Source organism: Lates calcarifer, linkage group LG19, assembly GCF_001640805.2.
Source record: "Lates calcarifer isolate ASB-BC8 linkage group LG19, TLL_Latcal_v3, whole genome shotgun sequence".
In the NCBI taxonomy this organism is placed as follows: Eukaryota; Metazoa; Chordata; class Actinopteri; family Centropomidae; genus Lates; species Lates calcarifer.
In genome coordinates, this window is record NC_066851.1 from 20,896,589 (window position 1) to 21,040,767 (window position 144,179).

The following is a 144,179-nucleotide window of genomic DNA, read 5'->3' on the forward strand; positions in this document are numbered from 1 at the left end:
TGTCATTTGCAGCCATTAATCAGACTTTAAATAACATTTGAACTGTTGTGTGAATTATTTAAACCACCTCATTTGTCTTTCCTGTAGTTTTAACCAGTTTGTTTTTACAGACTGTAGTACAGAGGCCCTCATCGGGGTGTCTGCACTGAGGACAGTCATCACAGCCAAACAGAGACGAGCTTTACATTTTTTAGGAGTGGAGTTGATTTTGCAAAATAAATAACACTGCGAGCAGAAATACTACACCCTGCATTCCAGCACAGGCGTGTATTATAGCCTCCGCTTCACGCAGCCATGTGTTGGTGTCGGTATTGAACTTCCTCGTCCTGCAGAAGAAGGATAGAGGCGTGACGTCGCTGCCCGCAGAGAGGCCCGTACGCCAGGAGGAGACAGGCAGGGACGCGCCGTGCGGGGACGGACGCTGCTGCTGCCGCAGAGCAGACTGCTGCGAGACGCAGGAGCAACAAGGGCACAAAACAACCGGCAACCACGGCAACTTTGCAGAGACAACAGACAGCCATAATGCGGCACCGCCCGCCGACCCCGGAGCTGATGTGACTGTGCACACACTCAGAGCAGGGAGGAAGCGGCGGACAGCACCACCACCTCTCCCCCGGTTGCCTCGCCTCGTCTCGGTGTGCGGGGCAAGTCGGTCGGTCGGTCGGTCTGTCTGTCTTTCTGGTGGGTGGGGGACATGTCCTCGCTAACCGTAGAGGAGGACCAGAAATGGGTACCGACACACGTCCAGGTGACGGTGCTGAGAGGCAGGGGCTTACGGGGCAAGGGCAAGCACGGCACCAGCGATGTGTACACCATCATCCAGCTGGGGAAGGAGAAATACTCGACCTGCGTGGTGGAGAAGACCACCGAGCCGGAGTGGAGGGAGGAGTGCTCGTTCGAGCTGCAGCCCGGCGTGCTGGAGAGCCGCGGGCGGAGCGACTACCCAGCCGGGAGCAACGAGCTGGTCCTCACCGTGATGCACCGGGCGCTCATCGGGATGGACGTGTTCCTCGGACAGGCTGTGATTCAGCTGGATAAGCTCTTTGGCGAGAGTAGATGCGTGAAAAACGAGTAAGTTCAGCTGTACATGTAATAGCTGTGTGTGTGTGTGTGTGTGTGTGAGTGGTTTAAACATGCAAGATGAGGCTACTTTGTGGCCAAAAGCTGCATGCATATGCCCCATCTCCTTTTGCTTTTTCTGTTTTCCCATGTTCAGTGAACTCATCAGGGTGTTTCTGTCTCTTGCAGTCTGTTTCTGTCCTGTATAGTTGCTACACAGTTTGTTCTCAGACATAAACACAGCTGTCAAATCTCTGGTGCTGCATCAGGGCCCTGCAGACACACCCTCCCTCCTCCCACTGATAAACCAAACTAAACTCTGACCACTACACATCCCACTGACGCTGAAGGCCCCCCCCCAAAAAACCAGACCTTCTAGAAAACCCCATTTCCACCTCCTCCTCCCCTGGGGGGGATCCACATCAGGTGCTGGGGTTTGTTTGTTTTGTTGTGGGTTCTTAAAATTTTATTTCCCAATAGTCAGGGCATGACGTAGAGCAGGGGAGGGTGGGGTGGGGTGGATTAATGCCTGTCCCAATTCCAGGGATTATCCTACTGTTTCATGATCCGAAAGCTCTGAGGTATTTTTAGAATAACATGTTGTTTTACAGACACCCACCAACTGGAGCGCAGGTTAGGATGTAAAGAAGTGTTATTAAGTTTCCACCATTAGGTAACTCTTAACTGAGATCCATATGCAAAATAAAAGAAGATAGAAATGCAGCTTTTTGATGCACCAACTTTTGTATATAGTCTAGTTCACTGTAATCTCTTACAATTTCCAATATTACTTTCAACACCTTTCAGTGATCAGGCCTGAACTTGTTGCATTCACATGTAGGTTCGGCAGTGATAGGACAGAAATAAGCTAAAGAAAAAGTGACATTTGCACTCTAAACTCAAAAACGTCTAGTGGCAGCAATGCATTCTGGTCAATTTAGGCGACTGCCAATGGAAACATTGGACTTCCTGCTGATGTCATGACTGATTTCTCCCTGTTGTGTTTCTCCCTGAGAGTTTACTGGTGCAAAATTAAGAGTCTACATGTTTTTTTGTTTTTTTTGCATTTTTACTGCTGATGTGTTGGGTAGCTAAAACATGAGATGTGATGGCACTTTGTTTACATTTGTGGCAAGAGTAAATTACTCTTATTTCCAACATCAGCAAGTCTTTTTTAAGGTAAGTTTATTATGATCTAATCCTCTGATACTTGTGTTAAACTTGACTTGATAAAGTCGAGCTGTGGTTGAAACATAGATGATAAATCAAACCACAGGAGTTCAGTGTGTGGTCATCCTCTTGTCAGATATGTCATTGCCACAACTAAGACCCAATTTCTGGTGTGTATTCATCAGACAATTCATGCTAAACAGACAATAACTACCTGCCAATACAGCATGGATCACCAGTAAGTGCCACAGTGTTTTTGGGTGGATTCATCCTTTAAATAACATCACTACAGTAACAATCAGAGTCGCCACGTGACCTCAAACATCCTCCTTCATTCTGGCGTCCTGTTGACTGAGCACAGATTGAATATTTTGGCTTCACTCATGATGAACACAATCGTTCCTCTCACCCTCTTTTAGTTTCTGTGTCCTTTTATGGCAGTTTGATAGACGTGACTACCACCCAACCTGACTGTGCTTTCACTCACATAGAATATGAGATGAAAGGGGAACCAGTCTCCTCCTGTCGGTCCCTGTCGGAGGTGGTCACTTGAAGGTTAGAGTGTGATGATGATGTGTCAGCAGTTTGGTGCGTTGGTACATTCACTGTCTCCACGTGGTGTTCAGTGAAACTGGGCTGGTCAATAGCAACACTTCACACCATCAACCTAAAACAGCTTGGGTTTGACAGAGAACATCCAGCAGAGCATTGACCATCTTTCAGGAGAAGCTGCTGTTTTCATGCTTCTTGATGCTTGTGCTAAATGTTAAGCACTACAGTTTATAGCCGAGATTACTCAAACAGAATTAAACTGTGTATTTGCTGGGGACTATTTTCAGTTGCGTAAGTCCTTTTAAAGACAAAAGCTGCAGATCCAGTCACAGTCAACTCTACAATTTCATTTTTCACTAAGCTTTTATATTAAAGAAGATTGATGAACTGAAATGTAAAGTCAAATTTTAATGTTAAAGTGTGAAATCAGCACTTCAGTTTTGCATGTTTGGAGCTGTAAACAAAAGCAGAATGGCTCTAACAACATTATTCTGATCGCCTACTTAAGTTTAACATTTTGTTAAGTTAAGAAAGTTGTTGTACTGCTGACCTGTGGGCAGATCCTGCACTTTCAGCAAAATGGGATAATCATAAATGATAAAACAGTGTAACAGAAGCACAATTATAGAAGAATCATAAAGTTTGTGAACTGACTCAGTAATGTTTCTTATACGGCAGTATCTATTTAAAATTTACCAGCATTATCCACCAGAGGCTAGCCTGCTGGTCATACCAGACCAAGTAAGGCTATTACACCAAAGCCCTTGAGTGTATTGAATTGATGCATTTTATTGCTTATGAGTTTGACTTTTAATTGTATAAGAGAATGAATGTGGTGTTTATTCTTTTAAAAGTTAATAGTTTTAGCTTTAAAATGTTTTCTACAAAACTTAATAAAGTTAAACTTCTTAAGTGCAGTAGTTTTATTAACACAAACAGCTGTACAAGAACTTTGTTAAATTAAGTACAGCATTAAGTTAATAAAACTATTGTAGCGGTTCTCAACTGGAACCAGTTCCTGATTGTAATCCCTATCGCTGCAGACAAACAACGTAAAACAGATGACACAAAATATGCCACAAACAATCTAAAAAAGCACCTTAAAATAACTCACAGGCTTTTTAAGTACCATGAAGATAAATAAAACCAATCTAAAAAAAGACAAGTCTAACACACCCAAAACATCAGCGTCCTGTAGAGAGAGAGAAACCATAGTGTGTTGCTGCATCTTCAGAGGTTAGAAAACCTTACATTTATAATACGAAATGGATGGTTGGTTTTTCCCTACTTTTCTAAATCTTGACAAACTGTGAACCAGATGGTGTCTGACTCAAACACCACATGACCACACAGTCTTGCAGTGTTGTGGTGTGTTTTCACTTTAGGATAATCTGTGGTTTTGGGACATTCACAGCAACACCCTTTAAAAGTAAAGCTGTGTGATTTGTGTTATCTGATGGTAGAGTAATAATAGGCTCTTCAAAGTTGTCATTGCGTTTAAGGTGAGCTTTATTTACATTTGGTGATAAAACCTAGAGGGAGAGAAGACTAGTGGCTGTAAAATCTGATAATAAAAACGCATAGAAAGAATAAGTGCAATCGATAAGCTGCTCAGGTGAGATGGAGGAAAGAAAAACACAAGCTTTTAAAACCAACTCACCTCAACACAAACAGTTACTTAACATACAGATAACCATGTCATTTGTCATTTCAAAGCACACAATAAAGCACAATCACTGGGGTTGTCAGTGACAGTAGTTTTACATTTATTATTGCAGAGGTTGAGGACCGAGCTGTGTGAAGGCCAAAGCTCTGCCAAGACTCCTTCACTTTACAATTTCTAATATTTATAAAGTCCTTTAGAGGGGGTGGAGGCTTCACTGTGATATAGTGCTCGGGGTCGTATATTTCAGCAAATGGAGGCATGGCAGGTCGAAAGGGGCCTTTTCTTCTGAGCCTCTGACTTATTTTATTTCTCTCCAGGATTCATCAGTTTCCATATAGTGTACCTCTGAATCAGCGTGTTCCCGTCACAGTCAGTGGGGATGAAAGATGAGGTTTAAATGAGGATGTGGTTGTGTTGTACAAGATGGGTTTATTCTGCATATTAGATAGATGATGGCTAAAACAGTTGTAGACTGATGATTTTAGACTGGAAAAAACCTTGTACTTTGACATTGACTTTAATACGATGTCAGCTAATATCAATTATTTTCAATATTGATTAATCCACCAATTGTTTTGATTAATTGATTATTAATTTTGTCTATAAAATGTCAGAAAATTGTGAAAAATATCTGTTATATTTTCTTGGTTTGTCTGACATCCAGTCCACATCCCAAAGATTTTCAGTTCATAGTCATGTTTGACAAAGGAAAAGCATCAAATCCTCATCTTTTTGAAATGTGAAATCGTTAGCATGCTCGGCTAACTAGCTTACGAGCTAACCAAGGATGACTTCTAAAGCTAAGGACCACGTATTGGCAATTAACTAAATCATTTTTTGGGTTACTGATTATGTGGGTGAAAGACTTCTTTACAAAAGCACAGTATTTCACCGCTGTGTAGAAACTAGTCCTGGATGATAACAAGGGGTTTAGGCTAACGTTAGCGGCAGTAACGTTCCCTGAGATAGCATCACTTGAGATATCCTTTTCTGGTAAGCCTGTAAAACATATAAACATACAAAACATATATTTGAATGATCCTTTTTACTCATAATACAAGCTACATTTACAATACCAAAACAATTCCGTCTCTGTTAAGTGTTCTAAGTATTTTAATGTCATTTAAGTGATCTTCAACTCGTGAGTATCATCGTTTTTCCTCGGCCGTTAGCTTTAGCCTCCATCTTTTAGCATGATATCATGAACTGTGTGTAGCCATTAAGTGCATAATGTAGGAACCCAAATCCTTCTTTTAAAACTACTCAGCCAGAAACAGTAAAAGTTAAGCTGGTGATACTGTTTTGTTTTTAACTCTGTTAACGCTAACGCTAGCTTAAGTAGCTAGCTCACTACAGCTAGTATCTGCTAGCAACAGACATTTCAGTTGGTAAAATAAATGGCTGCTGGCTGTAAGCTTACTGTAATACCTATTCACAAATTGAAAGGCATAAAGTAACTTTTATTTAACTAAAGTTGAGCACTTAAGAATTAACATGGAGCTGTCTTGACTTGGTGCAGGTGAGACTTGAGACTTATGTTTGACTTTCTAAACAGAGTTTGAATCAGTGAATTGAATTAATAATTTAAGTGATCTGTCAAGCAAAAATGCCAAACATTGGTTGGCCTGCTTTTCTGTGTTTTTGTATATCTTTAAATTTAGTATATTGAGGTTTTGGATTGTTGGTTGAACCAAAAGAGCAAGTTGAGCTGTGACTGTGAAATTATTAAGGCACAATTTTCCCTCTTTCCTGACATTTTACAAACTAAACTGTTAATCAATAATGGAAATAATTATTGGTATAAATGACTGATGTATAATGGCACAGTTTCCCTTCTCAAATTCGCAGCCAGCAGTAGGAAAACATCCATGTGAATGCTTTATTTAAAACATGTCCAGACATGTCTGATCTTAATCAGCAATTTCTGCAGTAAATGAAGTTAGAACAGATGCCCTCAAATGGGAGGCACAGGAGGATGCAGTGGCTGTGATGAATTTGCATGTTAAACTGTCAGAGTAGAACAGATTCTTGGAAAGGTGGGCGTTGGGTGAATTCCCCTGAAGGGTCTGTCAAGAGGAAGCTACAAGAACAGCGCCAGATCAGCATACATAGTAAGGAATCCATGTTATTAACTGAAAATTAATTTAGCAGTGCTTTTTGCTGAATATTGAACTTGTCATACACAGTTTCTCAGGAGGATAATTTAAAAAATTCAGCTCTTTTTTTTCTGCAGATCAGGGATTCTTCATATTTTGGATGGCTGGTTCCTGCAGTGTTGATATAACAATTAAATTTTAAATTTTACAGCCTCTCCTTTCTATTCTATTGTTGTCTCAGTCTCATATCCCCTGTCAGGTTGTCTGTCTATAGAAAGCAAACCTCTGATGTTGTTTCAGGCCTGACTGATACTGAGGCAGGCCTGAGAATTGAACCTCCATCTGCTGAGTGAGGCAGAGAGACAGTGAGGGTGTGTGTGTGTGTGTCTGTCTATGTGTGTGATGTACATCCAGAAAAATCCTCTGCTAAGAGCCGACAGACTTTCAGTAGCTGCAGCTGAGAGAGAATATAGTCTAATGGACATCTTATATAACAGTATGACCTGACAAGTCATCCTCGATAGAATAAATGTACATCAGCTTTTTGAAAACATTTTCTCTGGGATTTATCTGGTTAATGTCAGTGAACATTATATAGGGAGCAGGATGTACAGCAACCTACATTTTACTCAGTTGCTACAACTTTATATTCCTGAGTCATGTAGAGGTTGTGTTGTTGCGTCACAGATCTGGAGGCACAGTGAAGTAAAGAAAAGCAGATGCTTGAAACCAATAGTTGTGGCTAAGGGTAAATGACATTATACCAGTATTATTAGCAGACCAGAACATCCAGAAGAGGTACACTTGTTTAAAAATCTAGGTCGCTGTGACACAGCAGCTTTGTTTTTACTCCTGTTGAGCACTCGTAGCTAGCCAACTAACCAGCATGCTAATGTAAGCAAAGAAGCTAGTTTTATGTGATGATAGCTGCCAGTCAGAGTTAGTTTCTACTTGATTTAGCAAGTTAGAAAATCAAATGTGATCCCAAAGCCCCTTAAAATTAATTCATTATCCTTTTCATTAGACAGCTAGAGATGCAAGAAAGGTTTTAGTTCGGGTCAAACCGGGCTAGTTGCAGTTCCAGGCTTCACATCTTAACCCCCAGGCCACATGGGTGTCCCTTTAATGCACATGAATAGTATTGCCAACCCATTCATAACCTTGTAAGTCATAGACAGACAGAAAGCCATTGTAATTTACTGTGTGTCCACATATCAGCTCATGAACAAATCCCCCAAATCCCTAAATATTTTCATGAGTAAGCTAATTAATCTTGAACGTCTTGAAACTAAGGACATTTAAAGGAATGGAATAATGTAATTTGGTGTGTAGTGAAACTCAGTGAATCAAATATCTCATTAGTTTTGTTTATAAAATGTCAGCTTGTTTGCTAGCTAAGTATCAGTGATGAACTGATCAGTCTCCACCCAATATCCGCGTTAATAATTGTATTGAATTGTGAAGTCTGTCCAGTATTATATGTTTTTGTAGCGACTGCTACAAAAACATCCGTTCTCACCCTGTTCTAGACTTATTTCACTTAAAAAAATGATGATTCATTTTTCTATTTGCATTTCAGCACTGGATAAATCTCAAATACAGAGGCGTACAGAGCGTACAAAGCCTGATTTTGTTACTTAACTGACAGAAGCATTTGGACACAATGTTCACAGGAATCTGGTCCTGAACTCCACATAAGATGGCCTTGTATAATAAGAACAACATCCAATAGAACTAATTTGAAAGTTGATTAAAACATATTATTTGTTGCAACCTTGTTCTCAGGATGCTTTTGTAGCTGCAGCACTGGTTTCTGTTTGTGTTGATCTACTTTTGCTCAGTGACTCATTTTACTGTTGCTTAGTACCCACTTAATGAATTTAAATGCTCAGATTTACTTCAGTGGGTTTTCAACAGGATATCATTAATTAAATAGCATATTTTTTTTTCAAAGGTGATCAGTCAAACAATCATTTTGTGTCATTATGTGGACAAAATAATTATCCTGTGATCACATTATAAAATCATAAAATTTTCTCCTCATCCATTCAATCATGGCATAATTATTTTGCGATCTCAAGTAAACAAGCTTGTTTTAAAAAGCACAAGAGGACAGTTTGTTGTTATCGTGACAAAAATCACCCATGAGCTCTGTGGTTTTCTGTCATTATCAGATGAGTGTCAGCAAATGTTAAGCAAACTATGTTACAGACCGTTGTTTAAAGGTATGTATAAATTCAGTAAACTGGTGTTAAAGGACAGTGAATTAGTAAGTCCCTGGAGTCTGCTAAAAGTTGGATGTATTTGAATTTTACCTCTGTTTCTTTTTTTTCCAATAACACTATTGTCTAATTCCACAATAAGAAGTAGCCATTTCGTTGTTTTCTGTCACTGATCCTCAATGTGAGCCTGAAAATGTGTGGTTTTAAGATACAATGCTGGGTTGTGTGAAAGTATAACGAGGGAAGTTGGTGGTGAGGTTAGAACTCATCGCATCCAGATGTGGAATGTGGTCTGGGACTTGCGGGCTGTCTGCTACTTCTGCTGATGAGGCAGGAATCCAGGCCACCGTACCACCGTTACCCACACTCCTCCTGGAGGGTTTGTTGGCCTAATTCACTGAAAGAGAAGTGATAGGAAGTGTCCACTTTGTTAACGCGAATGAAGTGGCACCCTTTGCCTACCTAGCATCATTTCTAAGAGGCCTGACACATCAAGGCAATAGTCTGCTGCTGTTGGGCTGTTGTTTAGCATCTTCGGCTCATCATTGGCTGTAGTTTTTACAGTATGTCCAGCTCCGTTGGCTTTAGTCGAACAGTGCTGGTAACATTTCTGTTGAATTAGCCTGATTAATTGGCAGCAGAGGCAGTCAGTAAGTGCTGCTTAGCTTAGCAAAAGAGCACATTTACGTTCATCAAAGATGTAGTGTTTGTTAGTCCCCATTTCTTTGGAATATAACTTGCTAGCCTTGCTGCAGGCTTCTAAATTGCAACCCATGTCTCTGATTTCTTCAGCAATTAAGAATAGATCTGCTGTTGTGCCCGTAGATGGATATTTCAACAAGTTCAGTAAATAGTCAACTGCTCAAGAGTTTTGTAGGTGATGGGGATGTCATCTCTCTACGTAGCTAGCTACAGCTACCATAGCCACATCCATGGTTCAATGATGAATCCTAAAAACTGTGGAGGTGTTTTTATTGAACAGTATTGAGCAGTAGCACAGTAAACCAGCTAAAACTCAACATGCTAGCATTGTCTTTGTGACCATGTTAGCATGATGTTGTTAGCATTAGCTCAAAGCCTGGCTGTGCCTGAGTACAGCCTCACAGAGCTGCTAGCATGGCCATATTAGTCTTTTGCATGTGTTAGAACAATAAGGATGTTTTCCTCATTTGCTTGCACTTTCTTAAGTTGTAGTGCATCAAGCTCTCTGCTGCTGTAGATAACTTTGAGCCTCACTAAACCCCTCTGACTCCTCTGCTGGAACAAAAACAAGTGTGTCTCAGCGCAAGATAACCTTAAATACCAATATATTTGTTGAATAAAGTGCTAAATTCCTCGGCTGACACAGATCCTGCGCCCTTGGCACCAGTTCTTACTTCAGAGAGTCTCCTCTGTCTGGCTCTGATACCACCCATGCTCACAGGGCCCCACAGAGACTAAAGTACATGCTGGATAAAATAGGTTGATAGCCTACTTGTCTTGTAATTTCAGCCCTGTCCTGCCTTCAAGGGTGGTTTCCAGGGATCTACTTGTTCCACAGGAGATGTATGCTTTGTAAGCTGAAGCCTAGATGGCAAGTACGGCAGCTGGAAGAGAGAATTTTCCTATTGACTCCTGAGTGGATCAGGGCGAGATGAGGAGATGGTGTCATGCTGGGACGGGGTGGAGTGTTGTGATTTCCTGTTTTTGCAAGATGGGGAAGCAGATATGCTGTTATGCTCTGCAGCTCTGGAATGAGATTGTTTATGAAAAAAATCTCTATGTAGACTCCCACAAAGTCCAAAAAAAGCAGTTAGAACATTTGGTTGTGGTACATTTTTTTATAACCCACAATGCTCTTACAGTATCAGGACAGCAGGCTTGTTGAAGTGTACTGGTGTCTGTGTGGGATGATGCTTTTGGGAAACTGGGTCCTCCTCAGTAACAGACTGTGCTCTGCCTGAGTACGTGGGCTTCAAAATGTAGGCTGCTGCTTCTCTCTGTGTTGCAGTTTCTGTATTTAGGGCTCATGTCTGTTTACTTATATTTGTTGTTGTCAGGCTTATTCATGCAGTACATGACCCACACACCCAGGTGCATGTGTATAAATAGGCCTGTAACTTTTTTTTCTGCATTGTCTTCGAAAAACAAGACTTTTGAAATGTTCTTAGTCAGCAGAAGCACATTTTGTCATCCAGTGCTTTTATATGAACAGTTTTCATGTAATTCAGTCTGCGTAAGTCAACTAAATACCAACAGAAATTTACATAAATTGCAGCTTTGCAAGTTTTCGACCCATGCTCTTCTCAGAATATAAAAACCAGAGACTGGGAGGGAGGGTTTAAAGAACAGTGGCCTAAATTACAATCTGTGAACGGTGAAATCAATGATGATGGCGGTAGTAGTAGCTTGACGTCTGCAAAAGAAAACCCTTACATAGCTCCCTGGTCCCGTGTTTGGAATGTGAACCCCACCTTGGCTACAGGGAGTTGGCTGCCGTGTCAGGAGGAGCACTGATACTATTGTTGGAGCATTGATGTGAAACTTGAGTCCACACCTAACAGGCATTTGAGGTATACAGTTTTAGTTGCAGGAGCCTATACACAAAAATCTGTGCTGCTTCCAAAACAAAAAGAAGAGGACAGACAGGTTTAAAACTCCGGATGTTACACTGTTGACTCATTGCTTGATAATCAGGAAACAAGATTTGATTTGATGAAATCTAAATACCTCTCCTTGATTAGAATAATTCAGCCTCGTTGCCACAGTCTGCGTCATGGGAGTGTTACTCCTCCTCCTCCTCCTCCTCCTCCTTGTGTGAATGATATCTGTTTTTCTTAATGAAAACAACTGACATTCCCCACGTCTGCTCACGTGGCGCATTTCCATTGCTGTGTATTTATGTGAGATGTAATGTTTTTTGTTCCTGTGGAGCTATAAAAAGCATTAGTGTTCCTCTCTCTTCTGTCCTCTGGGCTTCACCTGCTTGTTATTTGTGATTCTCAGAGTTGTACTGGAAGGAGTTTGTTCGTTAATTGTTTTCACTGGCATTCTTCTCCGGTGTTAACTGTGTTTTCAGGGCTGGACTTGAGGTCAGCGGCAGGATGATGATGATGATGATTACATAACAACCTGTGCTATGAATTATGTGACTTTTGTTTTTTTTTCTTCTCTGCAGCTAACAATTACGGCAGTGTTTCCGCTAGAGTGGAGATTTTTCCTGCTTCTTTTCCCATGTAATCAGAATAACTAGATGTTAGAAGTGAGCAGGACCTGCAAATAATCGCACTGGTTTTACATTATATGAGTATAAATCTGTTTTATTAACCCTCTGGAGTTTGATTTTTGCCAACTCTTTGCATCACAGAAACTCAGCTGTAAGTCTGACTTCCCATTTTGCTAATTTAATAAAGTATAAAGCTTCCAGGAATCCCAAATACACACAATATGACACAGGCGCCCATTAAAATGAACACATTTTTAGTCATAATCTCTCAAAATATTATTATGGGACAGTTCAGCGATGTAGAAAATATATTCACAGTCAAGTGTCATTTTATGCTGTTTTGGTTAGCAGGAGTGGGAGGGTTAGGGGTTTAGTAAGTAGAGAAATGATGGAGCATTAAATGACACATGAAAAAGGAAGTTGGTATGTGCATTTAGTGACACCAGGCTATTGATACACACAAATAAATTTAGGAAATTTAGACTATAATACAGTCAATTTACATGTCAAATGATTGATGTTTTTGCATCTTTTTCATTTAAAGTCTATTAAAATATGAAATATTAATAATTCACACTTTTAAGAATGTCTTAATTAAAAAATTTATATGATCCATAGACATAAATGAGACACTTTCACCTGGTTTTCTTACATTGTCCCTACATGATATATAAGTAAATAAAGCAAGTTGAAGAACAGATGGACTCCAGAGGGTTAAATATCAGATTAGACGTTTTGAATGGGCTTTTGGTTTAATGAAAATAAAGCTTTTCGTGTCTAAAAAAGATCATTTACTAATATACTTTACAGATCAGCCGCACCCTTTATTTAGACGTGTGTTAATTTTCTTCCTTGCTGTGTTTCTGCGTTGTCATACTGTACGTGTACAGATAAAAAGAAGGGGATGTTGTGGTTGAGGAGGACGGGAAGGAAAGGTTTTCTGGTCTTTAAGATAGCAGTGCAGTTAACATGTGGGGCTCCTTTCGCACATCAGCACTCTAGTCTCATTTTTCATTGATGTAGGAGCTTTCATGTCTCACCTTTGATGTTTAAACCTCCAATCTTGTAACTTTTCTGCAGTTGCACATTGGATGTTCCACAACATGACATTTAGATTTTCTTGTTGAGTCAACAGAACAGGACATTGTTGTAGTTGTTGTTCATGGAGCAGCAATTGGGTTATTTTCCCCTCTGACATCCTGTTGTATATTTGTGCAATATGGCCGTATTCACCACATTTAACGTTTCTTTTCACAACATTTCACAACCCCACGCTTGTGATTACAAAATTATGCTTAATTGCACTTCATTTAGGTAAAGACAGTTTCTGTCATGTGTTTTTTAAACTGTATTTTCATCAGTGGTTTGTGTTCAGTTTAGTAAAGATTCTTCATATTTTACTGGGGTCTTCTCCAGTATCAGTGTTGTCATTTAGGTTTGCATTATGACTTGTGGCTTCTTTGTCTTGTCCTATCTATTTCAGATTATTTACAAAATGGTTTTCAGTCTCCCTAGCATTAGATAATATTTCTGTGAAGCCACTCAATGTGAAGTCAACTAGTCCTTGATTTTGGAGCATGCGGAACTACATTAAATCGAACTGTATCAGAAAATGATTGTAAAATTTGGGCAGGTGTGTGTCACTCAGCCTCACAATGCTCATATTATTCATGAACAAAGAGGCACTGTGGTCGAGTTGTGAGGTGAAAATAAGCCAGCAGCACAGGAAGTGAAAAAAATAAAAGCACGTCGTGGTTTCAGGCCTATTTTTCATCCTCCCTGCGCCGACAACTTCCCGTTGGCAGCACAAAGTGTCAGAAACACATGTCAACCAGGGGAATTTTTCTCAGTCATATCAGGCCTTTTTATACCAGTCACAACAGACCAGATGAGACTTTCCCATGAGTCATGGTGAGGTGAACTCGTTGGCGTTGTTCCACCCACCGGTAAACAGCATTTCTAAGAACTGCTCCTCTGTGCCCGTCCTGTAAAGGAATTTACAGTTGGGTTCATCTGTTTACAGTTAGGGGTCTGTCATATTTATACAGGGCACTGACTGTGAAATCAGAAATGAGCATTGTTTTACTTCATTGTTCTTGCTTACCCGATCTTATGTCAGAAACAACAGGGTCTCCCCAAGGAATTGTGGGATGTCTGGGCACACACACAGCTTTGTGGTATTAGTAGGACACAGACACACACTCAACAGATTAGCCCCATTCATGATTACAATACAGTCATAATGCTGAACTAATTGATGACTCAAGTGTTTGGGGAGGTGAATTGTCATAACATCAGTACTCCTGACCCTACAATGAGTTTTTGTGTGTACTGCACAAAGCAGAGCAGAGTATGGTCGCTGGAGCATTTCCACCATTCAGTATTCCCATTTAAAAATTTTCTTTAAATAATTTCTTCAATGCTACTTAATTTAAAAACACTGGAGTCTCACAGAAAATGCATAAGTCCTCTAGGTTTTGGTTATGGTTATAATTAGTTTTAAGCTTTGTTTCTGAGAAATTAATTAGACTTGTTTAAACACTTCAATACCCATGATCCTTGTCCACAGTTGCCATAGAGAATAGTGAATTCAAAATGCTTCGTCACTACAGCTGAGAACAAAACATGGGGCTGTAGTTGTTAAATTACACCAGATTTTCTTTTCAGCTTTATCAACATCATAATCTGTAGTTTTCTGCAACTGTTAGTAGCTTAAGTCATAAAATATTAAATGGCAACTTTGCTGATTTTCAACCAGCTTTGTTTCATACAAAATGCATTGTCCGGTAGATACAAAGGTTGAAAATTGGCAAAGTTGCCTTTTAAAAGAATGTGATGGTGGAGCTGCAACTAACAATTATTTTCATTAGGGATCAGTCTGATCCTCTGGTGGTTTTTTTTTTTTTTTGGAGTAGCTGATTTATCATTTTGGCTGTGAAAAATCCTCACCACAGAAACTAAAGTTAAAGCTAATTTACAACAGAGAAAAGCAGCAAATCCTCGTATTTGAGAAGCTGGAACCAGTAATTGTTCTGCATTTTTTGCTTGATAGATGACTTCAGCAGTGAATCAATCATCAGAATTGTTGCTAATGAACTCATTGACTCAGTAATTAATTGTTTCGCTGCTAAATTATACACGCAGTGTGTCTGCTAAGCTCATATGGATGGATTCTTCTCTGTTGCAGGTGGTACAGACTCAACTCCAAAACAGGGAAGAAGGAGAAGGAACGAGGAGACATTCAAGTCACTGTCCAGTTCACCCGAAACAACCTGACGGCCAGCATGTACGACCTGGTCATGAAGGACAAGAGCTCCTCCACCTTCAGCAAGCTGAAAGAGCGCATGAGGGGGAAGAGGAGATCCAGCGACGAGGACTCCTCGTCGGCCGTCTTGCCGGGCGGATATGGGTCCTTGTATCGGATGCGGCATCGGCTGCCGAGCGACGGAGGCGGGGAGGAAGATTATGAGGATGACGAGGGGGGCGAGGCCCGGCGGAGCAAGATGAGGACCTTTTTCCTGAGAGGGAAGCTGAGGAAGTCATCAGACACTCGCTCCAGCACCTCGCTTGGCTCAGAGAGCAGTGAATCGTCATCGCGGGGTGGGAGCCTCAGTCCCACGGCCGGCATCAGTGTGGTGGTTTCTGACCTCTCCAACTCGCCCAGTAACAGCAGCAACCTGACCGCAGACAACAGCCCAGGTGAGAATGATCATGCATTTACTGCACATTTAGTCCAACAATAGATTTCAGTTTCACAGACATCCATCCATTTCTTCATAGTGGTTCAAGTTTACCTATTCACCAGCTGATCAGTCTCTCAATTAATTGATCAACGGTCCATAAAATGTCAGAAAATGGGACAAAATTCTGATAATAATTTCCAAGAGCCTGAGGTGGCATCTTTGATTTCCTTGTGTTATCCGACAACACAAATATATTCAAAGAAAAGCAGCAAAAGACTTTTGAGAAGGTGGAAGCAGTGACTGACTTTAAGGTTTAATTGATTATTAAAATAATTAGCAATTAAGTCTCTGTCAATCAGTTATTCGGCAGAAGAACTATTCGCTTCAGCTCTATTCTGCATCCTACTATTGTTCAGGACGATGTCCAAAAATGTCTTGTCATGTTTCATCAACAGTCCGAAACCTGTCTGTTACACAAAGTGTGAGATAATGCAAGTATCAAGTGGTTAGCGTGTCTCACTCGTGTAATCTATGTAAAACATATGTAAATTAAACAAAATTCAAAATAATCCACTTCCTCAAAAAAACATACACACTAGCCACCGCCTCACTCAGTGAACTTTTTAAAAAGATTTAAAAGTTTTCTGACTCTGAAAAGGAAGCTGCTTTTGTGTGACTGCTGGACTGGACGGACTGTGGAACTGAAACTTTTTAGCATGAACGTGCCACAGGAGTGGTGAGTGTGAAACAGGAAGAGGCTACAACTTCCTTAGTTTAATTGGCTTAGCTTAATGAAACTGCAGTAACTGTTTGTGACTGACCAAATATTCATATGGGCATATTGTGCTTTTCAGTTCTTAAATCAAAATGAATTATAGTAAAAATTTACCAGATTATATCACAGAAAGAGGTCATAGATGCTGTTTTCATAGGATTTTTCTACAGTTAATTTAATAGTTTTTAGTATTTGAGTACTGAAGGAAGTATCATAACATGTAACCATTGAGAAAATGTTGTACCCATATCATCCATGCAACCAGCTGTAACACCACAGTTGTTGTTGTAATCATCTAACACACTGAAAAGTTTTAAATTTAGACATAAATTCAGGAAATGTGTTCATCTCCTGTTGTGAAACAAGTTGATAATGGGTCTACAAAGAGTTAATTAAATTTACGTGATAATCAAACACGTGGAGCTGCTATATTTTGAGAGTTGTGCAGAGTTTATGGAGGTGTGAGCTCCTCTGAGTGCCATCTGAATTGTTAAATCACCTGACAGGAGAGCAGTGGGTGGAGAGATGTTGCACTATGAAGCAAAGCGCAACAGTTGCCGTTATACTTGAACTGATTCAAGAATCACACAGAGGGAAATTAATCCATTTCCAATCATTCTTGCACCTAAGTCGGCCAGAGATACTGACCCATCCTGCTGTGAAAAGTGTTGTCAGTCAAAGCCATTACAAGGTTTTATTACCCAATTAAGCTGCCTGCAAATTTACTTTAGTAAAGTCATTGATTACCTGCATCACTTTTCTCGCTGTTTTTCTCCCTCTTTCTTTTCATTTCCTCCTCTATCCATGTATTTGCAGAGCACACAACAAATACGTCGCCCAAGTCGTCCTCTCTCAAATGTGAGTTTGGTGATGAGGCCGGTGAGATCTCCATACCAGTGCCTCAGCCCACTGTGTGCGTTAACGGAAGCCATGCTTATAACGTCCAGCCCCTGGACTCAGGCTCAGGAAAACCTGCAGGTTCTTTAGGCCTGGGACTGTTGCAGAAGTCTTTGCCTCTGTCCATGTCTCTACAGAACCTCAGCCCGCGGGCCTCCACAGACCTCCCCAAAGGTCCTGTGGGAGACGGGCGCCGCTGGTCTTTTGACAAACCCGGCGAGGAGGAAAAGGCTGCCATAGCAGCGGCTCTGGAGCAGAGTGGCCCCATGCAGGTTGAAGAAGAGGAGTGTTTAGGACAGGCTGTTCTGCCCAAAGCTGCCTCCACGGCAGAGCTAGAAAGCCAGGGGAAGAAGCAGAGGAGGAACTTTTTCTCCCATGGGAGGAGTGAGTCTGCTGGGAAGGGGCAGAGTCAGTCCAAGAATGGGTCTGAACAGGCCCCTGCGGCCACTGAGGAGAAACACAAGGGATGGTTTGGATCAAAGGACTCGCACAGCAAACCCAGGTGAGATACACACTGTGATCACAGAGAAGACTGACGACACACCGACAGGTTCATTTGTTACAGCATCAAACAGGTGATGAATCATTGTTTCAGTATGAATATAAATTGAATCAAGAGGGTGAAAAGTAGCCAACATGCTCATGAGCCCGCTGAGAGTTTGTACTTGCACTGAGGCATCTAGTTGCATGAAGCAGCTAGCCTGACTCTGTTTAAAGTTCAAACTACACCTACCAACACCTTTAAATTTCAGTAATTAGCATTTGTCATACTCATTTAAAAGAAAAAAAATCTGTACACAATTTTTGGTTTCAGAGGGAGATGCAAGAAAAAGTCAGAGAACCCTTTAGAATTAGCTGGTTTTCTGCATTATTTGGTCATACAAATGTGATCTCATCTTCATCCCTGTTGGGTTAAGGTCTGGGCTTTGACTGTAGTAGATTTGCTTCAGTGTTTAGAGTCATTGTCCTGTTGCTGTCCTGGTGAGTGGTCCAGGCTCAGAGGTTGCAAAGCCTAAAAGCCTAAATCATGACGCTCCCTCCACTGTACTTCACTGTTGGCATGATGTTTTCATGTTGGTGTGCAGTGTTCCTTTTATGCCCCAAACAATTCTACCTCAGTTATATAAATGCAGGTAATTTCTGTTTCTTGACAGCCAGTTTTATATAAGTCTGCACAGGCACAAGTGCTAGCACACCTTGCAGCTTTACTGTAATGAGAAGACTGCAGGAGTTAACTTTAACTTCCCCCTAAAACCAAAAATTCTTGCTTTCACATTTATTTTGTGTACAAATGAAGTCAAACGAGATTCAACATGTTAATGGGTCGGCTTTAGAGGTGTTAATAGAGGCCTCTCACCTCCAGCTCCATTCTTAAAATACAGAGATAAGAGGAAAGGAAAGGAAGCAAATTTTCCAAAATGTTGAGCAGGGTAGTTTTTACTGTGAGGCTATTTTATTGGTTACATGATACCTCGCTGTTTGTAGGAGGTGTGGGTGGTCAGGAGTGGTGGTTCTGTCTTCCCGAATTGCTTCCCATATATTGTGAACATTTGTAATCGTGGTTTCGGTCGTGGTTTCAGAATGGTTACACCCCTAGTAAAGAATATTTGCTGTGTACCACAGTTCTCTAATGAAACTTGCAGAGGCTTAAATTGGAGTAAATACTTAAAATGTACCCAAGTTACCTGAGGGCATTTTGTCGGAACAGCTATCAGACTGGTTGTTTACTTCCTGTGTGCCAGCATGGCTGCTAGACATTGCTTCCAGCTCTGTACACATCCCTCCTTCAGCTCCTGGACTCAGTCTCTGGTTACAGCAGGTATCTGCAATGCAGATGGAGGAGGGGAGCTGCTGGTGTGAAATTAGCTCTATCAAGCTGAAGCGTTGTGCTCGCTGTAATATGGTTCAGTAACAATGTCAATTTCATAGGAAAGATGATGATGTGAGCTGGAACAGTCCTTGTTCTCTCACAGGTTTTGTGTATATATGTCCATGTGTAGAGGTGTGGGGTTTGTCTACATTTCTACTGTGTGTGTGTGTGTGTGTGTGTGTGTGTGTGTGTGTGTGGTGTGGGCAGGGAGAAGGGAGGGAAGAAAACTCCATCTCATTTTATTTCCACTTCTATCACAAGCACATTGCTTAAGTGGGTAATTTATTTGGGAGTTCTCACCTGCTGTGCTGTACTTTCTCTTGTACTGCTCCCTGTTGTGAGTGCATTGTTCCTGCACAGTTTTACATAAAATTAATCTTTGATTCAGGTTTCCAGAAACCCTCAAACAATTATTTTCCTTTAAATTTTTATTCGTTTACTTAACCAAGTCTGAAAAACCAAGCACAGTGTTATAACATTTTCATCCACAGAGCGTAAACAAAATATTGAACTGATAAGCACCTGCTGATTGAAGCGAGGTCAGCTATTCTGGACCATAGTACACTCAATACCTTTCTGCCAGCTCTGTAACTATACATTTTCATAGCCTACACACCCACATGCTTTTAGGTTCTTGGGCGGGGGAAAAGTGCCAAGTTGGCAGCAGTAGCACTAAGTAATCACTACACCCAGCTGCATCAACTTTTCTCGCTAAATATTACATCATAGCCCTATGAAAACACAGGTGAGGAAACAGATGTTTTAAGGTGCATATTGTCATCAGTTTTGCAAGATATGAGAAAATGTAGAATTTATTTCAACAATTAATACAGTTTTTAGCTGCAGAATTTTCTTGTGATTTAGATTTTTTCAGTTACTCGAATAGTAAGTTTTAGCTTGTACAAAAAACAGAAAATCCTATTATTAGTAGTGACAAACTGACAGCATAATAAGCCCTGACTCCTCAGTTCTAATTAGCTATACAGCACATTTTAGCATCTTTCAGCTCATTTTTTTCAATTTTACAGCCTGCAGCTTAACCTTTTTTCCTGCATTTAGTGGCAATGCACAGCTGAAAAGCACTAATATAATTACTGTATGCTACCTGCCCAACAGCAAACAACAAACAGACAAAGTTAGTGACGAGCTGGTACATAAAGGGGCAGTTAGCAGCTAAAGAGCCAGATATTTCCTTTAGGAGTTGGAAAGTAAAAGGGAGTTAAAAGAAGAGTGAGTATTAGAAACGTGATGATGACTGCTAAGGTTGAACTGTGTTTGCTAAATGTGTACACTGGCAACTCCTTAGCACCATGTTCATTGTAACAAGTGAACGATATGTCAGTGTTGTGTTTACAGCTTGTTGCACTGCCCCCAAGTGACAAACAAAATCAGTTATTGAAGGTGTAAAGGTGTTTTATGGACAATGAAATGTCAATATAACCTCCACTATAGGCAACAAAAGTGCCAGGGATTAATTAAAACAAGGTTTAAGGGAATTAAAAGATCTGTATATTTTGAATAAATTAGATAAAACCTGTTTAAAGACAAAATCAAGATGTGATTTGAGACAGAAAACCTACTGCAGACCTTAAGTGTAGCCATGTGAACAATCCTCACTAATTAAGAGGACTGTGTGCCCTTCCTTTCACAGCCTGGTGGTGTCACCTAAACTAGAACCCAGCACTGATCCCCACCCACCACCCCTCCCTTCTAGTCACCACCCCCCGGGTCCCCCTGTAGATCCTGCCTCTCTGGTTTCTCCACTGCATCACACTAACCCCTTCTGCCACTCACAGACCACACCACCTCCCATATCCCCCTGCAACCCTTTCTTCTCTCTCCTCCAGCACAATCCTTTCTATGAGGACATGCTAACCTCTCAGCCCCTAAAACCTGTACCGCCTCCTTTGCCCTATCTCTCCAGTTCCCGGCCCCCTATAGCTCAGCTCTTTCCACAAGGCAAGTAACCCCAACCCCACTCTGACCCACCACAACCCAACCACAGAGGACTCCGTCATTGGCACAGATGCAAAGAGTGACCTGATGACCAGAGCTGAGAGACGACCCCTTCCTCCTGCTCCCACGGAAGGGGAAAAACCTTTAAGCAAGATGCCGTCCAACCCTTTTATGTCTGCAGGGGAACTGGAACCGGATTCAGAGTGGGACGAATCCTTTGAAGCATTTGCAGCTGGCAGGCTGCAGTCTCCCGAGGATCTGGCCACAGATTGCAAAACACAGCAAAACACACCCAGTGACCATCCACTGGAACACTGCAATAAAGAAGGAGCACAATTTCCCATAACAGATGCTGATGAGAACACAAATGTGAGTGACGCACTACAACCTTGCAGAAAATTCTTATCTGAAGCTAATAAAGCGACCAGTCAGGTGACCAACGCTAACACATATCACTTTGACACATTTGCACAATTCCTTGAAACAATCCCAGAACACAGAAGCTTTGACAGTGACACCATAACTTTAAATACGTCTGCTGACTCACCAGAACTTGATGCTTGCACTGAAATTAATCAAGGTAACAGTAGTACTACTAACACAAATGATATAACTGACACTAATGAGCACCAAGTGCCCTGTCACACGTCATCTACGCAGCTCAACAGCAGCTCCCCGGACCCTGGTTCATCAGGTCTTGGCAGCTCAGCAGAAGAAGATTTCCTCTCCTGTCTTTCTTCTTATTCAGACAAATTTTCTGCATCCTCCTCCGAGGAAGCGGAGGCACAGACCTTTGAAAGCAACATCCCGGGCTTTGAGAAATCTTCTGACTCAGTTGTGGCTAACAATTCAAAGCCCTCTGAGTCTGAAGATGACATCACTGACAGGTCAAATGATCGGTCTTTACTTGACGTAGCACAGGAAACTGTTATTCAGCAGCAGGATGGTGATGAAAAGGTAGATTCAAACGATTCATTGGCACATCAGCAGCTCGTGGTCGCTGCAAGAGAGAAAGAAACTGAAGGTGCAGATTCTCCGACACTAAATATTTCTAATGTAGTGAGCCCTGATCTGTTGCCTGAACTCTCTGAACTACAACCAGAATCAAACGTTTCTTTACAGTCTGGTGATGAATGTAAAGAGAAAGGCATAGATGAACTCAGCAGCTCCATAGTGGAGCCCAGTGATAGCTCTGTAAATAACTGTATAGACGTGAAGCCTCCTGCGACTCCAGATGACGAACTCTCCTCCACACTCCCATCATTATACATCATAACCTCCTCCCCTGAAGTGAGGCAGCGTTCATCTGACTCACCCTTTGGAAGCACTAGTTTAGGAGGGCAGGATGCTAGCCGGTTTTCTCCAGTGCCATTTGGGGCTCTTGATGATTTCCTCAACCCCAGTCCTAGTCACGACTTTGACAACACACTACCGCACACTCAGATGTCTGATCAGAGCTCCAGCAGCTTTCTCCAAAGCCTCTATGTCAGCACCGACTCGCAGGGTTACCAAACCTGTGAGTCTCACCTGCCCTCCAAGTGCTCCAGCGTCTCAGAGCCAGAGGAGACGCTACACTCTGCGAACTCGACGCTCTGTGGTGAGCTGAGCGAGAGTCAGACGACTGCAGATGCCGCTTTGGGCCAAGAAGATTCCTCCACTGCTTCCAAGCCACCTAACAGGGAAATCAATCAAAGCGACAGATTTGAAGAAGCCTGCCGAGCCGATGACAAGACAGCGACTCTCAAGACAAATTTCATGATAGGGGATGATTTTGGTTTACAAATACTCCCTGCAGCATCAAAAGACTCTTGCACAAGCTGTAATCCAGAGAGGCACAGCGAAGGAGGTGTGGAAAGCCTGCATGCTGTCTTAGATGACAAATTCTCAAAATGCCCTCAGGCCCAGTCTGCTATGCTACACCGCTCGCAGTCTGAGGGCACACTGACGCCTGCCTTTGACGAGCTCATCCTGCCGTCTTTTGGCAGCGATCCCGGCGCGTTACAGGCGTCGTCCTCGGCTCAGCCAGGCCCCAGTCTCCCCTGTCTGACCTCCTTTGCTCTTTCTCTAACTCCTGAAAGTAGTAGCCTCCCTGTAGCGCTCTTTTCCTTCCCTCCCCTACTTGCCAACGCCTCGGCGGGGTCACCACCCAGCGTGGCACGAGCCCCTGCGCCAAAGCCCGAGGAGACGCGGCAGCAGCCACAGTGGCAGCCAGCAGCCAATCAGGAGAACAGGTGAGGTTGCACATGTTCGGTGCTCGGTGAAACGGTGGAGGGAAAGCACTTGATCCAACCTCCAGAAATTTCTATCCTGTCATCTCCTCAATCTCCCTCTGCGGCTCTGCTTCCGCCTGCTTTTCTTCTGTGCCACCAGCTCTCAAGGGGTTTCTCCTTTTGTGGTGTGACCTTCTCTTTTTCGTCACTCTGTTAAGAACACACACACACACACACACACACATACACATACACATATACTGGTGTTAACAGGACTCCTCTGCAGGTGTCTTGTGTGTGTCCTGGCTCTGTGGTAACGGGAGGGGAAACAGAGCCTCAGGCCAATTAGCAGTTATTATTTTGCCCTGATTCCTACCACACACCCCCTCCCTGACTCCCAACACACACACCCACACACACACCATCCCCCGTCCCCACAGGGCCATCCAGTGTTCTCACACAGCCACACTCATTTGCCAAAATCTCAACCAGCAACCAGACTTCATACGAGGCAAACAAGGTGTTGTTGTGTCACTGATAGCGTTTCCTTTTCACCTTGGAGTAATAACACATTTAACACAATTCTACATGTATGATTGCACCAATGCATGCAATTAAGTCTTTCAGTTCTGAGCTAATTTAATTTCAATTTTCACTAGCATTTTCTTTAATTAGGAAGCCTTACACCTGTCTAACCTCCTTTAAAATGGAAGAGTTTCTGGGATTTTAAAAGGTTGATCTTTGGCATCCGTGTCTGGTGTCATCCTGGAGGTCCACAGGACAATCTGCTGTGCTAAAATAATGGGTAAACCTGTAATATCTGGGCTTAAGAAAGACATATGTGACAGCGAATCTCTGCTTGTGTGGATGCAAGTCACTGCAGTAAGTAAATGAGTGAGAGGTTTGATAAGACACATGTAAATGTAGGTCACTGACACAGGAAACTCTTTTTCCTGTGTTATTGTAGCGTTGTTAGTTGTTGAGAATATCCTCCAAGCTGACCTGAACACAGAGCTCGTTTCTGGTCATTTGGCAGCTAAATTACAGTAGTGTAGACATTAAGATGCACTCATTTAACTAAAGAGTGATATATTCCCTCTCACATTATTTTGTTTAAAGGATTTTTAGGTGTGAAGAAGTAAAAGACTTGAGTATTTCACAAGAATAAAGGAAACATTTTAGAAAAATCTGAAAAAGTTAACATAATTTGGTCTAATGGAAGTGTATTTTCTTCATTCTTTATACCTTTAATCATCTTGTGTAGCAGAAATACATATTTATGTTTATGTATATTATTTGTATTTATTTATATTTTTATTTTATATCCATTTTGATCATCTGGAGGTCATGAAATGTGGTGGAAAGCTCCAGATAAAGCTAGTAATTAAGCTCTGGGTTAGGAATTATTAAGACAGAGGAAGGAAAAATGTATGCCAACTCTTTATTCACTAAATTCAGTTCCTCTCCAGCTGTTTAGTTTTCACACAGATAAAAATGGTCGTGATTTACAATACAGGAAGATAATTGGCTGTTTTTAGTCACAGACCTCCAGTGTGGCAACCAGTCTGGGTCTTTAAAATCGTCCTGTGAGGTGTTGCTGCTGTATCAAGTGATTTATCTGACTGTATGTGCTGTGTGTATATTTCTTGTTGTTGTCCTTTTCCAGCCCCCACCCAGTGAAGCCCCTGACCACTGCCATGCTGGCTGAGGAGAAGCGGACTGAGGGCCGGTCAGTGCTGGCCACCGGCCTAGAGAAGCTCAAGTCCACCATCCACCCGGGGAGGAGCAGCCAGCTCAGCGAGCAGGAGACTGACAGGAAGAAGGTGCAGTATACCAGTATACCACTACTGACATAAATTCCCACTTATTGACTTGTTAGGGCACAGTGATAATACTGGTAGGAATAATAATAATTAAATAAACTTAGATATCAATTACTGCCTGCATTAAAACAGACGAGAAATCTAATAATAGTGGCACATTTAAAAAGAATAAAATATCTACTTATCAGCTATTGGCTGTCTAGTTATCATAAAAGATCTTTTTTGTTAAAAGACTCTGCTCTCATAACTTGCAGTTTAATCATGCTTTGGTGTAGAATTAGAGTTTGGTAAATGAAAATACAAATGTTCCCTGCATCATTGGCAACAATTTGAGACAATAGGTATGGCTGTTATTATTGCCACAAGGAGCAAAAGATTAATGAAACAAATTATTGTTTATATTGCAAAAATCCATCCAATTTATATTTAATGTAAAATGAACATTAAAATTCAGTGTCTGGTAGACATTAATTTAAACTGTAATTTTTTTCTCTGTTATTATAGAAAACACAAATCCCTTTGATTAATTGAATTTTAATTTAAAGCTGGAGTGCAGGACTTTTACACATAAATAAATGTCTGTTAGAGTCAAGCCAAACGAGTTCACACAATGCTGATTAAACCTATCAGCACCAGGTAAATCTCTCTGTATTGAGTTTTAAATCTGGTGTCTGTGGCGACATTGCTGAGCCTGATGTGTTTTACATCAACCAGCAATGACTGGAGTATGGTGGAAAAACCCAAGTTGGATCAAGTCGGTTTTGTTTACATTGTGCCGAATCACAATAAAGTTATGTTAAGGCACTTTTCATAAAGAGCAGGTCTAGACTGTGCTCTTTATTTTATTATATTCACAAAAAGAGACCCAACAATTCCCACCGTGAGTGGCGACACTGGAGAGGAAAAACCTCAGCAGAACCGGACTCGGGGTGGCCAGCCATCTGCCTCGACTGATTGGGTTGAGAAAAGTTTCTGATGCTCCAAATAAAAAGGAAAATATATGTTCAGAGGAAGGATGACAGTCAAAGTAAGCTATCGACGACAAGGACAAACACAGATTGTAATTACTCTCATTGCCAGAAGGGGGAGACAAAGGTTCTGCACTGCAGGTTTGATTTAACTTAATTTAACAAAACATTGAAATATCTAAATCTGAATCCAGTTCATGGAAAACTCGAGTATTTGAGTAAACCTTCTGATGCACTGAAATCTTTTTAAAAATATTTCTGGTTTGTTTAGAATAAACTGAAGAATAATGTAGTTAGCATAAGTAGCGACTACAGCTATAGCTAAACAAACAAATAGCTCCACCTACAGAAAACACACTGTTTTGTTACAATTTGTTACAGCTTTCTTTCTTTCTTCCTTCCACCTTTCCATCTGTGTCTCTCTCTGCTTTCAGTCTCTGACGGAAGGAGCAGGCTCCTACTACCACCTGACTCACAGCGAACTGGTCGCCCTGCTGGTGCAGCGGGAGGCGGAGCTGGAGAGGCAGAAGGAGGAGTTTGAGCGTCAAAGAGTTTTACTGGCCAAGCGGGAGGTGGAGCTGAGGAAGCTGAAGCCGCAGGTCAGAGATCTGGAGGACTACATTGACACGCTGCTGGTGCGCATCATGGAGCAGAAGCCCACTCTCCTGCAAGTGCGCTCCAAGTTCAAGTGACGAATGGGGGTCGGGGAGGGGTTTGCAGTTCAGTCCTCATCCGTTCACCCTAACCTCCACAACAGCTCCTTAGTCTTTTCACTGCTATGCTGTCCTTTTTGATACAAATATTTAGGCACTGAGAGATGTCGAGGCGATGTTTTCCAGTCGGCATGCTTTACTGAAACACAGTTCTCGTCAGGAAGGTTTAGTTCTGAATGTAGCGGGTCCTCAGGTTGTTTTCAGGTTCACACAGCTGGTTGGTTTTAAGCTCACGGAGGAGTGAGCCCAGTGGGTTTAAAACCCAGATGTTTCCATTTTAAGGGTCCTGATTGTAGAAACACTGATTCCTCCTTTTCACCTCACATATCACTTCTATCACCTTATCACAAAAGAGAGAAATTGTAGGGTTTCAATCCATAACGATGTTAATCCAATGAACCCCTCACTCAGTATTTCAGAAATATACGCCTCTTCTAAAGTCCCGCAGTTCTGTGGGGAAAGGAGAGCTAACAGCTTGAAGGGCCACTCTGCTGGTTATGCATGTTTTAGCCCATTAACTACAGATTGTTACATCAATGCCGGCCTTTACCACAGCACGCCATCAGTTTTTAGATTGATTTCCTTCCTGCGAGGCAGCCATTGGTTTCAGTGTATTTCAGTGTAGCATGAAAATCAAGTTGCAGAGACTTGAAGACTGTTTGTCAGCTTTGTTGTTTTTGTCTTAGCAATGCAGTTTAGAGCAGAGGCTGTTTGATCCCTCAGTTATTTTTCGATGAATGGATCAATCATTTGCTTTACAGAACAACAGAAATTAGTGATAAACGTCACAATGTCTCAGAATGCAAGGTGACATCTTAAGATTCCCTGTTTTGTCCCGGAGATACTCCTCCAAATACTTTTTAATGCACTAAGTTTCAAGTTTATGCACTTGCTTAACTGAGATGAACTCAAACCAGTGGCTGCACCAGGAAGGAAGGAAATGTAATTTAGTCTGTCAAACAGCTAAAATCGACTCATCAGGTCTAAATTGTCTGCCTGTGAAGTACACACAGTAAAACATGCAGAACCATCCGTATGTTTCTTAACACTGTATTTCTGTGATGATTTACACCTCTGTGATTGGCCTCACTTCTTCCAGATGTTGTATTATGTTGTTTTGGATTGACTCTCTACAAATGTTCCCTGATAAATATCGAGTGCTCTGACTAGTTTTTGAAACTACAAACCAAAACGAAGCGGTGTGAGAGTTCAGCCTCGTCACGTGCACATTAACTGGGAACTGATTGTAGCTTACGAATGTTCAAAAGTGTTCTTAGCCAGCAAGTGAATGGTTTTATTTTCTATGCACGAAAAGTGCTGTTTATCTTTTGCTTGTTCCTTCCTCCTGCGTTTTTTCTACCCTCTTCTTTTTCTTCTTTTCCTCTGTTCTATGGGCATGTCTTGAAATTTACCCATAATGCTCAGCCACATAAGCTAACCAATTGTTGTATGGGGTCACAGTGTTATCAGGCGAAGACAGTATCACTCAGTATCCAAACAGTATCAAGATCAGCCGTCACAGCTTCTCTGATCTCATGCTTCTGCCTTCCCATGTGTGCGTTATCGACACAACTCCACTGCGATGAGAAGATGCCTGCGACATGCTGGTACTTGACTCCCACTCCCTTCGGTGTACGTGTGTCACATCCGCTTCTGCTCGAGCACGCATAGCGCTTCTGCTTTCAGGTGTTATAAAAGGGATATATACCGCATTTTACAGCATATATGCCGTATTGAAATGCCAAATGCTGCCTTATTTTTGTTTTGTTTTGACGTTCATTAGAAATCTAGCACTTCATTTTACTTGTCGGGGCTCGGGGCAGGTTTTGAAAAAGAAAAGCCATCTGTTCACTGAAAGCTTTTTGGGTCTTTTTTTAACGTCTTCTGATGCTTTGTTATGATATTGTTTAGATCACTGCACAAAAATAAATTGTATGCATACAAGTAGAAAATGAGCAGCAACAGTGATTTCCTGTGAAATGCCAAAAAAAGAGAAAAAAAAGCCTTGAAACTTAATCTATGGAGCAGATTGATACACCATAAAGTATTCTGATATGATGCCACTTTTACAGCATTTGTGGATGTTCTTGCACTACTTAATCATCAGAACATAACTTACTGTACCTGTCCGTCTGATATCGTATAGTTAGATCTACTTTACACCGTACTGCACTTTCTAATCGCTCTGTGATTTAAGCACTTGGCCTACTGACACCACAACGATGACTAGCCAGTGAGCTTGAAGCATACAAAAGAAAAAATAAACATCCAAAACCGTCTTGTCATCTCAGTTTTCTGCTGTGCGATCGCAATCTCAAGTACATAGATGACTGTAGAGACATATTACATGTGACTCGGCACTTACAAAGCGCAAGAATAAATGTCCTCTTCCATGTCTTCCATTTTAAAAAGTTTTTTATTTAAGTTTAAACTGATTGTATTTTGTCCTTGATTGTGTAGCCGGTGGAATGTGCTTAAGGTAGTAAGATTGGAAAGTTTACAATTCGTGATGCAATTCTGTTTCACAAATTTTGTATATTTAATAAAGAATATTTTGTGTTTCTTGCTCACTGTATGTTTGTTTGTAAATCTTTCTTTGGGGTGTGTTTGTTTTCCAACATGGCTGACTGCTGTTAAGTCTGTGTTACAGTGAGTTTCAAGTTTGCATTTAGAGTTGGTTTCTGTTAACTGGTTCCATTTTGCATCTGGTTCCAAGTTGGTAAAACACCTGTATTTATTCTTTTTCTTAACAAAGAAAAGCTGAACAAAACATTTGGTAGCCATTTAACTAAACAAGCTTCTAGTTTTAGTTCTTTTTGTGTCAATCTGGATGTTAGGTCTTAAATATACATGTATTCACACATTTTGTTGCTGAAAACTGCTTCCTACAACCTAACAGAATCTTAAAAAGTTATAAAAATGTTAAATAAAAACCCAATCCTGTAATGCAATTTTAGCTTCAGGTCTAACCCATCTTTTTTTAACTGATATACATACTCCTAGGTAACAAAAAATCTGTCTGTCATATTTAATCAAAAGTGATATATTTAATATAAAAGATATGTTTAATTTGACTTTAAAAGGTATCACTGGCATCAACCAACAAATGCTGCAATTGCACCTGTTTTACCCATTAAGGTTTGTGTCAGTCAAGTGAGGAGAGCCAATAAAAATCTAGTGCAGTGGAGATGCTGTGATTAGAAAAAATATGTCTGAAATAAATACTGCATCCTTTAATTTCTGATATTTATGTTTTATTTTACATTTAAAAATCACTTACAGCTCCCTTTACATTTCTAAAGTACCTCAAATTCCTATAATAATAATTCTAATAATACAGATCCCTCAGTGTCCTCAATGGTAGCTGCAGCTCTTTATCTACAGGGTGCAGACACCTGTGCATTTCATATTCATGTACAATAAATTCTAACATAAAATCATTTGAAAGTTTTTATTCTCTGTTGTTGACAGGTGTTCAGTCCTTCATCTCTGGTATTTTATTTTGTTTTAATTATTTCATTCATTCGTTTTTTGTGTGGCTGTAGCTTATGCTGTTGTATTAAAATTAAACGTGAGCTGTTGTTTTGTCCAAGCCCCACACAAGTTACTTTAAGTCACCACTAGGGGGCTATGTTATCTTCTTTCCACACAACCACGTTACTTCTCAGTGCTTCAGCAACATTATGACTCAAAAAGTCTCATATTTTGATCTGTTTTACTCTGAAGTGATGCAAAACACTTCCCCTGTTAATATCCCCTTTAAAACAATGAAAACAGAGCACGTTCTCCTGGGAAGTGTAGTCCGCTAAGCCACATCCTGTCCTGTTCAAGCAGCCTAGAAAAACTACATTACCCTTAATGCAACCTGGCCAGGGAACAGCTGAAAGTTGAACGCCAGTCACTGCAGTTTCAGTCTCATGAAGTGTTAGTGAAAAGCTTCTTGTAAACATAAACAAGGATAAGACTGGTGTAGTTTACGTGTGCGTGTGCAGCAGCATGTCTGAATATCCGACCTTCCAGTATGGCAAGTCTCGTTTCGACCAGGTACTTTTATTTTTCAAGTCGACTAAAGTCTGCAACAGGAACTCAACATTGGTGTCCCGCGTTTGTTAAATTCATGCCTGACAAAGGACAGTGTACCCATCGTTATAATTAAACATTATAACTCTGGAAAGTAGGACTTTCTTCATGTTTAAGCCTTTTGGTCAGTTTGTATATGACATGACAATTCAGAGGCGAGCGGGCATAAATTTCAAACACTACTTAGGACTTTGAACGCAGCGCGAGATAAAATCCAAACGGTCACCTCTCTTTTTGAAATAAATTTACACCAACAGCTTTAACAGTGATTCTGCAGGTGCTATTGCCAAAATTACTCTAGTATTAGTCTGGAAAGTGGGTCTTTCGTCGCATTTAAGCTTCTTGGTCAGCTTGGACGTGATATGGAAGTTCAGAGGCGAGCAGTTGTAAAGTTCACCTGCTTGGAGACATTGAACGCAGCCCGAGGTAAAATCCTAGCGTCACCCCTCTGCAGAATAATTTTAAGCTAACGGATCAATCACCGATTCACAGATTTACACTAATATTAAAACAAATTTGCCCTTTCTCCCCGTGTTTGTTTGAAACTGCTTAGGTCCACTTCACACGACATAAAAGTTCAGAGGTGAGCAGGTTAAAGTTCAAATACTACTTGGAAACTTGAACGCGGCGCAAGGTAACGGCTAATCTTGAACCAACGGCTCAAACAGCGATACCACTGGTGCTAATGGCTTAATAATGGCACAGATATCTGTTACTCATCAGCTCATGTATCCTAAACTAACTATACAATGTCTATTATTGAAAAACAAAACCAAATTGGTTAACCAGATTAACAGGTGCAGTGAATTATAGCTAGTTATGACCACGACTAGCTAAACCGTTGGCTAGCAGTTTTGCTAACATCACGGCTAACCGTCTCTGACCCTAACATAAGAGCACTACAATGGGGTCACCATCCATTTGTGCTAATGACTGTCAATATACCCCCCCCCCCCAGTAATTCAACATACATATTGTAATTGCAATAGTGGAATATAACTAAGTATATTTACTGAAATACTGCACTTAAGCACAAATTTGAGTTATTTGCCTCAGTCTTTTTATGTCTTTTTATGAGAGTGGAGAGTTTATCAGATGAAATGTTCTGTTTTAAATTGAACTACCCAACACTACAAGTTCAGCTGAAATGATTAGTGACATGGAAACACCAGAATATGATCAACAGAACCAAATTAGTACACAAAAAATTCTGAATAAATTGACAATATCAAAAAATCACTTAAAGGATCACTCCACCAGTTTTACAGGTAAAGTTAAGTTTACTTTGAAGAAAGGTGTTTAATTTCTGATGCAACTTTCTAAAGTCACATAAGGGAGCTTTCTAAAGTAGAAATAACATCATCTGGGTTATCTCAGTTTTGGCTTCAGGTTTAAAACTTATAATAGTGAGCCTGGATTACAAACTGGAGGTGTTGAGCAGGGACTTCTGCACTTTGGAGACAGAGACAATCTAACGCTAATTAAAAGATGCAAATTAGTTGTATTATGGGAACTGTGGGATCCGGTGTTGTTAGAGATTAACCCATTAAGTCAGGATACGTCTGCTGCTTTGATTTTGACCAGTCTGTCTCTTGTGAGTCTCACAACTTTATGTGACCAGTGACTTAAGTCCAAATCAGTTAACAGGTATCAGGTATTAAGTCAGGTAACCAGTGAGGCAGCTGTTTGCCTCGGAGTAAAGGTAAAATACGTTCGCCTGTTTTTGGAGTGGCACTGGTGAATAATAGAATTTAACAGATTCGGAGAACTCTTCCCCCACTTCATGTTTTTACAAACCATCCATATGTTCAGGAAATCACAAGGCGCAGCAGTGAGTCAGATACCAGATTTTCATCCAAATTAGCAGTTAGTGTAATTAAACTCATGTTGGGGAGGGATGGGGATGGGTGGCTTTTGAGGCTGCGTGGTGTTCTGCTGTATTTCCAAATTTATTCCTTATGCTCAGTAATGAATAGATGATCGAAAGGTATTTCTGGCACAGTCATTATAGAAATTAATTGCAAACGGTGTGAGTGGATTTGGGTCCCTAAAAGATGCGGATAAGAAACAGTTTGTCAGAGGTATTAATGAGGAGGCTCCACCTGGTGTGTTAAAACAGCTGGCACACTGTAATATCCCTGTTTACTGGGTGACAGCTGGAATCTCTCAGACTCTCTCTGCTTAAAGAAACATGATTTAGCTGCCTGTATTTCAGCAAAACATAGACTTATTTTACCTTTATAGTAGATGCAAAGTTTGATTTTCTGAACTTTTTCAACCTAACTCAGGTGTTGCAGTGATTACAGATTGAAAATGCAAACTTTTAAAGACCACATAATGCATTTCATAGCTCTTGTTTAAGTCTTACTGGTATGATGTTTGGATGAAAATAAACTTGAGTAATATAAATGGCCATGTAAACAAATGTCATGTTTTATTTTCATTTAACGTGGCATTTAGGATAATGTTCTTATCATGACATGTTTTCTTTTCTTCTCTTAGAACACGTTTTTTGGTCGGTTCAGACACTTCCTGGATGTGATTGACCCCAGCACCCTCTTTGTGACAGAGGTACATAACCTGGATTATTAATTACAGCATGTCTGTAATAAAAGTAAGACAGAGATCAAACATTGTTTTAGATATTTCTGCTGTGTAACTTTGACAGCAGATTATGATTAGAAAGTTGAACAACTGCTTTAGCTTTAGCACTGGTGAGATTTATGATTATGGATGAAATCAGGTTACACTGATGTAATAATCTGCTCACAAAGTAAATATTTCACTTGGTAAAAAAAAAATTCATTTTCTTACAGCAAGTGCTTTAGTGGAGCCAATTTTTTTTACAATATAGAAAGTAAACTTGAATTTTTTTTTTCTGAAAGACAGTTTCATATTTTCAGCTCTCATGTCTGTACATTAAACCAGTGTACAGGTTGACCCTTTGTCCTTAAACTGTTGACTTTGATGATGGAAAAACACAACAAAAGAAAACTAAATCAGGAAAAGAAATGTGAGAAACTGTAGAGCGACAGAGCAGAGATCGCTATTTCAAGACAGGCTGACATGTAGTTAGTGTCGCATGAGAGGACAGAAGTAGCAGTAACAGAATTGCAGTTTACAGTCAAGACCTGTAAAGAAAAACACAATAGCAAGATTTTAATATACAATCAAGATAAAATAGCAAATATATAAAGTAACAGAATCACAAAATGTTACGTATCCTCCACTTTGGTCTTACCATGCCCCTTTAAGACATTCAGATGAAACCTGAAGAGAACAAGGAAGCAGCTTCCTGAGGTTACAGTCAGGTACTCAGTCTCACTTTTCAATGTTTATTTGACCTTTATTTAATCTAGGTTTTATCTCTCTCTTTTCTGAGTGTCCAAGCCGAAATGTCTGCACAGTTATGTAACATGAAACATTGTGGCGTCAACATTAATGATGGAGGAACATTTAATATGACCGATTTATGACCATCCTCAGGGATTCTCTGTGACTGGGACTAAATCTCTGACCTTTAGGTTTTTCGAGCGCTCTTCCCTCTAAACGCTGGACTGCTCTGCCTGTCGTAACATTTCCTCAGGTCTTGGTTGTGTTGTGGTAATTTTGCTCATGGAGTCATCAGTGCTCTGCTGCTCTGGGTAATGAAGCTGTTAGTGGGTTCTTTGGTGACAGTAATAGCGGCAGTAGCTCCTGGGATGTGATGAGGTGTGGACAAGTGGGGCAGCTGTGAGGGGTGGAGAGAGTGTACACACACACACACACTTACTTTCACACACACGTATCATGCACCCTACTGGGCCAGGCGTAGCCTCAACTTGCCCCTAATGACGAGAGTAGATCAGGGACGGACGTGATTTTGTGTGTGATTGCACACACACACACACACACACACAACCACATATGCACACAAGCAAAATGCACACCTAACACTATGGCTCACAAATGCAGAGAGAAGAACCTGCGCACACACACACACACACACACACACACACACACACACACACACACACAGATGGCAAGCTCATTAGAACAAATTGGGCCTCATGACCTTGTATTTTGCTCAGCATTAGACAATGATCACACCAGAGAAAGCTGCTCATTACCTTTTACCAAACTCATTTGTCAACAGAAAATCAGCATGAAAGTTTCATTGAAACACAATTACTGCACGTTGAGCCATGTGACTTTGATAGTGGAAGCTGACTTAAAAATCTCTCTGTCGTGTCTTGACTTAACTTTTGATTTTATGTTTTTTTTGTCAATTCAGAAACGACTTCAGGAGAGCATTCAGCTGCTCGACCGTTTCAGACAAGGAACTCTGCCTCCAGGAGTGACAGACGCTCAGGTAAAGGGAAATGGAAAAATGTTGATTGGTCAGCGGGTATAGGAGAAAGAACCAGGTGTTTGTGAAGCGTTTACAAGTCAGAAAAGCAATGATAGCTATGTATGTATCCAAAAAAACAGACAAATACCTTCTCTGTGTATTCAAAGCAGTTCACAAGTGCAGTGTCCCTTTTTAAATAAACCAGTACGTTTTTTTTTTCAATCTACAGCTTTGGCAAGCTCAGAAAATAAAGCAGGTAAGATGCGTCTATCTATCTTTCATTCACTTTCCCTCTCAGTCACTAACACACGCACAAACTGTGCACACTAACAGTAAATTGGCAAACAAAACCGACACCCGTCTTTGTGCTTCATCTCCAGACTTACCTGTTTGTACAGCAAGCATACAACAAAATGAACAGAAACATGGAGACACAGCATTTTAAAAAGGCCTTAGTGGTGAAATAACTAGATTAAAAATGTCAACAACAACAAACAAAAAAAAAAACAACAACACAGAAGCGGGCAAGTGGTTTCAGGTCCAGTGCCAATAAGCAGTAAGTGCCAGCTTTGAAAGATGTCTGACAGTCACTGAACTGCAGGTGCAGTCGCTCTAAGTGACAGAAAATTATTTTCAGTGATATGGAGTCAGCCACAGCAACAGCTATATTTCTGAGTGTTACAAAGCTGAAGTTTATGACAGGTCTAAATAAAAATCTAACTATTCCAATAAATTATGAACTGGAGTTGAGTTCTTTTTTCTTAAATGGATCAACAGCTCAAATATGTTTGGCCATCACCCTTTTCTAAAATTTTGTTTTCATGTTTGAAAAAATTAACAGATGTCTTCAAATCTCCATGATCTTTTTCATTCTGCACTAAACGAGTTACCAACTCATTCACTCAGATCACACTCAAACCTTATTTAAAGCCAGTCAAATATACCGAGAACATCTGGAATTACAATAAAATGCTGCTTAGGCAAGTTTGTTTGGTGTGTTTACATTTCAAGAAATCTTTTAAGCACAGTTTGATGCAATTGATTTTCAGCCAGAAATCCGTACATGTGGTGAAGTGAAGGCCTTTGTCAGAGAAAACATTTTGACATGTCACAGCAGGAAAAGCACAGGTTTAACCAATAAAACGAATGATAGCTGAATTCCATGTAGCTCCTTTGGTTTCAGGGTCCTGGTGTTGGAGGTATTTTGCGTGCTGGCTCATCGGCACACTGTCATTTCTTTACTGGGATAAATTAAGCCATTGTGTTTATTAGTGACTCCTGTGCTTTTCCTGCACATTAGAGCCACATTTTGATTCAAAATCAACAGAAGGCTGGATGTAAATTTCTGCTTAGAATTTCTATGTTTTGAAGGTGGCTAATGTCAGCTGCCAAGTGTTAATCTTATTGGTGGATTTTCGGAGTTAAGGACCATTATACAGGACTATATATGCCCTATGGGGACATAATAGTGCCCTCATGATTCTTAACAATTTTAAGACTGGCTCTGTAAGCATCAGGATGAAGCAGGATGCCTTCCGTTCCTCACCAATCAGCAGATCTCATCACCATTGAAGCAGTAGGGGAAAGAGATTTCCATCTGTCTTATCTTACAGCAGAGAGGATACTGTACCAACAGAAAGATTTCGTTTGTCTCTGGTGCATACTTGTAAGAGGACTTTGAAAAGCTCACCCACACTCAAAGAAGTAAAGATCAAAAGCTTGTGCAGCTTTAATGCATCATACAAAAGTGAGGTTAATGGCACCTGCTCAACATTATATTTGCTAAACATCTGCATGTTTGTCAGCAGATTGATGTTAGCCTCTCAGAGCTGCTGGTGTGGCTGAACACTCCCAGTCTTGTTCAAATTCATCAGCATGCATAACAACTGATAAAGCAATGCTTTCACAATATTCTTGAATAAGAGGTTGTGAAACTTCATCAGTGACAGTAAACACAAACAAATAAGCTTTTTGAAGGAAAAAAAATCCATTCACACATTTCAGGAACTTGAAACGATCCACACTTAAGTAATAATCTTTTGTTCCTTCAAGCCACTTCCTCTTTGTTTTGATGTTTATGTGACGTGTACGTCTTTTTTTAGTAATTTTATTTTACATACAAGATAATAATTAGTTTCTATAACTTATAGATAACTTTTCCTCTGTTCTTAGCTCCACAGCAGCTTGCTCTTCCTAATTCATTTGAACTTAACTAACCCAATCATTCTGTGCTCATTATCGTCTGATTCTGATGCTCCTATTACAGGCCGTCATCCACCCTGACACAGGGGAGAAGATCCTCATGCCCTTTCGGATGTCAGGTACAGTAGTGTGGTGTGGAAGCATTGGGGGGGAAAAGTGGGATCTAGGGGCTTGTTATGTGGTCCAACATGGAGGCGTAGTTCACCCTGGGAACTGTCATGGCTCAACGGGGCTCTTCAGGTTGTCTCGGGCCTGGAAAAGGTTAAACCCAGCTGGGTGCTGATTAAAATCTCTCTCCCACGGTGATGGAGACGTTCTTGAGGCCTCTGAAGAAGCAAACACAAGTATTTTGGTCCAGTCTCAAAGTCTCACCTTTCTCATAAGGCAACTTTGAAGTGTCAGAGGAGAGAAAATGAACAAGTACTTAGAAATATGAGATATTAGAACAATTACAGGATGAGATATTAGTATGCTTAGGTTAAATCTGACAGCAGAATAACCTAAAAGCAAACAATTATGAATGTAAGATGGTACCAGTGATAATATTTACTGGTGTCTTTAAACAGGTTTTATCCCATTTGGCACACCAGTGGTAAGACTCCTTTGTGTATCTATAGCATACTGTACACCAGTGTTCCCCCTAATTTTTCATGTGTCTGAGCATACACACAAACTCCTTGAGAATTCCTTGGACCACTGTGAGCAACATCAGACGTGCACACTGTTGCACACGGTAATTTCATGTGCTACATAGTTCTGCTGTGCGCGGAGAAAGCGGGAACAGTGCGCGATTGCGCAGGTGCGCAGCTTAGAGGGAACATTGCTGTACACTGATTTAAATCAGTTTTTCTAAACCAGAATTTGCCCTCCAATATATAATTTCTTTTTTAATAATTATGTGTAATTTTTGTATAATTTTGTAAAGGCTTTTTATCATTGTGCAGGTTGTTGGCCTCCTCCTCCCGAATCAAACATTGGCATCAACAATCTTCTGGCAGGTAAATACGTGACCGTCATAATATTAAAAAGATATATCTTCAATTTAATTTCATTCATTTATTTATTTATAAAGACAGACAGACATTAATCAACGTCTGTAAATCTTCCAGTATCCGTCAGCCAGCCAATTTTCAACCGTAGTCCTGGCAAGATGCTCTAAAACCAGAGAAGTGACAGGTTGAGAAATACAAACATATGACAGTAAGATGCCAAAGTGACAACAATAGCAACAAAATTTGCATTCTGAAGATGGTGCCACAAGAAGAAGCAGTTCATTAACACTGATGCAATGATATAATAATAACAGTCACATTTCATCCACTTAACATTGTCTCAATTTAAATGCATCAGTTAAAAATTAGCATTTATGCCGTATACTGGCATATTTGCAGTTTCCTCTAAATAAAATTAATCAGTTGTTAAGTAGCATCGTTCGTGGAACATCTGGTTTTAATTCAAGGAACTAATAGAAATGCTACTGGTGTGAGAGTAATGACTACTATTGTGTAGATGTCTGTGATTAAAATGTTAAACTAAACTAAACTGACACCTGTATCAGCACATTTCCTAACAGTCTCATCTTCTTCTGCCTTACTGTCCTGTTAACAGTGGTTAAACCAGAGTCACAATGCCTGCGTTAACTACTGTAACCGCAACGCCTCCAAGGTAATAGTGTCTGTAATGAAGTGACAATGTCCCATTTGGACAGACACCATATGTACAAACAGTTGTCTGTTGCTGAGTTGCATGAACTGTTGTCACATTGTTTTCTCGCTTCTTTTTCACTTTCACTTTAGCCAGCTCCAGTTTCCAAATTCGTCCAGGGATACCTCGGAGCAGTGACTAGCGCAGTCTCCATTGCTGTGAGTACGCTGCGACTCCACTGATTTCATGTCATCACACAGCAATAACTGAGTCACTTATTAATCCATTATGTCAACAGTTACATCTTTTAAAGCAGGGACAGATCAGTATATTATAGCTATATATAGACACATTTATCTGTTATGATGGATAGACAGACAGATAGAGGTTATATAAGTTTAAATAAGTTATCAAATTGTGTCATGCATATGTGCCAAGAGTTCCCTACTGTCAAATTTATCTAGGTTTCAGCACAGATTTTAAAAGGTTAATGGTTGTTTCAGACACTTTCCCACCCTGACAAGATACTTTTTCGTCAAAAAAAACAAATGTTTTCAATTATTTTGACGGACAGATGGAGACATTTAAAAAGTTGGATATCAGCATAAACCCTTGAATACCAGCCTTCAAAATACCCTTATCAGTGGAACATTTTTTCTTACCTCCAAGTCATCAAAGACTCAAATGTCAAAAGAGTGTAATACGTGTTCACACACCTGCCTGACACAACCCTTAGTGTGGACATGGGGCTCAAACCGAGCCAATTACTGGTCCCGCTGGGCACTCATCCGGCTGCTGCTCTCGGGCCTGACAACGGCAACAAGCACAGAAAAAAAAAATCACGGGGTGTCTGGAGGGCGGAACGACAGGCTGGGAGGGGGGCAGGAGCTCTCCAATTAAACGTCCACTCTGGTGACGACCCCCCGCCGTGCTGAGGAGAGCCGGAGGCCAGAGTAGCACGACGGTGTGTTATCAAAAAGCACATAACCCTTCGATTACAGCCCTCTAGTGTGTTAAAATATAGTGAAATCACTTATTTAATTATTTAAAATGCTCTGAATCAGGAATTTTTGGTCACTTATCTCCCATTTCTGAAAGTTTTCTTGTTTTTTTTTCCAGTGCTTTTCTGTGCTGAAACTCCCTAAATTGATAGTTTATTCAAATTATATTACAATATTCTGTTTTTTGTTATTGTATGGAATATGGGATACAATGATTAGTTGTTAATTGAGTCTGATGGGTGAGTATTGTCTGCGTCTGGTTTTTAGGTGGGTTTGAATGTGTTAATCCAGAAAGCAAGCCGCTTCAGCCCAACAACCAGGCTTTTGGTGCAGAGGTTCATCCCCTTCCCAGCAGTGGGTGAGTTCAAAAAGCTCCATGAAACACTTCATCAGTTCAGCACTAAAGTGACCTTTTGAACTATATTAGTTTAAATTTGAGTTCACATTATAGATGTGGTCTAGTCTTGAACTTTTTTCTGAGCTTTCACTTGCATTTCATAGTTTTCAGCAGCAGAATGATGATGATTAATGATGTGGATGAAAGCCCCAGAAAAAGCTAGTAAGTGGCCCTTGAGTCAAGAGTGATTCCAATGTCTGAAATAAAAAACTTAATCCAGTTTGTGACTTTTATCAGGTAACGTTTGCTTGTTAGCATGCTAACAATTAACAGTTAGCCCATTAGTGGAACATACTAATGTTTAGCATGTAAAACTTCCATGTGGCTGACAAGAATTTGGTCTTTAATTTTATCTTTAACCTGTTGTTATATATCTAGTTTGACAACATAAGGACCAAGGTGTCATGTAGATTTCTACAGGTAGTTTATTATTAAATATATCTGTTACTATAGTGATGTATTATTCAGCTTATATATAAAGATTAAATAGGATTTTTCATGCCTATTTTCCTCGATGCTTGTTCTCTCTTCATGATTAAAGAAAATAATTCTGAAATATAACAAAAGCATTTTATATAAATCTTCATATACAGTACAACTGAATTCTTATACTTAGTGTTGATAAATGTAGTGTCTGCCTTTTAAATAACTGCTCTGTGATCCTTATAAATCTCTGTGTGAGTTTGTTTCATTCTGCTCCTCACGGTCCGATTTCTTTCCCTTCAGGGTTAGAGATGTTTTGTGCGCTCGCTTTGTCAGACGTGTGTGGAGCCACAAAGCTGATTTTCATGCCACTCTCTCGCAAACACAGTCACACCCAGGGGTATAGACCCGTGTCCCAGAATGCCCCAGGCTGCTGGCTCATAATTAAATTGTTTGCCTGCACCCCCTTCCTTACCATGGTGGTTCTTCTAATTAAATCAACAGGTTTCTACAGTGCAGCCTTTGCCTGGTAATTGGCTGCTCGTTAGAACTCTGCTGCCGCAAACAAATTGGATAATTACCCCTAAAGTGGCGTCTATGTCAAGGCCTCATTTACCTGATTTCTGTTTGTTCGTTGTTGTTGCTGTTGTTGTTTTGGTGGCTTCATATAAAAGGTAATTAAAATGGCTAATTGAAGCGAGCAAAAGCAAAGTGCTGTTTGAATTTTCACCCGCTTGATTTTGTTTGCTTACTTAAGGCTAGATTTATTTGTAATAACCTAATCAAGCAGCGGCCTGTCATTCAATTAGATTATGAAGACCTTAACTGAAGGGAAAGCAATGCTGCCAGAAATTTATGGGAACAATTAACTTGTTGTCTTTCAGAAATATTTGTCATTATTTGTGATATTTAGGAAGTAATTATGTGAAAAGTTCTTAGATGCATTTCCATCAGTGTACCGCCAGTTATTAGATGACAATTAGGATGTACATAAATGTAATTATTTTAAATAATTACAAATTACAGCCACATATTTCAGCATTTAGCTGTATAGACTTTGCAATAATCAATTCAATTTTATAATTACTTTGATGCCTTTATTCAGTTAATTACAAACAAGTTTTTGTAATTTTGATCTATTTCTTCTAGTATTTGTTATTCTTTTCTAAAATCCTACTGTCTGTCCCTCTGTTAATTGGTTTGTAAAAAAAAAAAAAAAAAAATCCCTCGTAGGTAAAAAGAGCTATTTGTTCAGTCAATTGAATTCCCCTCACAAAGCGACCTGCCAGCCCTGCAGCCCTTAGTAAAGATAACTCTGAATGCTGTTGTCTTAAATTAAAAAGGCTCGCGGCACCGACACTAAACTCTCTAAAATGAGTTTTTCTTATTCCTATTAGAGTCAAGGAGAAAGGATCATCTATATTAACATACATTTGTGTTCATTTTGGCTCTCGTGGATAAATCACAGGGGAAAAACGCTGCTGTTTGTTGACCTATCACTCACCTTGGTTGCGTTGTCTGTAGCTGATTTGACTATTGCTTGAGTCAAAGTCACAGACTCTGTGGATTATGACACAAATGACATGGCAGTGCTCTGCTATATTTTTGTGTTTATCTGTGATATTTTCATTACATCATATCTTTTAATATCTAGGTTACATTAACAGTGTTTCAGTGGTAAATGAAAATGTTTGCAGGCTATAACTTCTATTAAAACATTCTATATTATTAATAATATTAGTATATATGAATTGTACTTTAAAATATGTAGATTAATAAAGAAGGCAAGAGGTGACATGGGTAAAGGTGATTTCTTGAAGATCCAATAAGGTTTCAATCAAGGTCAACTGGACTTATAATAGATACTTGATGATATTTTAGTAGTTGCCCTTGATTAAAACCTTCTTGTATAAAGACTAACTCTACATCCATGCTAGGGGCTGTACTTACAACACAGTGCTTTGAGCTAACTGCTAACAAACACATTGTGATATACTGCTACTACACGGATGTTTAATGGGTATCATGTTTACCATGTTCACCAGCATGCTAATGAACTAAAACCACTGATTTTGCAGGTATTTGGTCATAAACCAACATATTGGACAAATTAAGATTTTGACCTGATGATGCTGCTAGATGTAAAGTTAAGAGAACATCAAAGTTATTACAATGCACATGCATCCTCCAGGCAGACTCCACACTAGAGAGTGAATAATAAGAACAACTACACATTTGTGGTGTCTGCAGCTGTCCATGTGCAGGTCCACAAGGGAGTATAATAGAGGCTTAGTAAAAAACCTCATGGGGGCACAAAAGGAAGAGTCAGGGGATCAGAGTTAGACTGCTTGGCTTGATCCTTTGGGGACAACAAATGCCTGTGTAAAACTTAATGGGAAACCATCCAATAGTTCTGAATGGTGGTGGTATCATAGCAGCTTGAGCTGTCAGAGAATAATTATTTCATGATCATGAGAAAACAGTTTGTCCTGTCACTTTGTGATCTCCACATGACTTTTAAATTCTTCATTTATGCTGCCGAACCCAACTCTGAAGATTGCCAGAACATTTTGTCGTGATGTTTTAATAATAATTTCATGAAACTTGTGATGTTGTGATCGCAAATGTCTGATATGTTTCTCTCTGATGCTGCAATTCAAGCAATTCAAGATCCTTTTAATACCTTCCACAGAGCTCTTGAGCAAGGAGCTCAACACCGTCCTGCTCCAGCCGCACTGCACGAGCTGCCTGATCTTGCACCCATGCCAGAGGGTGAAAAGACATTATGCTCATTTGTGAAATAATAAAATATGTCAATTTCACTTTCATCCTTAGAAATGTTCTCACCTCTCCACAGCAACTGCAAACGTCTGTAACGTGGTGCTCATGAGACACTCAGAGCTGTCGGAGGGCATCAACGTGCTCGACGGCAACGGGAACGTGGTGGGAACATCCAAAGTGGCTGCCAGGCATGTATGTCGATTTGCTCTGAAAACCTAAAATTTTTCATGTAATCAATAAACACTAATGTTTGTAAATGCAACAATGTAAATAATAAGAAATTAACTTCACGCCTAAGTATGAATATAACTGAAGATCATCTTTTTTTTCTTTTACCCTGTCATATTATGATTTTTAGGCACTTCTGGAGACAGCCCTGACCAGAGTGGTGCTTCCCATGCCGATCCTGGTACTTCCTCCCATGATCATGGCTGCACTGGAAAAGTAAGAAATTCTTCAGACAAGAATCAGTTATTTTTTGCAAACTGAATGAGATTCTTTAGGGCTCAAGGAAACAATAATATGATTCAACAATTAAATCAGATGATATTAGTTTATTATATCAGTGTGTTGGTGTAGATGTCATAAATATGTTTTAGATGTTTAGAACCATCCTCATGATGTAGTTTATTTACAAAAGAGTGCTGGTTTATTTTTCAACTGTGAAATGGTCCTATTCAGTAGATATCTTGGTCACAATACTTAAAAAAAAACATTTTTATTGATCCTGAAATGTTTGTTTATGGTAAATGTATATTATAATTGTCAGATTTTTTAAGTCCTTGGTATTGACCTGAAAATCCAGTTTTAGTGAGGTTATAAAATAACAAGAAAGTTTTGGGTCTGAGGTGCCAATATTTTACAGTTACACTTTAAAGGTAATAAAGGTTTAGTGATAGCAATGCAGTATCTGTACCACGACTAACTGTACTACAGTTTTTTGTTTTCTTTATTTGGTGTGACTTTTCACATCCTGTGCAGCCACATTTTCTTCAATCCACAGCTGCTTGTTGTCTTGGAAAAGCAATGCAGGATGCAGGTTTGGCATGGAGACAGCTGTCTTTCATGTTCCTGAAATATTAACCCGTTATTTTCCCCTGTGCTCTCTGCTGATGGAATTTTAGTTTCTATAGCTGGCACCCTTTTCTTTGTCCATTTAGCCATAACGACTTTCTACTTAAGATGACCTCTTTTTCTGTCTCAAATACTAATTTTGCTGCTGCACACATTGCATCACTCAATGTGCCCGGAGGATTTTTCACAGGAAAAAGACATGAAGTACCTGGCGTTTATAATAGCAAAAATAAATCATTCCAGTATTATCAGTGTTATAAGTAGCAGTTTTTAAATTTAAAGTTAATTATGACTTAAATGGCAGCAATGAAAGTGGTAAACCTGTTTGCTGTTCTCATAATGTAAGTCAGATTAATTCAGAAATACAAATGACTCCTAATTAACTGACAATTACGAAATTGATAATAAAACTGTGACAACTTTTAGTCAAAAATATGACTATGTCCTCAGAACTGATACTGTTTGATAAGCCCACACAGTCAGTGAACCTTTTCCACCACTGAGATTCAGTGTTGTGTGATATGACTGTAATGATGTCTTAATGATGCAATGTGTTTATGTGGACGTCCTGTGATCGATGGCCTGGTTGTGCCTGCGGTGTGCCGAGGAATGCGGCCAATCTTTGCAAATCCCTGACAGCACTTGTCCCGACTGCTCAGAGCAGGCGGGCTCAGACAGCGAAGCCAGCTGCCCAGGTGTGTTTGGGATTCCTGGCAGCTGAATGACTGAATGGGAAGAGAGAGGGAGAGAGAGAGAGGGAGTGGGGTGCTGTGAGGTTGACTGTGGTTGCAGGTGAGTAGTGCTAAGCTGTCCTCTATGTCAACTCGCCTTCACTGGCTCTCAATGGAGCGAGAACAAGGGGACAGAGATGGGTCTCTGGGCGGCCCCTCAGTGATGGATTACACTGCTGAGAGCTGATTTAACGCAGTGACAGCAGGTTCTGTCCTTCATGTGCTTCAGTAGCTGTGAGAGGTTACAGACCAACAAGTGTATTGAAAACATTGATTCATTTTTCTTTCTTTATGTCTGTAGCTAGAATGTCAGTTTTACATCTTGGGAAATTAACTTTCTTATCAAGAGATAGATGAGACAATGCTGCTCATATGTTTATATATATATATATAAACCATCTGTATTTATATCAGCCTGCAGACTCCAAGCAGCACATAACCCCTGTTAACACTTGCACGTTTTTGTATGGATTACACAAATGAGTTAAAACATGTTATTTAGTGTGCATTAATTTTCTTGCTGCAGCCAGTTAACCTTTGTTAAACTAAGCTCTTTTGACTGTAGCTTCGTATTTTAACAGACAGAATGAGAGTTGAATTGATCTCCTTTCAGCTTTTGTAGAAAGAGCAGCATTTTTCCTGAATGTTGAACTATTCTTTAACCGAAAATCCCTGAGCTCACCTGATTTTGGGCCAAGCCTAGCTCACACTGTGATCTAACAGCTACAGAATAGAGTGCAAACAACAGTCTCTTCATCTCAGTCAGCAACTTTTCCAAACTTGTCAAAATTTTGCAGACTAATGACAGGAACTTTTGTTGGCTAAAAGCAAGACAAAGAACATGAGTGAGCTTGAAAATTGCTCTGGTCTTTCATTCTGAAACAAAAGATGTTTTGGCGGAAGCACAGTTAATTTACCTCGTGTCAGGAGCCAGACCTCCCCAGAAAACATACAGTATATACAGAAAAACAAGTGAGAGATGCTTAGTTTATGTGCAGCCCACAAACTCCACCAGTCTCCTGTTAACTGTTGAAAACTATGAAGCATTGAAAAAGAACTCATCTCTTTTTAAACAAAAGCTTTTCCTGCTGCTGACAAAGAAGCACCCCCCTAGCTTATATTTAACTCTGTTGCTTTTTCATGTTTATAATCACACCCACCTTCTTCTCGAGGCGTTCTGTTCAAAAATTACACACCTGCGACAGTTTAATTGTTCACATTCACATACCTCTGTATATATAGTACACCTGGCTCCTCAAAACTAGAGAATAACTGAGTAAAAGGTTAAAAAAAATGCTCTACAAGCACTATATTTGATCATGTCCTTAATTTGCTCATAGAGTTTAGAGAGAAAAAAACATTGCTACAACTACTATTACTATTAGATTATGATTGTGTTTCTTTTTTCTTCTAAAAATTCAGTGACATATTGTTGTATCTATTTTTGAGACAACACAGGTCAACATGGTTCTTCTATTAACTGGTTTGTTCGTGGCGACAGAGGGACTCAGTCAGAGGTTCATGTAAACAGTTAAACCTGAGCAAGACCTCAACCAGAACATGGCCACTAGCCAGGTTATTCAGAGCACATGAATGCAGCCACAACTGCATGAAATTGTGTCTTTAAATTTACATAAAATCAAGTTTGTCACCTGATTTGAAGGTTTTCAAACTTACATTTGTACCCAAACCTAGCCTCCCTTGTAACTTGCGTCTCACATACCTCACAACTTTGACTTTTTTCTTTGTAATTCAGTTCCCTAAAACGTGTATCTGCACATTTGTGTGTATATGAATGTGTGTGTGTAGCCTAATTAAACCATGGCAGCCATATGTGTTAATGAGCTCCCTCATTAGGCAGTAGCTCTCCTCGTTAGGAGGAGAGGCGTCGCTGGTGGAGGAGAGATGGAGCGGCTCTTTCTCAAGCTCCTGCTGAGTTCGCTGTCCCACACACTGAAGAGGGGATTATCCTACGGAGGGCAGCGAGGAGGGAGGAGAAATATGGGCTGAAACGAGAAAATGTATTTCTGGAGATAGAGCTGTGTAAAAGTCCTTAAAAAATCTGTCTCTTCAAACCGAGAAAACACAGCTTTTTACATTTTTATTGGAATTATACAGACAAAGGAGTTATTTTACCAAATAATAATGTAAAATTTGAAACAAGTGGCACTAAAAGCAAAACTGCTTTGATGATCTCTCCATCTCAGAGTGGCAGTGTAGCAAAAAGCAAGGATTTAACTCATCAAACAGGGGCTTTGTTGTGATGAATGTCTCAAAATATTCAATTTTAGATGGTTGCAGGAGATTAAACTTAATTGTTGTTAAGTCAAACTTTCCTGGACACAAAATTCACTCAGTGCTATTTATAAGACAGTTATAAGACTTTTAAGCTTAAAGTTCATAAAGAGATGCCATTGATCCTTTCATCATCAATCATTTAAAAGCCAGAGTGTGTTTTGTAAGATTCTCATATTCATTTTCAATTTAAAAAAAAAAAAAAAAATCACTTAGTGATTCACATCCAAGGAATGTGTCATTCCCACGACATAATTAAACACTCATCTACCTAATTTCAAACCATGGGATCATAATGTTGTGAAGACATTTAGCTACAGGCATACCTGTCTGGCAAATGTTTTTGTGCGGATATTTTTATTTTTTCTCAAGCCCAAGAGGTCCTACCTGAACATTTAATATTATTAATGTAATATTTTTCTGTTGATTATGTGATATTCCTGAATTTTTGAAATTTGAAATTAAGTTGTTTGTCTTGATGATTGGTCTAGAAAATTAAACATTCAATGCTCTAAATCCTCCATCTCCTGCATGAACATACTGATTTTTGAATGGACAGTATATTTTGTGCCTGAGAGCATCCTGTTTTTGTAAGGTGTTGTCTACTGTTTGTTGAACATACATTTCTTCACCACCAGACCACCTGTTTATCCTGTACATTTACTGTAAAGTTGGTAAAGTGAAGGTGTTTGTTTCTCCTCTGTGTCCCACCAGGCTCCCTCTCCTGCAGAGACAGCGGAGGCTTGTCCTGCCAATCCACAGTCTGGTGTGTCTTGCTGCCTTCAGTCTGGCTCTGCCTCTCGCCATCAGCCTCTTCCCACAGATGTCACAGGTACTTCACCTCAAAAATGTTTCTTCTTTACTGAAGAATATGTTTTTCCTCTTAGATCAAATAGGGCATCCTTTAATAGTGCTTTCTAACACAGCTTTGTCTGAAGTTATCCTGCAAAACTGCACCACAGTCAGTGTCATATTTACTGATACCAAGAGCTCCCTTTGTTAATTTTTGTTTTTACTTCTTTAAATTCTGACTGTACTGAATATCTGCTGAGCTCAGATCTGCCATGACTCAGTATCAATGACTGATGTTGATGACCGGAGTCCCCTGACCTCTTAAACATTTTTCCCATTGAGTGTTACAGAGGCTCTCTCCTAATGAGGCGTAGCCCTCTGAGACATAACCTGCTCTGTTATGATCTGCCCAGTCTCTCTTGCCTTCAGTCATTGATGCCATCCAGGCTAGCAGGCTGAGATCTAACTTTAGCCTTATTGGCTCAGTATGTGTCATTCTACTCATTAAATGGCTGTGGCATGATGTTGTTTTTCACTCCATCTCTCTCTTTGTCTTCTCTCTGCCAAATGACTTGCTGACACAAGCCAAGCAGCTCTGGCTTTAAAATGTTTAGGATTTAATTACCACTGGAAATAGCTCAGACAGCCATATGGCAAAAAACTTCAGACATATGTGCCGCCAACAGTCCTGTGAAAAGCTGCCTCCCGTTCCACAGAGGGGCCTGTTTTTCTCTCACAAGTCCTTTTTGCACTTTCGCAAGGATAGCAGATGAAAAAAAAAGAACTCCCCAAAAAGCAACATGAATGCCCCGCTCTCCTGGACCCCCCGCCTACTCAATTTGTCCCACTTCCCCATTTCACACCTACCAAGATGTCTGATTAGGATTCTGCCTCCAACTCCAACAGCCATCTGTCTCTGGTTCAAATATTAGGAGATGCAAACCTCAAATTAGACTTTAATCTGCCAAATTGGCTCTTTTTGCACATTAGCAGTAAATACAGAACATTTAAAGCCTTAAAGTATTATTTAGTTACAAATGAAAGTGTTTCAAATCTTTAAGTAGTGGTTCATGTAGGTGATTATGGATACATGTACAGCACCCACATGTAGTGTGTAAGCTTGTATATCTGTCAGCTTTTGCCAAATATTTCCATCTGCACCACTGACCTTTTTGTTCTGCTTTGATTCCCACAGATCAGCGTGAATCAGTTAGAGCCGGAGATCGCCATGGCAACAGACTGTAAGATTGTGACATACAATAAAGGCCTGTGAGTGATCTCTACGGCCCGACACGTGAAGACAGGACCTGCCGCTCAGCTTGGTTGTTATGGTAAATTTGGCTGCATTAGCCACCAAGGATTTAGCATACATTCACAGAGAGTGGTAGTTCCTGTTGGGAATTCATGTTGTTTACACTGAGACAATGACTGTTAATCAAGCAATAACACACAATGACATATTGTGATATTGGAACGTATACGTCATGACACCTCTGAAAGTATAATCATGGTTTTATCATGGACACTGAACAAGGAAACAATACCAAATAACTGAGGCAATCAGAGAGATTTGTGGAAGACTAGGCCTGCTCAATCTAGAGTGTTCTGTGTTAACAGCAGGGGGGAGTAACAGCCTGGTAACAGCCTGGTTAGGCTAGCTAGCTAAGTTAACCTACAAGTTACCTGGTTCGTCATGATTTTCTGACTTGTCCTTTTTCACAGTGAACAGACAATTAACTCGAGATAAATGTTTAAATGATTGTAGTTATGGGTTAGATTATGTATGTAAATAATGTGAATGAAATCAGGATAAAAGACTGAAATGTACCAACCTTTTTTACTCTTGACCTTTTAATGTGAAACTGTCTCCTTGCAACCCCATGTCAGAGGTTGACACTACATGTAACTTGTGAATTGTTCAATCAGAGCATGATTTTCACCTCCCAGATCAAGTCTGAAAGGGTAAAACTACAGTACTGCACGAGGAAGAAGTAAAGTTAAGAGATAAGTCAGAAGAAGAAACAGAACTTAAAAGCGTGTCCAGTGTTGGGACACTCTGATTTAATGGCTGTAGAAATTATAGCCAGTTTGTAAAATATTTTAGCAAGATATCAGGTAACAGCAGATAATTTTGCAAGTTTGAATTATTTAAAAGGTTTATGAAGGCTTAGTCTCCAAGTAACTCCTCAGAGAATACACTGCCTGATTTTTTTAAAATATAACTTACAAAAATGGTTAAGTTTCAAAACAGATCAGTATCAGCTTTGAATTCACCCAATTAAAATGTGACACTGTGGGGTTTTTTGTTTGTTAGTTACCACAAAATCAGCTATTGAAAACAATTTGTAAGTAACTTTAAATGCCAGTATTTGCTTTTGCTCTCTTAAACTAGAATCTGGCAGTTAAACAACTGCAGCTCATTTTGTGTGGAGTCAGGGAAACGAGACATCTTTTACATTCACTTCTAAATCACTTAAAGTGCATTTACACTTTACAAATTACTTTGATACTTTGAGTATACACAAAGTAAAGCTATTTTAAGTTAAAGATTTTTGTTCTGTAAATGTTTAATCTTAAATGCTGCTCTGTCTGTCTGTGTTTGTATCTGCACTTAATGTATATAAACTTTCTGTCTTCACGTATTATCTTTTGTCATGATCTGCGTGTGATTAGTATGTTTTCATGGTTGCCGGGGAAACGCAGCACAGTAGGCTGCGATGCAACGTAATTCGACAAGAAGCCACATGCAGGATCACTGGAAGATGCTGGGTGTAAGTTGTGGCACATTATTCAGGTGAGACAAATAAAAACAAAACACCATTCATAAAGCAAACTGTCGATTACACAAATGTATCTGATCTTTCTTTTTTTATTCATCTGTTTTTTATGGTTTCTTAAACAATCAGTTGTGAGCATCACATTCAGTTACTGTGTGTCTGAAGGATTTCACTCTCTAATGCTCTTAGTTTTAGGAAAATGTTACCTAATGGCCATTACTGACAACCATATTTCAACAACTTATCTTATAAATTCAAATCATAATGCATAAGAGGTCAGTTTTAATACCAAAAATACTCATTTTGTAAATGGTTTTTGTATTTTTAAAGTTGTGGGTATCTTGTGTCATAAGTTTTGAGCCAAATGTCACATGATATTCAAGACATTTAAAAATTCGAATCAACTTTTTATTTTGAGGAAATAAATCTAGTGCACTGCATTTCAGTTGTTACCATATAAAATGTAAATTGTATTTGAATATCTCAGATAAGGTCATTTCAGTGATGAGCAGGATGCAACTGTTTAAGCCATCATTTCCAAAATTATTTAAAATGAGAGTCTTTCTTTTTCAATAATTAGGTCGTGTCATTTGTAATTCAATGTGTTTACTGCTGCTTGACTGAAACTGGTGCAATGTGGCAGCTGTGACTCCACTGCATGATTTATCACTCAACCATAGAACCAACAATAAAACACATGTAATTTATAGTGCTAGCTGAGAAAACAGAAGGCTTCAGTCATCCCACAGAAAACAAGCAATCAAACAATAGTGATTAAACTAGTCATCGTGTTTCACTTCAGCTCCTCAACACCTCTGCAGCAGCAGGGATCTGTTGATTCCTTCCCCCACCTCGCAGCACTCTGCTCCTCTAGAGATGCTCTTGTTTTTCACGGCGGATTCCTGCTCTCATCCTGAACTCTCCTCTCTGCTGACTCAAGCGACACGATACGCAGTGTTTAGGGAGACGGGTGCAATTTTCCAATTAATTGTTTTCCTAACAAACGACTGAGAGGCGCAGCTCTCGTTAATCATGCTGACCTTTTACCTAACCATGATGTGATTGGCCTTAACCACACCTGCTTTACATGTCAGGGTGAGCTACTGTATTGGTTAAAATACACCTTTGATGGTGTTTATTTGGACAATAAGGAATGCTGAATCCCTTTTACCGTGTATTTGCACCTGCAGTGAGTATAGGATGTCCTGGAAACTCAAAACAAGGCATGTGGCCCCTTTTGCGACTGCAGATGTCTGACGTATTGTGCACCTTTGTAAAAAAGGTGAGACTACTGCAGCATATTTTACTTGTCTGCCTCCGTCTTTTCTGCCTCGTAACTTACAAAACATTGGGGTCAGAAGTCAGGGCTCATCTCTAAAGACTCGGGGTCATTAGGAGGAGATTCCTTCCGTTTCTCTTGACAGGTGATTACTGAGGCGGTGGGTGAAAGGGGTGCCACACAATAGTAACTACTTTCCCTCTATCTCTCTTTTTTTCAGGGTTTGGATGGGAATTATTTCTGCGCCCCCCCCTGGTCTCCTTCTGCTGGAATTCAGAGGAAATACCGGCTGATAAGTAACACACCTGACACCTGTGCAACTGTCCTGCAACATTCCTGACACCTCAGTCTCAATCATTGGTTCCCAACTTAAGAGGACCCATAAGGGGTTGTTAGATTTTTTGGTGGGTCTCATGAAACATATTTATACTTTCCAGATTTTTCCCAAGTCTTTTTCAATTTTGACTTTTTGTGGGGAGTGATATTTTTCAGCTCTATTTTAAAGCATAAAACAACCTGAAAATGGGAAATTCTTCTCTGGTTGAACAGTTGACCACTTCATGTACCATGGAGGCCTGAGTGTCTGCAGGTTTTCATTCCAATCAAACACTGCAGCAGCATGTTTCACACTGATTTGCACATGCAACTTCAGCCGAAGGGGAGGAACTAATGTGTGAAACCTGCAGCTGTAATGGCTGGCTGGAATATAAACCTTCAGACTTGAGCCTGGTTGAAATGCTGTAGAAAAATGAAGCTAATGATATAAAAACATTACATTTCCCATCAGAGAAATAGTTTTTGTTTTTATTTCTAAAACATCTTTTTGTAATTACACATTCTGCTTGAAAAGTATGTTCTCATATATGTTTTATACTACATACTGTGCTTAATGAAATCTGCAGACGTTAAATGGAGATGTCATCCATCAGTGACAAATGTGGTATGGCAGATGAAGCACATAGCTATGAACTTGCTTTTATTATGTGGCACAACTCGCCCCTTAACACCAGAGGTCTCTGCAGCTTCTCATCTGTCCCAGAGTCATGCACAGCTGGCCATGAATCGCCTCTCTGTGGAGAATCTTCATTAGGAAGCTTAACAGAGCGGCTGGAATGGCTCTCAAGTCACAAAAGTTCAAATCATGCAGAGACAGACAGAGTTTTTTCTTTGACACATGGTTAATTTCCTGTTTTGTTCTTCTGGCCAGTCACCAGCCTGTTCTCCGACTCGCTAGGTGGATGAAAAGTGCGCGACAACGCATTCTCATCATTGAGGAGAAATTCTAATTAACATGGTGCACATGAGGCAGAGGGGGTGGGGTGAGCAATGAGGTGTTAATGACCTAAGCAGGTGGTAAAAACAGCTTTAATGAAACAAATAGCCTCTTTCAAAAACAAACTTTTATAAGTGGCCTATGTACAATTTCCAAAAAAACAAACACTATGATAGAGGTTGACGTTGTTTCTCTTCATCTTTGGTTTTCACACACCAAAGATCATTAAATGATGGAGTGATCTCTTCTCATCCAGAATCATTCAAGATGAATGTCATTAAATAAGATGTTTTTTTTCTTCCAGTGTCACTGAGTATAGCACCTCGATGAAGAGATGTGTGGTGATATCACATATTTAGTCCATGTGTGTCTTCCTCTAATGGGTCTAATTATACTTAATAATATTACATAATAAATAGTGTTGGTCCTCTGATGCGTCAGGAGGGGACGCCTGGTTCAGCACAGCATTGTTGGAGGTTGGACCGAGGTTTTAGTCCTCTGAGGTCACATCAATGTCCTCAGAGCTGGACTGCTTGGTGGCGATCCGCCATCTGTTGATGTGGTGGTTTCCCTTCTTCTTCTGCTGGCTGTCTGGTCCCTCCTCCTCCAGCTTCTGTCTCTTGTACTTGGTCCGCCTGTTCTGGAACCACACCTTCACCTGGACAGAAAAAAAAAACCAGTTTAATGCTACATGCCTATGTTTCGGGGCTACGGCTAATAATTATTTTCATAACCCATTAATCAGCTGCGTATTTGCACAATTAATTAATGAATTGCTTGGTTTTAAAAAGAAAGAGAAAAAAGAAAAGAGAAATTTGCTGAAAAATTTCACAATTTTCCTAAAATCCAAGGTGATGTCTCGAGATGTCTTGGTTTTTATCTCTGACAAACAGTCCAAAACAATGTTATAAAACTGAAAAATGCAATAAATCTTTACATTTAAGAACCAGGACCAAGAAAATGTTTGGTATTTTTGCTTCAAAAATAACTAACAATTAATTGGTCCTCAAAATAGCTGCAAATGAATAATCTCCTAAAATCAAGCCACCTGCTATTTAAAAAAAAAAGAAAAGTGTGTGTATATAGTTCTCATTTTCTCCCAAAAATCAGATTTTATATACCCGCTGTAAACCACTGTAGGCATTTGTGGTTATCTTTTCTTCTTAATAAATCCCCAAAACCACTCCTCTCTCCTTAACTGATCCCCCACTGGTTTATACTTTTCTCCCCCTGCATATGTCACCCCAGCATCCCCTTTGCAAAATGCCCTCAAACTGCTATTTAAATCTTATCTCTTTGCATCAATGACTGAAAATTGCACTAATACACGGGAAAGGTCAGTGAGCTAAATGGCTTCCTGACTGGCTTGTATTGCTAGTTTGACCTTGGAATATGATCTTGGCTGAGTAACTTACATGTGGTCAGGATACATTTTTAAAATAGCAACACATGCACTGGTCATAATATTAGTTTCCTCCTCTCTCAGGCCACAGGCTAATTTCACAGTCCGTAAACATGTTTTTACTCTCAAAGATATACTAGCTTCAAGATGGATGGTAGTACCTTTGTTCATTTGTGCGACAGTGGAGGCACCACAGGCGCCTTAAAGAAAGGACTGTGTTAACTAAACTGATGACTAGTTTCTTGCCAAAATGCTGCAGTGGGCTAAATCACCAGGTGTAGCAGCATTGATTCCCACTTTGATTTGATCATTATTTGAATGCAGTTTCACAGCAAATCATCCACTGTTTTAGTGCAGCATTTCATTTTACCTGCTGAGAGTGACATTGTTTAATGATGGTGACCATTTCATAACACTACTACCCTGATCACTCTACTGGTGCAAATATTTCTACTGTTTTTTTTATGTATTCACTCTAATAAGACAGGAAATGCACAGTCTAATGCAAGTGATACTTGCATTAGAACTGTGAGATTTGTAATTTTTATAAAATTAGTATTAACTCTCTAATTATCTTTCTACTGTAGCTCTCTGTAGCTTTGTTGTTGTTACAGTAGCTTACTTAGCTCAAGACCAAATAAACTTTGTGTGAGTTCATTAACATTCAGTTCACTGTTGTTATAATTTGCATAATGCAATTGGTGCTTAATTGCAAACCTTCCATTGACCCATACAAAACTTAAACTTGCAAGTGGCATTTATCCATAATGCTGACTTGGGAAACCTCTTTTTATTGCCTATTAGGCCTAATTGATACCCAGATAATGTGGCCTCATTAAACCTCAGCATCAATAATATTTACACTTCTTTATCCTATAGCATGCATGAATTAAACATCTTAAAGAGACTCTAACCCACTACGCTGCAGCCATTTTTACTCTCATGTAGCCAATGCAAAATAATTTCACACAGGTAATTTATAATTTCCCTTTGTTATTAACATTGTAATAAACACTGATATTTTGCAACATTACAGCAAAAATATTCAAATGATTCCCTTTTTGTAACTAACAACTTGCCTATTATTCAACTCCTGTAGTTTATGTAACACCTGAACAATTTAAAACCAGGCTCACACATACAGTAAAATAAAAAATACAAGTCATTTTAAGTTAAGTTAGCTAGCTTTAATTTTGTTGCTTTAAGTTGAATTAATGATAAAAGTTACTATCATTATTTTCCTTGTCATTCCTTTTTATTGGCATTATAGAGGCTTTTAATTTTATTATTTTTCATCATTTTCGCTGATAATTCTGTTTGATTGGAATATCTTTAGCCTAGGCTAAATATTCAGCTGTTTGGGGCGTAATTCCGATTCGTTTTAATATATTCAGCCCAGGCTAAATAACTACAAATAAAGATTATTTATTTATTTATATTTATTTATCCCCTAAATATTTCCCACATTCAGCCTCTATTTTCTTTCGACCATGTACAGTAAAACCGTCGCCCCTTCACGATGAGGAATGCAGAAAGATTGGACTAATTTTACTGGAGTTATCGCGACAATTAACAGAAGCCTGAACATTCGATTCTAGAATGTAACGGAACTGAATGTTGCAACCATAGAAACGCTGCGCTCAGGAAGAAATATGAATGAGGTTAAAAGCAGAAATTGTCAATGAGACCGTTTAAATGCTTTAAGGGTCGTCGTCTTATTGTTGAAACAATTAGTAAGTGGTAATTGGCCTTGTTTGAGAGGAGAACCTCTATTTAATAACATAAAACAGGCAAATGGGCATAGATGCTAACGTTAGCTTAACTTGCCTGTGTTTCAGATAAACTTAAGCTGTTCGCGAGCTGCTTCCTCTCTGCTCCCACCACGTAGTGGTTCTTCTCGAAGGCTCTTTCCAGACGGAGGAGCTGGGAGGGAGAGAAGGCCGTCCGGATGCGTTTGGGTTTCCTGGCGAAAGGACCGTGGAGGAGCAGGCTGTCCTGGGACACGTCGTTACCTAACACCAAATTCAAAGAAACACGAAGGGCCGTCAGTCGGGACTGGCAAAGGTAACATTATTATAATATTTAGTTTGGACTGGACAGTGTGCAGGTTGGCTGTCAGAGTATGGAAACTGTTTTATATGCTAACTAATCAGAAACCGTGTGAACAGTGTCGGTGTGAGTGTAGAATGACCAAATAAAACTATAGCTGCCGTTATTATGGTAATGGAAATTATTATTATTGCTTGCAGTAGATAAGTAATATATATAAATAATATATATAATAAATGATAATAATTTGCTGTTAAATGGTGTTCTAACAGAAGCAGTTTTCCTGAACTGACACCCTGCCAGCAGTATTAACAAAGCGACCAGCGTGTTTCCATTAAAAATCCCGTTTGAACTGCTCCTCTATTATTACTGCACAACCAGGCCTTCTAATTGCTTGTCTTTAACGCACATTCGGTTAGACCCTTTTGAACATGGCATTATGGAGACGGAGAACCTCTAACATTTCTTGCCAGAAGCCTAACTAAAAACATTTTGTAGTTTGTTTGTTTTTGTTTTTTAAAGTATAACCGTTTACTTATTTTCTCTGTGATTATTATAAGTCGACAGATTACTTTTAAACTGATTCTTTGTCTGAACTGAGTAAATAGTTAAGTCAAATAGGCCATAATAATAATAATAATAATAATAATAATAATAATAATAACATTTACTTCTGGAGTAAATGGACACCAGATATTTATTGAACAAATTGCCTCTGATGTTCTCTACAATATTTTCAGATAAATAGTCATATTCTACCATTTGACTGTACTGGAAAATATAGCAAAGAAATTAAGATAGTCTATTATAGTGTGTTGTATGAGCGACCTAATTCATTACAACTAATATTCCCTCTGATCTATTTCATAATATTTTGTCAAGGTGTGAGAGGTGAGGCTGAAAAGGACAGGTTACATTTATGTTAAAATATTCCAGAGGGCTCTTATTTCTGCGCACACACAAGTGGGCGACTGTGATTTGGAAACAGGCTATAGCTACAGGGGTCTGCATCATTTTTATTATATTTAACGTTTTCTTAATTTTTTGGCCTCTCTTATTAAGTATAAGAGTCTACAACAATACCGGTCATTGTGAGATATTTATTTATCTGCCTCTATTTTAATGATACATCAAAGTGCCATTAATAAAGGGGTATTTTATAGATTTGCATCATCTGTCTTTATTGTAAACATATATTTTATTAAAAGTTCCATACCTTTAGGAGTGCAATAAATGCAACAAACATGACAACAAAAGTACAGTTTGTCTAAACGTGCCATAATAGGTCTTATGGTTGTACTTACGGGTAATAGTTGGAGCAGCATGGCGCTGTGGTTTGTCTAGTTAATAAATCACTGCAGATCCTTTGTTGTTTTATACCTGCATTGGATTTTCTTCAGATTTGCGTTTCTATCCCCATGATACTGAAATTATTGTTGTGAATTTGATCTATTTCGCCTCTATAGCTGGATTTTGTTCAAGATATTTGCAGAGAAACTGTAGCTTCACCTAGGGCGAGTTTTCTTGTATGGGAAAAAGAAAATCACTATCAGTGCTTATCTTCTCCTGGCTGTGGCTTTTTCTAAGAGTAGCTGCAGGGCGAATGAGAGTGGAAACATGAGAGCAGCCCGACAGCTTGCTGCAGACTCGGTGGCCTTGTCGTTTCTAGGCTACTATCTGTGGCTGCAATTTATTGTTCAACCAAGCAATATATTTTCAGTGTTTTTGAAAATGTCATGTCCGATAAGTATCTGTAACTTTTATCGAATAGTCTCTATGAAATTATGTTAAATTAATTTAGAATCATATACAAATACACGTTATGAATTTCTGCAGGCAATAAACCCATACACTTAAATCTGAACATTTTATTTGCAGAGCATTCTGTTTTTTTAGGCTGGCCATTCCGGAATAAATAAAGTTGTTTAGGATATTTAAACGTCCCCTTCGGTCGTATTGCATCTCCACTTACACACTACAGTTACCTTGAAATCTGTGTCCGAAAAACCTGTTCCGTAGGACCCAGGGATAGAAGTTGAGCGGGTCTCGGTGTTGCGTCCCGAAGAAGTGCGGATGCTGTAGGTGGGAGCCTCCGAGCTGGTGAGGAGCCACGGTGAGGGAGGGGTGGTTTACCGTCTCCGGGAACACTAGGTCCGGGCTCTGGTAGAGGGACCTGGCCGGTGGAGCCTGGTAACCGTTCATTAAGGCATCTGTCGTCGGGTTGGAGTAACTTAAAGCCGTCGGGCGGATGGGATCCTCGGCTGTTAGAGGGTTCTCCTTGGCGACCAGAGACTCTATCGTGAAGCAGCGCTTGCCTGCAGACGAAAACATCATCTCTTGAAAGAAGTAGAAACCAAACACCAAAGCAAAGTGATCAGTCGTTTTCCTTCCTCTTGCTGGAAAAGATAACCCCCCCTCTCTCAGAGATGCATGGTGATCAAAGATGGAGGGTGCGTGGAGGTTTTTTGCCTACACAAGCCTGTCCACTGGAGATGCTGCTACAAAACTCAACAGTGCTGCAAATTGCCTTGATCCATGGAGTCTGTGCGCACTCGGTGGGTTTCTGTGCACAAGTGCGCATCCAAGTAAAGCGCCTCCAAGCTTCCATGCGGCTTGACGCTGCACATGGAGAGAGCTGATTGGACCAAAGCACCTGCCAATAGTTCTCCTCAAGTACCTGCTTCATAGATCACACGAGACCGGGCAGCTTAGTTACAGAGACACGCTGAGAAAACATGTGTGCCCCAATTAATGGGTCATTGTGTGACTTATTCAGCCTTAATATCTAGTTTTTCTTAAGGGAAAACAATCTGCCGGTGGGGGTGAGAAAGTTCCACTTGTGTCAGAGCAGGTTCAGTTTCTCTGGTAGTGTTAATATTTGAAGCCTAAATCAAACCTTCTTCTACACAGTGACTTGTAAATGGTATTTTACACCCTGAACATGCCAACTTATGGATTTATGGAGTTTTAATTACATTTAGGCCAATGTCTCCCTCATCATACAACTATAAAACGTTTTACTGGAAGCGTGCTAACCGCCAAGAACATATAAGGCCTATATATAACCTAGTTAACCTGCCTCTACCGACATGAAATATGTGGTGAAATGCGAAACAGGAAGGCAAGATAAGGCCGATTTACGCAGCCTAAAGGTCAATTAATTTTTCTTTTCTGTGCGGTTCTTCTTTAGTATTTCAGCCTATAGTTCACAGCTAATTTGCACTTTTTTTATAGGTTTGTAATTATAGTTAAAACATCATGTATTTTTATCTTTTTTTATCGCACCAACATAAACAGTATCTTCTTTCAATTGAAGCATTATAAAATTATGAAGTTTTATTTGTGGATTTAATGTTTTTCACATGATGCAACACAAAGGAAATAAATACGGGCACGGGATTAATTTTGCTATAATGCTAATAATAATTAGTTCATAGTTAATACGTAGGTCTAATAATAAGGATGATGATGTTATTGTCCGATATACATTAATTGTTTAAGTAAATTACTCTAAACGCCATTTGCAATCAAGTGACAAGATTCCAATGAAAACAAAAAAATCTCCAGTCTTTTGCTGGTGGACTATATCTGTTCACACGTCATTTAATAATTATTTTTTGACAAAAATAAATGTTTTTATGCCAACAAATGGAGGCAAAAAGCTAATTATCATTTGTTTCAGGAGTTAAGATCGCACCATCGTGGAAAACAGACTAAATGATCATTAAATCATCAATTCACTGGCATCGGGAACATGATTTGACTCATGTTCACTTATGAGAAAATGAGCTCAGTTTGTCGTCTATGATGGCAGTTAACCAGCATGTAGTCCTGCAGGAGAAAACAACCTGTAATTGTCTCTGGAGCTCGGTGGTGGCTGCCTTCTCCCTCGGCGCTCAGCTTCCATGCTGCACTAACCAAGTTAATAATTTACCTCCTAATTCGCTCGTTTGCTCAGAGGTTGCATTAGAAAATCATTACCGATGAAAATTATGAGGTAAAACAAGTTGTTGATTAGGCGTTTAGAGCTAAAGGCTCCTAAAGACGGCAGTAGGTTCTTGAATGGCTCAGGGTCCAAAAAGCGCATTTTTAAAAACTCCAGTTTCATTTCTTTAAACACAGTCATCACTGTAAGGACGTTTATTTTCTGGGTGGATCTGAACACCGAGTTTCTTAAAACTGTTCCCTTGGAAATATTTTCCTTCTGTTGCACGACTCATAAGAGCTAATTGAACAGTTTAATTAACAATTCATAATTCAAATGCCTGTTTATATAGATTATTATTGCCGATTGTCATAAATTAACAGATGGATGTAGCTCTGTGGAGTCATTTTGTTTCAGGATAAAGATCTTTTAGATTAAATTAAAGGAATTATGTTTTGCGATACGGTTACGTTATAGATCCCTCGCAGTGACCATAAAGCAGTGATAGAGATCATGAAGAACACAGTATTGAAGATAGTACTAGAAACCTTGTCACATAATTCTTTGTTGCAGGATTTTATATTCAAACCGTGGTTTTAGCTCACAGTGCTGCAGCAGCAGGAACTTGAGGGCTGACCGAACCGGTTGAAAACGCAGGTTGACTTTAACGGTGAAACCCCTGTGGGCCTTTACGCACTGACCCTGATCGCTGCTGGTTAATAGATGATCAAATCGCTCTGTATTAACAAAAACAAAGCAGAGCAGTGTACCGTTGTTCCGTACCTGCTGTTGATTTTCCCCCCGAGGCTGCGGAGGAGAGTCTGACCACAGTGATCTTCATCTAACACTGAGCAGTGAGTCAGTCTTCAGTGGAAATGTCTAAGCTTTATAGTTAAATTCTCCTTCTGTTTCACTGTAGTTTAATATTACTGAGATATTTTTAGGGACTTGAATTGTGACCTTGCCTACATTCTTGTTGTTTAATATCCTTGAACATCAATATAGAAGCGATAAAATAGTCATAAAATGTTATGTCCTATATGGTTCACTCTGGATGATCTCATCAGATTATATATTAATTATAGGATTGCGACAAAAAGGGAGAATGGGTTCACTTGTAGCACAGGTTACACATTGTCCAATTAAGTAAACTGGGGAGAGAATAGTTAACACAAAACATTATGAAGAGCTGGTCTTAGTTAAGATTTGACTGGGAATATTTTTTATTTTGAGAGTGTAGAGACAAACTTTAAAAAACTTTTTAAAATGGTGACATGTAAAAATGTTCAGTTTTCCACCAAATATATATTCTACTGTGCACAGTTTATAATTCAATCTGCAAAAATTACTTACTTTATTTCACTCATCTTCCAGGGTACATATTTTAAAGTAAACAAAACAGCAGGACAACCAATGAGCTTGAATATTTTTGGTAATAGATGATAATCAAATTCTCGACAAACATGACTTAATTTCGCTTTAATCAAGCTGTCCAACCACACCCTTGTCTAAAAGAAGTTTTTAGTAAGTATATGAGTGGTTACGTTACAAGTTAATGGTCAGTTTTCAGGGAACTGGTCCAAAAGAGAGACCACTTTGAAGACAGAGCCACAATCAAAGATATGTGCTGCCCTCTAGTGGACAATCTTTAGTTTATAGTGATTTCACCATACTGTATAACAAATTTTAAGTCTTATAACAAACGTAGTAGAAGTGAAAGGGATCTTTAAATCACTATGGCACATCAGATATTGTTGTATTAACATAGTTTTATTCATTAAATCTAAAAATATATTTCATAGTGTAGCTATGACTTGACAAGCCTTTGGAATATTATAATTTCCCAAAATGTTGCCAGTGACCTTAAAAAGCAGCAGTTGCAATATCATCTGTAAACAAAGTTGTCTAAAAACTAACTTTGTTTTACCAGATGATATTAAGAACATGTTCCTTGATGAAGATTATTTCCAACAGTAGAGGCCTGCAGGTAGAGATTTGGGGAAAATCCTGTATAATTTGTCATTTCACCTCTAAAGGGAAAACACACAAGTCCACAAACCTAGTTCTCCAGTTGATTGGAGTACGTTGTTTTTAGGCCAATGCTGCCATCTGGTGGCTGAGATGAGGCAGAGCATGTTTTTAGCAGAGGCCAGAGGGAGTCTTTGACCTCACTGGTTCCAGTTCTCAAGTTATGTTGGGGGACAATCCTAAAACAGCCCATTTACACAAATACAACATTTTGAATATTTTATACGATATAACAATTTGCAATTTTCCTGTGTACTAATTAGAGTAAATGGCCATTGCAGCATATTGATAATATTTTTGCTGTACACAGTGGATCATCATTATGTCAAAAAAATTGACTTGAACTCTCCAGAAATGACCGTAGAAGTCTCTTTTTGTCTTCAAGCATATTGCTTTGTACCTCTAAACACCTCTGTTATCGAGGAAGAAAAAGCCAGCATGAAACCAATACTCCAAATTGATTTTCAGTTATTAAAATACACATTGAAATGCCCAGTTATATATATATATATTTTTAACCTGGCTAATTCCTTTTTAAAATCTGTTGTCACTGTCACAGAACATGCATCAGTAAATAATTTAAAGTGATATGATAAAAGATTATTATGGACTTCTTTTCACAAGGTGTGTGATGACATTAGTTTTAAATGCTGACTTTACTTATTTATTTATTGGCTCGCAGGTACAGTTCTGCCTGATCCGTCTCCGTGATGTTGATTAAAACCGTCAGACTCTCAGACTGCAGCTGAAGCTCAGGGTTTCCCTCGCACCTCCCGCGTTCATTAATAAACTAATTGGCCATTTTGTTTCGCATTAGCGTTGTGTGCTCAGCTAATCTATTCCACTTAAATACTTGGAAGATTTCACCCCATTATAACGAGATGGGAAAAGTAGCACGTCGCTGCGTTTAGTGCCACCTGCATGAGAAGTGGGGTCGTTTAGCCACCTGTACGGACTCCGCTCCTCCACCGGCGTCCCTCCTCAGCATAAACAAACACCCCACATTTAACAAAGCCTGGAGAAAAAAAGATGCGTTCATACTTAGAAAAGTTTCTTTTTTATCGTAAACTGTATCTGCTGATCTGCAGGTCTAGAGTCGAGTTTTAACAGTTTTGTGTAATGGCGTAAACCTGGGCCTGTTTTAAAAAACTGTATGAGTCGAATTACAATAGCATGTGAGTGGTATACAGACATTTCGGCGATTTAAGTTCAAATATATTAAAAAGCCATAAACGTCAGCTATTCTAAGTACCTAGAATGAATTTTGCAGTGATTTATTAGGTTATAAAATCATTGAAACTGGGGACGTGTGTATAGAAATGAGTCATATTATAGTCCTAGGTAGAGATTAACATAATATGATCCAACATTTTTTATGTTATTCATGGGTTGCGTCGTGCGTAAAAGATGAATGGATGAATAATGCATAATACGAAAACCAGCTGGTTCCTGGTGTTCGTTACACTTCCAGTCCTCCCACACTGCGTTATATTCAGCCTTTAAATCCTCTCACTCTCTGTCTCTCTCTGAATACGATGTGAACAGGAACTGGTACTTCCTGGGAGAAAGAGAGTCTGTTCTCCAAACATCAGGATGGCCGCTTCTCTTCAGCACGGCTCCTCTTGTTGTCGGTTGCCCGTGTCAGAAGCCATTGTGCGTCTCAAATGCGGTCCTTTCACGACCGAGACAAAGGCCAGCTCCTACTTCAAACGCTTGTAATGAAAGCTAATGACTATTAGATGGAGTAGAGGGGCCTTCGCCTTTGCAAATAAAATGCAAAGAAGGATTTTTTTTTTTTTTTTTTTTTTTTTTTTTTTTTTACAATCACCTACCCTAAAACGCGCGTTGGTCAAATGAAGTGCACTCTCCCCATTGGAGTTGGAGGTTATTGCTCTCCATGAGAACTTTCACACCTTGTCGGAGCTGCATTACAATCTGACGGTAAAGACTCATCTGAGCTCAGTCATATGACCAAAGGCAGAAAATACTAAACTAAACCTGTAGTTACGATGCAGAATTTGCTGCTTTTCTTCAGCATATATGACATTAAAATGAGTATCTCTGGGTTAATGTTGGTCAGACAGAACAAGCAGTTTGAATAAGGTATATAAGGTCATATTTCACTGATTTATGGCTTCTTATACGCTACAGATCAATTGTTTAATCACAAAAATCACCATAACAAACATATTAGTACAATTAACATTTAAAATTTGAGGTATTTGTTTCACATTTATCTCAGTTTTCCTACTTGTTGACTACATGCTTTGTGATTCTGACCAAATTAATGCTAAATATCCATATTTATGTTGTTAAGAGTCTTTTGGATGCTGTGCATTTACATGCTATGCTATGCTAAGAGGTGTGGTGCCCTGGTAACATAGTAAGATGTCAGCATAGATTGGGATTGTTTTAGTACTAGTCATTAACAGCATTAATCTCGGTTTCTGTGTCATTTTTTAAAATTATATGATCATATTGGACCTTTGTTTTATCTGGATTGTCTCCGCAGATTGGGATATGTCTTTTTTGAGAGAGCCTGGCCAATGTTGCTCCACAAAGTTAACAAAAAAACTTATTAGGGCTGCGGTTGAATATCATTTTCTTTACCTGTTAACCTTTTGAATAATTTCTTGTTGAACTGAATTGACTTTTGGTTCACAAAATGTTTGGAAACTGAGAAAAATAACTGGGAAATCACAACTCTCTCTTCAAATTGCTTGTTTTGTCCAACCAACACTTCTGGTGACAAAGAATAGCTGGAAATCCTCACATTTGAAAAGCTAAAACCACCCTTGACTTGATGGATTCATTGAGTTATTGAAATTGTTGCTGATTAGTTTTCTGCTGATTGACCAGTAGCTTCAGCTCTAGAAAATACAAAGACAAAGACACAGTATTGTCTAACTAGACAGTGTGGATAAACAAAAAATACCTATTATCTCTGCCACCAAGACAAATTGTATGAAGTACTGAAGCTCAAAAGGAATAAGAGTTGATAAGAGCCACAAGTCAGGAGACAAATGAAGATGCAACAGTTGCCTTTCATAAGAAGCTTCAGTTCAGAGCCTGTAGAGTCTTAAGAAACCTAGCCAGCATTGGTGTGTTTCCAGCCGTTGAGGTGCCCTGTGCTAATTGGGACGATGAGCCCGGTGACCCCCACCTCTACCCTCCCTGGGACTCTCCAGGTTTTCCCAGGCCTCTGGCTGCTTCTTTCTGTCCCTCAATGGGATTACGTTGGGCTGTGGAGAGAGGAGAGGAGGGGGGAGCTCTGATTCCCGGCTGATCACATCAGAAACGGCTCTCTGGGGTTTTTACACAAATTCTGCTCCTTCAGCGACGCTTCAGCCCTAATCAGGCCGAGCAGGGACACCAGGAGAGAGCAGGCAGGGGGTGGCGGACAAGAGACAGAGAAAGAGATCAACTCTGTTACTGTTTATTAAACTTCTCCCTTTGATACTGTTACAAGCTGACTTCTTCCTCTTACAGCATCTCAATTCAATTCATATGTCTTTGATACATTTGCCAAAACAGAACAGGCCTGTAAATGTTCCAGTATACATCAACATTACAAACAATCATTAGTGAAGAATGTAAAACTCAAAGTTGATAAGATCTTAGTGAAATAACTTTGTTCTCCAGTTTGCTTTTCATCTTTCTGCTCAGTTTCTCATCTGATTTTGTTCAGCTGTTGTGGTGGGTTAGTTGAGTCGAGTGCTCTGTGGGTCATAGGACTGTTGCACACACATGTACTTAGAAAACAGACCTTTATTTTGAAATACATTTTGCAGAGGAAATAATTACATTAAAAAAGCAATGGAGTAAAGGGGGGTGGGGGTGGATTGAGCTGTTGATGGGGATGTATGGTAGCTCAATAACTGTAAATTTAGTTAGTCTAAATATTAAAGCATTAGCACACCAAACTCTATTATACTACAGCAGAGCTGCAACGATTAGTCGATGTTGACTAAAACTGTTGTTTTATTTTTAAGCAAAAATGCTGAACATTATCTTCTAAAATGTATAATGTCCACACTAAAGGCTGCTACCCCTTCTTAGATGTTACAAGTAAATATTGCTTAATTTTAAGGGGTCACAACAAAAGCAAACTGACATGAGATAGAGAGATAAACCTACATGTTAGAAATCTATACATTGTCTTAGTAGTACTCTTAATCTTCACAATGGAGAGATAGTCTTATGTCTTCATTAACCTCTCTCTCTAACAGCTCCTCTGTTAAATCATGCTCTAATGAAGCAGTTTGATGGAAGCTAAATTTAGGCGACAGTACATTCATTAACACAAAATTTGACTGTAATAACCAATGGCAAAAAGATTTTAGGATTAAAGAGATGGAAGCCACTGCTCTGTGTTCCCATCAGCCCTTTTTGTTTAATACGACCAAGTTATCCACAGGACAGGAGTTTCAGGTTGACCACCCCAATTAGCTGCTCTGATGGACTCATTTGCTACATCCCAATCCTCTCTACACAGTCTTCTCTCCTGTTTTATCCCTCATGTCTGCCAGGCAGGCTTCAGCAGACAGCATGAGTCTCTTTCCGCCTGGGAGGAGAGACGTTGAGTTTCAATAGAGCAGAGACAGGACACCTGCCGGCGGTGGGTGGGCATGTGGGAGACCTGTCCATTGAGGAGCAGTGAGAACAGGCGTATTGACCGTTTAAACAGATTAAACAGTGAGACCCAGCTCTCTGGCCCAGAGACAGACTGACCCCTACCACCCCGGGTTACAGATATCCCAGCTAATCCCTGGGCTGGTTATTTATTTGCTTAGCTTAAATCAGAGGGGAACCCGAGTCTGTCCCAGACTTATCATCAGATCAAACCTGGGAGGAAATGTCTCCATCGTACTTAAACTGGGCACAGACTGAGGAGGTCAAAGGGGCACAATGATGATTTATTGGGATACAGAGAAGAGACGAATCAGTTTCTGGAACTAATGCACAGATTAACAAACTCTCAGTTTATAAACAGGTAAACATTCAGTCATTATAAATTAAATCAAGGCCACAAAAGTCTCATCTGATTGTTCAATGAGCAGAGTCTCATCGCATTTGGTAGTTTCATTGTACTGTTGTACTGCTAATTAAACCGTTCACCGGATAAAATTACTGGTCGGCTAATGCTAACATGACTTGTGAAATCTGTGAAGTGGACAAAATATTGAAATATTTAATGTAAATCTGTTTTTCTTTAAAGCCCTTCAAAATATGGTTTAAATCTTCAAATCTTTCTCCTTATCATTAGATATAAATTGGTAAATAACCACAATCAAGCTTTGGAAAAACACATCTTTAGATTATTTACCAAGAGTATAAAACTCAAAAACTGAGCCAATCTGCTTCAGGATGGTGTTTTAATTTGACTTACAGTAGCAAAACAAACACTGTCATCAGATTTCAATTATTATATTATTCAACTCAAATGTCTTTTACCTCAGGTTTGTGGATTTCCACATGAACCTCCGTCCACTTCAAACCACAGAGGAGCACAGATAGTCTCTCTTAGATAATATAAACCAAATCTCCAAAACTCATCACTCAAACTTGGTAGATATTTGTGTGTGCTGGGATAGGAGTGCTTTTAGTAAAAAATAGGTCTTCAACACCATTAAATTCTTTTCTGTTTAACTGTGTTAAATGTGCAGATTTCTAATTACGTTCCGTCAGAACATATATCTTCTTGTATCTTCTACCTTCCAGTGGTTCAGTAAAAAAGGAATGAACAGGACAACGTTTCCAGTAGTGTCATAAAATATATTTCTGAATATTTCATTCAAATGTACAAGCATTGGACACATAAAGTGAACTCATCAAAGAGCAATAAATGTAGAAAATTAAATATATAACTATACATCTATTAAATATTCATATTGGGAGACAGTGGGCCTCCTTTCTCGGCAGTATATGTACAGAAAGTCTTTTTCAAAAGTCCAGTGGTGGCAGGTTAACAGTGGTCAGTGGAGCCATCAGACACATCAATATCCACGTCTGAGTCAGAGAACTCCTCATCCTCGTCGCCTTCGTCTCCGTGCCCTTGAGATCCGGGGCTTTTCGGCGGAGCAGCCAGGCCCAGTTTGGCCAGCTTGGCCTGCTGCTGCTCCAGACTCTGTTTGCGCCACTTGATGCGTCGGTTCTGGAACCAGACTTTGACCTGGAGACAGAAAACAAGAGCCATGTTAGAAACACTGTGGTGTAAGAAACGTAACTAAACATCTTTCTGGTGATACAACTCTTCATTTTCAGTAAATGTAAACATACCTGAGCTTCTGTGAGTTGCAGAGCGGAGGCCAGGAGGAACCTCTCTGATCCGACCATGTACTGCTGCCGTGCAAACTCCTTCTCCAGCCGGGAGAGCTGCTCACTGGTGAAGCTGGTGCGCATCCGCTTCGACTTTCCACCTTTGGTTTTAAACGAGTGCATGCCGGCGTTGACTTTGGACATAGAAGCTGTGAAGCAGAGGTGACACATTTAATCTCACTGTCACGTTTAATTCTTAACATTCAGACGCATTTCGCTCTGTTGGTTCCAGAGAACAATGATTACAACTCAATTTACCTTGTGCGTAAAATGCCCCACGACACGTTGACTGGATAGGTGAAAGGCGGGCAGCAGTAGACTGAGTATCCAGGTTGTGTGTGGACAGCTGAGTGCAGCATGTTCGGTGAGTAGACGTAAGGTGCTGGTGCTATGGGTAAACCGACGTGTCCGGTGAGAGGCAGGACCGGAGTTGCTGGCTGATATTTCACTCCGCATTGAGTAGGACTCGCCCGGTCGCTGGTTGTGTCCTCCGGCTTGGCGAGCAAAGCATCGATGGTGAAAGATTTTCCACTGGGAGGCTTGGTTGTCGACGCGCACTGACTCCCCTGGTACTGCGGGTACAGCGATGCTGCTGCGTAATTACGCACAGAGTATCCATAAGCTCCGACGGGTCTGTTCGGCACCTGCATTCTGCCAGATGTTTTAAGAAAGTGGAAAAAGAAGATCTCGACGGTCTTTGTAGAAAACAAGTTGTTGCTCCAAGTGCAGCGAGAAAGTGAATGCTGCTCCTCTGCGGAGACTCCTCATTTATACTCCACCCGGACGCAGAGGTGTCAACAGCCCCCCATCGATCCTTTGTCTTTCTAAGTAGCAGATGAGAGAGACGAACATCCCGACAACGTATCCAATTAATTGGTGGAGTAGTACAAGCTGGGATTGTCAAACATCCTAACCCTTTGAATGACAAGGCTTTTGAAGAGTAGGTGGGGGCAGGGAAGTCAGGAGATTTACTGGGCTACAAATTCTTGCATGGATCTTAAGTCCAAATGTAATCATTACCGCTGGGAAAGCCTTGATGTTACCAAATCATCTTATTTGGAGCCTTTTAAGTCCCGGCTGCCGGACAGATGCTTTAAGCAGCGTAACAAGTCGTTTCACAATTGGATGCCGACTTAAAGTTGTAGAATTTACAGAGAATCTACTGTGTCGATTTAATTTATTTGACTCACTTCCCTTTTTTGATTCCAAACATAGGCTATTCAAAGTTTTAATTTGTCTCAAGTAGTTGTAAGTCAGGAATCACTCCTGTATGTAAACAGTCCATAATCTTTTTCCTGTTTAAGACGAATGCCCTCTATTCCCAAAGTGTGTCTTTTAACAGCAGCGGTGTCGCTCTTAAAATTGAATAAATGCCCTGCGTAATTGAGGCGTCAAATTCAGCGGGTCGGGTGCGGTGACAGAGTGGTGCTGCTGGGTTTTTACCAAACTGCAACTCTTAACACTAATCTCACTCACCCTGTTAATCCACAGGTTGATCCATCCCGTCCTTTGAATGTGGCTGCTCTGACTGGGAAAGGCTTGTGCTCAGGTTGATTCCTAAAACAATCTAAGTTGTTCTAAAGCCTTAAATCTGAAGGGTGGGTTTATTTATTGTGTTTGAATGAAAGCCAGTCTCATTAGACGACTTCACTGCGCACTTGGAAGGAAAATAAGACGCTTATTATGAAATAGATTTTGCACAGGTGATAAAATCCCCAAACCTTTTCTTTTATCGACTCCTCAGAGGTTTGGAGATGAAGCCCAATGCGGCTTCTTTGAAGGAAGTGATTTGCTTTCTTACACTACTCGAGGACAAAGAGATTCTCTCTTTCAACTTGGATTATTGCCAGCTCTGCAAACTTTCCAGGCTCATTTCCATCATTTGGAAGTGGCAGAGAGCGTCTCCAGAGCCTTAAGTAACTGTTAAAACACATTTAAACACCGAAGCGAACCGCTCGTTCCCTTTGACCTCCGCGCGTTTTATTTATTCTCCTTCGCTGACACTAGAATGTCTAATGAAGAGGGCAAACACAGACTTTCTCGACACGGCCCTGAACAATAAAGGATGCTTCTTCTGATGCCTCCACGACCGGACCACCCACCCCAGGACCGGTGTTTACTGGCGTGCACTGCAGAAAATCTCTGTCCTGACAAGTCGTTTAATTCACATTCAGTCTTGAAATCATTATTAAACATAGACTTGCCGAGTTAAATGACAACATTTCTGATGTTTCTAAGACGAATCAATTAAGTTTTATTTAGTCAAACAGTCACATCACATCAGACAAGGTTAGAAAATGGTTTAAATAAGTGAAAGTGATCAAAACAAGTGAGATTCTTCTTAAATTCCCAGACCTGTCTGACTACATATGATACTTTAATGGTCCAGCTGTGGATAAGTCCATACAAGAAGTCAATTAATACGCTGACAGAGAAAGGATTCACAGCTGTTTTGATAATAAAAAGCTAGAATCACTGGTCTGAATATTTGCTGGTTTTCATATTTTTATGATAGTAAACTTAAGATTGTTGGTGTTTTGGACATTTTATAAGCTATTAACGATTAACAAAAATAATCTGTAGTTACAACCCCGCTTTTCACATCGAGAGGAAAGACTGAGGAAGGGAAGTCTCTCTGATGCTCCTCCATTCCTCTGCCTGTACATCTTAAATCTACTGACTGTAAATCAGGAAACCTCCAGGACCTGAACCTCTGAGCCCTGTAATGACAGAGCTGCTGCAGAGAAGGCAACATGTCCTCCTTGTGTATTGGAGCCAGACAAGGAATACACGGACCATTGTCCCAGAGAGTTCCTCTTTTCATAGTCATGGCTGAGAGAAGAAAGAGAGCTGAAGGGCTGCTCTCTAATAGCTCTCCAGGCCATCCTTCCTAAATGAGGCTCTCCCCAAAAGCTTGAAACTCCTTATCAGAGCTCACATTCATTCAGTATCTGTAGGGCTGGTGACATGTTCAGGCTAAGATGGCTGCTCATTTTTCTCACCTCTTACTAAGAATAATGCGAGTCCCATCATTTGATGGAAACTTTTCATATTTTTCTTCACCAACGAAGCTGCAGTTTGAAAATCATCCCAAAAAGGACAGAACTGTACTGTAATAATCACATCTAATTGTTGCCTTTCCATGTTTTACACTCTCAGAATGTAGTGTCTTTGCACACTGAAGTATATAGACAAATATAAAAAGTTTGATATCAAAGGACACAGAAATATGTGTACATAAAACAGCATGTTTGCATGTAAAAGCCACTTGTCCTGACTAAAAAGATCTGTAACAGCTCCCTCATGGTTTGTATCCAATATCTTAAAAATTTATATAATTAAAAATGCTATTAAGCAAGCAAACATGCAGTTTTATGTCAGTGACATTCAGTTATTTAGAGTCTCATTTCACCTGTGAGGCACAATGTAGTGAAAAGTAGAAAAAAAATCTCTGTTACATGTCCTTTTTAAAGATTTAATTTCAATAAAAGTACAAAAGCTTTTTTGCAGCGTATTTAAAGCTTTAAAAATAAAACTTCTCATTTTATTTCATGTGTTACAGTATAAATAAAAGTTCTAGATGTACTGCTTTGGGCTAATTTCAACTACTTCATATACTGCTGAGTATAATTTATCACAATTGTACATATTTTGTAGGATTTTGAAAGAGGAATTTACTGTATCTTTAATATCTTACACCATTAATTAACACTAATTAGTCATTATTTGAACATTCAGACAGGACATTTTGTCATTGAGGAGTGGTTTTTGCAAAACTTTGTCCACTTTTGCTCTAATTTGTCTGAATCTCCCGTCGCAGCCAAGTTGAAAATAAACAAAAACAGATGTTTTTCATCGGCCTATTCACTGTTCAGCATCTGAGAGCATGAGATATCTGAGAAGAAAGATGACAAGTTTACATTGCATCCTGGATGTAATGTAACTAAGACTGACTTTCAGTCAATGGTTGTGATATATGGCAACATATTACAGTAGAAAAGGGTATTAACTCTAAGAACCATGTCTATATTCTTCTCTTATCTATAAATGTGAGCTTTAATTCCTCTATTTTAAAAAAAGTGGCTTATCAAACAAACAACAGAAGCTACAGGAGATATGACAGGAGAGTGAGAGCTGCAGAAATAAGAGGAGAAACTCTTCTCCTGCTCTGTCCTGTCTTACCTTGTAGCTCAGTTCACACATGATTGAATGAAACAAAAGCAAGTAGAAACATCGTCATCATTATTATTATTGAGGTGAAAGGAGATCGTTTTCTCACCTGCCCGACACATTTAACAGGCACTGTGGCCTTTCCTGTCCACGCACATCCATCGCTAATGAGTTTATGAAGCCATTTACAGAACGATCCACAACGGCCTGCCTCTGTCACCTTGCTGCTGGAGGACCGAGGGGTCATTACTGGGACCTGTTGGGCCTTGGCCCTCACCTTGACTATGAATGGGAGTCCAGTAAAAGGCCAGGTATGCTCTGTCTGGCTCCAATACACATCCAGGCTCTGCTGTGGGCTGATGTTGTCTCTGGTTTGAAACACTTGCTCTGAAGCTGCTCTGAAACACTTTTTAAGAGAATTTACAAATTTCAGTGAGGTTTCTGTTCCTTTTCCTTCTCACTGTGTTTTTCTTTCATCTCCAGAGATATACTAATCAGCCTCTATGTGAAAAAATAATCTTTGAAAATCACTTTCACTACTATTTTTCTTGTCTGGCTTTGCAACTTTATTGACAAGAAGTAAAAGAACTATACATATAAAAGAAAAATAACCCAAATTCAGCACCAGTTAAGTTGTCAATTATGACACTGTATTTCACTTAAAAATTAAAACGTCCATTTTTGTCTACTTAACAGTGGTGATCCATCCATAAACAAGGATGCATAAGAACAAAATATAAGACATTAAATATAAGGGACACTGTCAGTTATTTGCAGACTGAATTATAGCACTTTGACTTTTATCAGACAGTTTTGCCACTTAGGGTCTCCACAATCAAGTCACTGCTGCAGATTAAGATTAAATCCTACACTTTGTTTGAAAGTCATCAAAGAATAATCCCAACATCAGTGGTAAATTCAACTTGTCATTTCTTTTAGAAGTGTGAACTGTAAAATGTACCTAATTATTAATTCAAAAGAATTTATAATAATATTTATTCAAAGCCTAATTTTGCCTGCTTGGGTTAAAATACAGTGATTTTCAACTTTGCCACTGAGAAGAAAATAAATATATTTTATTTTACCCTGGTAAGTCACTCAGGGATGATGCAAACATATATACACAGACTCAGGTCTTGTCAAAGCAAGTCTCTAGTCACTTCTCAGGTCCTTATGTGGGCAAGTCCAAGTTGAGGGACATGTCTTTATAGGTCAGTTACAAGTCTGTCAAGTCTTTCCCCACAAATCTTTGAAATATCTTGGTAAAATTAAATTGACTTTGCAGTGGTAAATAAAGCAGCTGTATGCTGATTACTTCACCACCTTAAAGTTAAGCATAGATTACAACTCAGGTATACACAGTGTTCAATATGGAACTGGGACACAGCTGAGGCCTCAAGTCTACAGCTCTGCCAATTAACACCTCATTAATGTTCAGCAGTGAATGTGACTGGAGCGTCATGTACTGCGGCTATGTGTGTTTAGGACTGAAACTTGAAACTGAAAGAGGAGACAGACAGAAATAGCCACAGTGTCCCTGCAATTAGTTTCTATCCAGTCAAAATGCCCCTGAACAAACCTGTCATCCGGCTAAATTAACACCATCAGCTAAACAGTTAAAATGTGAAATGAACTGACTAATTCCAGCATTGAAAACTGCGTCTTTTGCAAGTCGCTATGCAGATTTTGTGTGTTTTTCATTAGCATGTGTGGCAGGAGGGAGGACCTCCAGCCACAGCAGCTCCAGCTCCATTAGCATCGACACCCTGTGCTGTGAAGTGCCACTGTACGAGCTGCTCTCCTCTGGGCTCAGAGTGGCCACTTAAGGCACAGAGAGTCCTCCATCCGCTCGCAGAAATGACCGTCCATGTCATTAACAACTTAATGAGGGATTAACTTTCCCTCTGAACAGTATCTGTTGACTGACATGACTTGTCCTGTCCTGGGAACAGAGCGTGTGTGTATTCGACCTGTCTGACACTACACACAGGCCTCCACACCACCGGGGCTGCAGAGAGTTTGACCCGCTGTAAAGGCCAAGATTCAACTCAGCCAGTAATTGTAGAGCTGAGATAATTAGTTGATTAGTTGACTGACAGAAATATTCTTTCGTTACAGTCCTTCAAATGCTTTTCTTTGTCATATGTCTCTGACGACAAAATATTTGGGGGTATTTTAAGAAGCTATGTTGCAAAGTTGTGATGGACATTATCCTTCAATAATTTAATGTTTCATAAAGAATCAATCGAAATATAATGGGCAGATTCTGTCAGTCATTTGGTGAAGTGCAGACAGGGAGACAGAACTCTGAACAGTGACAGTATCATAACCTGTTAAAATGCATCATCCCACCTGTGAGACAATTTGGCCTCTTATGTGTGTTTTGGTCTGTACTGGAGTCAGTCTTCATACAACCAAGACAAATTATACCTTGTTTGAAAGCTAGTAAGTTTCCTGATTCTGCAAAGCATGCACAGAATCCAGTCTAGTGTGGCTCCAAACTGTTCTCCACACAAAAACAACTGCAAGACAAGGCAAAAAAACATACATCTCTGTGACTTTGGTTCAGTATGTTCTACTCATGATGACTTTTTGGTTGTAAGATTTAAAGAAAGGAGAACAGGGTTAAACAACAGTAACTTTTTTATTTTAGGCAAATTATTTTGAATCTTGTGCACAAAAAATGGGAATGTCAGGGAACAGGTTAATAATTAGATAGGGTAATGTTTTTCAGTCAAGCTCGCACTGGCTTTAGGGCTGGCAATGTCAGTCTGTTATGAAATATCTCCAGTGATTTCCAGCCTCACTGAGCTGCTAGCATGGACAGATACTGCCTGATTTGTCTGGTGCGGTTTGTTTTATTTCAGACTGGTGTTGTCTGGTGTTGGAAGTTTAGATATTGAAGGGTTGTACATCAGATCCTGTGGCGGCCAGGTCAAGGCCAGTTCTCACTTTGGGGTGGCACAGAAATGAGATGGTAACTAGCTATGGTCACAGTCACTGCAGGAACTGGAAAGCAGACGATAGCTCCGAAATGTTATTAGACTGAGGAGAAAATGTTCGACCCTGCTGTAAAGAGACAGAGGGGTCAAAATGTCACCTATCAAATGAGTATTTCACCTGCTGATTGTTAGATGTTCATATTGAAGGCTCCCTTACCTCTGTGAGCAGACTTTTTTGGATAAAGCCAGGCTAGCTGTTTCCCTCTGTTTCCAGTCTGTATGCTAAGCTAAGCTGATCATCTCCTGACTGTAGCTTCATATTTAACGTGGAGAAATGAGAGTGCATCAGCCATTCCCATGATATAAAAATATTCCTTTAACTTGGTGTGTGGATACTCTGGAATTCTCCATTAAATTCCCTATTCCTTTAAATATGAGATTTTCTTTATATTTTCCATTTGTCTACCATGCATGTTTTTTGATGAACTCATAAATTGTAAATATCATGTGGACATTTCACATCTCTGCTGATCTGTGAAGCTGCTTTATGAAACCAATCATTGCAGTGTTTTAAAGGGGCCTCTTCTTCCCAGGTGCTTTGAGGGCTCTGTGGAGACCCCCCTGCCTCCCTCCTCTTTAATGGAGGTGAGAATTGGCGGGTTGGACTTTAACACTTGACCTCTGTTTACACTTCCTGTGGGTGTCAGGTCTTGTCCATAAAGCGCCGCTTGCAGGGCTCTGCTGCATTGAAAGGAGAGAGAGAAAGCGGCCGAGCACCCCGGCGCTGCGAGCTGAATGCACCGCTGCTCCTGGGCTGTGATTATTAGGACAGGCCATTTCCTCTCTTCACATTCTCTGTTTGCTTATATTACTGCCACACTTCCTCGACCCCCCACACTCACCTCCTCAGGCCTTTTATAGGAAAATGATGACAAACCTGCATATTCAACCTGAAAGTTCTCAGCCTCAGTCTGGTTTGTTATGGGGTTTCAGTCAAAACTGAAAATATATTTGTCTGACTGCAACTCTCCTGTATTCTTTGTCATTTTTACCAGAGGAACCATTTGATCGTACTAACTGAAAACACAGATAAAATCTACATTTTTTCAGGATATAAGGACTCCTGCATTTGCAGCTTGTGGTCTCTGTCGTTGACCTCTTTACAGTATAATTCAGTGTTTATTGGTTAAGAGTTGTCTGAATATTGCAGAGACACAAAACATGTCATCATATCATCCTAAAAGATTGTCACTCTAAATTAAAGAAAAACCCAATTATATTATTTTAATTTATTATAAAAAAGGAAGTGTATCACGGTCCTCAGGCTACATTTGCTTTAAATCTCATTCTGAACTTTGTTGCAGCAGATGGGCATCAAGAGCAATGACCAAAAATACAAAATAGTACAGACTGATCTTTAATGAATGTAATGTATTACAACACCATCAAGAACTGTGGTGCTGAAAATGCTAAAAATTGTTGCAGTGATCATGTACTTGTTGTGTTGCAGCCGTCCTGGTGATTTAACTAAACACACCTGCTGGGCTCTCAGCTGCAGGTGGTGGGAAAATGTTCAGGTATGAAGAGAGAAACTAAAGAAAAGAAAAAAAAATCTATATGTTCCTGTCACGTACTAAAGATTCAATAGAGTCTGACATAAATATACATAATAAGCTGCTTCTGGAGAATGCAAATTGTGCCTCTAATTAGTTACAGTTACAGTTTTGCATTCAAGGACGTATTTGCAATGATGAGCTGTTTGTATCTGTGTCAGTAATAAGTCTTATTTGCAATTTAAAGGCATCGCACGAGTGTGCTGGTTTTATTCTGGTCATGTAGAAATGACAAGAGAAAGGTTTTATTCATGTTGGTACATGCTGCTCTAACGTGGCCAAGGTTGTCTATCTAAGCCTTTCAGCAGCGGCTGAATACCCTCACCTTACAAAACTATCTCTGCAATATGCTTTGTGTCAAATTTTAATGAATATATAATATGTAGAAATTAAGTATTTGACTTGAATTTAAAAAAGCATAGTGTGTGTGTTGTTGTTAGTGATATTATATATTTTCAATAAATGGAAAATGAAATGAAAGACTGTTGGCTTTCCCACCCAGTCAATCCAAAGCCCATTCCTTCCTACTGAAATACTCACTTTCACCTCTAAAAAAAAGGCTCATTCATTTTTTAAACAGCCGGTCACTGTAGTTTTCAGCAAACATCACTCAAACAGGAACAAATAGTGCATTTGTCTGGAATTATGTTCAGTCACTGAATTGATTGATTCGGTGTTCAAAGTCCAGGAATAGAGGTCTGGTTTTAGACTTCACTCCTCTTTCCAGAGATGAAGTTTACAGTCGTCCCACCTTGGTTGTAGTCTATTGTGTGTGTCCATGTCACTTTGAGCCGAGCAGAAGACAATCAGAGCCTCCAGCAGCAGATCAAAGCAGCCGTCTCCTTGGAGAAATGCCAAACAAAGACGGATATGCTGACTTTGTGGGCTGTGATGGACTCTTGAGTGGAGAGAACAATAATTAGTGCAGACAGCCCAACTAAAGGCACATTACACCCCACTTCCCCGTCTTTTAACTTATGCAAAGAGTGAGGAGCATGGTGGCTAATTTAATGTTTTTACAAGAGCAGACTGAGCACTTCAAACAGGACCACACACAGGCCGACAGGTAGACTCCAGATCTGATGAACATCTGGTGACATCTGGTGGACGAAAGAGGTGAAGACGGTTCAAAGAGGAAAAACCTGAACAGGCACCAGAGATGCTCCACTGTTTTTCAGTTGACTAAAATAAATGAAAAATGAGTCAAATAGCAAGAACAAAATGAAAGAAAAGGACAAATAAAATACTAATATCCTCACATTAATATTAACAAATATAGATACACTTCAGATACATTAGGTTACTAACCTCACCAGCATTTTTGCAAGACTTTGGATTAAGGTCTGGACAAAGATATCAGCAGAAAAAATATGGAGTTAATGTGAAAAATACGCCTGAATAGACCTTTTTTTTTAACTATACAGACACAGGTGTCAACTTAATGATGTGACTGATTGGTCTGTGTTTATGTGATGTATTATAACACATTTTAAACTATTGTGACGGCATAAGCTGTCATTAGAAGATCTGAGACTTTACTCAGTAACTTTATTACTTACCCCTGGGTTGCAGTGCATTGACATCTGCCACAGTGTCATTTCTGATCCAATCACACGATGGCGCCAGAGAAGAAAATTTTCAAATCCTACCTGTAACTTAGGAAGCAGGAGCCAGTTTGACAAAGGTAGAGTTTTGACTGTGGCATCAAACCTCAGCTCCTCTCACTCCAACAGAAAGTATGGATTCAGTAGTTATAAGGACATTTTAGTGAAGAACACACTAAACACAGCTGCATAAAATCTGAGATGTTGTGTTCTCTAAAATGATTTTTTACTCCACAGTATTATCAGCGAACCACAAATTTTGAGCCACATTTTTCTTTTTTTAAAGTCTCACATACCATATGAACAATAGTCTGTACTTACACCACAAGTAAACTATATGAAGTTAATGATCTGATTAGATTTTAGAGCACCTGCATACAGACATTTGCATTGTAATGAGGGAACACTGCATTTCCCAGAAACTGCTGGAACTCCTTCACACTTTAAGAAAACAAGTTCAAACTGATGCCAGATATGAAGCATGCAAAAAACAAATATATTTATATAAAACGTCTTTGCAGGATAATGAGCAGATTGGTTTAATTAGGAGGAAACTGATTTTTCTTGCAAATGCTTGAACTCATGAAAAATACATAGTAGAAACTGGACCACAGTTACTCCAGATGGTGTTGATGATCTGATTAGATTCATGTCTTTCTGCATGAATTTGAATGTTAATGAGGTAAACTGTTTTTAAGCTTCTGTTTGCATTCTTAATGAGAAACTATTAGTACTGTGACCTTGTGTGTTCTTTATTACAGCAGGACATGAGGTTATCCAAGTTTAAACACAATGCTGCCCCCCTTGTGTTCATTATAGAAAACAACATTAAGACACCACCCGTCATATATTCAGTCCATATAATATACTAGAGTCATTAATTCACTCATTCATTATCTACAGCACTTATCCTTAAGGGATAGAGTCATTCTTGATTGATTATTAGTCTAAAAAACTCATCCATTGGAAATTTCTCCAGGTAAGCGTCCTGACATAAACAAAATGAACTGTTACTGTTGTTTTTATTAATAAAGCTATAATGTAATTTACCTTTGGGCCATCTCCTTTCTGTATAATTTTCAAAGACTCCTCTGGACTGGGGTTCTTGTGTCTTTAAGCAGAAAATCAAAATGGCAGAGCTGCCACCATTTTTGTAGTTCAGAGTTTGTTGCAGTCCCAGTTTTTTTGGTTGTACCAAACTTGCAGTCCCACAGGTGACCAACAGGTGGCGTCATACTACAAGGCAATAATTCAGCAAGGCCTTCTGCTGTCACAAACTGCTTTGAAAATGTAGCTTTTTTGCAAATTCACCACCTTTTTGCAACTTTATAACACAATTGTCAAGTTTCCAAAATATGTTACATACAGTTTCTACAAATATAGTGAATTGATTGGAGGAAAAAATTTTTTTAACTTTAAATAGTTACTGTATTTAACAGCATTGATGAGTGAACAAGAGTTTGAAATGAACCGAGTCTCACACGTATAAAAAATACTTTGATTTGAGTTAATTTTGCAGGAAAGACATACCTACCAGAACATATAAAACAACACAAAACATTAACATTTAATGGATATATACCTCTGAAGTTCCTACTTTTGCACCAATACACAATCTTTGAAATTACACCAAACATTTGACTTGTTAGAGGATGATGTGTTTTTATTAAATGTCATGGTGTGGTAGTGAACGCTGAGGTGGTACATTACTTGAAGCAGTGTATGTGCTGTGATCCCACTGTGAAATATATAATAAAGAGGTCATATTTTTATGGTAATTAAATGTGTGTAGTCTTAATTCTAAGAGGAGGTGTTCTCTAACCTTCACTGCTCCACTGTGGGACACCATCAAATTGGCAGCAGCTCTTAAAGTATAAAATAAAACCTGAATGTCCTCTGAACAGGAAGTTTAACCCCTGCAGGGAATAATTACATCAAAACCAATTTATCTGCTATTAATAAAGAATCAATCAGTTGGGACGTTATAGCCAAGTGCGGCTAATTGTTGAGTTCATGAACATTTGATAACGTTACCTTTGATACTTGTTGAACTTATTAACTTTTAATCCCTGACCTCATTCATGATTAATAACTCTCTGTCTGATCCTTTGGAAATGAGGCCCCAGCACGGTCTCTGACAGATGGACCAGTCCCAACTGCTGCCAACTGCTTTCCATACAATATTCAAGATGAACGTAACACACATGCATGCACACACACACACACACACACACACGTGCCCATCACTCAGATTAGCAGTCAAACAAAGGGGCCGTCTCACTGCCACAAGGGCTTTTTCATAGACAGGATGTCTCTCTTTTCTATGAGTTCATTAGCAAGATGGAGACGCAAAAATCATTTACATAAGAAAAGCAGGCAGGTATAACAGAGTGAGAGCAGTTTAACATCAGGACCATTATAGATATAAGTGGTTTTTAATTGTAGTGTTTTTATCCTTTTCATATTTTAGTTTAATGTGTTTTCTTTTATTTCATTTTGTGTCTGTATTCAATCTGTCTTTCTGTTTTGTTTGTTTTTTGGGTGAATATTTGGGCAAGTAGTTTTATGGCAGAATGAAACTAAACCACTGTGTTAGAAATCAACTGTACAACTGAGGAGCAAACATGAAACAGTCTAAAGTTTCCTGTGTGTTTAAATTACTTTCAAACAAATAGAGAAATGCTCTGTTGAAACCTGTTTCACTATAAGTTGCACTTTCTGGAATCAAGACATTTTCACTTTAAGTCTCTAAAAGTTCTGTTCAGCGTTTAACATCTGACCTGAAATAGCTAGCACAATTCATATACAGCTATATAAAGTTACACTAATGTACAGAATGAATAATAGACGAATGGGGCAGTGACAGAGAAAAGGGATGAAGCTGAACAAAGCCTTATATAAAATGTAGAGTATGAACAGAGCTTGGTCATGTTACTGACAATAGAAACAGTAGAAACACAGGTAAAACAGACCACATGTACAGTGATTATCATCAGAATATAGATATCATCTGTTTCTCACTTCTCTCTTTTACAAAAATCAGTCAAACTTTAACATGTAGTGAAAATTTCATTGTTATTTGACAACTAAACACATATATACACATACTTTAAATACATGTATTCACTGAAAAAACATATATTAATTGTTTGTATCCTACTTATAAACTCTAAATACACAGGACTAAAACTCAGTGTTGTTTAGACATGAATAACACTGTTTCCAGAGCTCCTGATCATAAAACTACACCCACAGCTGATGGTGGTAATCGTGAACCCCCAGCACACATGGCTGTGTAGATTAAGATCAGCTAATTAAAGGCTTTAAACAGCTGAGTGTATTCAAACACAAATTCTCACACTGAGTCTGTTTTTTTCAGTTTGTAGCAGGAATCAACAGCCAGACACTTAACAAGCTGCTCAACACAAATGCACCAAACCCCTGTCTCACATTTGTAAATTTACAGCACAGTGAGCCGGGCGGAGATTTTTTTTACCACACTTGCACATTTGAAGAGAGAAGAGACGTTCACATCTTTGAAACAGTGACACTTAACTCACCAACAACTCAAACACTGAAACAAACAGTAGTAGTAAAAAGAGATATAGCTTAGAAGAGATATATATGTCACATTTATTTGCTTCATCTGGTTATATTTGTGTATTTGCATTCTTCCCAAGTCATGAAATTAACCATTGCACACAGTAACACAAGCCTATATTTGTCTGCTATCACGTTTACGTTGTATTGTTCAGTATTCTTAATTGTTTCTGTTGTGTTTAAGCACCTTTAACCAGTAATTTGTCTGCTCATATTACTGTTTTAGTAAAAAAAAACAGTTAAAACAACAACAATAAAATAATCCAATTCAATTCAGTTAAAACTATAACATATTGCATTAAAGAATATATATCACTTTCACCATCACTGTCATGATAAAGTGAGGTTTTAAAAGTTGCTTAAAAACTTCAGATGCAATGAAATACTACAGAAAGAAAAAACATGAATATGGATCTGTCTCTCCCTCCATCTGCCTCCTTCAACCTCACATTTTCTCTCTTTTCTCCATCACATTAAAATACACTCAGATCCTTGTCAGGATGTGTCACTTCACTCTATAAACCTCCTCCTCCTTCCTCTCTTTAACCCCCTCATACAGCCTCTGCAGCCTCCGTTCTTCGTCCCCTCCTCATCTTTTGTCTCTTTTCCCTCCAGAATTCCTGGCTGGAGGCTCCAGCTCTCTACCTCTGTGTTTGCCGTCCATCTGCCGGCTGCCGGACCATGAGCAGATGTTCACCCCGTCCTCCAAGACCTGAGCCTGGAGGTACTGGTGGGGGGTGGTGGTTGACCAGTGGAGGGATGACCTATACCAAGGGAGAGTCTGCATTGACACTAGTAGAGACAATAAGAGGGAACAATGGTATGGATGAACACCCGGGAGGTGGAGGGGGGAAGCCGTGGCTGACTGACCATCTCCATGCAGACATACCCCTCATTCCTATGTGGAGTAAAGGCCTGTGGAGAGAACATCCACAACTTATCATTTAGAGAGAAGAGGATCATTTAAAAAGTTGACTTAAACCAGAGATTTATGCAAAGGAAATGCTGCTTTCCTACTGTATGTAAGGTAAAATGTTCCTAAATAGCATCAGTTAAGTGTACTGTCCTTCCAAGTCCATCAATAATAATCATCACTCTCATATGTCTGCACAACTATCTCATACACATTTCTTTAGTTTCAGTCTTCAGTCTAAATCCTTCACAGAAACTGGAATGAAGGAGACTAAAGACTATGAGTTAAATCAGAAGACTGAAAAAAGAACCAATGATAATCCGACAGTACTTTGAAGTGGAGGCCCACATCCTCCTGTAGTTTAGTATACACTCAAGAAACCAAATGTTTTGACAACATATTTGCATTGGCTCAATTTGCAAATCCTTATCTGGAAACTCCTCTTATCTAAAAAGTCTGACAGAGGAAAACCAGAAATTCTGGGACAAGGAATTTTGGCTAATGACAGAGCAAAACACTGTGTGAGGTGCTGCTGATGGAGGGAATACATTCAAGGAATACTTTTACATTTTGGGGAAAGCAGTTATTTGCTTTCTTGCAAAGGTTAGATGAGATGATTGATGCCACATTCATGTTTGTATAGTGAATATGAAGCTACAGCCAAGCAGCTGGTTAGCTTAGCATGGCTCAAAGAATAAAAACAAAAAAAGAAAAGAATAGAAAGTAGAGAGAGCTACAGTCTTTGTCCAGATTTTAAAAACATGCATGTACTGTACCAACATATCTGCATTTTAGGTTAACATGTTTGTTAAATCCAGGCACAAAGAGAAATCTAAAACCAGAAACTCATGTTGTGGTGTTACAGGTATTTACATGCTCGAGCTAGCAAGAAATGTTACAGCAATAAATCCAATAAAACCACATCTCATCAGTTTTCTGTTTATGTTTGTGAAGAAACAAGATATAATGTGTTAATCAGTGACATTTAAGGGTGTGGAGGCGGGCTTGTTAAACTTTGAACAGTGCCAGGCTAACTGTTTCCAGTCTTTATGCTAAGCTAAGATAATTGCCTGCTAGCTCTAGCATGGACAGACACACTCTAATCGAACTCTCAGTAAGCAAGCCAATAGGCACATATCCCAAAATGTATCACTATTTGATTAACTGCAGTGAAAAGAAATGCATCTCATGTGCCAGTATTTTGCTTCTCTATCACAGGACTCCTGGTTTTCTGCCAGAAGACTTTTCAGATAAGAGCTTGAGAAATGTTTTAGTTTCAGCTCCATATTCATGCCATGGTCATTTTTTCATTTTTATGTGTGTTTGGGATCATGAGGCACTATTCTGTGATTTAAGGGTGCTTTATAGATCAATATCTATTTTCTCGTCACTTCATTATCACATGAAATCACGAGGGTCAAAGGGCTTAAATCAAAGCTGTTTTATGGGCCTAACTTTGATCGCTGTATGAAACAGCAGGAGGTTTGTTTGTGCTGTTATTTTGTGAACCACAGAGCTCGTACTGAGTCACATTAGCTCCCTGCACAAACTGTAACAAATTTTTGGCCTCGCTCAGGCCAGTGATGACGTGGGTTATTTGCTTCTCATATAGAAACAAAACACTGCACGCTGCTGCAGGGTGAAGGTCTGAGACATTTTTCTCTCTGATGTTAATTAGCCAGAGCATGGTGTCATCAGTTTGTGCTGTCTCCTCTGTCCATGTGACAGTCTGGGTGCTCTGTAATGTAGCTGCCACTGTGCTAATGACCTGTTTGAACCAGTGTCAATGTTAATGCTCCTGCAGCAAAACAGTTCCAGATAAGACAAATGCAAATGCTGCAGTAAGTGTCCAATTAAACTGGTCATCGACTGTTAGGACCCTGCACTTAGTTTTAGATCTTCTGTCAATTGTCCAGTGCAGAGGATCCCACCCTAACTGGCTCCCTGTCAATTATAACTACAACATTTAAAGGCTTCTTACATGGTAATGCATCGCTCATAGTGATTTTAAAATATATATAACACTGACCGGGTCCATTCTGCTGCACGGGTTACTTTAAGTACATTTTGCTCCTAGTACTTCTGCTGCTGTTATTGGCTAAACTTTGATTGTTGTGTGAAGCAGCAGAAGGTTTGAATTTTTATTTTGTGCTTCTGTTCTATAACTAGGTCTTCACTTGTAATTCAGTATCTTTGCACAGTGTTATTGCTACTTTTACTGAAGTAAGGATTCTGAATACTTCTTCCACCACTGACCAGAGCTGCAGAAACTCCACCCTGGAGAACTTGAAATGAAATTTTATTCTTCTCTTTGCACCTACAGTGTGTGAGAGTCTTTATCTTAAAATATCTGTCTGAGTAGAATTTCACACATGACATGCAGTTTCTGAGGTTTTCTGTATTGACCGCAAGAATAAAACTAAAGCGAGACAGTGAATCCCTCTCACTTTTAGTGTGTGATTTGTCAAATTCAGAGAGCATTATCACAAAGAATCTGCAGCTTCTGTGGACAAATCCTGTTTGTTTGTTACAAAGGTCACCTTGAGAACAGAGCTCCACAGCTGCAAGACTTAACTGAGCAGCTAGTGTTTGTTTGTGAGTGTAAACCCTCCTTCCTTGTAGCTACACCCTCTGCCTACAACGGTAAATGGAGGGTTTGAAAGCAGTGTAGATTATTGTGTGTTGGAGCCATCAGTGAGGAAGAATCATTTATGAGCGTCCCAATTACAATCCAACACAACAAACTGCCTGCACATAGCCACACACTTTGTTTAAATGAGTCAGAGTGTGAGATAACTGGAGATAAGATTGGTTCTAATACACTGCAGTAATAAACTTTATCCACTGAGCACTTTTTGTAGCAGCACTTACACAAGTTTACAAGGTTGATTTTATTCTATTAAGCTGTCTCAAAGCCTTAAAGCCACGAGGAAAACTAACGCCCATCTCATTCTTAAAGGTCCATAGATGTGTGTTTAGAAATTTTTACTCTTTCACAAGTTATGTGTAAAGTACTTGAACTGTAACATACTCAAATGTTTTCTAAGCAGGGTTACATTTATTTTAGGTTACAGCCAGCCATTAGTTTCTATTAATTCCCTTAAAATAATTTGGCAGACTCTTGAAACTTCCTTGAGTTTTGTGTTCGTTGTGCAATGCAACAATAGTGTAAATTTGATATAAGATATAAGATGACTTGATGGACACTTTGATGGATTACAGGGATAGATTACAGTATCAAGAGTCTGCTGGTTGATTTTCATTTGGTACAATATGGTACAGAATTGAAAATTTCTAAAATGCAGAAACATGTTTTTCATAATGTAGCTGGCTTTGCATTGGTGAATAAAATAGGATTAGTTCACTATAACCCGTAGTACACATGATTTGTAGCAAATTGGATAAAATATGCAAAAACATTTTAATAAGCTGGGAATCTGGCTGAAATAGAAATGGTCTCCTGGTTAGTAAAACCTTGAACTCCTGAGATTATTCCTCCTACATATGACAGAAAGTTACACTAATTTAAAGGGAACGAATGAATGAATGAATGAGGAGCATGTTCTTATACAGTGTCTTCTTCAGCAGATTGTGAATCTTGTCATTTGTGTGTCTGTTGGTGTGAGCTTGAGTAAAAAAGGAAACCAGCTGTCAGCGGGGAGTCGGTGCAGGTTTGGTGGGAACAGAAGGTGTTGGGAGGTTTGCAGAGGTTTTATTCGGGGTGAGCCACTCACTGTCTCTCTCTCTCTTTTGTCTCCTCTTTTCAGATGTGGTGTGAGGAGCCCGGAGTCACAGGCCCGTGCTCGTACCTCTCCAGGGAAGTTCATTAAGCCTTATTTACATTTGTGATGCCAATCACACAGATACTTGAACCTGAACAAAGACCGAACAGAGGTGAACAGTGGTTATTCGACCTGCTGAAGGTCAGTACACCACCCTGCCTTACGAATACCAAAACACTGTTGTTGTGCTAAAATGGGTGCCGCCTGACGATTCATCGGATTCTGAATTACACATAATCGTACATTCAGCATTGTAAATCCAATCAGGAGTGTGTGCATGATAAAACCTGGACATCTTATGGAAGAAAAAGTTTGGAGACGTGGGGAAAAGCAGCAGAACCACGAACTACAAACTCCTATAAACCTCAGGCAAAACACTGAGGTATTTTTAGTGTTTACATGCATCTGGTTTTGTCAGTTGGACTGCCTCAGGTGTCTGGTTCAACTAGTTAAAGACAGTCTTGGTCAGCAATGATGTATTTGACTTTACAAACATGGGTTTTGGGCCCTGTTTGTTGAGTGTGTTAGTGAGAAAAAATGAAGTCCTGGTAGAGAGGAACAATGGCCTCACCCTGTGCACCTTCCAGCAGAAACTTTTAATATTTCTGATGAAAGTTTTTAGAATTTATGATCCAAAAAAACAGTAGTGACCATTTAAAATATAGTTCAGTGTTTTTATTTTGTAGGTATAAGAGGAAACAGTTTCTTATTTTGAATAAAAACATGGACGCGAGGATGTCCTAATTCTATTTCCTGAAACATATAGTTGCAATTTTATTCATGTGAGACAGGAAGTGGTGGAAAACATAACTAAAACCACTTTAAAAGGTGCACTCTCACACATGCACCCGCAAATACAGATCACATACATTCACGTAGTCTATAAACATTCAGACACAACAAGCCTCTCTGCTCCTGAGGTTTGACTGTTTTCTCCCTGACTTCATGTTGCTTTTTGCAACGTATAAAGATTCATGAATTTAATATGATTTTAGAAAGTTAAAGGAGAAGAGTGTGTGTTCACTGATTTGTAACAGAGAGGAAGAGAAACATTAAAAAGGAAGAATCCATTACATCAGTGAAAATAATGTCTTTTGTCTGAGTCACTTTGTGTGGGAGGCGTATGAGCTTGGCAGCCATTACTGGTAAACATGCACATGGTCATGTCACAATGTGCTGAGAGACACTGAGAGGAGTTTTACTTTAGTAAAGGACCTGAATACTTCCTCCACCACTGAGTGTACTTTACATTTTTAAACTTCAACTCTGTGTTTAAGACACTTATTTCCTTTGGTTCAATAAAAACTTTTAATGAGATTTACTCTGTAGTAGGCTATTACTACTTTTGCTCAGTCTTTGGAGTTGTGAAAAGTAACTAAGTACATATGCTCAAGTACTGTACTCAAGTACAAATTTTAGGTACTTGGACTTTACTTACTAACTATTTTCCTTTCATTCTACTTCATACTTAATACTCTACTACATTCAGAGGGAACTTAGTTTGGACTTTTAACTCCACTATATGTATCTTACTAGTTACTTCATCAATTAAGATTTGCCTACAAAACATATGAAGACCTTTCAAAATAAACCTTTCTTATGGATGAAACTACCCAACATTGTGTACAAGTACAGCTGAAATACTTCTCTTTAAATTATAGTAACCTGAATACCCCATAGGTTTGGTCAAACAAAACAAGAAACGTTTCACTTTCATCTTTACAAAGCAAACAATCAACTGATGACTTGAGTAAATAATCAGCAGGTTCATTCATAATGAAATAATCATTAGTTATGCTTCTCTATGAGATAGTTAAAAGTAAGCTCCACCTCAAACAACTACAGCAGTGAAATGCTGCTCACACATGATGCAACCATGTCTTCTATACGATAATAATAATCTAATGGTGTAAAAGTTAAGGGGAGTACTTTAACCATTGATTCTTAAAGTACATTTTGTTGGTCATGCTTACATTTGAATGCAGGAGTTCTACTTGTAATAGAGTATTTTTACCACTTGGCAATTGTACTTTTACTTAAACAAAGGCTGAAAACTGGCTGAAAAAGTTACAATGCTCATTTCCATCCATAGAAACTAAAGAGGTTCATGTATGAGGTTAAAGCAGAAGTCAAAACTGCAAAAATGTATTTATCAGTTTACACAAACATATGCAGTGAGATGATGCAATAATCTGATTGTGTGAATCAGTTGGACCCCAGTTTAGATACATGTAGTGTCTTTGTTTGCAGCATTTGAATACAGGCTTGCCAGCACAGACATTTTGCCAAGCGTAGAGGGATTTTGCAAAGCTCTGTTCATTTAAAAAAAAAAAAAATCATTTTTTCAACATCTCTTTATCAGCAGCCAAGTTTTTTTTCTTCAAATTCAAACCAAACGAAAATGGCAGTGAGAGATGAATATTTCACATAGTGGCTGATGAGAGTTTCAGTCCACAGTTGAGAGGGTGAGAACAAAAGATATGTGAGGAGAAAGATGAAAATTTTAAAGGATTGTGTCACATCCTCCTTCCTCTCCCTCATCCGGCGACAGGACAACAGCGGAGAGCTGTTCTGCGCTCTGATTGGTCGGTGGGACGTAACAAGGCGCTGATTGGCTGAAAGATTGCCGCTCCTGAACTTCTATTTTGAACATAAATACGAGCAGCCTCAGTCTCTTTTTCTCAGAAACAAGGGGCTGTCAGAGAGGGAGTACGCTGTGCTGCAGCTCTCTGCCACAATCAACAACTATGTGATTTTACCAGATTAGCAAGACTGAATCAAAGTTTTACTCCACACGGAACCACCGAGTCACTTCCAGCGGGTGTTTCGGATCGAATGGTTTGGAAATGTTTTCTTAAATTGTTGCTAGCTAACTGGTTAGCTCTCTGGTTAGCTTGAAGTTTGGACCGTCTTGCTAACTAATTGGCACTCTCCGACCCGAAATTCAACCTAAATCCACCACGAGGCAATAACGACCGCGGGATTTATAGAAATTGGACAGCTAACGATGGAGTCGATAAATGTTTTTAGCAGCGCCAGTCCTGTTAATACTGGTTTTACGAGTAGGCCCGACGGGATCCCCGGGCTTTCCTCGCTCTCTCTGCCCGAGCTGAACTCCAAGAACTCGCACTGCAGGAATCTCTTCTCCCCTGGACCCGCGACTGTCCTGTCGCCTGTCACCAATTTGGCTCTGGACATGAACAATTTAGCTGGACTTGGCAGGTATAGTTATTAAAGTTTTATCCGTCATGTTTGTCTACTTAATGCTGTTTTTTGCAAGCCAAGAAATTCCGTTTGTTCCAGTCCATAGACCAGCATGCATAGTCTGGTTTGGTGTTCACACCATTGTTTTTTCTTGTTCATCTCTTTCCCATACAGCCACTGTGATACCCCGAAAAGGAGAAAGCATGCACCCCTTGAAAAGGTTCCCTCCTTTGCCTCTGACGTCTCATCTGATGCTGGTGAGCCATCCTAAAAGACCTATTGTCTGTGCTAATTGATTCCATTACAATTGATGCCCGAGGGCTCTAATGTCTGTCTGATTTCATAGCCGTGCACCTCAACTTTAGATGTGGTCATGAGATAAAGAGCACTGTCCATGATTGGTTTGCTAACTTTTTTGAGAATAATGCCAAACATTACCTTATTCTGAACTTTGCAATCATGAGAATTAGCTATTTTTGTTAGATTTAACAATCATAATTGACAATGAAATAATTGTCACTTGCTGTCCTATTTACTTTTATGCACAGCTGCAGTCACGTGTATGTCTATAGTGCAAAAATCAAACCCAAATTTACAGTTTAGTCTCAGTTAAACTGCAAAATTCACCAGCTACATTTCTAATCCACTGGTAATCAGCTGTTTTTTGGTGCCAGTGGCCCACCCTGTGCGTATTCGATTTGTGACACACATCTCTTCCTTCAGGCCTCGGCATGGATCCCCCAAGCCCCATGGATGCTGTTGAAGTTGAAGACACGTAAGTTGAACTGTCCTCCTCATGTCTGCTCTAATCAATCAGCCTGTGAGCTGTGCCCCTTCTCTCACCCCCCTCCGCCAACCCCCCACCTCCACCCTGTCGTTGAGCTCAGCTGAGCCAAGCATTTCTCATCTGTAGGATTATTATTTTTACCGTTGGCTTTAAGATGACAGCTTCGCTCATTTTAACTAAGCAGATTAGCCGATAAAGCACGTCAGCTTAACTTTCTTTGTGTATTTAAAGTTAAGTGAAAAGAGCATGTGGTCTGGAATGTTACAGTTTACAGTTGTTGATTATTTTAATTGGTTATGTGAACACTTTGGACAAGGTACACAGGGACAAGAGAAGATATTAAGTAGAAACTAATTTGTATAAATTCCTACAGGCAAAAGGACAAGTTTCCCATTTTCTGTATCTGATCAAGAAGAAACTAGGCGCACCAGTTGTGCTCAGCTTTGTTATCTTTTACCAGTTTGTCAGCATATCCTCAGCTGCCTAATCTTGGGTGGCCCTTTCCTTAATTCTCAGTTGGGCAAGTCTCTGCAGACATCTGCCACCGTCAGATGTGCGAGTGTGATGTGCAAGTTCCTTTACAGCAGCATTTGGTGCTGAAGACCTCATTCACCTCCTTTTACAGCTGTTCGGTTGCTAGGAGATTTCCAGGTTGGGGGAGGACGACGTGCCCCGCGCTTGGGTTTAATGATAAGCCCACCCCCTCTGGATTTTGGCACACTCTTCCTATGCACTGTTATTTCAATAGGAAAAAGGGGGCAGGAGTTTTTTCTGCGTCAGGGCTATTGAAATGAGGGCACCCCCAGAGAACAACTGCCCTCCCTTCCTCTGGTCTGCATTGAATGGGACACGCTCCCCCCTTGACAAACAAAGGGCCCTTGCAGAAAAGGGGTTGGCGGCATCGGCTCCAGCAGGCATATGGTAGATTAGCTGATCTCTGCTTCCCTTCTCCTGTCCTCCATCCCCCTCCTTAGCTACAAGCTCTCCACTCAGCTTATTTAGCATACAGGTGGGCATTACTCCAGTGCAAAGGACCACCTCTTCGCCTCTATGCATTCACCCAACTTCCTCTAGTCCAACCGTTCCTCTTGGTTTCTCAATAGAGCTCCAGGTTCTTTGTAGTTTATGGGCGCACAATGTCTCTACTGGCAATTAGGCCTTCCAGCCTCTTGCTTAGCAAGTTTCAACACAAAGACCTGTTACTTTTCTTTTATGTTCAACAATATCTTAAAATCTGTTGCATTTTTAAGAATTTCTTACTAACAGATTAAATTTTTCTGTTACAGATTTGAAAAGGCCATTCAGCAGTCAAGCCGAGTTGTCAACGAGTAAGTTGCTTTCCAGTCAATATTCTGGTATTTGGCCGTTACTGCCTCTCCCTATTTGAACAACATTGCTCTCCAGGGAGTATTTTACTACACAAACTAAAACAGTCTGTTGATTTGATCCGTATTGACTGCTTCCTCTCCCTCCTATCAATTATAGGAGGATACCAATCCGAAGAATCAACTCATTGCCAGTAAGAAATTTGTCATGTTTGTGTTTACAGCTTTGCGTGGATTTATTTTAATTGGTTTAATCTGTGGCTGATGTTCCAGGCTGACCGATTCTGTAGGAATGTGATCTGTCATTCTAATTTGGCCGTCAAGCGTCCAAATCCCCAAAAATTTCCTCCAGGAAAGTTTAAAATTGAATAGATCATAAAGCACACTGGGGACAGGAGAATGATGGACTGTGCAGGAGACAAAACCTCAAAATAATGTCACTGAGTAGCAAGATTTGGGCTTTAATTGAGTTAGTACAGAACACCCTCCAGTGTTAACCCACCACAGAACAGCTTGTTTACAGTTGCTGAGTCTCTGTTGATTGTATCTCTCCTCTCCCCCCTCAGCTCCAGCTCCTGGGCTTCAGTCCGTCTCTGAAGGGACAGGAAACAGATTCTCACCGCTACGGAATATTCGGCCAACAACCCTCCCAAATAAATGCTGCCTCCTCCTCTCAACACGACAACAAAGAGAACATGCCGGAGGTCAGTGGTGCCTGTTTCTTTGGTAGAAAGTGCTTGAAAGGAGAACCTACATCTTTTTTTTTTCTTGTTGGATACAGAAGCTAACAGAACTTTTAGTGCAACTCTGAATGCTGATTTGTTTCCATGACAAAGGCATTGCATCATTTGACTTAAAAATTTGGTTACGTGGTTATTATATTAACATTAGTGTCAGTATAAGGTGTTAAAAAGAGGATTTTCCCAAGTACAGTTTTTTTCCTTTTGTAAGTTTATTGTTGGTACAGAATGCCTCCAGAATTATTATGTGTAGCTCGGCAACAGACCTGCAGCCTCTCAGTTAGGAAAGAGTAAAATTTTCTTGAGCTTTATCCATAAAAAAACAACTAGTTGTTGGTAACGCTTCCTGAAATTTTTTTTTTTCTTAAAATGTATTTTCAGGAGGGCTTTGAATTCAAGAAACCAACCAAGCCGGCGTCGCGGTGTCGTGTGCGCTCCTTCAACAGCGGACAGTCCAAGGACGCGTTTGCTCGCCGCCCCAGCTCAGCACCAGCCCTCATGGTATGTGAACGTCTGAAGAGTCGGTTTCTTTGTGCATCATGCTGAGACCCGTGTTCTAGAAAGATGCAAACTCTTCTCTTTTCCCCTCTTATCCAGCTTTCCTCACCTCCTCCAATCCAGCAGCTCCACTTTTATGACTCCAGCCCCATGTTCCTGAGACGGTTCCTCCCTCACCTCCTCTCTGAACGACGACGATGACGACGGATTTTTGGAAGTACTGGACGACAACATGGAGGTAAGGCACTGTCACTTTACAGATTGTCTGCCAGTAAAAAAAAAAAAAAATCCTCTGAGATTATCTGAGTACAATAAACTGTCTCTAAGTAATTGTCAACACTCTGTCGCCTACAGAACGACTCTGGGATGCCGATGGGAATGGCCAGCTTGCTCACTGCTCCACTGGTGTCTGACAGTACAGGAGAAGACTCTGTAAGTTTGCCCACTACCAAACAAAAGCTCTGTGGTAGAATATATCTGGGAAGAATTATAAGAGCAAAGCAGTGAGACTTGAGCAGCATGTTTTATTTCACACACAGGGGCAAAGCAACAGACTGCATTTATTAGACATGCCCCCTTAAGGCCACAAAATGTAAATGCACTATAGAGTTTGATGTTGGATTTTTTTTCTCTCTCCTTCAGCCTGTGATTCGCTGTCGGCCACGAAGCCTGTTCCGTTCGCCCTCCATGCCCAGTCCGGTCTCCCGTCCCTCCGTGAAGCGCCCTGACTGCCCCGCAGATGAAAACACACCGGTCAGGGTGAAGAGACGGCGCAGCCTGGCAGGAACACAAGTCACCATCCTGGAGCAAAACCCCGAATCCCCACGGATGGTGAGTCCTCACTGCCGCTCAGTCCTCACCAAAACATGATGAGTAGAAACAGAAGTAGAAATAATACCATTCTCTGTTTAATTGAGACCAAATGAAGTCAAGTTAAGCCACTAGCTGGAAACAGTCTTGTCTAACAGAGATAGAGATGTGAGGTTAAGCTCAAGTGTTTGACTCTTTCTTGAGCTTCATGCAGCTGCTGTTATTCATCTGGGAGCTGATGGTGTGAAGGTAGATATCACCTGATCGCCTTTCGGAATGTAGGAAATGATCAGTTTTGACAAAAGCACAAACCTGCAGCTCCACCGACCATCTGTTACCTCCTCAGTGGACGTGGAGAAATTGCTCCTGAAACAGCCGCTGAGGCTGACTGGCCATTGTCACTACCTTTTACAGACGATCTCGAATTACCCCATTTTCTCCTTGACTGCCTCCTTAAGTCTCTCCCTCCTCTTCTCCTTCCAGGGCTGTTCCCTGCTCCAGAGGTCCAAATCCTTCTGTCAGACAGAGATTGAGAAGCTGCTGGACGGTGAGGACGGCTCTAATGAGCTAATTGGAGATTTCACCAAGGTGAGAAAGACTGCAACGATCTCCAGCCGTGTTTCTTAACATTGATGTCTTTAATTATGTGAAATTAACCTGTCTAATCCAATCTCCTTTTTTGTCTTTTAGCCATTTGTATTACCCACAGTGGACGGCAAACACCAAGACCTCAAGTACATTACCTCAGACATTGTGAGTAGATGTTCTGGCTGCTTTCCTCTTTGTGTCTGCTGTAATTGTACATTATTTTAAGAAATTAAACATTAAAGTTGGTTTTCTGTGGTCTTTAGATGGTGGCAGCTCTGACTGGCCAGTTTAACCATCTAGTTGAACGAGTCATTGTCATCGACTGCCGCTACCCCTACGAGTTTGAGGGAGGACACATCAAGGTGAGTCAACGTCAGCCAACACGTTAAGTAGAGCTGCAACTAATGATTATTTTCTTGATTAATCCATCAGTACTTTCTTCTATAAATAGCCTCAGGGTCAGTTCCTGTACTTTGAACTAAACTTCCTCTCTGTCCTCTCAGGGAGCCCTGAACCTGCACCAGGAGGAACAGGTGGAGGATTTCCTCCTGAAGACCCCCATCGTCCCGTCCTGCCCAGAGAAACGAGTCGTCATTGTCTTCCACTGCGAGTTCTCGTCGGAGCGCGGCCCCCGGATGTGCCGCTTTGTCAGGGAGCGAGACCGCGCCATGAACGACTACCCCATACTCCACTACCCCGAGCTCTACATCCTCAAGGGCGGATACAAAGACTTCTTCCCTGATTTTCAGGTTAGTTTTGCTTCCGGTTCCACCAGAGCTGACACTTTGTCTGCCAGTTAAGATTCAACAACACCCATCTAACTTGGTTGTTTACAAATCGGTCTACTACAAGATCCATTCAGTAGCTGTCTGAGACTTTGATTGGATCATTGAATTAAACTTGATTTGATTTATTATGATCTTCAGTCATTGGCAGTGACATTAGTACGGCTACAGATGGCTCTGTTAGTCAGGGTTGGTACTGGAAACCACACAACATACACACAAGCAAGCAGCCTTACAGCACTACTCAGGATACATGCTGAAACGTTTTGGGACCAGTATGTGTGATGGAATAACTTCAGCTCAAGGTCCACTTACGAGCCTTTTGCGAGCTTTCAGCTGCACCTCGCAGTATGTGTCTTGACTGTTAGAACAGCTGAGTGGAGTTTAGTTGAAGTTTATTTCAAAAGTCCACTTCCAGTATCAGACATTCGTTAGGCTGTTCTACCTCACAGTAAAAAGAATGAAACCCTCTGTGGCTGTTCAGTTCTCTGAACTTGTCTCCTTGTCTTCCTGCGCAGTCACAATGTGAACCTCAGTCCTACCGGCCCATGCACCACGAGGACTTCAAGGAGGACCTTAGGAAGTTCCGCCTCAAGAGTCGCACCTGGGCCGGGGAGCGCAGCAAGAGAGACATGTACAGCCGACTGAAGAAGCTCTGATCGCCTCCTCGTCCTCACAAAACTGCCTCTAACACACACTGCCTCCCCCCAACCCCCTCTTCCTCCCCCCGAACAGATTTGAGAGCAAATTTCTCTCCGAGCCCGAGGCCTCGCCCCGCCAGTTTTTGGGATTGCACCAGCAGAACAGGGATTTTCTGAAGTCCCGAAAGTTTCATTTTAATTGTAACAAAAGTTGGTTATTTATGCAAATTTAAAGAGGGAAAGATGTGAAATGATGAACCCTTGACTGTAAAAGAAGTCTCTGAGGTGCAGTGAAAAGATTTCATTAAGATGATCTGAAGCAATGTGATTGTTTTAAAAACCACTCGGACCTGCCGCCTGTTTTACCTTTGTCATTATGCCGGCGTAAGCAAACACAAATCACTGCCAGGTTTCTAACAACTCAACCACACTGCCACATCTGAAGTTTGTCTTTCAGTCTCCTCACTGGATATTTTTGGTTTGTTATTTTTATTTTTTATTTTGCATTTGTCATGTTCCACCTTATTTAAGCACTTAATTTAAAAACCTGAAATGGTGAGGTGCTTTTTTTTTAATACAGTTTTTTTGAATCTTGCTTTTAATGAATTTTGTTGACCCCTGTTTAAACATTGTTGTGAAAGCATGCCTTTTTCTAGGCGTCCCAAAAAGCTAATTGGATATTTACTGACAACCTGTAAAAGTGTAAGAGCTTTTTTTCATCTTCTTCCTGAGCAGTTGCAATACTTTTTTCTTTTTTTTTTCCCTCGGTCAGAAGAAACCAAAGCAAACAAACTACCTGTTAACTTTGCAGTGAGATTTTTCTAATGCTGCAGGTCAGCAAGTGTGAAGAGGATTTTTGATCTAAGAAAAACACCTTTTTGTTTTGCTTTGAATCTCTTAATGTTCAGAGAGAAAAATGTCTTCCCCTCTGCAGAGCTAATGATGTCAGTTTATAATGAACGGGGTGGTTTGAATATTTTTGGTACAGGCTCATGGGGGAGCTGCTGAAATAAAGATCCAATGTGCGTTCAAATGGGATATTCAATTGTCAGCATTTTGTGCTTTTGTGGACTGAGTGTTCTATACAAAGGTTATTGGATGGTATAAACATTTTTAAGATGCCACTAATTTACCTAAAGAAACTTAACTTCTCAAATGTTTAATGTTGTCTAAACACAAACATTTGTGCAAGCACTTTCCCTAAATAAAATCCAACCTCAAAATTGGCAAAATAATATTTAAAGTGGGTGTCATCTGATCAATTAACAAACTTAACAAAACTAATCTCAACAGTAATTTGAAGCAGCTTTTGGTATTTGAGTGTTGGTTCCCAGCCCTGTTCCTGGATTTCTCTTTATGCCAGAGTCAAGAACTAGATTTATTTAAAGTAACCTGATCATTTTGCAAAATAAAACCTGGAAATGTTCATATTTGATCAAATTGTCTGTATTCACCGTGTAAATCTCTATAGTGCACTTAAAACTGACCAAACTTGTTCATAGCATGCAGACAATTGTTTGCCTTTGCTGCATGTGTGTATTAACACTACACCTGTCAGTGATGGCACCAAATTGTTTGTAATTTAACAAGTTTGCTAATCTTTAATCAAAGATTTTTTCATTCAGTTTAATTCATTGTGCAAAAATACCAAACAGTCTGGTCCCACTTTCTCTAATGTGAGGATTTTCCACTTCTCTCTGTTGATTCAACAAATTCAGCGGTTTGAAAGTTTAAACATGCAGTTTTGTCACTGTGGGATTTGGAAGCTTGTGAGAGGAATTTTTCTCAGTTTTCTGACCTGAACCTGGAAACAGGGCCCTGATGTGCAGGAGCAAACTTAAACTCTAAGAATAGCACATCTGCCGTTTTTGTTTGGTCTCTGGCTCTGCGTGGCGGGGACACAGGTTTTCCTGCACACAGAGCAGTTCCTGTTTTTTCAAATTCTCCCTCTGCGGCCGACCTTGGGAGTGGCCTCTCTGCTGCTGCTGCTGCAGCACGTGTCCACAGACACACACACACACATTCCTGTGGAGGCGGCGCCTGACATGTCCTGACAGGACAGAGGGAAAAAAATCAGAGCCACCATGTGCTGTGAACACGTGACTGACGTGATGGAGAGGTGGTTATAAAAGCAGAACTCCCTCCCTTCTGGCACTTTACCAAAGTTTGAAATCAGGCAGTTTCCCAGCGGCCATGTGTCTATGGGAAAGAGAGGGCAAGCCTTTGTTTGCATTCCACCCATTGAGGTCTAAAGACTAATTTACCGCCAACAGTTTCCAGCTGAACAAGTATCTGTTGGTCGTCTTGTGCAACTCAGACTCAACTGAAGATGCTTTAATTCTTTCCTGAACCCTGGAAAGAAGTAGTGTTGGCAGAACAGTGAGGACTGAACTTAGCGGGGAAAGGGAAGAGAGTCAGTGATCTTTACATCTACTTGTCAATGAGTCTCCGCTATTCATAACCGAGCTGCCACCTTTGTCTGAACCAGACGGTTAATGTTGCTGAGGTTTTAAGGGGCATCACACTTTTAGATGAGGCATACCTAATGCAACACTGGCAGCAGCCTTTCAATGCAGAGCTTCCTTTTCCACTTCAACAGTCGGTTTTAAAATGTAGATGAGTCCTTGGCAGGTCCCCAGGAAGAAAACTGAGCCAGGTTTTTACAACTGCGCCCGTCCAATTAGGAGCTGGAGATACAAGGATTCAACAAAATAACCGAGAGACACTTGAAATGTTGCAGCAGTGGGTTTTCAGAAAATGAACACTGTGCTAATGTCGTTGGTTTCTCTCCAAGGTGAAGCTTTGTCTGTGAGGCAGCTTTCAAAAGCCTCTGATTTAAAGTCATAAAAATAAAACGTATAGATCCACATGTGTTTTGAGATACATGAAAATACTCTCACTGTCTGATGTAGTTTTCCCACAAAGAATTTTCATTTCCTCAGTTGTTTTGGAATTAACGTATAAAGCTACTTGCTGCAGTTTTGATTAGTCAGAAGATTCAGTCTGATTTAGTCCAGTTTTTACTTTATTTCTTTATTTTTTTCCCACTTAAAATTAACGTTTACACAGAAAATACATCATACATACAGTGTTCAGAAAATCCTGAGAAAATAGTGCAGCTTTGTTCTAATGTAACCAGAGGTGATTACAGTGGCAGTGTTGAGGCAGGTCCATGCCAGCACCCTGCAGAGCTGCTCTACAAACTACCCCACCCTTCATATCACCATCTCTCCTTTGTGAATCCACCTCTTCACCCCAGCCTGTCCTGTTTGACACCCCCCATCCCCTGGGGTCCTGCAGGCAGCTCACTCAAAGCTGCAGCCTGGGTGTCACCTCGAAACCTCTGTTTGTTGTGACCTGTTGACACTGACAGTAAACTGACGAACCAGCCTGTAAAACAAGGTCCCAACAACCTGGCGAGGGCGGCAGTAACACTGTGGTTTGAGAGGATGGGTGGGGGCTGTGATTTAGTGAGGTGAACTTCCTTTTTGATTGTTTTTGAGGATTAGAAACATATGATTTTGATCCTCATTCTCTTGCTTGTGTGCGTCCTCTCTGCAGGTTGAGATGGTCTGAAGTTGTTTTCATTTCCCTCCAGCAGACAATGCAAAGCTGACATAAAGATATTTTGGTTCCCTGTTGCATGTCATCTTTAGCTTCCTTTATTTCAAACTCGCGGGCCTTGTCTTTATTGGTCTGTATTACTGGCTGATGTCCCATCCCTTCACCCACATCCTGTTGTTGTTCTTATTCAGCTGGTTTATTTCAGCAGGGGGAACTGTGACTCATAATTCTGTAATACTGAAACCTGCTCAGACTTTTCTTGTGGTGAGCGTGACACGAGCGGCTGCACATCCATCGCTCTGCTTGTGCTTGGAAAGTTGGAGCTCCGCACTGAAAACCTGATCCTGCTGCAGCGAAGCTCTGCAGGAAAAATGAGAGAAATCTGGCTTCACTTTCACATTGAATTCTCAAGCTGCTTTTGGGCTAATTATTACCTGCAGTGATCCCTCTCAGTCACTCCTTTATTACTGAGGACTGATGTCTGTAAAGCAGCCTGGGCTAATCATTACTCACTGTGTGGGTGCTGTGGAAATACTTCTCTACACCTATTCTGATGAAAAGCTTCATGTTACCAGGCTGAATGTTTAGGGAGGTTCCCCAGTCAAACCAGAACCTGACATTAACCTAGATTACTCAACCCTGCTACAATTTCAGCTACCAGTGTTAGTCCTCAATGAACTGGAATAAGTTATTGAAAGAACATCATTTGTTGAGGAGGAATAAAAACATTAATGATAACAGTGACAAAAAATCTGATCTTACTTTGGACACAAGAGGAAGTTCAGGCTTTTCTTTTTTGTGAAAAATAAACATAGTGTGTGGGCTCAGATCTGAAAACACTAAACATCCTCCTTTAGTTTGAGACTAATTTGCAGGTATTTGGTCTTAAAATTTGATCTGATAATACACAAGTTATACAAGTTATTACAATTTATTCTTTGGGCACCATGACTGTGTGTACCAAATGCTACTGTAAACCATCCAATAACTGCCAAGATATTTCACTGAAATCACAGATATAAACAAAAGTGTCATGCTAGAGGAAAAGTCAGGGGATCATTAAAGTCATTTTGAATATATGGTGAGTGTCTGTACAAAGTTTCATGGTAGTATCTGCAGTATTTGTTTTATATTTCAGTCTGGACCAATATTGGAGCAGAGCTGCTAAAACACATGACTCATCAAACCTCATGCACTCATAAGTTGCTGTTCTCATCCAGCTGTTACACTTATGACTCTGAGATGTGAGCAGGATGACAAGAAAGGAAGGTTTTCATCCAAAAAATGAATGAGTCTCATCCTCGGATCTTGTTACAGTGTTTTTCAGTCTCAGTGGGTCTGTGAAGGGCGGAGGGTGAAGAGGTTAACAGGACGATGGAGCAACTGTTAGCACAGCAGAGAGAATGTTTTCTTTCATTCTTTTCCCTCTGTCACTGCAGCTTCTTCACACACACACACACACACACACACACACTCACGCTCACACAGTGCAGGGCCTCTCAGAGTAAAGAAGCGTGACCAGCAGCAGCTGTTGGATTAACAGCTGCCTCTGTTTGTCTGCTGAGACCCAGAAACACTCTGATCTCTGATCTCACCTCCTCTGCAGCCGCTGTCTGTCTCTCAGTCCTGTTCCCATCCACTTCTACAGATACTACTCTACACTGAGTATAAGTATAATAAAATATAACAGATATGATACAAAAACATTAATGCCACAGCACTGAAATAAGACTTAAAATGACTTTGTGCTGTTACACACCTTTATTTTGAAATCTAATTCCATATTCCATGTTTACAAAGGTATCAGACTGAGCACAAGACATCTATAGTAGTTCCTCTATATGAAATTATGTACCAAGAATCAGTCAGTTTATATCAGCATGTAGATACAGGTAAAGTGTGTGTGGTTTCTAAAATGCAAGTATATACAAATATATCAGTTTTTTGTGTTAGTCAAACAAAACAAGCAGTTTGAATCTGATAATTTGGAATATAATGTCTATTTTTCAGCATTTTTGACATTTTGCTGATCAAATGATTCATCATTTAATCAAGAAAATGATCGACAGAAGAATTGATAATGAAAATAATCATTAGTTGCAGCCCTGCATCTGATTTTCACATTCCCAAACATCTTCTTTAAAATCTTATCAGGAATATAAATATTTTAATTTCAATTTTCTCTTCTTTTCTTTTTTTTTTTTTTTTTTACAGTCTTCTCGTCCTTTGTTTACATTTTAAAAACTGAAATAGATAAAAATAACTCTGAAATATACAGTGTAATCCGAGCGCCATCTGCTGGCTCAAACAACGCAAAGCAACGGTAGCCGAGGGTGGTCATGTGACTAACGCGGAAGTGAGACATCAGTAGCAACACAACATTGCTAAGTGAACACTTTTCATGATAATTCGGTGTGATTTTGGTGGTTTTCGTCCACACATGACAACATGGTTCGGTGTTTCCTGATCCACACCGTGTGTCCGGTCAGTGCTCTGTCTGCTGGGGAGAGCAGGGTCCTCTACTCCCGCTTCTTCGGTCCAGATGAAGGAGTCCTGGCCGAGCAGCAGCGGGAGCTCAGCCCGGAGGAGAGGCGACTTCTGCAGGTGGAGAAAGCAGCGGTGGTGGCCAGGTGAGTCGCTTTTTCTTTATTTTTATGCCCAGAATATATTTATTCAAGCGCCAGCAGTTTGTTAGTTTTGTTTGTTTATTTATTTCATTCTATTAACACCAACAGTTTCAACACAAACTGAACATTATAACCTTTGTGAACGTATGATTTCTCACAGGATTGTTGAATCAGACTGTGTTGGTTAATAAACTGCCAGCTGAGTGAATGCTTTCAGTGAATTTTGCTGCTCGGTGGGAATTCTGGAGAGTTTTTGTTAAAATAATCAGACGTGGACTCTTGAACTTTTCTTTCATCTGATATTAAATATCCTGCATGAGAATATCTTGATATAGCTGTAAAAGCAGAGGGAACCCACAAATTGACTTAAATTGTCAGCTAAAGCTCCATTTAATAAGATGAACATCACTGATAAATAAACTGGGATGTTGAAAATCCACGTCTTTATCCTTAATGTGGTGTATTTCACATGGTTTTGGATTTCTAGAACCTCTGAAAACACCAGCTCTTTCTGTGTGAGAGTAATAGCACCCTCCTCTTGTTCTCTGCTGTAATGCAGTGTATCCACTCTGCTGATTTTCTGCTGGTACACAATGTAAACTGTATCACAGATGGCAGGTGGAGGCTGTCAGTCCTCACTGCAGTCCTCTCAGTTGTTTTCAATAACAGTAAATACTTTCTGTCCTCCCACGTGACAAACCATAACCACTGATTATTACTGTCAAAAGAAAACGCTCACTCTTTGTGCAGTGGGAAATAATGACAATTCTGTTCTGCGTGTCAAGTAATGACAACATGTGGAGACTTTATTTGTATTTTTTTTATGCGTGAAGAAATAATCATTCATCAACATTTAAACCTTTGCTGTATTCTGGCTGTTTTTCTGACATATCTAACTTTAAGACGTCACTTTCTGCTAGAAATCATCAGTCTATGTCCTAATTTGAATGACAAAATATAGTGATGGTGATTTATAAAGAAAACCAGCTTCAGTTAATGGTTATTACTGAAGAAGCCTGGAGGCTATGCAGCCAATTTGTCCCTGTCTTTGTAAATATACCGCTGATCCTCTGTGGCTCAGGCAGGTGAGGAGCGCCGTCTCTCTGTCCCGGGAGGCTTCAGGCCGGCAGCTGGTGGAGGCGGTGCCTGGCGAGGAGGCTCTGGCCCTGCAGGAGGCCAACAGCGGAGTGGTGCGTCTGAGAGCCGGGGACCCCTTCTCTGATGAGATGAGCGCTCTGTGGCTGGGTGTCCAGAGCCTGGGCTTCACGCTCGTCTGCGAGCCCCACGAGAACCTGCTGCTGGCCGAGGGAACCCTCCGCAACCTGACCCGACACTGCCTGGAGCACCTGCACATGCTGGGGCAGGGGAGCGAGGTGAGAGCGCCCCCAAACAGACAGGTTTTCATTTTCAAAGCAGCCAGGAGGAGGTTTTTAATTAATCCCCCAAAACAATCATGTTTAACCTTTTTAGCTTTGGCCTTTTGGCAACCTTAACAAATTATACATTGTTTAAAAGTTCTGAGTCTCCTGATTCAGTTTGTGCATCTCATCTGTGATCTCCATATCACTGCAACAATCATTCACATAGAATTGGTTCAGATGCTACTGCAGGCCTTATATTCCCCCTGTTTATGGCAAATAAACAGGTTAGGTGCCTCTGTAACTTTTTGGCTTTGACTTTTTGGTTGTAAAATTTAAAGAGTTACCTTTCAAAGATCACCAGGGTTGTGACTTAAATCAAAAAGGTTAGAGAACTGTAGCCTTTTTAATTTGGGTACATTCATTTGAAGCTTGCACAAAAATGTTCAAACTTGGGGATGGGGAGGTTAGTGTGCAGAAATCGTGTAGTGAGGCTGAGATGAGACTGTATGTGTAGACTTGATCTGGACCTGGTCTGATGTGACCTCACTGAGAAGTAGTCATGATAGTCAGTTTGACTTTGTTTATTACGATTTTAAACTGTGAGTCTCTGTGGTCACATGTAGTCCAGCTTGTGACAACGTCCCAGGTCTCACCAGCGATATTCTCTCAGATCTGACTGTTAACATTGAGCTGCTTTAATGTGGTCTACATGAAGAAAACAGCTGTGAAACCTTACTATCCCTGTACTTCACCCATAGCTGTAGAGTACTTCTCTCTCAGATCTGACCTGTTAAACAAAGTGGAATGAGTCTGCTTTAAGTGGTGAGAAAAACACTGAGCAGGAATAGAGAGTCAGACTGATCATAAGTTAAATCACAAAATCAGCACAGTGAGACCTTTAGAGATTGTCTGGCAGCCTTTTGATTTGCTGACACATAAAAAACACCCTGCATAACAACTAGTGTGGTTACTTTTTTAGTGGCTACAAAAAAAATTCTCTGTGGCTTAACTATTGGCTGAGGAATAAGGTCAGTCTCTTTTTGTAGCCAGTGTTTGTAGCCAAGCTGGCGTTCTGTCTGTGTTGATTGACTGTGTCTGTGAGGCAGGGATTAGAGGAGGAAAAGATATCTAATTGGAGAGTTTAGCTCTGCCACTGCTGTTTGGGAGACTATTTTTTATTTTGGTCTTAAAGGATTAATCTGGTGATATTTAACAAATCCCATGAAAAGATCAAGACCAACAATCAGTTGATCCCAGTAACAAGTACTGCCTGATGTATCTTCTGTATTCCTCTGTGTCACAGAGCTCCATTATTAACTGTTAGAAACACATTAGTGACATGTTCCTTCATCATCATGAATTTAATTTGAGGAAATCCCTCACACTCAGTCACGCTCATGGCCGGATTGCTGGGCCCCCCTGCAACCCCAAATTATCTTAGGAATATGCAGCGAATAAGCACAATACAACATAATAAAATTAATTGAAACCACCCTTGGAAATATAGGACAAAACAATCCTAACTCAAGGTCCAATTTCTTGTATCTTCTTTTGCTTTCAGCTGTATCCCATTGTCTTCTTCATCAGTGAATGGAGTTACAGAATAAAATCATATGAAATCATAACAGTAATGATTGATAATGAGTTTGCATGTGCAGTAAAGGTTGAAAGCTCAGGAAAACATGTAAGTGGACCTTGGGTGTGACTAGATTGATCTAGAGCCTCTCTACCTCTCTCTCTTACCAAAACCCAAGTGAGGGTCTCAGTAGCCGGTCCTCTGCCTCAAATGAAGCGGTTGCATCCCCAGCAGGACCTCAAACTGTCCCACCGACATACTACAAATATATCCACAACCAGTCATGATCGAGCTTCAGCTCCTGTATATTCTTGGGCGAGTGTTTTGCACTTTCACATTTCTAATTTGTGTCTTTCTGTACAGTATGTGAAAAGGTCTTGAACTGGGGCTTTTGAGGTTCCTCAGAGGACTGGCACCAGTGAGCCAGTTGCCCAGTTTCCTCTGTTGCAGTGTCATTTGTTGGTGTCGTCTGATATAATATGTGTGCTTTTAAATAACAGTTCTTGTCTATTACAGAGTCACAGAGACTCATTAGACTGAAGTCAGTTCAACAGTTTACAGAAATGTTGCTGCTGTGCTGAGCATCACTTGCCAAATCCTCAACAGTAGCAACTCATTACATATTATGGAAACTGCAATAAAAACACAAGGCAACAGTAATGAAACAAGACTGCAGCCGTACACATTTTACTGCCATCTGTAACTAAGTGGGGTCATTAAAGAGTCTGCACGGGGTCGTCACTAACAGCAACTCTCCCTGCAGGTCCTGCTGAGGAGCAACCGTATCGATGCTCTGCTCAGCCGCCTGCTTCCTCACGGCCAGCTCCTCTTCCTCAACCACCGCTTCGCCCAGAGTCTAGAGAAGGAGGTAGCAGCCTACATGGCCAAGTGAACCATTAGTGGCCGTACAGGCGGCCATTTTGAGGTCACTTCTATCGCCTCAGTCTACGGTCTTGACGTCCAGTCCTAAGCTGGATCACTGTGAGCTGTCTCTGCCGGCTTTCAAACAAACAAGTTGACTCTTGTTTACCTTTGGTGACATTTCTGTGGTGGCAGAGGGAGAACGGACCACTGGCAGCTGCTGTTTCAGATTGCACGAGGTGGTAAACACACAGAGTGGTAAATATCTCCCTCAGCCACTTGCAGCTCACTGTTGACTGTTTACTGTGTGGGAGGCTTCAGTTCAAATCCTGTTTGTCAAATTGAAGAGTGGAAAGGAAAATGTGGCAGATTAAAGAGTGCAGCTGAAGAGGCCAGTTAAAAACCTACTTATCAGCATCAAAGGCTGCTATTTATCTAATTCACCATACTCAAAATGTCACTGTGTGACCTTGAGCAACCAGACTTCACCTGTGTTTTTGACAATTCTGGCATTGTAACTCAATCTCAAAGTGCCTTATCATGACTTCTAATGGCGCTTTTGTTCCTGAGGAGTAGGAGGAAACCAGATTGGGATGTTTTTTGGGGGTTGGGGTTCGGGGGGGGGTATGATTCATCTCATAGTAACAAAACAGCAGAAATGGAGCAAATAAAAATCAAAGTCAAACCTGTTTAATGTCATTTTGAACCAAAAATGTCAGAATTCTTGAGACACTGAGGACAATGAAGACGGCAGGAGATGACATGAAATATTATGAAACCACAATGAATGAATGCAGAGATGTTGGCATGCAGGATACACAACAAAACAGGAAATGATGACAAGGACAAAAATGGAAACATCCAGACACAACAGATAACTAATGTGTTCCCATATCTTTTGAACATCTGTCGTACCTCCGACTGCATCTCCCCATGAAACCAGACCTCTCCTGCTCCTCCTGTTGCCCCAATAAAAGCCTCTTAAACTGCAGGTTTTGGGTTGGCAACCAAATCCAAAACTAAAGCAGCGATTTTCAAGGAGAGGAAAAAAATCTGTCTGGTTGCCAGCATCAATTGCTTTGATCTTCTCTATTTTTCTGTATTAAAAAATAAAACTAATTTCTAGTATTACCCAAGGCGGTTTTCTTTGAAATTCATGTTCTCTGCAATCAAGGACACACAACGCGGTTTTCCAAAAACAAGGCACAAGGGATTGAACATTAAAAGTGACAAAACACACGAGAAGGATTTGGAGGTTGTGTACCTCTCAGGGAACGAAGAACACAAACTCACAGTCAGCTGGGTAAAAACACCTGTGAACTGAATAACACAACTAAATCAGGTAACCAGGGAGGTCCACTGTAAGGCCAGCAGAGGGCGCTGTTGTTCATGTGAGTTTCAGTGCAGTGAAGGTCAGAGATAAACCTGGATTCATTGTATAGTGTGTTGCCAAAAGTATGTACACACCTCTGCTTTTGTGCGTGCGTTCATGTGTTTTGGGTGGGATACTTAGTTCCAATGAAGGAAATCTTTTCTAATCATATTGGATATACCAAAGGCACACACAAATCCAAAGAACTTAATGATTTAAAGAAGGGAAGTCTTTATGCTGCAGCCTACAGTGATATCTTAGACATTAGTGTCTAAGATATCAGGCCCCTCTTTTTTTCAATCTTCAAACCAGCTCCACAAAGAAACAGTTTTCTTAATTTAGCTCAGAATAACTTGACAAAGCTCTGACCTCACCCTCCATCCAACACCTTTGGGATGAACCGGCTCGTTGACTGTGAGCCAGACCTCATCACCCAACATCAGTGACCGACTTTATGAATAAAACAAAGCCTGGGAGCTGGTTCAGGCGCTCACATGGAATACTTTTCTCTCTGGAAGATACATCCAGTCGGACCCTTTTCATTAGGTTGGTTTACTTAAGCCGTCAGCACACCTGCTGCTACATCATGATTCTAGTTGTGGTCCAGTTTGCAGCTTATATCCATCACAAGTTTGATGTAGAAACCTTTAGCACACATACACTGAAAAAGGGCTTTTCAGTGAATCAGTGAAACTTTGTTGTCCAGATTTTAAATGAAAGATATACACTGTATAGATAAAAAATAAGTAAGTAAGTGTGTGAATTTCTAACTGAGTAAGTGAATTTATTTGGAAAAAATGATACTTTTTCAAATCTGAGTATTTTATATGTCTTAAAACATGTCTACAGGCTGACTTCTTTCCTCTCATATACAAACTAACTGATTGAGTTAGTTTGCATATGTACTTAAGTCATAAGCTGTTGGTTTTTGCTGTTATTTGATTGTTCCTCTTCTCTCTGTCTTTTCATTTGTGTACTGTCTGTTGTCTATGTCCTCATTTTGTTTGCCTATTCTTGTTTCTTTTCCACATTTATTGTTAATCCAACGAACAAAATAAATATAATATAAATCCCACTGGCATGATGGTTGGTTAAAGAAAAATTGTCAACTCCAAATACTTCAAATTGTTTGTATAAATACCTTCAGTAATTAACTCAGTGTTAACTTTGTGTGTGGTTTTATAATCTTGAAACACAACATTTAGTTTTATTAAGATGGCTTCTTTAGCTCAGCACATTCAGTTATTAGGCTTCATTAACATCGCTTTATTAAATTTTCCCAACAAATTGCAGCGTCAGGACAGACAGTGCAGTGTTTCTCCACTAGGGGGCAGTACGAAGCCAGACTTGATGAGAGCTCCAGTGGTTGGTTGCTGATAACAGGAGACAGATAGTGACACCAGAGCAGAAATCCACCGGGCTACATCACAGATGCTGCTGCTGCTTTGAAACAATTTAAAATGAGCTGGTAGACATCAAACAAACAGCACTGAGATTGTTTTCATGTGTGTCTGAAAATAGTTTGTAATTACATCTAATTAGTGATGCACAGGCATAGGAAGTTGATCTTTGCCTGCAAACAGCTGTTTGATAAAATACACGAGTTAATGTCAAGTGGAGATTAAAATTACAGTATCTGCTGCAGATTGCTTGTATGTTTCGGCTGCGATTGTACGGTCTATCTACATTTCATTACAGCACAGCATGGTTTGTAGGCAGGATTACCAATAAGGACATGTTACACATCACAGTGTACAAATAAACATGACTGGATTAGAAAGAGGGGAAGTCAGAGGGGTGAAAAAGTTGCTCGGTATAATTGTATGATGAAATCACGGCACTGCAAAATGCAGCAATTCTACAAAATGAGCATATTTCGTTGTCTTCACTTTGAAAAGAGGCCACTGTGGGGTTAACGTTAAAAGATTAAATGGGTTAAGGTTATGAGGAGGTTCTTAACTAAGTGCTGCTGAAGCCCAAGAATCTGCAAGTTTTTATTCCAGCCAAACGCTGCAGGTGATTACTCCCTGATTAGCACAAGGCACAAGCTCGTCGCTGAAATCAGCTGCTTTAATGTGTAGTTGAAATGAAAACCTGAACACTCTCGGGCTTCAATAGCACTTACAGAGGGAATAAATTGAAGGCCATTAACTGAAGTACATAAAATTCTCATAGCAAAAAACAATCTTGTAGCATTCACCAACTTTGCAAATTGGTTTTTAGCAGCCGAACAGTTGGGAAAAAAAAAAACTTCAACCAGATGGAGAGTGGGGTGAGTTTCTCGAGGGGACCCAAAGGTCAAACTGCACGAGGCAGCAGTGCCAGTAGATCAAAGGCAAAAATCTGGGTAGCTGTTTTGTACATGAGCTGGAGTGCACCGCTGACTCACAGAGTCAAGAGGGAAGGTCTTGCAGAGAACATGGTACTTATCCAATAGGGAGTGAAGAGTTTGTCCCTGCACAGATTTTCCAGATCAAGATGTGAACCAGCAACCCCCAGAGCCGTGAACCATCTTCTCCAACCTCCTCCTGCTCTGATGATGTTCTTCAACCTCCCTCCACCTCCTCCCCATCCCCTCCTCTCCTGCCTTTCTTCTCCTAGCTGCCCTCACATTCACTCATCATCTGTGCAGGCTGACCAGACCAAAGCTGACACTGTCACAGCCCATCTCAGTCACTCGCTCAATCTTTTCTTCTCCCTGCGTTTTTGTTTTCTCCCACCCACCAGCCTAAAGCTCCAACAGAGGATTTTCTCATTGAATTCAGAGACCGGCCATTGAATATGCCAACTCTTGAGCGTGAGGATTTTCCTCTTAATATTTTTTTCTCCTGCCTCATTAGATGTCTCCCTGACTATTGTATGGCTCATGGCGAGAGCACAGTGGAGAAAATGGGCTCAGCTCCAGCCATGGATACAATATGAATTTCAATGTGGGTTGACAACTTATTCACTTTAGCCTCTGTCAGGGCATGCGGCGTGAAATACCTGAACGCCATGGCTTCCATTCATATACATTAGGCATCATTTCTATTCCCTTTCATGCGTACGTAGCCAGAATTTCAAATATTCCTCTCACAGGCAAAAGCTAAGTGGAGTTTCTATATGAGTGGAGGTTGAGGAATGCTCAGCGATCACAGCTAAACGCCACTCATATTAGGTGTCACAACAGATCTGTGTGATCTGTAAATTTCTGCATTCTTCACTGCCCGTGTAGGAGGGAGATTATATGTTTGAAGCACGGTATGTGGGCGTTGACATTGCTAAGCTTGAAATAATGGCTAGGATGTAATAATCATAATTTCTTCATGCTGGTTCTTTGTCATAATTCTGTAAATTATACCTGGAATTCTCTTAAAAACACGCCCATTTCCTTTACAAGCACACACACACACACACACACACACACACACACATACACATGCAGAGAGAGAAATGCATTTTCCCTTTCAGGCTCATCCAGTCTATCAAGCATCAGAAGAGAGATGTTCTCTCTTAGCATCTCAAATCGTGTTAGATTTGCAATTTCAAGCCATTTATTTCATGTTTTTTCCCCCAGCTCCTGAAAAATGTCTTTTTCACATTTCAACCAATCTGCAAGAAGTGCCTGCTGTCTAAGGGTATAGCTTGTCAGTGTGAGACTATCACACCATTTCAAACAACTCAATTAATTGAAAATATAAGTCAATTATTCCTTAATTAAGCTCTCTCTGCAGTGCCATTTCTCTGTAGGTTTGCTGTTGTTGCTCATTATCAATGAAAAGACCAGCGCTGTCTGCTGGGAAACATTCGACTAAATAACAACTTCACAGAGAAGAAATGAAAACAAGGACTTTCATATCTTCGATTTTCTGTTTTCTCTTTGGTTCTTTTTGTTTTTCTCCACAAATTGATTTGTTGATCTGTAAATAAGCTAAGTGATAAAATAGTCTAGACTGAAAAAGGCCACATGCTCCTGATGCTCAGAAAGCGCCTCAGAGGGGATTACATATAGCAAACAGGATGCCATCTGCCTCTGCACTGAAGGCACTCTTATTATTTTTCACCATTATTTAAATCAAAGACAGATAGTTTCATACTCTTCCTCTTCTCAAAAACGCAGTGAATTGCCACCTCCATCTCCAGCCACAAGCTCATTAGTAAAACATCCTCATACTTTAATCATGCACGAAACCTTCTGCTGCTTTATTGCTCGCAATTGGTCATTAATTGCAATTTTAACAGTAATTAAAATAATCATTGAGAGGTTATAGCTTGTCTGTGGTGAAACACATCATCCAGGATCATAATCTCAACAGCTCTGAGCAAATGTGATCATATCCTTTACAGAGTAGCAGCTGTAAAACGTTACGACCTCCTCAATAAATTTACATCCGCGAGTGGCTGACTCTTTTATGGCAAAATTACAGTGAGACTGCATGTCACTGTATTTTACTCAGGCCTGGGGGGTTTAATGGGTCATACCCTTTTATCACACCAACACTCCCTTACTACTGCTCCTCATACTACTTTTTGCATCATTCATAACTGTGCAGGAGGCTGAGAGCTACAAGAAATTCTACTGACTAAAACCCTCAAAAACTTTACTTCAGTGTGACTAACTTTAACAAGAATGATACGGCATTAAAATCAAACAAAGATATTTAGATTAAGATTAGTATGGAAGACAATGTTTTGTATGAGGTTTTTGCTTACAAACACACACTGCACAATAAATGTAGATTTGTAGCAGCAATAGCATTTTCAAGGAGCATTTACTGTTGCTGAATAGATTCTTATTGCTCTAAGTCCACTTAAAACGACCTGTACAGTTATGTTGATCACACCCATGCTTGTCCCCAGTTTGTGGCCATTAGCACTCTGTCTGTTCTTAATCTCACCTATAAAGCTGTGGTTGGTCAATTGTTTTTCTAACGGGCAGAAATAGCTGTCAGTGAGCACAACAGCAGATCGATCGGTGATTCAGAGGTCTGGAACTGGGCTAAGATGTTTCGGCCTCTTTACCAGATAGTCGCTAACTGTGTCTCTCTGCTCTTTAGTCCCAGGCAGCTAGTGTACAGTCAGTTTATCAAGGTTTTTTTTCTTAAAACACTGTTAATGAGCTCAGTAAGACTGAACCATTCGCTAAATGTGCCATTAAACCAGTGCAATGAGCTAAAACTAGTGAAAAAATATCTACTGAGCTGCAGAGTTGGCCCTTGAGTGACACCTTTGTCATTTGATTCTGTGATCATATTAAAAATTAGATTAAAATTCAAAATGCTATCAATAATATGTTTAAGAGCTGTTTGATATCTTGCACTGGGCTGGAAATCAACAGAAGTTTCTGAGTGCCAACTGAGTTGTCCCCCGTAGCACCAGCATATCAAAAGCCTCTGAGTGCTGATTTGGGCAGAGTCTCCCCCAAAAACATTTCCCTGCCATTTCTTGGATTTAAGCCTGCAATCTTTTAAGTCACACGATCATGTCTCTGATCTTCAGTCTGCTGCCACTCAGAATTAATTTGCGTAAATAAATCAGTCAATTCACACCCCATTAAAATAAATATTATGTGTGTGTCTAGCTTTTTGCCCTTACGCCAGTTTACCACAGTCCATTAACAGCTTCAGATTCAACCGCGCAGCGCTTATGGCGTGTGAGAGCAGAGAGTGGGGAAATATGGTGCAAAAGTGCTTCATTACTGCTGCTTTCCAAATTAAATGGAGAGGATGTATTATTCATTTGTGGAGAATCCCCCTGTGAGTGAGGCCCAGCAGGAAAACAGGAAGTGTGTGAGGTTTTCTCTCTGCCAGCCACTTAGCGATTGGTTGCTACAACCAGTACTGCAGTTGGGACCCAGGAGAGAACATGCAGTGCTCACTCCCATAAATTACAGGATGTCCAGGAGGCCTTTTCCAATTAGATGCAGTCCCTTCGTACCTGATAATAACATCTTTCCTGCGTCCATGCACTTTTGTTTTTTCCAATCAATTCCAGTCGAAATATAATGGAAAAACATGCTGTAGCCCAACTCAGGGTCTGGATCCAGTATGTAATAACATAACTGACAAACCCAGTGTATCTTTTCTAGTCCCTAGCATCCCACAATCCATTGTGCATTGATAAGTTGTTTAATGGAGCATTCTAGAGAGCCTAATCAACTCCAGATTTATCACGAGACCACAACATACGGTGTTGGATGCATGTGGTGAACTGTCACTAGTGAATATATCACCAGAAGTACACCAATGAAAAAGTCAATGTGGGTGTAAATAATGGAAATAGCAGCAGAAAATTCACTGCAAGCAGCCTGTGCATGTTGTTATTCACAGAGTATCAATAAGTAAAATGGAACATGCATGTATATAGTTACCATCATATTGTCAAATTTTATCTGAGATTACCACTGGTTTTTCTCCCCTTGATGATAATATAGAAATTTTGACTCTACACTTTACAAGCTGTGCCTGAATGCACCATTAGATTTGTCCTCTGGAGTCAGATGGTCTCATTCAAGGAGAAGGAGGTCTGACTTTGTCTTCACGGCCCCTTTTTAGCCACTTTTAGCCAACATGTACACAACTGCAGCATCACTTAATGTAAATATGAGCACAAGGGCTGTGTGTGGTGAAACACACTGTAAATATGTATGTTTTTGTATCGTACATAGTAAACATTCTACATCTTTGACAATAAAGACTAATTCCCCCTGCATTGCATGAGATCCACTGTAGACTGTAGCTTCATTCTGAATCCTCCTTTGTGCATAGTAATACAGTTTTAAAGAGGGAATTGCAATTAGAGAGGGGAAAGTGGGTCACTTATGACACCAGGGATGTGCAGCAGAAAGCACTATGTGCTTGTCATGTCATCTCTCAGTAAGCTGCAGTCACTCAGGAGCGGCCCCCGGTGTCAGTCGCGTCAGTTTAGGCAGGTTGAATCCACTCTAAAAGCAGCTGTCAATTTTCTTACTGGCATCACTTTCACAGTGAGACTCATATGTGGATGACAGCTGTCATGTATTATGCTCAAATGATGCATACATTTAAGGTGATTAGAGCTCTGTCAAGCTTACATGTGATAGGAATATGAAATACACATGCAGTAGAGAAAGAGAATCATTAAAACATTTTAAGGCTGTATATGTCATGAATGTGACGTCTGGTTGTTTGAGAACACATAGTAGATACCCCATTAACTTTTAATGGCAGCTTAATAATTACTTATGTCTGTGTGTGTCTGTGTGTGTGTGGGCTGCTGCATTTTTGTCACCCATGTGATAGTAATTGCTTTCAAAATATCTTTGAAAATGGCTGCGACCTTATTTGAACACATCACAGGTTATACTGTTGACTGATGCCTTTTTCAGCGCTGGCCAGAGCTGGCCACAGTCCAGGCCTTCATGATTCACTGTACAATTTATTCCAAATCAACAGGGTGAATGGATGCAGGGGTTTATCTCAGAGTTATGGAGCCTATCATTTCTACCAGGGAGAATCTCAGGAGCCTCCTCCGTATTCCTTTAATTTTTGCAATAGCATTTTTCATTTAAAAAAAAATATGTGCACAATATATGTCCTCTTCCAAAACTCTTAATAACAAACTGGCATTAACAAATTCATGGAAATTGAACCATTTTGATCCTATTAACAATCTTTTAACCCCAGACTTTATTCCCTATCCTGTTTCAGGTTTTAAGTCGCCCCCCCTCTTTCAGTTTGGGTCTGCAGGGAGTTGAGGGTGAAACAAGAGTAAAGAGTATTTCCCCTCTTGACTGGTTGCAATTTGTTTGTTTTTCCATCTCACCCCTTTTGTCCCTGTCTTGTCCTGATCTGTCACATTTCAGAGGCGTCCTCCTTTCATCAGTTTGGGTAGGGGGGAGAAAAGGGAGACTCAGGAGTGAAATATTCTTCACCTTCTGTTTGGTGAAGGTTCCCATCCCTCTGATGTTTCATGACTTTTGATGCCATCACATCCTGATAGGTCTGTATCTGGTCATATAGAGGTCCTCCCCCTCTTCATTGCACCTCCCTCACCATATATATATAACTGATTTTCTGAATTTTGAAGAGAGAATAACTATACATCATTACCTTGTGCTAAAACAACTATGACTGCATGGTTTACATAGCACTCCCCAATGAGCTCTGCGCTGCCAATGGGACCCTCAGGATTCATGTGGGATGAGACTGATATGTCTGTCAGCACAGTCCCATAACCAAAATGACACCCCTGGAAAGATGGTCAGGTAAGCTGTTGTTTTCAATTCACAGGATCCTCAAATGTTTTTCCTAACAATGAGGATGGATTTATAATTTGCACTAACAATGGGGGCGGTATCCATCAACCTCAAATTACCTTTTCCTGGCCAGCGTAGACAGCAATATTTAATAGCTCATTGCTCTTGACTCTCAGTCCTAACGAGAGAGATTTCTGTCCATGGCTTTCCAACTGTCACTGCTCATTATAGCAGGTTTTCAAAGCTGTACCTGTCTGAAGTCTGATGTCTTTTCAAACCGGAGCTTTCTGTTTGCTGACTCACTCTCAAAGACAAAAAGTCATCAGGTGACAGCCACGCTAAATATAATTTTCTGAGTGTTCCAACTCTTTCAGCTCACAAGTACTTTCAATTATATTAATGACTATTTTGGTCAAGTCTCCAGTTATTGACAGCAACGAGCAAATTCCCAGTTAAAAATGTTTTTCAGTGTTTACATGCTCACTGACGCTGTTTCTTCTTCATTTGTTGTTGCTCTCCCTTCAATTTTGGGTTCAGTCAGTCCACCTGCATCTTACAACTTGAATACATTAAAACATTTTCACTTCAAAGAACCATTTTATCAGAAGAGAGACGGTTTCTGGAGTTCCTTGCTAAGTATTTCAGAGATGAAAGCTAATTTTTTCATATTGTTGAATTCTTTAATTATCTTTTGGAAGATAATTTGAGTTTTGTTTAATATGTCACAGCAATCTTTTGTAAGTGCAGTTTTTTATGATGTGAATGATTCATAAGTCAAACTTTGAGAGATGTTTGTGGAGAATTAGGCACCAGATCTGGACAGGAAGTGATGATGTGAGCAAATTTTCAGGATGTATGGTGTTATACACAAGGCACGGACACAAGCATCGTGTTTATTGGTTTATTGAGCTCTGAGTTGGTCATGTATAGCTCTGTTGGTATAGAGCTGGATGTTAACACTTGTGAATGTAAAATCCCTTAAAGTCTAATCAGCCTCAGTCAGCAAGTTTGGCTGCAGCAATAAAATTCATCCTAGTGTCCCTAATGACATACCACAGATTCACCCTGTTTGCTCATTAAATACTGGGATCATATATGTATACTTCACTGCCCAAAGGAGGAAGTCCCATATTAAAATTCAAGAAAGAAAAATGTTCCACTTTAGTGTCATTTGATATTAAGTGATAAAATATTGTGTTGGTTAAAGTCAGCAATGCATTTTCTGTTTGGGTGCAATTGGTTGCCATGTACTGTAGGTTACCTTTGTGGTTGGTCAAAATAAACAATGATCTACTGTGTTTGAAAACAGTGTCAGACCTGGTAACATTTCTGTCACATCCTGACATCAAAAAATCCACCTATCATAATGATAGAAGTAGTCTATCCTAGTCCTGTTGTTAATTCCCAATGTAAAACAGTTATGATAGCTTGTTCCTGCCCTCTAAAGACTGCTAACTGAAACAACAGATAATAGTACATAATGTATATCCACATAGTGTCTATTCTCTAGTCACTATATGACTTCCTACATGGCACAAGACTGATTTGAATGCTGTCAGATTAATGTCAAGGCTGCAGCAATAGAAGATTAAGTACTGACAGAGAGATTAAGTGCATGTCTAAGTGTCATGTAATAAAAGTATCACTTAATTATTGTGTGGCTCCGGGACCAAAAAGTTGCTGATGATGTGCTAGTCTTATTTTAGTGGCACGTGTCGACTCGGGGGTTATGTCACTACCGTTTTACTGTCTTGTGGCACGGTAACATTAGCTACCATTTCCCATACATACTCATTGTTGACTACTTAGTCCGTCCCTCCCTCCCTTTGTTTTAATTTCCGTTCATCCCAACCGCGTGGACCTGCGCTCCCTCCACACCTGAGGCCGCTGCGGCCCTGGAGCAACTGGAGTCGTGATGGCGTCACGGAGGGCGTTCTAGAACGTGGTTGGCCTCAGCGCGCGCGCGCGGGAGGTTGGTTTGTTGTCATGGCTGCTGCGCCAACGGATGTACGGTTACAGGTTTGAGTAATGCGATGTAAAGCTGAGGCAAACTCTCGTTGCTGTGCGGTTGGAAGGAATTTCTTTACTATGTGTCACCCGCCGACGTCCATTACTGATTTTGAATGTAAATACACGCTGGAGTCCTCCACATGGGTCCAGTGGAACACCTGCTCCTGAGAGGATGGATGACTGACGCTCGGCTGTCGTCGTCACACAACTTCCTGCGACGACTTTGGATTTCGATTTCGGACTGGAGTTGTTAACTTCGGCCGAGGTTCCTGCAACAAAGAGGACTAACGGCCTTGCAGAGGAACGGCTGTTGTAAACTTGCGAACAAGTGACAGGCGACCAAACAAGATGGTGACTTTGCACTTTGGCACCCACAAGGTAGGAGGAATTTTCCCAAATGCTAGCTGAGATTTGATGCTTGTAAAGTTTTGCAAATGAGAGCTAGGTTTGGTCTGTCTACTGCTGGGTACCCAGGCTCAGTGGGCTGTGGTGCAAATTAAGGTTATTATTCAGGTTTGAAATCTATGACCTGCATTTTACTCAGGGGCAACACATTAAGATATTTCAAATCATCAGTTTGTAAAGGCCAAACCTACTTTGTATCTTGAGGCCATTCCTCCTCTTCACCTTCAGTTCAAACCTTTATTGTCCTTCAAGATTGAATTCTTTTACAGCAAGACAGAATAAAACAGCAAGATACAATCAAAATGCAATGCACACAAAGTAACAAATAAATGATTCAACAAAAACTGCTGTAACAGATAAAGGGCTAAACCTGAGCCTCCATCAATTTATCAACAAATGTATTACATTTTAAATAAACTTTTTATTTGTTTTGATTTTAATTAGGTTGATATAAAAAAGGGCCAAACCAGGTAATAGCAACCATTGTAGACCATCTATCTGCTGACAACAGAGACAGACACATAAGTTGACCAAGAAACTGATCAGTTGATAATGTTTTTTCAGCTCTTAAGAGCTTGCAGTTGTGCCACTCTATCAACATCACCTAAACCCACATAAGGTGGTATTAGTACTGCTTAAATAACAGTGTGTGCCACTTGAGCTGCAGACAAGTAGAAACACTAGTTAGTTTTCTTGTGTCTTTCTTCTCTCTGTGGCCTTAAAGGCATCGTTCTTGCAAGAAAGCTGAGAGAAGATGGAAGTGATGTGATGTAGCCCCTGCTTCTGAGCCAAAGTTAAGTTACATAATGTCACTTGAAAGTACTGAAACTCATCCTTTTCTTGTGCCACGTTGCTGTCTGGAGTTGCCATTGTGCACAGTTTTCCAGTACAGCTTCAAAATAAAAGCATTCCTTGGATGGCATTTTCCACAGTAGTCACAACATTACACTGCTGCGCCGCCTCTCCAACTAACATCAATCCCACTGATTCCTGATAACAGCACACATGCCATTAGTCGACCCGCCTTCACACGACTGGAGGCCACAATTAGCCAACAAAAGGTAATCTCAATCAATTTCAATTTCACCTTTGTAGAGACGATTGAGAACACAAGGGGTTAATTATCCCTCTGCAGTATTGATTGGTGTTTCTCGCTGGCCTGTTAATTAGGGTGACTGATTTGGCACCCAGATTGGAGTGAGAGATAAATGATAAGCATTAGACGGGGGGGGGTGCTACTGCTACTCAACAATTTCAAGCCTCCTCTGTTGCTTTCTTTCTCTCCTCCTCTTTTTCTTCCTCTTATGAATCCGACTGTGCTTTTAGCTGAATAATGTAAGGGCCACTGATTCATTCTTCTTTTTTCCCTCCTAGTTATGTTTGACGAATCTGGCTTGATGGAGGCATTTTCTGTCACTCAGACCCCCAAGACTTTGCATATCACATGCTATTTACCTATGACAGAAAGATGCGCTGCAATACATAGTTTGTTTCTTATGTATTTTTCATGATGTGCTGCTTGCAGAGGATGGCATAAAAGGACATTTTTCTCTTTGCTGAATGGAGATACCTCTTTAAGCTGTCTTGTTATCATGTGTCATTGATGGGCACACGATATGGAATGAATAAAACCCAGCTGTAGAAACACTTATATCCTTTCTGGGAGCTTTCTAAGTGTGCTGGGCTGCCTGCCGCTTGGCTATGCTTGGCTACACAGGTGACAGTGTGGCTTAGCTGTGAAAGCAAGGCAGGCAGAGCTGCAAGGCAAGCCTAATTGAAATCCCCTCCTATGTGAGACAGAGGAGATGGAGCTGTAAAAGGGCCTGTAATTACTGAGGCCACTAATGAGAGATAATTAGGTCATATGGCAATGTCTCTACCGGGGCTCAGCTGCGAGAGATGTGGTTAGGAATAAAAAGGTGGCAAACTATGAACTCCTGTTACTCATCACCATTTTGCACCACCATTACAAATGAACAGTTCATTAGTAGTAATAAGTTCTTCTTGAAATGGATCCTCCTTTCATCACCAACAGAATGAATAGTATCTAGAGACATGCGACACACCTGGCATGAGGCATAAGTGGATTAAGCGACTCTGTGGGGCCCAAAGCCTCCGGGGCTCCATAAAAGAGCCCACAGAATAAGTCCTCTTGTCATTTCTTATCATGATATTGTAATTTTATTCTCATGAAATGTTTATATTTGTGCTTCACATGACAAATTAACTGTGTTCATTTTTTATTTTTCTTTTGGCTAATTTAGCGTTTAACCTTAGTTGACCTTCTCTGCATTTGCACATTGTAGTCTTCATTTTAAAACTTTTAACCATTTATTGGTTACGTTGTTTGCTAATTTGCAAAGCAGAAATATTCAGATGCTTTATGTAAGTGAAAGTAGCAACGTCACAGTGTAACAATACTTAATTTCAAGTATAAATCCTACATTTAAAAGGTTACTTAAGTACAGAAGTATTATCAGCAAAATGTACCTAAATATTGGAAGTAGAAGTGCTCAACATGCAAGCGACAGGTGTGTGTCAGTATTACCTTATATGTTCTATACAGTTGCAGTTACTTACTTTCATTATTGATTAATCTGTGATCATTTATGTGATTAGTTGTTTGGTCTAAAAAATATCAGAAAATAGTGATCCATCTAAGTTTTGTTTAAGTCCAAAATCTTACATGAAAGATGAAATACAACATGAATCAGTTCTGTTGCTTGATAAGTGAATTTATCATATTTTAAAAGCTCAGGATAGTTTCTGTGTGGATTTTAATCTAGCAAAAATCAATGTAATGTAAATATTTGCCCCTGAAATGTTGTTTCCAGTGCAAGCGAAATACACGTACTTCAGAACTGTACTTTGCAACAGTACTTGAGTGCACTAGTGAGTGCTGGGTTGTTGTCTGACTCATCAGTGCACCATATTCCTAAGGTCTCAAGTTTTATCTTTCGGTGTCACCATGCAATGTGCATGATTTAATTTTACACCTGCGATGCTTTTGTGCAACCTGAATTTGTTAAAGCGTATCAAAAACCCCCCACAATTACTGTAAAATGAGTGTAGGTGATTTTCCTTTCTCTGAAATACTGCTAAATTTGAACCATCCTGCATAAGTGGAGCGACAAATTAGTAGCTTTCTAACGTTCACGAACACACACTGGCCTCAAATTTAAACAGTTTAATGCACATCTCTGCTTTTATGCCCCTTATCGCTCTCAAACCACTCTTAAATGGCTCTATTTTGTAAAAAGCCCTTATAAATAAATTTAGATTTGACTCAGACATTGGAAAAGGGATGAGGATGATAGGGATTCGGGGGAGGCTGAGACAGACTACTTTGTGTCGAATGTGCTAGTGGGACGGCATGACTAATGTAAGAGATGCTGCTATGATGTTCATGGTACGAGAAGCGTGATTATGTAGAGCTGCTGAACATGAATGGATGATACCCACAAATTGTGTATGTGGAATCCTGTTGAAAAAGACTTTATTATACCCGGTCCCTTTACGGCTGTATATATTGATGTTGCAATTCATGTTTCTCTGGCTGTTCAGGGAAACATTTGTACATTGTTTAGTTTACCATCTCTTTTGCAAGGCTAACGTGAAAGTCGATATTTCTTGGATTTGTTTTGTGTGTAGTGCTCAGTTTGTGGAAGACATTGATTTGTTCTTTGGTATTTTTCCTTCTTTTTTTTGGCTTAGCTCGGTCTTACAGGAATAAAGTTTCTCCATAGCTTATACCATGTGCGGTAGTTTAGAGGGTAGTGAATAGTGTGTATGGATGACTGAGCTCACAGACACACATACATGCATGACTGCACAACGATCTTCACATTCAATGAGGGTAGAGTGTTTAAAAAACAGGCCAGCAGCCTCCATGGACCAGAGTCAGCCATATGTATTTTTTTATTTATTTTTTTTGTACTGGAGGAAAAAAAAAACCTAAAGTGGAGGAGTCATGGGTCCAGCTTTGGAAAGCCCTAATGGGTTTCTTCAGAGCTCTTCAGGATAATGACCTCTTCAGCTTGCCAACCATTTAAGTGATCTCCAGTTAATTGGGCAGGAACCTCAATCATGTCTGCATTCTCCCCTGATCTGACCCCACTCTCTATTTATCCATTAGCAGTATTTCTACTCCACACTGTACAGAGCGCCTTCGGAGAAAATCATCTGCAGGGCTGAAGGAGAATCTCTCAACAAAGTGTGTAGTATTCACACCACTGTTGAAGGAAAATGTAGTTTTTTTTCTTCTTTCTTTAAACTGGGTCTTTTGTAGGGCAAAGAACACAAGCAGTCAAACGATCACAAAGGCTTTAAACAAGGTTAACCATGTTATTAAACCTATGGTTCCCACCCAAGAGACTATTTTAAAATAATTAACATGACAGGAAAGAAGAAGAAAAAACTAAAAAAATAATATTTTATTTTTATTATTTTACTCATTTTACTCATTTCTGACATCTTTCAGTCCACATGGGTAATCATAAAAATAATAAATTCCAGATTGATTGCCAATAAAAATAATCAACTATCGTATTTCTGAAACTTTCAGCTGTACTTCATCCTCCTCAATGGACTGAGTTTGCTCAGTTTTTGTGGACACATCTCAGACATGTATGGAATATAAGTCACATGATAACATGTTAAATTTTCAGTCCTCTGTTGCTGTGGTTGCAATCATATTTTGATGGGCAGTAGGGAAAACAGTCATGGACAGTGCTGTCATTCTCTCACTGTCTTTAACACCTCTTCGATGTGGCTCAGATGTAGTTTGGTTCAGACTAAGTGAGTGGGGCTCTCTCAGTTGTTCCATCCACAGCCTTGGCACAAGAAACCTTCCTGTGGGTCCCGTCTCGCCTGTGACAGATAGACGGTGGCATCTTTGGGCTGGAGGCCTCTGTGACATGGCGACTGGGGACAGAGGCAGGCGGGACGGGATGAATATTCATCACAGGGCCCCTATTTCACCCCATCAGCTTCATACCGGCTGTTCCCTGTCCTCCGATAGAGACAGAGAGGGAGAACAGGGCCGAGAAAATGGTGATGAAAGTGAGGGCTGATGTGGAAGTGCAGGGAAGGAAAGGGTTTGGGTTTGAGAGATGCTTCGACTAGATGAGAGGGACAACTCGAGAGGGTGGATGGTCAGGAAGGGGGAGAGCGGAGAGGAGAGAAGGACTTTGGAAAGATAACTAGACAGCGACAGAGCAAAGGAAAAGGTGCAGGAGGGTACTGAGAGAAAAATGGCAAACAGTGTGAGGAGGTGGGGGCTTGGAGGGAGAATGAGGAGAGGAAGACTGAGGGGAGGTGAAAGGGATTGCTCTGGAAAGATGAGTAAATTAAACCGAAGTGAGAAAGTGGCAAAGGATGTGTGAAAGTGGAGAGGAGAAAGGATGACTTCAGAGCGATGAGCAGACGGCATGAGTGGAGAGAAAGGTGTGGAAGTCTGGCGTCGGTGTAAAGAATGATTTATCCCCTGTATGAAGACAGAAGCCGACCCCCTCCTCCCCCTCCTGCTCCTCCCAGCTCGTCCTGCGCTCTGGCTGCTTGCTTACCTGTGGACAGGCTGCTGCTGCTCTCTGGTCGAGGGATAAGTAAACAAGGCTGTTGCTTGCAGATGGGACTGTCTGAGATGGATGGCCTTGTCTCAGATACACGCCTGCACGCACACACACACTCGGAAATCCACACACGCTCACACTGTGCCAAAGTATGGCAGCATGGAGAGGGAAAACAAATATTCGCACATGGACAAACTCATTGGAAAATAACTTTAGGCAAAACATGTCTGTTGCTGCTGTTTTTTTTTTTTGTTTTGTTTTTTTGTGGTGGGCAAGGCCACAGAGGAGGAGATGGTGCAGCATTTGCAAAGGTGATGCTGGGACAAAAGCTGGGAGCAAGCCTGCGTGGCTTGCCTGCTGTGATTGACTGTCAGTGTGTGAGAGAGGGAGAAAAGGAACAAATTAGATGGTAAACTCTGCTCATGACAGTGTGTTTCTGTCTGCGTGTGGCTGAGCACTCAAGGTTTTCTTTCGTTATAGCGTGACCCATTACCTTCAAGCTTCCTTTTAGCTTGTCTGTCTGTCTGTATTGTGTTGTTGTCTTGTTTGCATGAGAAACCTATAATCTTCCAGAAATGTGGGAAACAGTAATAATGAGCAGGTTCCAAACATGGGGTTCCTGGATTGACGTCTCTAAATCATGGGAGGAAGTGCGGAGAGACAAATGAAAAAGTAGTCACCAACCTTATATTTTTCATTTGTCAGCGAGGCACAAGCGTGACAGCGTCGCTCTCCACATGAAAAGGAAAAATATGAATGCAGAGAACTGCAAGCCCTGTCACTCCGCCACCTCAGTTGTTGGCCAGCCCTGCTCGATGGGGAAAAACGGGAGAGGGGAATTCATTATCTCTAATGTATTCTAATGCGCCCAAGTGCCAGGTTTCATCACAGCTGAGGAGTATAATGCTCAGGTTTTGTTAGCATTAGTATGGAAGTTTCTATACAGTATGAGCTGATCTACTGTAACCATACAGCTGCTTAAAATATTCCTGTAATGTATGCAGCAGCTCCCAATGCTTTGTGGTCTCTTGTGTTGCACAGCTGACAGTTTACTGATGAACGCGAGTTGATGGATGTTTTGTAACTTCAACCGGCACACTATAGAAGTGGGAGTTCAATGGTCCAGTAACTTCAAAAAATGACTGCACATGTGCAACCTCAACACACACCTTTGGGAGCTGTGTGAGACTGACTGCTACTGCATCACAGAGCTCAAGTCAAGTGGTCATTGCATGTGGCAGTTATGTTTGAGTCTGGCATGTGCAGTGAAAGACAGAAGACAAATTAATTAACTTCTGTCACTGCTGCCTTCAGCTTCTAGCTGAACTTGGGTCTTGTTTCTGTGGTTTTCTTATTTGGTATAATAACTTTGTACTCACTAAGTTAATCGCTGAGATCAGACAACATGGCATCAATTTAAAAGAATTCAGACAGGGTAACATAAGCAGTCAGACAGGTTGTAAACAAACCCCCAGCTTAGCCAAACATATTTGGAGGAGAAAAAAGGGTAAACTGTAAAATCATTGCCCAGACTGACTGATGTGAACATTCATCACAATTTACAAAATTCCTGGTTCAGTTTTTACAGTGTAGTTGTGTGCACAGTTTTGCAATGAGGAATTCATCTGCATTTACTTTCAATTGTATCTTTTATTTATAACGTGGTTTGGATAGTTTGGCTAAACTGCTTGTCTCGTGTTGATTGACTAGTACTGGTTTATTAGTTTGTAGTGCTGAACATAGTGTTTTATATAGTACACATCCTCCCTGTAAGCATTCTTATGGTATTTTTGTAGGTGAAAAAACATCTAGTTTTAACCAGGATGAATTTATGGTTTTTATTTAATAAAAACTAAACAGTGTAACAAACCTTTCTCAATACAAAACCTTGTCATTTCAGGAAAAGCAGAGTAGAGTAGAGGACGTTGCACTATACCTGGACCCTGGGAATGGAACATTAATGTTATCAGATACACCTGTCTGTGACGAATCAAATGTCCTTCCATGGTAGACCTCAAAAGGTCAATGGATGTAAGGTTTACTCAGATGGATTCTACAAACTTCTGCTGTATTTACTAGAAACTTAAGACAGGCTGCCATTTTTTGTTTTCTATGCGGCAAGGATTAAGAATTTTAGATTAGGATACCAGAGAAACAGCAAGCAGGGATACGTGGGGCTGCCAAAAACTTGACAAAATGTTTATTTAATAGAAACGGTGATGCATTATATAATCTGTCAAAAAGTTTTGGCACTGCAGTAATTAGTTGTTGCCTTACCAGTGAATCAGAACACTTCAGTGTGTTTCCTTCCAGTAATCATCGGATTGCAGTGAAAACAAAGGTTTTAAAATGTCTGTGTTTGGTGTAAGATGCCACAGTTCCATTTTATATTTCATCCCTGTTATATGCCCCAAACAGGAGCAAACATATCTCAAAGTCTGTGGCAAAATGGGAAAACTAGAAGTATATATTTTCAATGTTGGAAGCTGCAGCACAACATTTTCACAGTACCCGTACCCCCAATTTTCATTCTGAATCCCTCTGCCTTTGACTGTCAAAGATAAGATGGTCTCACCTTTTTCCCAACCTAAAGCCTTGCTTTAAAGTAGGAGTTATTCCATGAGAGATTTGTATGATTTGCACAGGTATGCCATGATAGAAATCCCATCTTCTAATCCAGAGCGAGTCAATTTAACACCAAGCCGGTCGCATTTTATCACAGTTTTTCCAGCATGTTACCCAGGTATCTTTCTGTATTACATCACATCACTGGTAGTGCAGGTCCCAGTGAGATGAATGCTATGAGGTAACATCCCAGTAACAACTGTCACTTTCACATTATCCCAAAGGAGTGTGACTCACTGAGCTTGATAATGAATTCCTATACAATTTAAGTTCACGCACTGTAAATTTGGCCACGATCAGCAATAAATCGTGATAGAAGCACCCCTCTTTCTCCTACTACGTCTATATCACAGAGAGGAGAGGCAGAATGTGTTTGGACGGAGGTGTTTATATATTATATATCGCTGATCACTGCAGATTTCATCATCATGGCTGGTGATTTCTTCTCTGCTTTTCATCTAACTTTAAGAGAGAAACGCAATATACACAGTGCTCCTGCAGTGGATATAAAACATTTGCACACCCCTGTTGAAACGGCAGCTTTTTGTGATGTAAAACAATGAAACCAAGAATAGTCATTTCAGAACCTTTTCCACCTTTAATGTGCCCTAAAAACACCTTACAATAACCTGGTTGCAGTAGTGTGCACATTATCTAATAACTGGACTAATAATGCAGAATCAACCAATCGTGCTTTCTTGATGCATTTTATTTAAAGGAATAGTTTAGCATTTTCGTAATGGGCTCATTTGCTCATTCACATGTCACATGATATTGGAAGACCGTAAAATAGGTATGGTGTGCAATGTTTACAAAAAACTCTGCTTTCATTAACATGAAATATAATCGCTATGCCCCAGGCTAATAACCTTACACCTTAAGTTAAGCTTTAAAGTTATTAATAGGCAAATTATTTTCTAGCCAGACTAGCTACTGTCTACAGTCTTTATGCTAAGTCTATTTTCTTATATAACGATAGCTCAGATCTTAATGACATGCATATATGCAAAACTGGACACAATATAACCCACGTGAAACTTGTATATGAACGCTCAAATTGGAATAATCAGCGTTGCCATGACAATTTAAAAATAGAGTAATCACCTGACTACCTTCCCACAATATTGGCAGTGACAGCAGCTTCAATCAGTCATCTTAGTATGAAGGATGAGACTGGGTAGAGAGAAAATCAGCAGCCAGCCTGACTGGCATGTGGGAGATGCCTCAGATTAGAGAAAAGCGAACATGTACTGTAACTGAAATATGTTTGAAAAACTTTGAGTGAAATGGACAGGTGTGTAGTGGAGCAGGTGGCTATATAAACAGATGTCGTTTTGTTTGTCTGTGCGAGCTTGTTTTTTCCTCACTGTCAGTTAATATGTTAGCAGATGTGGGTTACATCCCAGTAGAGAGATGAGCAGGAATCTTAAAAATCAGGTCCTGTAGCAGCAGCGATTCAGACTCGAGTGTGAAGGCCCGCGGAGTCAACTCACCCGTTGAGATCAAACCTCTCAGTCATTTAACTCAAACAAATGGCAGTGAGGGTGGAAGACGAGGCTTCTGTCGAGATGTTTTTTGCTGCTGCTCTCGAGACAGCTTGTTGTCACAGGTAGGCCTCACAGCACACGCCTCAGACTTGCCTGTTGTTGCCTTTTAATTTCAGGAGCAAGGTGACGCCCAGTGGGTGCCGCGAAAAATGGCAAGCTGTGAAGTGACAGTTTGCCTAAATCTGTTCACTGTGTGACAGTGGGGAGAAAGGTGCTGGATGTTTGTCACTGGCAAGCTATTGCTGAAGAAGGTGGATGATTGTGTGTGCTATCTTAGGCTACATCTGCAAATGCATTTTCCCTTCTCAGTTTTAAGATGCTGTATTCACACCTACAGAAGATGCTTTTTAAAGACACGCTTGCAGGTTTGTAGCTCTGACATGTATAACTACAACACTTCCAGTTTGATTCCAGCTGGAACACAACAGAGAGGAAAATGACATTACACATCACTTGACATTACATGTAATGTTCCTCTCCATTCCCATGGCAGCTCACCGAAATGCCATGTGGAGCATGTGGACAAAATTCATTAATGCCATTGTAGGTGGGAAATGGAATGCCATATGTGCTGGAGTTACTGGTCCCTCTTGTAATGTAGCTGAAGCATGCACAGATTCCTATTTTATTCTGCAAACATTTTGCTTTTGCTAAAATGCTAACGATAGAGCCACATTATGTGCGTATGAAAAGAAATGGTCCATTTTAACAAATACTATCTCTTTCAATGTTTACTGGCAGCATCTGTGTAGCAGCTAAAGTGCATCACGATCCGCTGTTTTTTGAAAAGCACAAAGATGGAGAGTGGCATCACTACTGTTATTAGTGTTTGAGAGGCCATTCACACTTTTTGTCCAAATGAAACTCTGCGGTTGTGATGTGGACATTTCTCTCACAGGAAGTAATGAACCAGAGCTCAGAGCTATAAACACAGGATATCCTGCAGCTTTTGCTTGACAAATGACTGAAAACTAAAACATGACTAAAACTATTAATCGATTATCCAATTTCTTGTTGATTGACTTAACAGTAAATTGACTAACTGATGCAGCATTCATTTATCTGCTGATATACTTTCAGATCATTTGATTTGATAAATCATTTTATCTACAGAATGTCAATAAATATCCAATCATTTAAATCAAAGACTAGCAGGAAATCCTCACATTTAAGATGCTGTTCGTGATTGATAGATTATCAAACTGTCCAGCAATTTATTGATAATCAACAGTCAGTTATTTGCAGGAAAGCCCTTAAGAGTGAATGGAGCAGAGCCTATCGTCATATCACTGTACCAGACAGGGAACACCATTACACTCGAGGCTTTTCCTGTAACCTACAGCTTACCACAGTGAATCCATCTGAAATGAAATGCCCTCCTGTCTGAAAACATGAAACATGGGCGCATTTTAGTTCTCATGCAGCAAGGCTTTTGATCCTAAACCATTCCTTTTACTGTGGCTTCCAGGCAGCACGGGTAGTGGCTGGTATTTACTGTATGTGTCAGTGTGTCTCTGGTGTGTTCTCCGGTGTGCTCCCTCTGTTGTACAAACTGGGCTGCTTGGTTGATGAAGGAATTTCTCTCTGTGGGAACAGTAAGGTATTATTATCAGTCCTGCTTCTTATTTTCATGCTCTGCATATATTTTCTCATTTGTATACATATTCAGTTCATGTCATGATTATGTTTTTGTTGCGCTTCATGGATAAGTCTTTGTCTTTTTCCTAAAGGGATGATCAGAGTTTTACCTGTTGGCTGTTTGAAGGAGGCTAATCTAAATCTAATCTGCTGCTACTGCTTCCAAAACTACAACTGCTAATAAAACAACTAATACTGTATAATAATATTAGTATGAGTACTTTTGTTGCTGAGTTGTCCTGTCACACATGCAGCACATAATCAGAAAATGTCCATGAATAGGCCACTAGTCCCTGCTTAGTTGCTACTAATAATATTACTTTCCCAAGTTGTCTTTACCCCCTAGGAACTGCAGATGCACCCACTGGGGTAAACATAACCATGGTTGACTGCCCTAAATTCTGATGGCCAAAACAGGGTGAAAAAATACTTAATTTAGTGTTGCTAAGTTTGTCCACAAATAGATAACGAGAGCAGATACAACATCATGATCAGTATCACTGTATCTTTGTGAAACAGATAATGCTCTAGTTTCATTGAGACCCTGAGAGAGGTGTATATTTAAGTTCATGGTGTCTTCTGAGACCATAGTTAGTGTTTTTTTTGTATTTGATTTGTTTTGTTTAGGGAGCTGACAGTAACATATGGAAAAATCAAGTAATTAAAATGATCTAAACCTAAAACAATTAAATATGTCTACACAATATCCCAATATATTAGAATGTGTATTGAGCACTGCAGGGACTTTCAGGGCCTCTGGAAGGACATATAAACAGTCATATTGTAAGATCAAAGGATTACTATAATTAAGCCTTATTAATCCAAAGTTTTGGGATTGCCTACAGATTGCAGCCATCTTGGAATTGCTGACACCTGTCCATTGGCAATATAACAATTTGAAAGAGTCCTTTGAAACAGATTCCTGATGCCGCAGGGTTTACAGATAAAAATATTCTTACAATCCCCTCCCGAATACATATTTAGTTTTTATTCTGTTTTTTTTTAAAATGGTTCTTGATAATATGCGACTGAACTCCAGTCAGATCATGAGCTTTCAGAACTAGTAGCTGTTATAGAAAGTTAAACCCCAGCCCACTTTTATTGACACATTTCTAACACAATGCTTTTTTATTTTTGACCATATTTGGTCTCTTTAACATCTCTGTCTTTGGATGTTATTCTGTTTCCATACTTTTTTTATCTTCAGATCTGATTATTTAATTATTTTATTATATTTATTTTTAATAATTTGAAACTGATGAAGTGTAGCTGAAAGAAACCAATAATGAACAAATTCTGATGAAAATTGGATCATAGAAATACTCATTTGTAGCACAGACCGTCTGTTTATGTCAAATTTTTAATTACTTTCAGGAACCCTGGCTCATTTGCAGCATAGTCATGCTCTCCCTGTTTTTCACTTTACTTCTCTGTTATTCAAAGAACAACCTGAGCTCTAAACTTGGTGAAAACTGTCCTGTGGCAACGAGAAACAACAAATACTTGATGTGTGGAAACATGATCTGGTTGAAAATGTGTTTAAACTGTATACTCTCAGGGATTTTTCTTCAAAAAATCTGAAAAATAAGAAGCCTTAGTAACCCTCAGGGTGCAGTGTTGGTTATGGAAACTCCAGCCTTGGTAGCTCCAGTTACTGGATCTGATAAACTCTGAATGAATGCCAGACACATTGAGCGATAACCAAGCTGATGAAGGTCTCAGTGGTGAAACACTATAATGATGCTGTTGTCATTAGTTCAGACAGTCTGCAGCAGCTTTTTCTTTCTCTACAGTCTTCTCCTACACACGAGTTGCTGTGTTCTGAGGTGGACTGTCGCATTGTGGACTAAATTCCAAAAACGGTGTTATTCATTCTTCAGCCAGCATCACACACAAGAGACCCTTTGACACAGACGTGTAAATCCCTCCTACACCGGAAAAATGGAAAGACAACACAAAACAACTACAAATGATGTGGCTACACAGTTTGTTTTGTGTCTTTGTGGTTATTAAGTGTCTCTTTTGGTTGTTTTGTGGATGTAGTTGTTTTGTACCTCAGTAGTTGTTTTTTAGCTCTTTGTAGTTGTTTTGTGTTTCCCTGTCATTTTGTGTCATTATGTGGTCATTTTCTGTTTCCTTGTAGCTGATTTGTGTCTCTATGTAGTTGTTTTGTGTCTCCCTAATGTTTTTTGTATGTGTTTGTAGTCACTTTATTTTCCTGTAGTTGTTTCGTGTCTTGTTGTAGTTGCTCTGTATCTCCTTGTTGTTTTGTGTCTCTGTAGTCGTGATGTGTCTTGTTAAAATTGTTCTGTGTCTCCATGTGGTGGTTTTGTGTCAGGTTTTTTTTTTTTGTGGTAATTTTACTGTCTCTTTGTTATCATTTTGTTAACTCTCTGACAAAGCACAACAGTCACTTTGTACAGAGGATCTGACCCTTGGATGCCTGTGCCTTGTCCATAGTGAGATGGCCAGACATAAGCATGTCACTGCTCACTCTCTGTGACGTTTATGCATTTGTAAATGTGTCCATAAAGATTTAACAACATGAAATGGTCTGCATGTTCAGTGCTTTGGTCTGCGAGGATTCAAATACTTATTCCATGTACATCATTTAAATGTAGCTCACGTAGTTGTGTTAACACTTGAGCCATTAGCTCCCAGCCTCCTCAATTATGCACGGTTATCATTATTAAAAGATTTTTTCAAACATCTTTTGTGGCTTCTAATGGAAGAAAGTACCTCTAATGCATTGCAGCACACCTCTCAATCTGCTGTTAGGAAAGCATCTAATTTTCTTTTAAACATAGATGGCCCTCATTCACTAGCTGGCCCAATGTAAGAACACAAATACTAATTTCATTAAGTTTCTAAGGCAAGTCCAAAATGGCAGATTGTGTTCTGAAAATTAGTACTTTCATAATTTGTGCATTTGTTCTCTAGAAGCTCTCTAAACCCACACCATCTTTGTGCTTTGAACAAACGGTTTATTAGTGTCATTGGTGGGCTGTGGACCAACTTAGGGCAAAACTTTAAAAGCCTAAAATGTCATGGTTTACTCTGTGCATGCAACAGACAGTTATTTTTGGCAAATTAGATGGTTGATTGGGCACTTGGTTTGTCCTTTTAGTGGTATAGTACAATGAAATCTATGGCATGAATTGGTATAGATCACAGTTCCCAGAGAATGATTCCTAATGACTGTCTTACTCCCTGACCTCTTGTCTAGTGCCACCTCCTGTTGAAAATCTGAGAGGTCTCAAAAACAAATGAGCAGATTCTGAGGATGAGGATGAACCATGGCCAAATCAAAATCTCCAGGTATACCATTGAAATATCAAAACCTTTTTCTCTTTTTCTCTACTCCCGTGTGCCACTGGCTGGACTAAAATGTCAACTTGGCACATGATATATGTCATAATCTAATATGCAAATTTCCTTCCCCCTGGGGAAGCATGAAGGTTAAACTTTCAATTTAGCAGTAGGTTTGTGTTATCTGTCTTCATGAGCTTTGGGCTTTTCTTGGATAATGAACAAGTGAGACTGCAAATACAAGCAGCTGAAATTAGTTTCCTTTGCTGGTTGGCTGGGACCACCCTTGATATACTTCAAAGTGGATATGGTCATGGTTTATACTACAGTGTCTGCATACAAGGATGTGCTCACATATTTCTCAGCATGTACAGTCGGTGTATACTGTCGCATGGTCATAAATTTCTGGACTGCATGCAACTGGACCACTCAGACATAGGTAGATAAGGAAACTTGCATCACACATTCCCTCACCGCCACCCAAACGTATAATTGAATAATGTATAAAATGAAAGTTTAATTTTGGCTTTAGACATATGGTGAAGAGCTTAGACATCTGGAGCTTTGACGAGAACCGCTGTACCTTTTGCATCGGCAGAAGCCAGTTCTTGGACTTCTCCCTCTTCCCCAGTGTTGATCCCTCTGCCCTGAACATGCAGGAGGGATTATACATCCCATCTGGCCTTTGGGTGCCTTGGGATACTCCAGGAGGAGCTAGAGGGTGTGGCTTGAGAGGAGGATGCCTGGGCTGCCTAGTTTAGCCTGCTGCCACTGTGACTAGAATAAGCTGTGGAAGATGAATCCATGGATGGAATGGATGATATGCAAATTGCCATGAAATTTCTTGAGTGCGTTAACGCCTCACCTCTAATCTTATGAAAACCTTACATTTCTACCATCAGCTAATAGTAAGGCTGCGCTAAAAGCAGAATCATCAGTAGTTTTTTCATTTGTCCAACACTTTAGTGTTTTAGGTTGTAATGATATGAAAACTCTTTCAGCCTCTAGAGCCTGCCAGTGGACCTTTTAGACTTTTATCCTTATTATAACTTTATTTTGCAGAGCAAAATGTACCCATTTCCAAACAAAACTAACATTTCACATCCGCCTGAAAATTAGCATATCTCTCTAATGTGGCTGCTCACAAGTTCTAGCACAAGTTTTCCCAAAGATTCAAAAGGTTCCTCATGAGAGTTAATCAAAAGTGCAGTGACAGTTCAGCGAGCACACACTGAAAATTTTAGACTTGGGCAGTGGGTTCATCTGCATGTTTCATTAAAGCAGCCCTCATCAAGAAGAGTGAGACTAATTTCATGTTCTGTTGTTAACACTTTCCTCTTTTCTCCCTTTAAGTGCAGGGGAGAATTTCCCTGTGGAGATCAGTACCAACAATGTTACTGGAGTGTTTTTCTTTTTGCTATTTTTGGCCTTTAATGACTTCAGCAGGCCCCTCAGCTACATACGTGGTTACTGAGAGCTAGTTATCCTTGAATCTTAGGTGTTAAATCTCTTTTGTCCAGTGCCTCCTGTTGGTGTGTTTTCTGGCAAAGGATTTTGTTGGAGGAGAGCAGGATGATGGATAAGGTCTATTCCCAGGATCCCCTGCCCAGGGAACGTATCATCAGTGTCAGACTTTGATAGCAACTCAAGGTGATGGGTGTCAAGGGCTAAAGCAGCATTGAGAGGAGGGGAGGTGTGAGGCCAGAGCAGTAACCATATCCTCATCATGACTGAGTCTGTCTGTGGTTCATCATGGCCTCTCTCATCACTTAGCTTTGGACTCCATACATGGTTAAAGACAAGATGTCATTTTTAATATTCCTTTGTGTCTACTACAGTTAAACCATGAATGACACATTCATCCAGAGTGAACTACAAGCTGTGTCTAGTGTCTTGTCCAAGGACACTTTGACAGGGCACATAGCAGCTGATGGATGCAAAACTCGCTGTAATAGAGACTGAACTTAACCTGAGACCTACCACATATAGAACAGGCCCTCTGAAAACTGGGCCACCTGCTTCATTGTTTTATAATTGTACACCCACAGAATATTATTGCCCTGGCATAGTTTTATGTCCTCCTTCGCAGCCAGACTCAACAAGAAAAACACAGACATTACACAGTATATTTGTGCCAAGCCAATATGATTTTATTCACTTAAATTAATTTTTCTCACCAGTTAGTGCTGCGTTATTTGAAATTATTCTGGAAATTTTCTGTCATCTTTGTTTCTAAAGTACAGCGCCAGTGTTGACCCAGTTATAAGAGTTATAGTTGAAGTTCAAAGGTTATTCTAGACTGGAAACATCAGCCAAGAAACCAGTCTCACCACAAGTCCTTTTAAACTAATTCAACCACAGCTTCCAAGAGCATGAATAAACTTTAAATCCTTAAGTCCTTAAAGCGCCTAGAAAAAAATGAAAAATTGAACATCTGCAATTTCATGACAACTCGGCAATCTCTGTCTGTTGGCGAAGAACATTTGCAATGATTGAAAGCTTCAGAATGGCTACTAACTTGACTTTGTGGTGAAATTATTTTCTGCTACAATCGCTTCTCAAAAGCTTCATTCTCTGTCATATGTACTGTAGACGTATTGTTTCTGAAATAAGTTGGAAAAAAATGAGTGTTTATTTGAATAGTGCCTGATATTTAAACACAGAGAGTTCAACAAGTGGTCATATGACATCCAGAGCATAAACTAATCAGCTGTTATTTAATTTGCAATTAAGTCCCAAGTCGGGCTTTTGTTGAAAACAGATGTTCAGAAAACAACGGTCGACAACATTGGGACGTGGAGGGAAAGAAAGGAAGCTAAGTTATGTCCACAGTAATTGCATGACTCATTATCTTTCAGAGTCTGTTTCAGTTTGTCCTCTGGACCTAATAATAAGAATTATCAATCCTGAGTTGTATAAGTGAAGAATTCCATATGGTATAGAAACGGTTATCTGTCTGAAGGAGGTTTTGTTAAATGACGCAAAAACCCCATATCAGTGTGGCATAATTTAATGCAGCTAATGAAACAAAAAACCTTTTTCAGTGTGGAGGTGTTTAAATCAGAGCTTTTGAGCAGCTAAAAATAATGTGCCATTCGAGTTTATAAAGTTTTTTTAAACCACATGGAAATAAAGGCAACTTGTCTAAACTGAAAGTAACAGCTGAAAATCAAACTAAATTGTAGGTTTTCACATAAACAGTTAAGTTTGATGTCTTTGACACATGTCCGGGAGCAAAAGATAAACATCCTTTTTATTTATCTAAACAGAATTATAGAGTTACGTGGGTTTCATCTGACAAAAGCAGTATTCGAATACATTGTCTCGTGATTTCAGAGGGGATATGTTACTTATGTAGGAGATTTGCAAAAATCTGTGTCCATTGTGATGCAGGCTTGTTTCTGTCAATGTGTATCAGGCTTACAGCTCCTATAAATACTCCTATCCTTAAATACCAATTTGCCAGTTTGATCAGTTAAGAGCTTTTGACAGCAGTGTCATTGAGCAACTTTCCTGAGATGCAGCGGGGATCATTCCGTTGCCCTCATTCATACTGTACTCTGTTGGTGGGATTAGCTTCAAATCCTCTCCCTCTCTAAAATCCTCTGTAGGGAGCGCAGTCATTGAACCTGCTGTAACGGAGCTCTCTTCTATTTTTATTCCTTTTGCACTTAGTCAGCCTTGGTGCGAAACATCAAAGCACATTTGTAGTTGAGCGAAAGGAAAACCAAACCTCTCATTTATAACTGGTTCACAGTCAAATTAATTATTCATTCAGATTACCGTTCACCAACACGAACAACAGGGAGATAGACCGAGGCACACAAACACATACACAAAGTCTCTCAAAGGGCTTCAGAAAAGTGAAGGGCAGATAATGAGAGCGGTGGCCATGTTTTCAGTCTGCTAAAAAGCTCTCACCTTCCTAAAGTTGCCCAAAAGAGCACAATATAGAGGTTTACTGCACAGACTAACTCTAAGGTGTTTTTAAGCAGATTAGTAGGTGTTTTGAAGCAGATAAGCAAACAGATTAGCAGACTTTCTCTGCAATGGAGTTAAGAGTTCAAGCATTTAGTGTCTCTGATGGGTAATTGGGCCTCTGGCAAGACAAACAACATCATATATAATCGCATTCAATGAAGTACAGATATGCAAAGCACATTTAAATGAAACAATGCAAAGTGCTACAGATGGAGTTAATGGGGTAGTCTATCAGGGACATTTAATAGGATTAAAGCAGACAATATGGATGAGTCATCCAGGTCATGACTGGGCACATTTTAACAGTGATTTTGTACTTCACTTAGGGCTGACAAAATCCTTTTTTTAAACACTGTGAATGTTAAATGTTACCTTGGCTTTTTTGTTTGAACTGGCAATTTAATGTAGCTTTAACATGCATATGTGTTGACTGGATACTGTACCTTCAACTTCTAAGGCGGGCATGACACTAGCTGTGTTTCTGTGGCATAGGAAATACCTGTCGCCTGGAAGATGTGAACCCATTTCTTTCTGTAAAGGTTTGAAACTGATACACACAACAAAGAGGCAGAAAAGGCAACAATAACATGCATAAAATGCTTCTCAAATATTTATTGAAAAAGAAGCGAGCAATCGATCACATTAAATGCCTTCCAGGGCTTTTGTTGTGAGCCAATGGCAAGAAGGGAAAAGTCTTGTATCTGATCTGAAAAGTACCAAAACTCGTATTTCACTGTTCACATCTTTCCTCAAAAAATATAATAAAACATATTTCACCTGGAAGATAATCACACAGCACATAATCAAGTTAATAGCAGGTCCTCTACGATCCACACAGGTATTACATTCATTAACACATACACCTTTAACCTGCTGCAATACAGTGTGACCTGTTTATGGAAAGAAGTCAAAATAAGGCTTAACTTTTTTTGTTGAATATTAATGTAATTCTGTGTAAAGTGTGAAAATCAGCTGTCTCATGTGTCTCACGTTGAGTTGACGTGCGTCACTCATCTGCTGTATGGATGTGGTGTTAGATTAAAGTAAGAGCAGGATTGTAAGAGTGAAAGAGAAAGTAGCTATGAAACTATAGCTACAGCCACATGTGCAGATCTCCACTCCACCAGTAGTTTGTTTATGCTGGGTGGAATTCATGTTTCTAAATGAGGTACAAAAAGTTTTCCCTGGTGAAATGTAGGGGCTTTTTTTAACAGTAGTCCTGTACTGGAGGTGGTAGCAGGCTACTACTCGCAGCTATTTTTAGAGTGAGGAAATTAGTTCAACATTTCTGTTTACATAACTCCCTTTCACCTACTCATGATATTATTCCAGTGAGTGCCAGGGATTCATTTTTCCTCTTTCCTCTCACACGTCCCTTATTTGGAAGCTTCTAAAACGAATGGAAAATATTGCTTGCCAAAGTCAAACAGTCACATCAATCTCCTCACGATTCACACGAAAAGAGTACCACTGTGGGACGACATGAATAATTCACATATATGTAAAACATCGCAAATAAATACTGCACATATATGCGAACGTTTCTGCTTACAGTTGAACTTCAGTTACAAGTCACCAATTTAACTCACTTCTCACTCACCCCATGAGATGATATGCACATAAAATGTAAACATGTTTAAAGGATGGGAACCACTAGAAAATAGATAGAAACTTGTCTCCTCTTGCACATCATGTCAGCGCCCCCTGCAGGGCACTGTGGTGTTACTGTCAGGTAACACAGAGGTGAGCAAAGATGAAGTACACATGGGGTCTGTTGGTCAGTGCACTGTGGAGGCTCCTCTGTACTCTAACTCATGCATCTGCCAGCACATACACTCAAACACACACACTGTGTGCATTAATATCCAGTCTTTTTTTTTTTTTTTTTTTTTACTGTATTTATAGCCAAACATTTATTAGCCTGTCACCTGTAAAACACTTTGACTGCACTAACTTGTATTAAAAGTGTGACTCAAGTAAAGTTTAATTGAACTGATTGATGTTCTTAAGCTTCTCAATCTGTCAAAACATGATTGTCCTCATTAAATGTGTTGTGCTAGGAGCAGGGGAACAACAAAAGCAACACAACAACATGCGCTTTGTTTTCTTGTCTTCTCCTCCAATTAATCATAACAAAATCCTCCTTTTCTCTTTTCAGTCTCAAATCTGCCACCTCTGTCAATACCTAAATGACCAACTGGTCGCTGCCAGTAGGTTTCATACTGTACACAGCCACAGCTTATCAGTCAGTAAAACATTAATCATAGCGTGCACTACTGTCCACTACACAATGAACAACACCACGGTGATTAATCTGAACTTCAAACCATGAATATCAGTTAATATGAGAGACAGAAGGGTTTAATTTCCCCAAACTTTAAGATGACTTTATTTATACTTGGACTTTATGCTCAAACCTTCTAATGCAGGATGAGACCACTGAGGGACACTAGGAGACAGAGGTTTAAGTATCACAGGGTCTTTAAAACAGGATTAATTGAACTTTTCTGGCCATTTAGGGGAAACAGAACAAGCTTTTAAGACAACACTGGCCAAATATCAGCTTTTATAAAGTATATAAAGGTTAAACGTTTTAGCAAACAGCTGCCTTTTTATACAGTAACATTAATTTGGAGTCATAATTTGACCAACCAGTGAATGTCTGTTTTGCTTCCCACCAGTGCTGCATTCTGCATTCTCCGAATGGAGACCAGAGGAAAAGCCCTTATTCAGACTTTGGTGTCTTCACACTTTAACCCTAGTGCTAACCCCTGTTGTCACACCACCATATAAACACCTTAAATTAGCTGCCACTGTTGTTTTATGTTTGTGTATGTTTTTGTAGTCAAGTCATTACCAAGTTAAAATGGATTCAAACAGTATATAGCACCTTTTTAAATTAGCTGTAGCTGTATTGGTGTTCATATTGGATTTTATTTTGAAGTTACTGCCAGTTTGTTAACATGTCTGTAGTGTTTTTTTTTTTAACCAAGTGCGAGATATTGTCTTATTGTTTAAATGAAATGAGGTGAATGTGGCACAGCTTCTTTTTGGACTGCTAGGTGCTCCATATTTTTCACCAGCTAGTTTGTAACATTGTCTGCCTGCTGCTTCTTGATGAGACTGAATCAAACCAGCAAAGTTGTGGTCCATAAAATCTGTGAGCTGAAGGATGCTGAAATGGGTGATGATTCTCAGTGTGTTTATTTTAGTCATTTTAGCCATTGTTAATAAAGATTACTGCAGCTTTAAGATAAAAACAAATGCATGGTGAGATGTGTAAAGGGTAAATGTAGTGATATTTTTCCTTCAGTGACCAAACCTGCTCTAATTCAGCTCAGCTCAGCTTGGATCTTTGCTCCTTCTTTATATGTCCAACCTTGGAATAAAAGCACGTACAATTTCCGACTGGCCTCACACATTGCACGGATTATAAAGAGGAGAAATGTGAGTGCACTTGGTAAGCGTCATTACCTGAGCACAGCAGTTGAATCCATCTCCAGGGGCAGCAGTTTCTCAGCGGGAGGGTCTCTCCATGTTGCCTGTGTGTTGAACTGTGTTTTTTGTGTAAACCACTGAAGGCCCCTGCACGGCCACATGGGCACCAGCTCAATCAGGCTGGCTTCAAAATGCCTACTCACATAAAGGTATAATACTCACCGGCTTACCGCTTGGATAAAGCCTCCTGCTGGCGCTGAGAATGAAATAAACATGTTTTGGTTATAATTCTGCCTCTCTCACCTCCTGGCAACCTGCTGGCCGCGTTACACAACACCACATACCTGCATGATCAGGGCACCAACATACCCAGATGTGTGGAATTCAGAGGCTTGCGAGGGAGGGAAACACAAGCCTTCTGTTTTCAAATATGGCACAGCAGGTGTTTTTGTGCTCTAAGACGTCATCACCTTTAAATGCACCTCAGTCCTGCTGCAGTTTTGCGTCTCATCAGCTGTTAGCCCAATAATTTGTCTGCCTGACACACACACACACACACACACACACACACAGGCATCTAATGTGAGGACTGGACTGGATCCATCCTTGGCTCATTCTGTCCTCCGCTGTCTGTCCGTCTCAGTCTGTCCTGGCTTTGATCATGTTTGGCTTTTGAATGAGTCAGACATGAACATGCACCGAAGCACAGCCCACACAGATCCTGCAAGATACATTCACATTCATGCGCGCACACACACACACACACACACACACACACACACGTGTGAAGCTTAGAGTCTTGCTCTGATGCTTTTACGCTCTAATGCTCTGCCTTTTAACATGTGCTTTTTCACACCTGTCTGTCTGAATCCAGGTGAGCAGGGATGCATGTATTTCCCACTGTCTACTTTTTTCCAAATCCTGTAATCCCTCAATCATATGTGTGTCGTGCTGTATTACTCACCGCAGCCTTAACTCAGAAAATACATAACACTAGTCAACAGGACACATTTCTATATTGGTAGAGGATACTGTACTTGGTAAGTAAAGCAATTGTCCAGTAATTTATTCCTCATTCAGCTTCTCCACCGCGTCATCTAAGTCTCATTGAAATATATGGGATACTGTCTGCTTTCTGACATTATCAGAAAAGCTCACATATATCCTCAGAGGAGGAAGGTCACTACTTTCCAGGGAATAAATGTCCCAGAAGCCCAGATGTGTGGCTCAGAGAGCTTAATCTGAATTAAGAAAACTTTAAATTAAAAGAGGGAAAGAATCACATTCATTTTCAGGCCAATGTCACCTTGCCCTAACACATTCAGTTATTTGTTTAATTAATATTAATTAACAAATCATTTTTTTCAAATGACGTGGTCCAATATGAGCTAAAGTACTTCATGCATTGATTTTATTTCTTTACACATGAGTATCTACCCTTTCACATTTCCTGCATCTACTGAACAACTACTGATCTTGCACATAAGAGGAGGCTTTTAATCTTAAAATCTTGGCTCTCAGCCTATGGAGGACATGTATGAATTTATGATAATATGACATATATTAGGTGTCTAGTGAATGGTGCTCCTGTTTGAAGGCACTGGGCATTACACAGTTGTTATCTGCAGTCACATGTCTTGGTTTGTAGGTCAGTGTTGTTGGTAACTACATTTACTTGAGTATTGTGCTGCACGTTAAGCCCAGTTTTGATGTACTTGCACATTACGTTCTGCTTTGCTCTGTTGCCTGACAGGAGACGATTGTACTTTTTACTTGACGATGTTTGGCAGTTGGCATTAACACCCACAAAATATAAAATTCTCATAATGAATAATCATGTACAATATGCTAATGCTTCATTGCTTTTAGTTAAAGACCCTGAAAACTTGGTTTTGAGTCCCAAGCATTAATAATAATAACTAAATATGCAACAATCATATGCATCATATATCCTTACATTTTGATTTGTCTTTCAGAAACTCAGCTCGTCTGCTGTATCAGGACTGGATGTAATTTGATCATATTCAATGGGCACTGGTTGGACACCGTAATCTATAATCAGTTCACCATAAAGCAGTGAGATTGTCCCAGACAAAACAGCAGAGATGAGATTCCTTTCATGTGAAATAACCAAAACTGTTCTAACTTTGGCAGAAAATTGTGTTCATCCAGAATCACATCGCTCATTAGAGGTGATTGTGGAAATAGATTTTCTGAGCCTATAAGTAAAGGATTTGAATACTCCTTCCAGAAACCCACAAATGACTGCAATATCAAACTGTGAAAATGATTTTCAGAAACTTCAAAAATAGACCTATTTTCCTGCAAATGGATATGTACCCTAACGAAACACACTCTCCTGTTTCAAGTGTCTTCTTGTTAAGACGGGCACACTCTGCAGCAAAGCCCTCC

The 144,179-nt window shown here is 40.0% G+C and overlaps 6 protein-coding genes and 1 long non-coding RNA gene across 11 annotated transcripts; 5 read left to right on the forward strand and 2 right to left on the reverse strand.

The window, feature by feature from the left end:
• The first annotated feature begins 264 nt into the window (after positions 1-264).
• Positions 265-29,440, forward strand: rab11fip5a (RAB11 family interacting protein 5a (class I)). 3 transcript variants are annotated; one of them, XM_018666251.2, is made up of 5 exons: positions 274-1,071; positions 15,158-15,669; positions 17,245-17,827; positions 25,028-25,184; positions 26,587-29,440. In XM_018666251.2, the coding sequence occupies exons 1-5, from the start codon at positions 695-697 to the stop codon at positions 26,842-26,844; spliced, it is 1,887 nt and encodes a 628-aa protein (XP_018521767.1). In that variant the 5' UTR covers positions 274-694; the 3' UTR covers positions 26,845-29,440. The 3 variants fall into 3 exon arrangements, with proteins under 3 accessions (XP_018521768.1, XP_050933999.1, XP_018521767.1); XM_018666252.2 differs by lacking the exons at positions 25,028-25,184; positions 26,587-29,440 and adding an exon at positions 20,847-21,457 and having other exon boundaries at positions 265-1,071; XM_051078042.1 differs by lacking the exons at positions 25,028-25,184; positions 26,587-29,440 and adding an exon at positions 21,120-21,457 and having other exon boundaries at positions 270-1,071.
• Positions 29,441-30,715: 1,275 nt separating this feature from the next.
• On the forward strand, positions 30,716-51,257 carry sfxn5a (sideroflexin 5a). Of its 3 annotated transcripts, XM_018666281.2 has the most exons (15): positions 30,948-31,371; positions 31,499-31,528; positions 33,448-33,559; positions 35,219-35,296; positions 35,505-35,531; positions 37,542-37,596; positions 38,044-38,069; positions 38,422-38,475; positions 39,086-39,142; positions 39,274-39,339; positions 40,390-40,480; positions 43,800-43,915; positions 44,082-44,167; positions 48,538-48,655; positions 49,811-51,257. In XM_018666281.2, the coding sequence occupies exons 3-15, from the start codon at positions 33,545-33,547 to the stop codon at positions 49,886-49,888; spliced, it is 867 nt and encodes a 288-aa protein (XP_018521797.1). In that variant the 5' UTR covers positions 30,948-31,371; positions 31,499-31,528; positions 33,448-33,544; the 3' UTR covers positions 49,889-51,257. The 3 variants fall into 3 exon arrangements, with proteins under 3 accessions (XP_018521796.1, XP_018521797.1, XP_050934142.1); XM_018666280.2 differs by lacking the exons at positions 30,948-31,371; positions 31,499-31,528 and adding an exon at positions 30,716-30,909 and having other exon boundaries at positions 33,448-33,516; XM_051078185.1 differs by lacking the exons at positions 30,948-31,371; positions 31,499-31,528 and adding an exon at positions 31,552-31,579 and having other exon boundaries at positions 33,448-33,516.
• Positions 51,258-53,461: 2,204 nt separating this feature from the next.
• Positions 53,462-60,145, reverse strand: emx1 (empty spiracles homeobox 1). Its single transcript, XM_018666205.2, has 3 exons — positions 59,381-60,145; positions 57,174-57,358; positions 53,462-54,602 (listed from the first exon to the last, which is right to left on the reverse strand). Exons 1-3 carry the CDS (start codon positions 59,727-59,729, stop codon positions 54,435-54,437), a joined length of 702 nt encoding a protein of 233 aa, XP_018521721.1. The 5' UTR covers positions 59,730-60,145; the 3' UTR covers positions 53,462-54,434.
• On the forward strand, positions 57,326-89,023 carry LOC108876591 (uncharacterized). Its single transcript, XR_001960009.1, has 3 exons — positions 57,326-57,410; positions 84,211-84,319; positions 88,276-89,023. It is a non-coding gene; the product is annotated as an uncharacterized LOC108876591 (long non-coding RNA).
• On the reverse strand, positions 69,314-70,590 carry noto (notochord homeobox). Its single transcript, XM_018666204.1, is given in 4 exon segments — positions 69,314-69,520; positions 69,628-69,815; positions 69,925-69,958; positions 69,960-70,590. Coding segments are annotated over 4 exon segments (786 nt in total). The 5' UTR covers positions 70,317-70,590.
• A 1,934-nt stretch (positions 89,024-90,957) lies between the features above and the next one.
• On the forward strand, positions 90,958-98,706 carry cdc25b (cell division cycle 25B). Its single transcript, XM_018666275.2, is given in 16 exon segments — positions 90,958-91,512; positions 91,669-91,751; positions 92,218-92,269; positions 93,568-93,609; positions 93,767-93,800; positions 94,173-94,310; positions 94,728-94,847; positions 94,944-95,009; positions 95,011-95,082; positions 95,199-95,276; positions 95,487-95,675; positions 96,138-96,242; positions 96,345-96,407; positions 96,506-96,604; positions 96,746-96,991; positions 97,546-98,706. Coding segments are annotated over 16 exon segments (1,743 nt in total). The 5' UTR covers positions 90,958-91,297; the 3' UTR covers positions 97,687-98,706.
• A 4,857-nt stretch (positions 98,707-103,563) lies between these two features.
• On the forward strand, positions 103,564-110,104 carry ap5s1 (adaptor related protein complex 5 subunit sigma 1). The gene is made up of 3 exons (XM_018666286.2): positions 103,564-103,862; positions 104,941-105,232; positions 107,560-110,104. Exons 1-3 carry the CDS (start codon positions 103,681-103,683, stop codon positions 107,686-107,688), a joined length of 603 nt encoding a protein of 200 aa, XP_018521802.1. The 5' UTR covers positions 103,564-103,680; the 3' UTR covers positions 107,689-110,104.
• Positions 110,105-144,179: the final 34,075 nt, after the last annotated feature.

Bases quoted from the DNA above. Each gene is read 5' to 3' on its own strand.
- rab11fip5a (XM_018666251.2), top strand. From the start codon at position 695: ATGTCCTCGCTAACCGTAGAGGAGGACCAGAAATGGGTACCGACACAC. The intron at 15,670-17,244 runs GTGAGAATGATC...ATGTATTTGCAG, and splicing joins GACCGCAGACAACAGCCCAG to AGCACACAACAAATACGTCG. The intron at 25,185-26,586 runs GTGCAGTATACC...CTCTGCTTTCAG, and splicing joins AGGAGACTGACAGGAAGAAG to TCTCTGACGGAAGGAGCAGG.
- sfxn5a (XM_018666280.2), top strand. From the start codon at position 30,862: ATGTCTGAATATCCGACCTTCCAGTATGGCAAGTCTCGTTTCGACCAG. The intron at 30,910-33,447 runs GTACTTTTATTT...TTCTTCTCTTAG, and splicing joins GCAAGTCTCGTTTCGACCAG to AACACGTTTTTTGGTCGGTT. The intron at 39,340-40,389 runs GTGAGTACGCTG...TCTGGTTTTTAG, and splicing joins CTAGCGCAGTCTCCATTGCT to GTGGGTTTGAATGTGTTAAT.
- emx1 (XM_018666205.2), bottom strand. From the start codon at position 59,729: ATGATGTTTTCGTCTGCAGGCAAGCGCTGCTTCACGATAGAGTCTCTG. The intron at 57,359-59,380 runs GTAACTGTAGTG...ATTTGGTGTTAG, and splicing joins TTTCGGACACAGATTTCAAG to GTAACGACGTGTCCCAGGAC. The intron at 54,603-57,173 runs GCAAGTTAAGCT...TTTTCTGTCCAG, and splicing joins TAAGTTTATCTGAAACACAG to GTGAAGGTGTGGTTCCAGAA.
- ap5s1 (XM_018666286.2), top strand. From the start codon at position 103,681: ATGGTTCGGTGTTTCCTGATCCACACCGTGTGTCCGGTCAGTGCTCTG. The intron at 103,863-104,940 runs GTGAGTCGCTTT...TCTGTGGCTCAG, and splicing joins AAAGCAGCGGTGGTGGCCAG to GCAGGTGAGGAGCGCCGTCT. The intron at 105,233-107,559 runs GTGAGAGCGCCC...CTCTCCCTGCAG, and splicing joins TGCTGGGGCAGGGGAGCGAG to GTCCTGCTGAGGAGCAACCG.